The sequence below is a fragment of the Strix aluco genome, chromosome 24 (genome assembly GCF_031877795.1).
Source record: "Strix aluco isolate bStrAlu1 chromosome 24, bStrAlu1.hap1, whole genome shotgun sequence".
NCBI lineage: Eukaryota > Metazoa > Chordata > Aves > Strigiformes > Strigidae > Strix > Strix aluco.
The window spans coordinates 7,971,361-8,109,107 of NC_133954.1; the positions used below are offsets into that span (position 1 = coordinate 7,971,361).

At 47.9% G+C, this 137,747-nt stretch overlaps 9 protein-coding genes and 5 long non-coding RNA genes across 20 annotated transcripts; 10 read left to right on the top strand and 4 right to left on the bottom strand.

Moving 5' to 3' along the window:
* Nucleotides 1-4,742: 4,742 nt before the first annotated feature.
* Nucleotides 4,743-15,052, top strand: LOC141934017 (uncharacterized). Its single transcript, XR_012626259.1, has 2 exons — nt 4,743-6,289; nt 14,760-15,052. It is a non-coding gene; the product is annotated as an uncharacterized LOC141934017 (long non-coding RNA).
* Nucleotides 15,053-19,084: 4,032 nt separating this feature from the next.
* HOXB9 (homeobox B9) lies at nt 19,085-26,586 on the top strand. Its single transcript, XM_074849167.1, has 2 exons — nt 19,085-19,836; nt 23,285-26,586. The coding sequence occupies exons 1-2, from the start codon at nt 19,329-19,331 to the stop codon at nt 23,518-23,520; spliced, it is 744 nt and encodes a 247-aa protein (XP_074705268.1). The 5' UTR covers nt 19,085-19,328; the 3' UTR covers nt 23,521-26,586.
* Nucleotides 20,553-21,689, bottom strand: LOC141934019 (uncharacterized). Its single transcript, XR_012626262.1, has 2 exons — nt 20,819-21,689; nt 20,553-20,650 (listed from the first exon to the last, which is right to left on the bottom strand). It is a non-coding gene; the product is annotated as an uncharacterized LOC141934019 (long non-coding RNA).
* Nucleotides 26,587-28,883: 2,297 nt separating the features above from the next.
* LOC141934020 (uncharacterized) lies at nt 28,884-33,844 on the bottom strand. Of its 2 annotated transcripts, XR_012626264.1 has the most exons (3): nt 33,740-33,844; nt 31,126-31,234; nt 28,884-30,665 (listed from the first exon to the last, which is right to left on the bottom strand). It is a non-coding gene; the product is annotated as an uncharacterized LOC141934020 (long non-coding RNA). The 2 variants fall into 2 exon arrangements; XR_012626263.1 differs by having other exon boundaries at nt 28,884-31,234.
* On the top strand, nt 31,949-34,863 carry HOXB8 (homeobox B8). 2 transcript variants are annotated; one of them, XM_074849168.1, is made up of 2 exons: nt 31,949-32,866; nt 33,654-34,863. In XM_074849168.1, exons 1-2 carry the CDS (start codon nt 32,446-32,448, stop codon nt 33,959-33,961), a joined length of 729 nt encoding a protein of 242 aa, XP_074705269.1. In that variant the 5' UTR covers nt 31,949-32,445; the 3' UTR covers nt 33,962-34,863. The 2 variants fall into 2 exon arrangements, with proteins under 2 accessions (XP_074705269.1, XP_074705270.1); XM_074849169.1 differs by having other exon boundaries at nt 31,952-32,866; nt 33,657-34,863.
* Nucleotides 34,864-34,944: 81 nt separating this feature from the next.
* On the top strand, nt 34,945-40,631 carry HOXB7 (homeobox B7). Of its 2 annotated transcripts, XM_074849172.1 has the most exons (3): nt 34,945-35,153; nt 36,468-36,750; nt 39,679-40,631. In XM_074849172.1, exons 1-3 carry the CDS (start codon nt 35,073-35,075, stop codon nt 39,930-39,932), a joined length of 618 nt encoding a protein of 205 aa, XP_074705273.1. In that variant the 5' UTR covers nt 34,945-35,072; the 3' UTR covers nt 39,933-40,631. The 2 variants fall into 2 exon arrangements, with proteins under 2 accessions (XP_074705273.1, XP_074705272.1); XM_074849171.1 differs by lacking the exon at nt 34,945-35,153 and having other exon boundaries at nt 36,054-36,750.
* Nucleotides 40,632-42,698: 2,067 nt separating this feature from the next.
* On the top strand, nt 42,699-53,045 carry HOXB6 (homeobox B6). Its single transcript, XM_074849170.1, has 3 exons — nt 42,699-43,214; nt 50,029-50,615; nt 51,961-53,045. Exons 2-3 carry the CDS (start codon nt 50,207-50,209, stop codon nt 52,218-52,220), a joined length of 669 nt encoding a protein of 222 aa, XP_074705271.1. The 5' UTR covers nt 42,699-43,214; nt 50,029-50,206; the 3' UTR covers nt 52,221-53,045.
* Nucleotides 46,366-59,126, bottom strand: LOC141934016 (uncharacterized). Its single transcript, XR_012626258.1, has 3 exons — nt 58,757-59,126; nt 48,034-48,318; nt 46,366-46,786 (listed from the first exon to the last, which is right to left on the bottom strand). It is a non-coding gene; the product is annotated as an uncharacterized LOC141934016 (long non-coding RNA).
* On the top strand, nt 54,998-57,934 carry HOXB5 (homeobox B5). The gene is made up of 2 exons (XM_074849165.1): nt 54,998-55,847; nt 56,784-57,934. The coding sequence occupies exons 1-2, from the start codon at nt 55,298-55,300 to the stop codon at nt 57,029-57,031; spliced, it is 798 nt and encodes a 265-aa protein (XP_074705266.1). The 5' UTR covers nt 54,998-55,297; the 3' UTR covers nt 57,032-57,934.
* A 4-nt stretch (nt 59,127-59,130) lies between the features above and the next one.
* Nucleotides 59,131-73,939, top strand: HOXB4 (homeobox B4). 2 transcript variants are annotated; one of them, XM_074849164.1, is made up of 3 exons: nt 59,131-59,244; nt 72,043-72,469; nt 73,242-73,939. In XM_074849164.1, the coding sequence occupies exons 2-3, from the start codon at nt 72,049-72,051 to the stop codon at nt 73,556-73,558; spliced, it is 738 nt and encodes a 245-aa protein (XP_074705265.1). In that variant the 5' UTR covers nt 59,131-59,244; nt 72,043-72,048; the 3' UTR covers nt 73,559-73,939. The 2 variants fall into 2 exon arrangements, with proteins under 2 accessions (XP_074705265.1, XP_074705264.1); XM_074849163.1 differs by lacking the exon at nt 59,131-59,244 and adding an exon at nt 71,334-71,938.
* Nucleotides 71,160-72,259, bottom strand: LOC141934021 (uncharacterized). Its single transcript, XR_012626265.1, has 2 exons — nt 72,133-72,259; nt 71,160-71,322 (listed from the first exon to the last, which is right to left on the bottom strand). It is a non-coding gene; the product is annotated as an uncharacterized LOC141934021 (long non-coding RNA).
* A 9,228-nt stretch (nt 73,940-83,167) lies between the features above and the next one.
* Nucleotides 83,168-100,976, top strand: HOXB3 (homeobox B3). Of its 2 annotated transcripts, none has more exons than XM_074849155.1 (4): nt 83,168-85,782; nt 91,305-91,367; nt 96,987-97,540; nt 98,618-100,976. In XM_074849155.1, exons 3-4 carry the CDS (start codon nt 97,105-97,107, stop codon nt 99,382-99,384), a joined length of 1,203 nt encoding a protein of 400 aa, XP_074705256.1. In that variant the 5' UTR covers nt 83,168-85,782; nt 91,305-91,367; nt 96,987-97,104; the 3' UTR covers nt 99,385-100,976. The 2 variants fall into 2 exon arrangements, with proteins under 2 accessions (XP_074705256.1, XP_074705257.1); XM_074849156.1 differs by having other exon boundaries at nt 98,621-100,976.
* A 3,239-nt stretch (nt 100,977-104,215) lies between these two features.
* On the top strand, nt 104,216-107,250 carry HOXB2 (homeobox B2). 2 transcript variants are annotated; one of them, XM_074849160.1, is made up of 2 exons: nt 104,216-104,892; nt 106,032-107,250. In XM_074849160.1, the coding sequence occupies exons 1-2, from the start codon at nt 104,499-104,501 to the stop codon at nt 106,673-106,675; spliced, it is 1,038 nt and encodes a 345-aa protein (XP_074705261.1). In that variant the 5' UTR covers nt 104,216-104,498; the 3' UTR covers nt 106,676-107,250. The 2 variants fall into 2 exon arrangements, with proteins under 2 accessions (XP_074705261.1, XP_074705262.1); XM_074849161.1 differs by lacking the exon at nt 104,216-104,892 and adding an exon at nt 105,040-105,348.
* A 9,565-nt stretch (nt 107,251-116,815) lies between these two features.
* HOXB1 (homeobox B1) lies at nt 116,816-118,572 on the top strand. The gene is made up of 2 exons (XM_074849162.1): nt 116,816-117,428; nt 118,211-118,572. Exons 1-2 carry the CDS (start codon nt 116,816-116,818, stop codon nt 118,534-118,536), a joined length of 939 nt encoding a protein of 312 aa, XP_074705263.1. The 3' UTR covers nt 118,537-118,572.
* The last annotated feature ends 19,175 nt before the right edge of the window (nt 118,573-137,747 follow it).

A 137,747-nucleotide genomic window follows, 5' to 3' on the forward strand; every position in this document is an offset into this window, starting at 1 on the left:
AACATCTCTCTAGTCAACAGGGGGATCTCTCTCTCTCTCTCTCTCCAAATTCCTCCGATCTGGCTACACAAATCCCTCCTCCTCCTAGAAAGAAAAAAAAAAAAAAAATCCCACCACATTAGTAAAAATAATATATGAGGGGTAGTGGCTCTGGGGGTGGGGTAGGGAGAAGAGACCTTAAAAGGCCCCCATCTCCCATGGATGTGAGCTAAATAGTTTCAGGATGGTGCCACAACTTGCCTTTGCTCTGTTGGAGGGGAGAGACGCCGAGCTCTGCTGCTGGGACCCACCATCTCCTTTTGTTCTTGTGACTCACCTCTTAATTTGGGGGCCTTTTCATTTTATTTTATTTCTTTATATCTAAAGAATAACTGGCAGCCTAGTGGGCAGGCCCACAGCACCTCCCAAGCACAGGAACAATCAGAGCTGGAAAAGTCTTTTTTTTTGGCTCTATTTGGGATCCAAACCTTCAGAGAGACTGGAGAAGGGGAGGCTGTGTCATCAAGGGCGTGAAACGCTGACACTACCGAGAGGAGAACCATAAACCCAAGAGGCGAAGGTCCCCGGACAAGGGCCGGGAGGGCGAGGGGGAGAGGAAGTCACATCCATCCACTTTCAAGGGGAATTAAGCCATGGATTTGCTCTTGTGTTTTTTCCCTGATGGGATTTCCAGTGCCGTTTTCTCCTTTTTTTCACCTTCTCTCCCCACCAAGCTCCTTCTTCAAACTCCAAAATGCACAAGTAATTAGAAGGAAAACCAGGCAAACCAGCAAAGCAGCACATCTGAGGAGCTTCTCCAGCTGCTTCAGGCTGGGATTGGGTTGGGATTTTTCTGCCTGGACGGCTGGGCCTACACGGGAGCAGAGTGGCCCTTGGAATGTCCCGGGGCCAGGAAACCCTCGGGACAAACCAGCCTCAGCACCTTCCTGCAGAGACCGGAGCTGCTGCTGGCGAAGGGGCTCTCCCCACCATCATGGGAATCCCAAGGACTTTTAAAAAACCGAAAATCCCCCCAGCTGGAATCAAAGTTCAACTCCAGACGGTCTGAAAATCCTGCGGTTTAAGGCCAGGTCGTGAATCAGCTCTCTTTGCAAGGTTTGAGTGTTTAAATTCATGCTAAACCCGGAGGGATCTCTTGCTGGGAAATTCAGCCAGGAGAGAAAGGGATGGAGAGTTAAGGAATGAAATGAAACTGTGTCCTGGGAGTCGGGTCGTAAAAAGTTGTTACCTGGTAGTTCTCAGGCTCAGGAGATGTAAAGTGACTTTTACAAGGAAGGTTTCTTTATGAACCGGGGGCACACGGGCTGTCCCGGGGGTGTCCCGTGCTCCACCGGGATCGGGATGCTCGGCCCGGGGCCGGTCGCCTCCAGCACCGGCGGCAAAACACGTTAATATCTACCGGCAGTAAACTTGGGGAGGCAACGGTTTGGGGTTGTTTCTCATGTGATTTGCATCATGTGGCAAAATTCACTGCGTGTCCCCCTCCCCCGGCACCCGCCGCCCCGAGGCGCCGCACGATCGTAGCCGCGGGGCTTCAGCATGAAAACCCAAAAGCGAAGTAAATTTAGTAAAGCCCGTCACGGTGAGGAGGGGACAGAGCCCCCGGCTGAAAGCAAGTCGAGGAGCGATTGTCAGGATTTGGGCCGGAGTAAAAGGGAGCAAAGCCCCCACCCCACCCGCCTTAACGGCGTGTGTTTAGTTCGGGCCCTTCAGCCGCTTTCTCCGGGCGGTGATAACGCCCCGAGCCCTCTCCAGCCCTCCCTGCATCATCCTTCGAGTATGTCCAGAAGAAAACCTCTGGAGAGGGCCGAGGGTCCTTTCCAAGGGATGATCACATCCCCTGTCCTCTTCCCGCAGCCCGCGGGATCCAGCTGCCTTTTCCTTCACGCTTTTCCGACAGATTTCTGCTTGAAAAGAAGAAAAGGGGGAGGAAAAAAAAAAAAAAGCAAAAAAGCCCATTTTCACTCCTCTTAGCCGAGACAACCCGAAACTCAATCCTGGACTTTTTCTTTTAAAGTCCTGCTCCCGTTTATCCTTCCCGTTCCCCTTCCCCAATTCCCCGACGGCTCCCGGTGATGGGGTGACGGTAACGACAAGGGAGCAAGTGCACGGAGAGGGGCCGGGGCTGCAGCGGGGCCGGCGTGGGGGCACACACCGTCACGGCCGGTCCCCCTCGGGCACACGCTGGTTTTGTCCCCCCGCTCGTTGGGAGCACCCACGGGTGACCCTTTGGACCGCAAGATCAACGTGCAAAGCGGTTCTGGACTTTGGTCCCTGGGGGAAGAGGAGGGGGCGAGGCTGAAGAGCAAATTCTCCCCCACCCCCGAGAGAGCGCAGTGCAGAATCAGACTCTGAAAGTGAAAAAAATTTTTTCAATTAAGGACTTTGTGCAAATGACCGTTGCGAGAGCAAGTAGGGAACAGGTTGGAAAAGGAGATGGGAGGCAGAAAGCAGATGAAATAGGGAAAACCACCCCAATTTCACAGCTCACGGCTGCGGCTCGGAGAAGTGCGGGGAGCGGGTCCTGCCCCAGGTCAGTCCCGGCCAGGGGGGAGCGTCGGGGCTGGAGAGGGGACAAAAACCCGCCGGGGCTCAGAGTCTCGGAAATGTGCCCCCTCTCTTCCCCCCTCAGTTGTTTTATAGCAGAGGTTTGGTTGGGGTTGGTTTGGGGTCTTTTTTTATTATATCAAGTTTTGGGCTACATTTACGGTTTCCAGAATCTGTCAAATCCCACTCCTTTTTTGGATTTTTTTGTGGGGTTTTTTTGGTTTTGTTTTTGTTTGGTTGGTTTTTCCCCCATTATTTCCCATTATTAACTATTAAAATCGGCATATTTTTATATTTTTGAGAATGTGTCGCGAAGATACAACCAGATGCAACTGCAAAATTATCTCCTACTGGCGTAAGCTTTAATAGGCTTCCACCACCACCCCGTCCCCGCAGGCTCATTTCCAGAAGGGAAAGAGTATTACAAATAAAGAAATTGGATAAATAGATTCTACCGAAGAACCAAATTTCCCCTTTTTTCCATCCTTTCAGTCCGAGCCGTTTTGGAAACGGTGCCTTCAGCCATCGGAAACCCTCCGGTGGCGCTGGGGTTCGATTTCTTCTTTGCAATGACAGCCCTGCGGAGGATTGTGCCACAAACCATCATTTTTCTTAAAGACAGAGTCAGAATTAATTCTCGCTGATTGTTAAATTCTCCTGTGCGGGGCCGGGCATTTAATCCTGCGTATAAATCCTTTCTGAAGAGAGAGCAAGCGGGCTGGGCGCCGTCCTCCTGCGAAACCCGGCTTTCCTTTGAGCTGGCCATGCCCCCAGGCAACCTCCAAATTGAGGGACACCCCCCCCCCCCCCCAGCTCCGGCTTTGCCAACCCAGCAGGAGGGTCCCCATCCAGTCACCGGCCAAGAACTTGAGTTCCTGCGGGAGGGGGTAGGAAAAAGAGGTTGGCCGAATCGGAGCATAGGGGGTACATTCGGGTGGGGGGGGTGCTCTGTCTGCTGTCCCCCCCACTCCTCCTGCAGCCCGACCAGGCCCACGCGTGTGCAGCGCCGCAGCCCGCGGGGCGCGGGTTTTCCGCGGGAGCGGCCCGATCCCAGCTCCGGTTTGGCTCCGGGAAGGGCGAGGAGGAGCCGGGCGGGGGGGGTGGGGGGTGTCACCTCCCGGCTCATCCCTCCGTGGGTCCCGGCGCTACAGCAACAAACCCAGCCGGGAGGTCTTCCCTTCCCTAAAAATGCCACGGCCTTTTTGTTTTTAATATAGAATATTCAGTACGTAGTATAAAATATATTATTTTATATATTATATTTAATATACTATTTAATATTTGCCCCCCTCTGCACGTAGCTGTGTGCAGCCTGCAGGCAAGCCAAGCCTTCGAGCCCGCCTTGCAAACTCCGGGCTCAATGGGGGGGGCTGGACGTCAGCTCTCCGCAGGACTCCTTCTCTCTTTTTTTATTTTTGGGGATGGGTTTTCATACTTTGGCACAGCCACAGGCTCCCGCTTCACCTCCGCAAAGGGCTTTCCCAAAATAAACCCCACTCCAAAAATGGGGAGGCTGGAAATAGAGCAAACTGCTTGGGAGCCGAGCGCGGGGGTGGGGGGGGTGCGAAGGGAAAGCCGAGGGTAACTGCAGGTCTTTATATTAAAAAATACATCCCCCCCTCTGCAAAGCAGTGAAGTTTCCCATTAAAGCTGACACCAGGGGATGGTCTCAGCAGCCTCGGCCGCCCCGGATTGGTGAGCTCGCCTGCAGACGCGTTTTCTAACAGATAAGTCAATGGTCAGAGATCTCCCCCCACCCCCCCCTTACCCCAAAATATCTTTTTTTGCCCGCTCCTTCCCCTGGCAGCGACCCGCTCCTTCAGCCGCGCTGACTGCCGCCTCTCCTCCCTCCCTGCCTTCCATCCTATTGCAAAGTGGGGGGGAAGTGGGGTTCCCCCCCACCCCGGGCACCTCCTTTGGGGATGGAAATGAGCGGCCAGGGCTGCGGGTCCTGCCGCCTCCCCTCCACTCCGTCTGGGGTGTGTCTCCCCCCTCGGGCGGCCCAGAAGAGCCCTGCCCACCCCCGTGTGTCCCCCCCCGTGGCACAGACTCCTGCCTGGGAAGGGAGGCTGGAAAACCCCTGTCACCCCCCCGACTCGGGGGGGGGGGGGGGGGATGCCAGCGAGCGGCACCCCGTTTTACCCACTGCCTCCACAGGTTCCCGGGTGCCTCTCGAGTCCCCCCCCGGTCTCCCCCTGGGGAGGGGGCTCTGCACCGGCCGGGACAGACGCTGCCGAGGGGAATTTTGAGGTGCCAGTTGTGCTGGAGGCTGCTCACGGACCGGGGGGAAGTAAAAGAGAAGATAAAGTCTTTTTTTTTTTTTTTTTTTTTTTTTTTTGGCGGCAGGAAACTCCATCTTTAGACAGGTCTAAAGATGCTATAACAGCACGAGAAGTCCAAGGTGGGTAAAACAAATCAATAAAAATTAAACTCCCCTCCCCTGCTTTATAGAAGGCAGCAAACAAGCAGGAATTAGGGAGGAGCGGGAAAGCCTGCAGTTTGCCGTCAAAACAGCGTGATTTTGTCTAGACAGGGGGAGGGAAGGTGTTGGGTTCTTTTCCCCTTTGCTAACACAATGACCCTTTGGTTAAAAATTAATTTACAGCACCCTCGCTCTCAAACCGGACTAACGTTCAACCAGGAGTCCCTAGGATTTAAAAAAAAAAAAGCTTAAAAAAGTCAAACCAAAATCAGCGGGAGCTGGGGAAGGTTTGCTCGGCTGTAACAAGTGGTGGAAGGATGCCTCTGTGAAGGAGAGGGGCTGCCGTTATTTATTTATTTCCCTGGTATTTTTAAAGGGGGAGGGGAAGCATTTGCTTAAAAAAAAAAAAAAAAAAAAAAAAGAGAGGGAGGAAAGGCACGGACAGGTAAGTGGGTGCTGGATTCGGCCTCGCCGGGAGCCTGGAGAGGGAGGCGTTTTTCGTAACGCGTTGGTCTTTTATAATTTCCCACATGTAGCTTCCCGAGAATACTTTACCCTCCTCCTCAGCTGCAGACGTCTGGGTAGAAAACCGCTAGCCGGCTCTCTGGACGGGCGAGCAGACTTGCTTATCTTCCCTTTTCTTTATTTTTTCATGATAATTTCAGGTTCCGTCTTCTCAAAAACCCTCAAGCCTTCTTTTAAAAGAGATCGGAGGCAAAGCCGCCTTGCTCGTATCCCCCTTCTCCACCCGCCTGTTTCTCTGCTGGGACTTTTGCCTATTTATTTTTTAATCATTGATCCGACTCTTCATCATTAGCATCACTTAATTAGTTATCTGTCTGACTAAAGCCACTAACCTGCGTCGTGGACTCGGGGATTGGAGGCGGCCGCGTCGCAGCTCCAGCTCACCGCAGAGAAATCCTGCTTGGCTCAGAGGCTGGGAAAGCCTTCGGGAATAAATTCCCCCCCACACCCCAATTTCAGCCTCTCTCAGCTCATACCTAGTTTTAAAAAAATAATCATAACAATCCAACCCACGCTTTCTACTTACGTGGCTCTACCATTCGCACGATTTTCCTTTCTCCCTCGGTTTTTTTTTTTTTTTCCCCCTCTCTGCTGACTCTCAGAGCGCACCGGTGGGATGGGAAGGAAGGCTGCTTGCTAGACTTGAAACTAAAAGGTCATTTCGACAGGATTGCCAAGTCCACTTGCTGAGGGGGACTCAGCCTTTTCATGTCGCCATGTGTTTCTCTCCGTCTGCATAAACTTGCGTCCGTCCGCAGCGATGCAGAGCTAGGAAAGCAGTTGTGCCGTAATGAGGTACCTTTAAATTTAATTTCCTGTCCCTCCCCTGCTTTATGGATTTCTAATAACAATGTTGAAAACCAGAGAAGAAACCTATTAAAGTCTCCGGGACAGAGGGCTTATGTAAATAATTGAAGGTAGCCAGACTTAATTGAATTTCCCAACAAATGGATGGAATAGGAACAAATGGAGTATTTTGTTTAAGGGACCGCCTGGTGTTGGATATATTTCTGTTGCTCATTTCCAGAGAATTTTTATCAATATTGTTCCTTTTATTTTTTTTCCTTTTTTCTTATTTTTTTTCCCAACGGAAAACTCCTGCAGAGATTTAAGTGCAATTCAAAATACTCCGAAATACAGCAACTGAAAGAATCCCTAAAAAGAAAGAAAAACTCTCCTGAAAATTATTAAAACGAAGATTTTAGAAATATTTTTCCGGCATGCGAGTGTTACGGGGCAAAATAAATTCTCGCACGAGTTGTTGGACCTGTAGCGGTCTTGGCAAAGCGAGAGGTTTAATCCAGGAAAGTTAAATGCTCTTGACCGATCGATTTCTTGTCTGATCATCGGCTTGTTCAAAATATTTTGCTGATTTATTTTATTTAATGACAGCCAACGTAACGTTTCTGACTCTTTTTGTACCTGTAAGAATTACTTTTTACGGCTTAGCCCCAACCCCTCCGCCCAAAGCCTCTATTGCTAATTAAAGGAAGCCTCATTTGACTAACTCAGAAACTTTGCCGCATGTCTGGAGATTAATTTTTTTTTTTTCTTTTTTCCAAGAGAAACAGCTCTCCCCGGTCCCCCAGTTTTGGCGGGTCCCGGACCTCGCGGCCGGGCCGGGCTGGGGCTGAGCTCAGCCGGGAGCCCGCAGAGGCACCTTCGGCAACCCCGGACACCCCAAATTCATTTCGGCTGCTGGGGGAAGGTGCTTACTTGTTCGCTGCCGAGATGGTTTTTGGGTTTGCTCCCCCGCACCTTTGGGTTTCCAGTTCTCCTTGCAAAGAAATAAGGGGTTTCCACGAAGCGGGGGTGCGGGAGCTCCCACCGCCTTTTCCTTGCTATCAATTGGAGTTTTCCAGTTAAATGGAGCAGCGAAGGGAACGTTTTGGGGTTTTTTTTCTGGATTCTGCTTTTAAACCCAGGCCTTTGAAGAGTTTGCTTTCCCTTAATTCCTCGGGAAGTGGGTGCAGAGGGGAAGGAGCGCTGAGGGGACACGCGTGGCTCATTCCTTGGGTTTTCCCTGCCCGGGACTAAGGACTCCGTCTAATTGCGGGTTTAGTCTATAAAATCAGGGGCCCCGGCTCCCCCTGAACGCAGGAGAAGAGTGGGCACCGTGTTTTCGGGACGGGAGGGGGGGAACCCGAAGACGGAAAAGCAAATCCCAGCCCCGACGGGAAGGGCAGGAGGCCAGGCCGAGGGGCTCAGGCGGGCTCCCGTTTCACCCCATCCGTGCGTCTCCCTTGCCTCGGAGGAAAACTTTTTTTTTTCCCGCAGCAACAAGTAGCCGAGGCGATGCCGCTCTCGGGGTTTTGCTTCTCCCCGCCGAGCCCGCAGACCCCGGCGAGGGGAACCTCAGCCGGAGCTGCCCCTGGCAGGGTTTGGCGTGGTTTAGGAGACCCACGGTGGGGTCTGGCCCCTCATGTCAGGGCAGGAGATCCTTGCTCGGGGCTCCTCTTGCCCCTCCACACCCCGGGGCCGAGGAGGGGCGAGCACCGCTCCCCTCCTCTGTGCCTGCCCATGGCCGACGGGACCCCCCGGTCACCTCTACTCGGGGCCGTGGCACCCCGTGTGCCTCGCACCCCTCCGCCCACCCGGAATTCCTGGCGTAGCAAAACTCCTTGCGTGGGCCATAAGAGCCCTACGGGACTTCAGAGAAATGTATTTTGGGTGGGTTTGTTTGGGGGTTTTTTTGTATTTTAATGCGGCTCTCCTTAAGGCAGAAAGTTTAATTTCATTTTTATTCCAAAGCTCTTTGCTCCCTTTGCTTTCCCTCCTTTCGCTTAAAAAAAAAAAAAAAAAAAAAAAAAAAAAAGAGAGGGAGAGAAAAAAAAATAGTGACAATGTTTGTATTCTCCTTGGCAGAGAAACAAAAGCTGCACCTCGGGAGCTGGCAGCCGGCTCTGCGGAGCGCGGCCGGGCCCAGGGCGCTGCGGGTCCCGGCCGGCGAGCGCCGCCCCGAGGCCACTGGCCCCGCCGCCGCCCGGAGCGGGGAGACGCGCCCCGGGGCCAGCCCGCTCCTCCCGGAGCCGAGCGGTTTAAATACAGCCCCGGCCAGCTGAGGGGCGGTATTTTATTATTTATTCCTCTTTTTAAAACGATTATTATTACGGCAGCTGTAATGATTCAAGCATTCACGTCAAAAAAATATATTTTTTTTTGCAGTGGGTGGTTAAGAAATATCACAGCGCAGTTTTGTGTCTTTTGGCCTGATGGATAGCTGGAAGAAAGAGAAAGAGCCGACGCCGGGCTAGTTCCCACTCACATCCAGGCACAGCCATGTGGAGGGGGAGGGAAGGAGGAGGGTTTAAGGCCAACTTTTAAATTTTTTTCTTATAAATGCGACAAGCACCTCCCGTTTGTAACGTATTCCGCTTGGGAATATCCGCATGACTCCTAAGGAGAGGACACCAAATACTCCCAAAGGCTAATGCTGATGAATGGGAACTGTGAAAACCAGCTGCTATAACCATATTTTAATAAAAATACCGCTTTGTGAAGATCTAAGTAAGTCACAAAGAAACCCATAATGAGATCTTGAGATTCAGTGCCATTTCCCTTGGATGATCTGTAATAGATTCTTCTATTATGTAAGTGTGTGTGTGTAATGGATATGTACACATATATACATTTACTGATATATGCTCACGCAAACACTTCAAATCCCTCCCATCCCAGCCTATTAATTATTTTAGCACTTATTCCCCTGACAAGTAGAAGTTATCTTATAGCTAAGACATCCATTTACTGTCTAAGAGCTCTAACTTGTCTTTGACGTCTGAATTTAAAATGTCTTTTAAAACTTTAGCAACAGCCAGAAGGGGAAAAAAAAAAAATGCCATTACCTTAAAATGTTATTCCAGCCCAAGAATTAAACCTAATACATCACCTACTTAAATTTGGGGCTCTTTTTCCTTTTTTCTCTCTCTTTTTTTTTTTTTTTCCCTCGCTGTTATTTATTTTAAACCTAATCGTGAAATTAAATGGCACATGCGGTTTTGTTTTTCACGCTTATCTAGAGTGCTTTTCTTTATTTACGTTTTCAATCTGCAATTTAGGAGGGAGGGGGGGAATGCTTCATTTCCAAGTTGCAGCAGTGAAAGCTCTGTTAAAATATATTCCTCCTGCCTGTTTTGTCTGAAAGAAAGAGCTTTTAGTAGAACGAGTTCAAGTGTGACCACGACTTTTGTTTTACAAATTGCATTGGCATAAAGAGTAAAGCCAGTGGGTCTAGAGGGTTGGGTTTTTTTAATCGTCTTTGTAGGAAATAGAAAATATTCGACGAATTTTTAAATTGTGATAGGTGTGGTACATGTTAGTACAGCAGATTGTATGTCTGTCTGCAAACCCATATCGCATATACGTACTAGAGGTATGTAATACTATAGGTCCCTCATGTGTAAACGTAAGTGAAGTTTTATAGGAAACTTTAAGTTCTTTCCCTCCGCAGGTTTGATTTAAACTTGAACCTGCCTATATTTGTGTATCAAAAACGAAAAAAAGAGAGAAATGATGAATTGTGAAATAATAGCAAAAGCTGTATTCATTTCACATCACATTTGCGTATACCAAAGATGCGGAATCAGACCATGTTTTTCCTCCCTCCCTGCATTTAGAGAGCTCTAACCTCGCACAAAGTAAAAACACAAACAAACCCCCAGGCTGCCAATATTCCCCCCAAAAATGCTCCCCCCTTCCCCCCTTCTATTCTCTTTCAAATGTCTGTTTGATTTTTTCGGGGGGTGCCTGTTCTTTGTGGGTTTGTTTGTTTGTTTTTGGATTCCGCCCCGTCTCCCCGCCCGACCTGGTGTAAACTGTTTGAAGTTCAACAACATGGCTAAGTTTTATTGTATTTCCGGTACAATAGATTTATATACCGTCCCATCCAGGCTTTTAAAGGCTTTTTCAAATGAAATGAAGCTAAGTTATAGTCAAGTTTCTGGCTCCTCTGTGCGTCTCTTGAACTCAGAGGATTTGTTTCTTGAATGAACTTTTAAACTCCCCTAAACTTGCCCTTTCGGGACGGGGCTATCTCTGCCTATTGTCTTTCCAGCCTTTATTATTTCTTTTGCTCACCCTGTTTAGTTATTTAATCCACTTGAGGACAAACCCCCAGCTTACAAGGTAAGACATCGACTTTATTATTCCATATATAAAAATATATACATATAAACGTGTTTTGTGACTTCACCCGATGGGCTGGGGATACATGGTCCCTCTTTTTTTTTTTTTTTGTTTTGTTTTGTTTTGGTTTTTCCCCCTAGATGGCAATTTGGGCTTTTTTTTTTTTTTTCTGTTAAACTTCCCCCGCGGAAGTTGCTCGGAGCTCAGCAAAGCCCCCGGGGCCTGGCCGTCTCCCGGCCCCTCTCCTCGGCTTTAATTCTCCCTTTTATCACCACCCAGTCATTATTTTATAACACGCTTTTCCAGAGCGGGGAGCGCGTCGGAGGGAGGAAAGGACACAATAAGTTTCTCTGTGTTGCTGTTTACACCTATAAAATAGTCACAATGACGCTTTTTTCTCTTGCTTTAATTGATTTATACGTTCTTGACTTTTTTTTTTTTTTCCTTTAAATGAATCACGTTATACTTGCTTTCAGGGGAGGAGAATATGAATTAATTGCCTTTTTTCCGGAACTCACTGATTTAACTCTATTCTCTGCGGAAAGTTATCCAAACGCTGGCAGGTTTAGATACAAAAAAAATCTGGTAATAGAGTTTTAATACGAAGTCTTGATAAATCAGCTTCATATCGGAAACGGTCCTTTAAATTAGCTTTCCAGAGGAGGTGGGGGAAGAACTTTAGGAATTTTTGCTCTTTTTTATAGCTGCGATAATCGCTTGTTTCTCAAAGTCAATAGCATTTTACTGTTTCCTCTGGTCTATTTGTAAACTATTTGTAAAGTCCTGCAGGAGGGATCCGCTCCAGACACTGTACATAGGAAATCATTTGAATAGTTATTTCGTGCAATCGGAGGGGTTTTATTTCGTCTCTGAAAAGATCCTTTTGTTGCTTTTGTTTCCTAGCAACTGTTTTCTATTATAAAAGTTCAGATTGCAGATGATGTCAAACAAAATGGCCGCCCAGGCGCCTTTCTTGGGAATTTTAGCCTTTGACCCAAGGCTGAACTAGAACTGCTCTGTGAATTAGGTAGTTTCATGTTGTTGGGCTTTTAATTTTAAACACAAGAACATCAAACTACCTGATTTACTCCAGTTATCCTCCTCGGTCTTGTTTGCTGAGGGCAGTTGCCCCGGGAGGGATGGGGAAGGGGTGGCATCCCTGTATCCCTCCCTCCCTCCATCCCTCCAGCCCCTGGACCGCACCGGCACCGGGCACGGAGCCGCTGGGACCGGCTGTCCCCCCCTCCCCCGAGGCCGGGTCGTCCCCCCCCCCCCGGGGCCTGGTGGCCGCCGCCGGGCCCCCGCACCGGGCACCGTCGGGGCAGGGGTGATGATTTCTTTGTTTAAATCCCCGTTTCAGGGACCTTTTGCGAGACAACGCAGTCACGCCCCGAATCATCAAGAGCTTATTAAAGGTCTAATTAGGCTGCGGCGCCTCTCAGAGGCTAAAATCCCCCTCCCCAGCGACAGGCAGCCCCGCGTTAACAAACCCCTCTGTATGCACAATAAAGTTTGTGTCTCGCCTAAAAATATATCCCTATAAATACACACACAGCTATAAGAAATCTAAGGGTGTCTTATTTTAGTAGCTGTGATCTGCTCCTCCGTGTAAAGGATAACATGTGGCTTTAGGGAACACAAAAGAACTGGGTCCAGCTCATGAGTTTAATTGTCCCCATCGCTAAAATAAGTTTATTAAAGGCAATAAGAGTATTAAAGGCGCAGCGCTCCACGTTTGTCGTTTCGCTGGCAATGTTTATAGGGACCGGGATGGCGAGCAGGTCCCTCTGCCTTTCCCTATGGAGGTAAAAATGCCCGACTTAGCCCTGTGGGCTGAATAGTGAATATTTAGTCACCGAGGAGCTCCTGCAGCTCGTAGGAAACCTGCCCACGTCTTTAAATGCCAAGCCGCGCACTGTACGCACGTAACCGCGCAAAGATGCGCGGGTGATGCTCATTGCTGGGCATTGATCTGTAAGTTCATCAAATATAACATCTTCAGACGAAGCTGGGCAAGGAGCACGGCCGCGAAGTTCGCGAAATAAAAGGGTTTAGGTGGTGTCAGAAATGCCCACAATAGTTTCACCACATCCTTCCTCCGTATCTCAACGTGTTGCACGTGGGAATATGCTGAGTTACAAAAAAAAATAATGCCAAAACCTATAAAAATCCGGGTGAGAAAGAGGGAGTGCAGAGAGCTCTGCGTGTCAGAGTGTGTGCTTGGCTGAAGTCCACCCATTCCACTTTCTGCGAACTGGAAACCCGTAGAGTTGTGTGAGAGAGCAATCAGCTCATGGAAGCGATTTTCTCTGCATTGGTGTTTCAAATACGCATAAAAACAAGTTTCACATGATCCAGACCACGGCTAAATAAGCCTGGGACTGGATCTCCCTTCGAGGCTTGAAGAATTAAACTTTGATACCATATCCAGAGCCTAAACCACCATCTGCTGCTACTTTTTGTGGCCGAGGGGATTACTTGGGTTTCAGGTTTTTTTCTCCACTCGGAGTGTAAAAAGAAAACGAAAACAAACAAACAAAAAACTTGTATGGGTTTTAAACTGGTGCGTGCTTTATTCCCGAAACTGGTGATTCTTGTAGGCATAGCGCCTATCTCGCCTATAAAACAAACAGCCGCTCGAGGGGAGGAGAGGGAAAGTCAAACAGCGTAAAATAACTCAGAGTTTTCTACCTAACTCAGGAGCCCTGTGACTCCTTCCTTAGAAACAACGTGCTGCTTGTGCCCTAACTCAAAGCCCTTAAACGGAAAAGGACAATCTGGGAAAGTTAATCATAAACTATTCGGTAATAATGTCCCCATAGGCAACCACTAACCTGCCTTGTAAATGTCTGGGCTTCTGATTTTGATCTCCCTCCTACCCACGTAAATACAGGAAACAAGGGCCAGGGAGGAGAATGGGGGGGGGACAGAGCTGGGAAAGATCAGAATCAGGCCCGGGGGGTCTGTATTGCTGCCTGAAAACGGGAATTGGGACTCATTTCCCAAGGGCTTTGGGAAGGAAGGAGCGGGCAGAGGAGGGTGCGGTGGGCAGGGGGTCCCGCCTGTCCCACAGGCACGGCTGCCTCTGGAGCGGTTTGTTTCTCTTCTTTTCCGAATTAGAAAGATAAGAGCGACCTTACCTGGAGAAGAAGCTGTGTGGGGATGGCTACAAAAAAATTCTCCTCCGCGTAGTAATTGCTGGTTTGCGACATGCTGCACATTTCTGCGCTTCCAGGCAACGAGCAACTGCGGTTAATGCCACAAATTTCCCCCCAGTTGCTCCCCTGCCAAGGTCCAGCCTGTCTGATATTACCCCGACCCGGGATGAGTTTTAATTACGAGCAAAAGTGTTGTGGAAAGAGCCTATCCGAAAGAAACTCCCCTTTTTATTTTACCGGGGCTCATGCTACGGGTTTTATGGAAACAATTCCATCGCAACTTAATTCTTGTACCTGTGCTTTTATTTTCCCACCCTCTTCCCCTGCCTTGAGTGGGAGCGACAGATTTCTCACCATCACGGGCTGTTACTTCCCTTCCTCCCAGACTAATGCGATTTGGAAGATTTTTTTTTTTTTTTTGGGGGGGGGGGTGTCTCCAGTTCTATCGTGGTGACCCCAAGACAGAGCCAGGGGAATCCGCAGCAGCTCCCGGGGTGTAAAATCTGCGGCAGCGAGGCAGCGCCCAGCTATTCCTTGGGAGTTGAATATTATTTCAAGGAGGGAGGCGGGAGGGGGGGGGGGTGGAAATTAGTCTAGTAGCCAGAATGTGGGTTCCCGAACAACAATCAAACTTTATTTAAACTTTCTGTCCTTCCAACTTCCCTTTTCAAATGCACATACGCTTTTACTTTACAGGGGATCTAAATGCTTTATTAACTGCTGAGATTACAAACCTCATTTGGAATTGGGGTTTTTAGCCAGAGTATACTTTCGGTCCTTGGAAAATTGCCCACATGTGTAACTTGTTTTTGCTTCCCTTCAGACAAGGAATTCCCCCCCCCTCCCTCCCTCCTCACCACTTACGGATTTTTAACAGACGGCAGCATTCAAACTGAGAGCTAGCACAGGAAATGGCAAAGGTAGATCCTTCGGCTTTTAGGCTACAGAAACTTATTTCACTTTTTTTTTTTTTCTTTTTAAAGGTTTTACTCTTCAGGAGGGATTTTTTTGTTGCGCTTTCGTGCGTTTGGAGGGGTCCGTGACTGAAGTTTCTTTCACAACCTCTTAGACTTGCCTAAATGTATAATTCATAAATTATGTTTGCTTTATGCTGAGATTTTTATTTCTGTTTCCTGACTCTAAAAAAAAAAAAAAAAGTTATTCGCTTGTTGTTGTTGTGATTATCACTATTATTGTTATTATTAGTATAATTTCTGAATGTTTTATATCGCCTAAAATAAATGCTCAGCCCTTTGAAGGCTGGGTTATCTCAGAATCTGGTCTCCAGACTCTCCATAGCCGTGAAGTTCACTCTCAGCTTTTATCCTCTTTTAGCTTATCTTTATCGGCTTCCAAACCTAAACTGCAGAAGTAAATATGCCTAAAGTAACGCAGGTTACACCCCGCCGCCGTGTAAAGATCCTGGTGACCCTCCCCCGTCCTGCCCTGCCCGTGCATCAGGACGGGGGGGAAAGCTCCGCACCCCCAGGTCTCCTCTGCCTTCTCCAGATCAGTGAGAAAGAGGCAAAATCAGCTGGAAGAAGGTGCCAGTTCTAATAAATGATAACAACCGTCTTTAAAAAGTGGTTAAATATGTTTCCGCTAAGAAATGGCTCATCCGCTCTCTTTCTTTCTTATGCCAAAACTTATAAATCAGTAAAAGGTGGCAATTGCACAGACTTAAAATCTGCAGATTTAGGAAAAAAAATATATTTGGTTGTTTTCAGCTCAGAATGCCAAGGCAAAGAGTTGTTTGTTAAGGATGGATTTTGGCAGTTGTGCATTTCAAAGCACTATTTGGAAATTATTCCTTCTCTCCACAAACAATAAAGATTATTTATAAACAGTATCTGAGTTCAGAAGCCTCTGGCTTTCCATTGCAAGCTGACAATACTCTGATTTTTTTTTCCTCAAAGCCAAATACACTTGGCGCTGATTCTGAAAGCAGGAAAAAGTTTCCACTTCGGACTTTTTTTTTTTTTTTTTTTTTTAAATAACTATTTCCAGTTCCACTTCCCTTTACCAAGTCACAACAACCACATATCTAAAATTAATCTAGTTTGCGAGCCGAGCAAAGCTCGCACATCCTGCCTCCTCTCTCCCAAAGATTCATCCTTTTAGACTTTCAGACTCCGCTCCGAGTCTCTTTCTCCTTGACTTTTCCTTCTCCAAGATTTTTTTGCGGGCAGAAGAGCTTTTAATGTAATTTCTGATGGGTTCTATTTGAGGCTTGAAAATATAAACGCCTATATAGTGCCACCCGAAGCAGGCAGCACCGCACGACGTGGTCTCTCCAAGCGGGCAGACCTGGGATGAAGCTGTAGTTTGCCTTAAGCCCCTCTCAGAAAAGGCTACAAAGAGATGAGCTATGGGGATATGTATAAAAAATAAACTACTGAACAAACGGAAACCTCCAGAGGAGGAAAAGCAAATGGATTTTGCAGATCTTCTTGTGAGGTTTCCATTCGCTAGGGATCTGAAAACCCTTGGTTTCTGCCTCACAGCCACACTCCTAAGAGTCTTCTTGGTTTAAATTTATATACTACAGAAAATTATATACTCACATGCTGACATAGTTCATCATTATTTATAGGAGGCGCACCAGGATTTTTTCCAAGAATATATTTATTACAGGTAAGACATGGCCAATCTATCTAGCAAGCAGAGAACAGGTGTTTTGCTTCAATTAACGTTCAATAATTTCATCTATACTTATTCAACACCCTGTTACCAACACGGCTGTTTATCCATCAGTTGTATAAACACATTTCCATGTGCCAAGCAAGTTTAATCTCCACAACACACTTAAATCAGCCCTTTCCTTTCCCAAGCTCTCATAACATTTGCAGAGTCCCTCCGAATCTCTTGTGAAATAGTCTGATTTTTAAAAATCATTTCTGAAAGGCAATAAAGCGGAGAAATATGACAATGTGAGCAACTAGCTCGTATTTCATGTCTGATGACACAGGGTCTCTTCATTTCAAAACCTTCCCAACTCTTAAGGAAGTTAGAAGAAGGGAAGGGGGGGAAGATAGAAATGTGAAAAGTTGGAAAAAGCAGGAATTTCCCCCCTCATTTCACACAACCCCCTGTTCGTGTGAGATGCACTGAGAGAGCAGCGATCCTGCCCCACGCTGCTCACTGCTAGGGGATTTCTCTGCCTTCACCGGTTTAAACGCGAAAGGGGTGAAGTGGAGTTACTTTGGATTAACCCCCCTGAAAAGGAGAGGAGAGTTTGTAGGGCAGTGGGGGGTACTCACCTGGTGGCATTCACCCACGGCTGGCTTGGCAAGATCTTAGCCCAGAGGCTGGAGAGGGGTCCCCAGCCACTCCTCAAACCTCACCTTGGCTGGAGCCTGCGGACTGAATCTGCTCCTCCAGCACTGGGGGGATTTTGAGCTGGCTGGGGGGCTCTTGCTACCCTGCTGGATGCAAAAATTAAAAATAAATCTGACCTCCAGCATTAAGCTCCGGCTCTCCTTGCCCATCATCCCGACCCTCTCGATTTTTTAAAATGAAAATGGACAGCTTCCTAATAGCGCCTCATTTAGGGGAGCTCTGGTCCTGGACATGGGGAAACGTCCCTCCATCAGGCTGCAGGGCAGATGCTCCTGGAAAAGCACCGCTTATAGGAATAAGGGAAAGTCTAAGGCTTTGGGTGTAGGTTTTTAAGCGCCTTCATGATCTTCCAGTATCAGTAAAACACCTCTGATAGCAATTTCCCACATCCGTTTTGTGTAAGCACGGACATATGGACACACACGCACGCACGCTCTCATACAGACAGAGAGAAATGCGAAATATATTTTTCCTTCATTTCAGGAGGCTATTAGCACCCCTCAATGTTATTATTAGCTTGTTAATATAGACTTCCATCTCTGTACACTTCAGGAAGGATTCGCGATGATTTATCATTCCTAGAAATCTCTTTGCCCTTCACTTTAAATATCCTTCAGTGTTGGGGTGAGAGGGAGAAGGGCGGAGGGGTAATAGATTAAAGGAGGCAAATTGATCCAGACTGTTACAGCTGAAGTCCAGAGAAACACTTTTGCCGTAATCATAGAGAGCACCTTTTCCTTAACCAACATTTACGACGCCATCGGACCATCTTGCAATAAATGGATTTATCATCATAACTTGGTAAAACTGACCCCGTTACCCCGCGTCATTTGGGCTGAGAGCCGCACCGAGCTCCAACACCGTGTCAATCATTCGCTTCGGTGGAAGGAAAAAAACCCGAAATCGTCGGGTTTTCGAAAACACACGGAAAATGCAAGCGTGTGTGTGTGTGTGTGTGTGTTTGACACGCACGCACACCGTGGGCACATACATGTGAGGTGTGAGGGGGGTCACGGTGACTGAAAACGCGAGGGATTCCTTTTTTGCCCCCTTTCTTTTCCACAGGCAATAAATTCAAGGCTATAAAAATCAAAGAAAGCTAATGTAAGTTTTATTAAACTATTTAACCATCACAAGTTTAAGGCATTCTGTAACAAAGCCGGATCAGTGGCGCACTGTATTTTACTAGCCTTGTAAAGTTAAATGAAGGCTTCTGATTTCAGCAATGTGGGAAACTATTTTAGCCCAAGCAAAGCAAGCCTGAGATTATGCTGCGAAACATGCGAACATATGTTCATAAACAGGGACATTTTAAAGATATTTCTATATAGATATATAAGCATTAAGTCTAAGGCAGGCTCTGGATGAATACAGGGGTTGCGGCTCGGCAGCTGGCTGGTCGAAGTTGCAACGCCACGTTCATGCCAGTGACATCTTAAATTTCATATTTACCCCCATTATTTTACCATGTTAACAATCCATTTTCCCATCCCAGCTGGTTAATTATTTATAACACCCTCCTCACCACTCTTACTCCCTAGATCCATCTTTTTCTTTACAAAAACACATATATGTGTGCGTTTATGTATATATGCCTGTAATGCACGCACATAATGCATGTATATGAAATCAGGCGGGGGGGGGGCGGGTTGTTTGTACTTATTCTCTGGTTTTTTTGCTATCGTACTCTGGAGCCCGCGTGGCAAAGAATAGCTTTTATCTCTATTCCCCCATGATGGTTATTAAAGGCAAAGCGAGCACATCAGCATCTTTCTTTAAAAAAAAAAAAAAAAAATTAAAAATCCGCTCCCCCCCCCCCCCCCCCCTCCGGACCCCCCCCCCCCCCCCCAATATTTCAGGAGCAAATCTAGGAAGGGATATTAGCCCCAGCTCTGCCCGTTTGGTGGCTTTTCGAAACTCCTGACGTTTTGCAACATTGCATAAACATAAAACAATCCATCCTTGATATGGAATGCAAGGGCGGATGACAGCGCAGCGCAGCCCCCTCGGCTTCGATTGATTTACGCCGAGACTGACGCTTTATCAGGCACACGAAAAAAGTTTGACCAATCATTTTGCTGGGAGCTCACAACACAGCAGCCCAACTGTACTTTGTTGGCTGGGAAGTTGGAGAAGGGGGTAGAGTACAAATCTAGATCTGTCCTATATATTTTTTTCCCTTCATTGAACCGTGCTTTGTATGATGTCTGAGAATGTCCATTTCTGGGACTCTTAGCAATTATTATGTCGACTCTATTATAAGTCATGAAAGTGAAGACTCGCCTTCAGCTAAATTTTCATCTGGGCAATATACAAGTTCCAGGCAAGCTGGGCACAATGAGCATCTAGAATTCCCCTCCTGTAGTTTTCAGCCAAAACCTCCAGTTTTCAGCGCCTCCTGGACTCCTTTGAATCCACATTCTTCTGGTACCCTTCCTGCCGTCTACCATCCATATATTCAACATCAAAGCGTCCCATCTGATAGCAGGTATCTACGGAGCTGGCTGGATCCAGTACCCAGAGCAGAAAACCTCCCCGGGCAGGGATCTGTTAAGGCAGAGCCGCTGCTGGGCCGTCCCGGGGATGTCCATAAACAGGGAACACAGGAGTACAATTTAGAAACTTCTGCTGCAAGGGAAGGGATCGTTTCCAATCAAAGGCCCAGCTTCGAGGACAATAAAGTTTGTGAAGGAAGCGAAGACAAAGACAGGACAGATCAAAGTAAGTTATAAAAGTGAGGAAGTAAACAGTATAAAAGCTGGAGGAGGTGCAATAAAAGGGGACAATGCTGCGTAAAGTTTAAAATCAGGGCTTAAAGAAAAGTCTCAGCTTGCTGATGCCAACCTAAGGGGAGAGGTGGGGAGGGGAGAGGGGTGGCATTGTCTCTGCCGGTAAATAAAAATAAAAATAAAAATGAGCGTCGTCTCTGAGCTTAAACAGAGTCCAGAGCGGACAAAAGCTGGAGCGAGTCACCCTCTTTCCTACAGAGCGCTGGCTCCGGCAGCAGAGACCACTTTAGTAAGCGGGAGTAAATCTGCGCGGGTGCGGGCGGTGGGGACGGGAAGGGACGGGGGGAGCCAGTAAATGTCGGGGCGAAAGGCAGGGAAAGGGGAGCGGAGGGCGGCGGTCGGGGGACAAGAAGAAGAAGGGGGGAAAGAGGAAAAATCGCGGAGGAAAAGTTCACGTGGGGGGATGTAAACAGCAGCGGGGGCTTCTCCGCGCCCGCCGCTCCCGCGTACCCCGGCAGATGCGGGGACCGGCTCGCTCCCCTCGGGCTTTTGGTGGCGGTGTCTTTGTTTTATTCCTCGTGTTTGTTTGTTTGTTTGTGTTTTTTAATTGTTTGTTTATTAAATGCAACGGTTCAGGGTATGAATATTTCAAAGCCACGCTCCTTCCTAGTTAAAAAAAAAAAAAAAAAAAGGAGGGAGGGGGTTGCTTGCAACTTAATTAGCTTTTATTTGTAATGTAGCCAGATTGGGGAAACAGTTAAACTTCAGCATGTGCTTTTTCCGCGAGCTGGCTTGTCTTTTTTCCCCTGAAATATAGAAAAAAAAAAATCATTCGCCTAGAAAATATCTAATACTACTATCAATAATGCTATTAATAATACTATTATTAATAATAATTATAATAATTATTATAATAGTGATAATAATAATAATCATGCAATGGCGTTTGAGTAAGAAAGAATCAGTATCTGCACCTCGTGCCGATCCGGTTGGTACCTGGTTTCCATCTGAAAGGTAAACCGGAGCCAAAGCCCGAGCAGGAGGCAAAGAAAGAAACTTGGCTTCACCCCCACGGTAAATATTTTGCAGTGAAAGCCGAAGTTTTCCAAACTGGCAGAGGAGCAGCCCCCGTCGAGGGTATAACTCCTCGGAGTCTGTGCAGGACGCACTGACACAGTCATTTTTTTTCCCCTTGAATTAACTTCTATTTTCCCCCCCCCCTCAACGTGGAACAGCAACAGAGATTGCCATTGCAAGCAGACGATTAAAAATACAGTATATTCTCGCCCTTCATGATTTCCTCCCCTCCTTGTGCAGGATGTTATGGTGACATTTTTTTTTTTCCTATCATTTAACTTGCACACAGACACACAGGCACACACACACACTCACACACACACACAAAAAGAAAGTCCTATTCTATTGTACTGGGCACAGATCCAGAACAAACTGCAACCGTGAGGTGAATGATTTGAGAGAATTAAATATCCAGGTTCTGTGCTCAATGTCCCTGAAATTGAATATATAAAAATCTTGTCCAAGAAAATGTTATTAAGTTATAAGTAAGTGCAGGGACCCGCGCTAAGAGGATGCTGTGTGGTTTCTATGGCATGTGGTTACGATGCATATTTTGTTTTAAATAATAGTTTAATTTGGGCTGATGTTGAGAGCCTGCCAGGGCTGGAAGACGGAGCTGTTTTTGCAGAAAGTACTCCCACCAATTTCCCTGACTCTTTCAATTTTTGAAAATATTTCTTAATAATGAATCTCCCTGTGTATGGCACAGGGATCTGTTAATTTATTTGCTGGATTTCAAAGAAAAGATGTGCCAGAGCCTCTTCCCATTCACTTCCCTGGTTAGGGATTTGTGTATAGTGAATCAATAAAGCAACACTGGCGTTTAAAATATCTTGTATTTTAACGATCCAAAATATGACCAAAAAATAAAACCAAAGCGAATAAAAATCTGTTATGAAGCAGAGCCCTCCATTGCCATTAAAGGATGGGTAGCAGGATTAACAGTATCAATTATTAACAGCTTTCTTCCTCTTTAATATTTAATTCTGCATATTAGATCAAGTCAATTACATTAAGGAAATAGCCGTGCAAATTTGTAAGAGGCAGTACTTACAGGGGAAGATTAACCGGATTATTTTTTTAAAATATTCAATATATTTCATTTTACGTAGAGGAAACGTTCTGTTGGCGCACGCGTGTGTGTATGTATATATTTATAATGGTCCATTTAATTGGTGTAAAGGTTTATGGCTTCAGTCATAATTTCAGAGGAGGCAAAGGAAATAAAATAGAAATACGTGGTCTGTCTATAACCCTTCGTTTTACTCTTTCCCGCCTCTCAGTTACCCAACGGTCAGCTAATATTTGCATGTGATTAGTAAATGTTCTATTATTTACCCTAAACCCACTTCACCTTTGGGTGCGACCTGCCTGTCTGTGGGGGTGTTTTCTGCTCCCAAAATGTTGCTTTCTCCCCCCATCCCACCCCTGGAATAGGCTCATTCCTGAAATGCCCCTTTTCCAAAAGATTCCCACGTAACTTCTCCCACACGCGAGGGTGACGGGCAGCCTGTTATTTATTTCTGGCTGCATTTGCAGCCCTGCAAATGTCCATGTCTCTGGGTAACACTGTCCAGATCTCCGGCAGCAGAGTCCATCCAGCCCTCAGAGGATGTTTATTGTATCGAGACCGTTTCTTGCCACATAGCAAAAAATAGGCAGGATTTATGAAAGGTTTCTCCAGACCTCCTCTCTCTGCTCTTTTCCAGCGCGATGTGTCTGTAGGAGTAAATCTGTAGACACGTGGGAAAACACGTCTGAAAAAAAAAATATATGTATTTTTTGCATTGGTTTCTTTGTATATAGCGTGCGCAACGTGCAGATGGGCGTTATGCAAATCTATAAGTGCATGTGGGTGTTCACCTGGCATAGAGGGACCTGGGGGAAAGTGGGGGGAGCTCTGCCAGTGGCACGTGTGCACCCAAACATACGTGTGCGCACCGACACGGAAACATGTGTGCGCCCAGCCACGCGTGTGCGGTCATGTGTGCGCACAGCCTGGGGAGGGGGGGGCGCAAAAACACAAGCCTGTGCGTACAGGCAGCGCAGGTCCGCGGTCCGCGGGTCCCAGCCCACCCACCCCACCCCCCCCCCCCCCACTCGGGAGGGATGGGGTGCGTGTGAGGCGGTATTTCGGGATTGGGTCCCCCACCCCCACCCCTCCGCATCCGCGCAGCCTGTGCTCGCCCTGACGATCCCGTGTGATTTTTCCTACGGCCTCCGCTGCTCGCTCCGGTGCCAGGGAGCATTTTTCACCCGGGCGTGCATATGCGGATGTATAATCTTAATATTTGATGGCATGATTAAAACCTTCTGAGAAACACTCAAGCTGCATCGTATTGATCTTGCTGCTTTTCTTTCAGCCAACCCAGCTGCCAGCTGGCTGCACGCCCGTTCCTCCAGGAAAAAACGATGCCCTTACACCAAATACCAGACCCTGGAACTAGAGAAGGAGTTTTTATTCAATATGTACCTGACGAGGGACCGTAGACACGAAGTGGCCAGACTCCTCAACCTGAGTGAGAGACAAGTCAAAATCTGGTTTCAGAACCGAAGGATGAAAATGAAGAAAATGAACAAGGAACAGGGCAAAGAATGAAAAAACAGAAAAGCAGCATCCCCCCCCCTCCCCCCCTCCCCTCCCAGCTCCCCGCCTCCGCGGCCGCGCACCCCCCCTGTAGTGCTGCCAAATCCCCCAAACACGAGGGAAAAACGTCCCCGTTTCCCATCTCCACCTTTGCATGCGAGATGTTGCTTATTATTCTTTTTTATCTTCTTAGTATTGCCACATAGGAGGCAACTTAGCCAAAACTGCAGCTCCTTTTTGGGGACACATGCTGGGTTTTGTTTCTGTTCTCTTGTTTTCTTTCCCTATTTTTTTTCCTTTCTCTTTTCTTCTCCCTGCAGTGTAACATAGACACAGGCTCCTGTCTGAGCAGCAGCTTTCTCTGCTTGTGTTTTCTCCATGGAAAGCAAGACGGCAAACACAACTGGCCACAAACAACCCCGGCCCAAGCCCCCACCAAACCTCGCTGTCTTTCTTTATCCACGTAAGGACAATGATTGTCTATAACACTCAAAAAAAACCCCGGCGCGCACACACACACACACACACACACACTCTCACACTCACACGTTGAGGTGGCCAAGGAACCAGACGATTTAATTAAACTACTGCAAGACAGACACATTCGTAAGACTTGCGTTTAATTGCACCCAACAAATCATTTTCAATTCGCCAACTTTATGCCGGGGTAGTCGGTTAATGACAGCCCAAATCCCAACTGCGCTGGGTTTCTCCCCCCCCCCCCTTTTTTTTTTTTTTTTTTTTAGTTTATTATGAGGGATTTTTATTTGAATCGTGCCATGGCAGATATGTGACTTTGACCTGAAAGTTTAGTAGGATCCTTACAGGCAAACCTCCTCATCTGGTAGTTTTATACTGGGTCACTTGGAAGAGGAGAAAAGACGGGGAGGGAGGCGAGAGAGTGTGTGGGGGGCACTCTCAGAGCCGCATTGTAAATTATTTAGGAGAAAAAGGGGCGGAAGAACCCCTGCCAACTTATTCCTAACTTTTAGAGGAGAGGAAGAATGGGATTTTCTAGTTAAAAAACTACCTTAGTAGAACTATAAGGGAGGGGAAGGTTGTGTTCTTAGTGCTAGCATATTTATAATTTATTGTGAATTGACTTTTCCTAAAGCAGTAGGCTGTTGCAGAGATAAAGTGCCAACCCTAGCCTGTGTGTATTTCTTCCCCCTCCTGTTTGCTGAGATGCTTTTAATACTTGAATGTCGGTGGGGTTTTGTTGGGGTGGGGTTGGTTTTTTGTTTGTGGGTTTTTTTTTTTTTTTTTCGCCTGAAGCGAGCTCCCGGCATGTTTTCCCATTGCCACCCGCTTTCCTCCGGGGCCCGGTGCCACGCCGGGGCCGGGACCCGCCGCCTCCCCGGGGAAGGAGCCTCGTCCCGCGGGTGGCACCGGGGGATGCGGCGGCTCCGCGCTACGCCCCCCCCCCCCCCCCGCCATCCCCATCCTCATCCTCATCCCGACGAAGCGTTTAGAGTAACAAATATAGACCTTGCTGGTCTCATGCCATGCCGGCCGGAGCTGATTTCTCATCTGACAGATCCGCTGGAGGTTTCTCCAACCCGCCCGTGCGGGACTGGTTTCCCTTTATCTCTGTAAGACTTAACTTTGTTTTGGGAAGGGGGGGGTGGGGGGGGTGGGAGGGGGGGGCCGGGGGGGTTTAGTACCAGTTGATTATATGGTGGGTATTGTAAAATGTGCTTGTGGTTGTGTTTCTGTGAATGTTGAAGCTCGTTTTCTGTTTCTACTGTGGCTTTCTAAGTATGCGAAGAGTTCTGCAGTTGATAGTGGATGGAAAATATCGAAATAAACCTCTCTCGTTTTCTTCGTGTGCAAATTTGTATATTTAGCTGCCAGGAGGCTTTCTAGGAACAAGGCGAGTGTAAGGTGGCTTGTTTTAATAGGGTGGGGAAAAAATAGAGAAAAGAAATTTATTTCTGCTGTATATGTGAACGAACCATTGGAAACCTGATTTCAGAAGCGACAAACTTGTGTATCCTTTAGCGTCAGGTTTTGTGAGACCACTTTTATCTGCTGAACAGAGATTGCTCTGGGAAGAAGCGATAGGCAGATTTGCGTTTTTGGAAAGTGTTCCTGCTCCCCCCCCCCCCCCCCCCCCCGCCCCCCGCCGTCCCCGTCCCCGTCCCATGATCCAGAGATAAGAATCAAGTAGCTGCGCCTCGGTGCACTGAAATTTCCACCACTTCATTTCCTCTTGAAAGGGGCAAAAAAAAAAAAAAAATTAAAATCTTCCACTCGACAAGAAACCAGACCTTAAGTGTTTAAGACCATTCCTCAGAAAGTGGTTGGGGTTTTTTGGTTGGTTTTTTTTGTGGTTTTTTTGGTGTTGTTTTTTTTTTTTTTTTTTTTTAATGCCTAGACTTTCTCTGTAAAACTTTCCATCATGAAGTAGCTCCTTGGGGGCTTCAAAATTTAACTGTTCTGTTGCCGGAGGGAGTTAAATGTAACCAAACTTCACCCTGTGTCAAAGCCCCTAATCTCCTTCCTCGAAACTCAATTAAGAAAAACAGTTTCGGAGACATCTTGAGCTGGGGAAAAAATCTTGGTGGCAGCAGGATCATTTCTCTAAATCCGGATTTATTTAAAGGGGGGGGGGGGGGGGAAGATAGTGGGTTGAAAAACATGATTTAGCTGTGTTTAAGCTGGGCAGTCAAATTTTTCAGTTTTGTTTGATTCTTCTCAAGGATGGATGAAATTTAAAACTGCTCCATGCTGAATTGGTGGATTTCTCATATCTCGAACTGAGTATGGACTTGCCTAAATCCTCATTACTATATTTTTCAGACCCGTATCTGTGACTTAATTGATGTTTGTAACCCATCGGCCACTCGGATTTAGAAACGTTTTTCACTTTCCTTAGAATTGTGGTAAAGAGCGGATATTTTTAAGACGACAATATAAGGTTCTTTTTAAATAGAATTTAAAATGTTAGTTCATTTTATTAGGAAATATGCTTACTTTAAAAATGTTGGAAAAACTGTCTTCTGTAGCATCAGCCCGGATGTATTTTCCAGAGATGTTTAATGCTCCAGAATAAAAATCGATTTTAGAACAACAGCACCTATATGTCATTGTGTTATACTGCTTCATCTAAAATTTCAGAAATATTTTCATTGTGTTTTCCTGCGTTCTTTAGTGGCTCGTTAAGTGTATTATAAGAATCAATTTTTGCTTAGGTTAAAAAAAAAAAAAAAGTCCAGAGGCAAATGGAAATAATTCCTCTCCGGTGTAGCAAGTGCTTACTTGGTCCCATGCAAACTTGCTGCGTTTCTAAATATTTTTTATTTTTAAATTGGATATCGTTAATCTCTGGTTACATTTACCGGTGTCTGTTTGTTTGTTTGTTTGTTTTTGAGGGTTTAATCTTTGCATTCCCGCATCAGCCTTAGGGGACCAGAAGGAAAGGCGCAGAGAGGACTGGCTTTATTTGACTTTCTTTGGTTTATTCCCCTACTGCCCAAGGAAAACTTTGCTCAAGAAAAATCAGAAACCCAAAACAAACAGTGGAAAACCCCACCCCACTTTCCCTGCTTGGCATCACCTCGGATTTGACACGCGGTTCCTTTTTCCAAGAGCTCAATGAGCGGTTCCTATAATTCCGTCTCTAAATTCGTTTGACATTTTATTGCTCATGAAGAAATACAAGCGCTTGGAAAGTGTTTCTATCTCTATATTTAAAAAACAAACAAACCCCAAGACCTGCTCAGCCCTGCAGGAAGCAGGTAGGGAGAAATATAACCAAGAATCTCTTTCCACTAATTTTTAACATAATGGGAGCTCTAAAGGGCAATATTTCACTTCTTAAAAAAATCCTTTCTTTGGGGCAGCTCTGAAAAGAAAACAAAAGAAGAAGAAAGATATTTGGAGCTTACTGAGGGAAGAGAGAGAAAGGGAAGTAACTTGTCATAAAAAAAAAAAAAAAAAAAAAAGGAAAATTCAGTGCAGTGTGCTGCAATAAAAGAATATGACCGCTATAAAACTTTATAGGGTATAAATTTCTGAAGGTTAAGGAACTAAACGGCTGTAAAGCAAACAGTGCAAGAAAACTTTCAGGAACTCCTAAATTACTACAACGACTTGGGAATGTGGGGAAACCCAACGTGTAAATGCTCTTGTTTCTGCTTCAGTCACATACAAAGTTCCCCTCTTTTTTTTTTTTTTCCCTCCCTTAAGGGAGGGGGTAGTTAAAAAATAAGGCGGGGGGGGGGGGGGGGGGGGAGAAGAGAGGGAGAGAAAAGGTGGGGAGGGACTTTTGCTAATTTATTCTTCTCTTGCAGATGCCGTGAAAATCCAGCGCTCTGGATGATTCCCTTTGTTCTTTTTTTCCCCCCTTTCTTTTTTTTTTTTTTTTTTTTTCCTTTTTCCTTTAAAGCAATTCCAGGCTGCCAGAATGCTGAGCCATGCACACAACAACAACAACACACACACACAGAGGCCCCCCCACACTCCCACACTCCAAGTTCTGGCGAGACGTCTGGGCTTGGGAAGCTCTTTATCGGTTTACAGCTCTGGCCTTCCCCCTCCAGAGCAGAATGACCAATTGTTTAGTCTCGGAATTTGAAACAATAGCGGTTTTCAAAAGCAAACCCATTTTGCCTCTTTTATTGCCGGGTAGAGCGACTGGATGCTGGAGCTTCCCGCGCGTAAAACTTCAGCGCTGCGGGGCGAGGAGGAACAACTCGATTTTCCTTTTTCTCCCTCTTTTTCTCCCTCACCTCCCCTCACTTTTGGCTGGTTTTATTTCCCCAGGTCCGAGCGGGACCCCCCTTTTTCTTGCTCCCCACCTCCCCCCCCCCGGAAATCTCTCCGCGCCCCCCTGCGCAGGTTGCGGCTCCGCGCAGCGCCGCGAGGTGGCGCCCTTGCTCCACGCTAGACGCGCGTCTCCCGCGCTCGGCCGCGGGGCTCCGCGTAACACCTTGATTTCATTAGCGGCAGCCACCGGGCTGTTTGCTGGCGAGCATGAATAATCCCGAGGCATAAAATATAGGGTTAATTATAGCTATTTTGCCGATTTTATAGGTTACATCTATTTTTCCCTGCGAGGGTAAATTATGTGAGGCTTAACAAAAAAAAAAAAAAAAAGAGAGAGAGAGTTAATCTGGAGGCGCTGTGCCGGGATGCGGTGAGAGGTGGGACACGCATCTATTTTAAATGTTCATTTAAAAGGGAGAAAAAAACCATGGGGTTTTGTCTTCTGCTAGTTCGGGTGGAGGTGAGAGGACAGCTTCATTATCTCCAAACCGAAGATTTACGTTTGCAGGACTGAAAAAGAGAGGGCTCCAAGATTTCGGGGAGAAAGGCACACGCAGAATCAAGACATTTTGCCCTGGCTTTTTACCTTAGCCGTTAAGATGATCTGCGTTTTCTCGGCTCTTTATTTTCTATGTTTTAGGTTCACAACCATCGCCGAAAAAAAAAAACCCAACAGTATATGCTTTTTAGAAGTTGAACCGGTCATTTTTGGTACAGTTGCTCCGTCTTTTGGTGATGCTACTGCTCTTTGCCCAAGGTCTTCACTTAATATGTTTGGAAATATTTTTAAATTCTACAAAACAGTAAATTAATCCAAAATGCTATTAAGTTCACACGTTTTGTGATACATACAAATACTCCGCTCATGCAGCAGCAACCAAAATATAAACTTTTAACTCCACTAGTTCACTTTTATTTTGGCCTTTGTTTCTTCAAAATTACAAGACAAAAATTATTCAGACGTTCCAGTCCTTCAGCTACAAATAACATAGAAAGGCATGGTGGCAATAATTTCAATATAGGTTTTCTTTCAAATTGTTATAAACCGGTATTTTCTGAATAAATATTTCCCCGAAGTCACACTAGAAAATACGCCCGTTCCCCGATAAGCTGCATTCTAGGGGGGAATGTAACAAATTAAACCGATACACGCGACAGAACAGGATGCGATATGGTGTTATAAGAGGCAAAGTTTAAGCATCTCAAGACTGTTTAAATGCTATAAAATGAAATACAAATGTAAACAGAAATAGATGAGGAAAACAAAGAAAAATCCTGTCCTTGTGCATTCAGTAAAACGCAGAGTGAAAAGTTAAGGTTTACCTAGGAAAGGGTTTGGGGTTCTTTTTTTTTCCTTGTGAATTCCTAATAAATCTTTCCTCCACTGGGTATTTATAAATTATCTTCTCTCTCACAGACACACACACACACACGCACACACACACATCCCCACTTGCTTTTTCTTATAATAGAAACATTTTCCTTTCATCAGGAATCTGAGTACAGTATAGGAATGATTTAAGATCAGCCATTGATTTCTGGTGCATTGGTGAGTTACCATCACATCATGACCATAAAATTCTACTGCACTTGATAAAAATGTTAACTTCCAAGAAGAACTTCACTCCCGCCTTCTTGGGGTCTTGAACGGGAATTCCTGCTATTTTTTACTTTACAAACTTCGATAGATGGGAGTACGCCTGTAAATACACATAGAAGAAGATAGCTTCTTTTCTAAAAATACTTTGGTCGATTCTTCCTTTTTTTTTTTTTTTTTTCTTTTTTTCTTTCTTGAAAATTCTAGCATCGAGCATCCCCACGCCAGGCTGCAAAGCTCTATTTACTTGTGTGCACCATTTCTGGGGTTTTATGTTCAAAGATGAAACCAAAATCTGCTCAATCGACAATAAAAGTGTTGAGAAAAATAAAATGTTAACTTCTCTTTTAGGGGGGAAAAAGCCTTAATTATACCACTGCAAGTACTCCAACAACAATAATTACTTGAAAAAGCTCTTAGACTCGACTGAAATTATCCCTACACAAAATAAAGGAAACGTATTTACTTAAATTATTTCTCTAAGGATGGTTTTAAAGTTTTATTCCGTTACTATCTTTGTTTTCTTTCTTTCTTGCTCTCTCTCTTTCTTTCTGTCTGTCTTAATTCCCTGCCTATTCCCACTGCCAATTTTAATGCAAGTATTTTTTTTTTTTATACCAAAGCCCTGGCAAGACGGACTAACCGAATCATTTCAACTTTTTCCTCTTTTCCATGTTGTGGAGGTTGAAAATTATCCCTCAGTCCCAGGCAGGCACGAATGAAACCGTCTTTAATTCACCTTTCTCGTGTCAAACCCGCGCAGACAGATGCAATGGGAAGCAGCAGAAATCTACCCAGGGCAAAAGGAAAAAAAAAAAAAAAAAAAAAAAAGGTTTAAAAGAGTGTCTTTAGCTCCTATTGAAGGCTGAAGGATTGGAAAATATAGCTGGCATTGCGAGGGGCTTGGAGGGGCGTCGTGGGTGTTAGGCAGGCTGGGGCAGCGTTGGGTTGGGAGGGTTTGGTGTCGTTATTAGCTGAAATACGTCTCGGTAATATTTGCTGACTGCGATAAATGAATTTCAAAATCTACCCCCTGTGTGTTTAGATGGTGGAAAATTGCAGCGTTGGCATCTTAGGGGTAAGTTTGCTCCGTTGTTACCAAATGCCAATAAAATAGAAAGCCTCTCCTCTCCCATCCCCCTCTTCTCCCCAGTTTTCATTAGAAGTATCATGCAAAAAAAAAAAAAAAAAAAAAAAAAACCAACTTATTGAGGAGGGGGTGAGGTAGGGAAGAGCCATCAGTTACTGACCATAAAGGTTCTGTTCTGGATGTGATAAGCGACACAATACTTTTAGTTCCCAATCATCCCCAACCACATCTTGAACAAGTCCTCGGCGGGGGAGGAGGCAGGGAGGGGGCTGCGGGAGAGACACAAAAAGTCAATGTTATATATGAAAAACTATAATCATTTTAATTCAATATTGACACCTCAACATCTCGCTATAATGCGGACGGGTCCAATCGAAACCTCTGGTTTATAGCAGTAGAGGAACGAACTCGTAAAATCCTAACGGCTTTTATGTAGTGCGGTATAAACAACAACAACATCCCCGGCTTTATGGCGTTTTATAGTTTGTTAAACAGTTTACAGCCTTTTTTGGGGCTATTACAAATGCAATTCCCTTCATGTGATAGTTAAACCTTTATCAATAATAAGGAAATTGATCATTAAAATGTTAAATATGACTACCTCGTTTGTTTTAAAATATGTTTAGGGTAAGAAGCTGTATGATTTGATAACTTGTATTAAAATACCAATTACATTTATAGGACCTTTTAAAACTGGTAGCAATTAAATCGTGTTCTTTTACAGTTTTCCAAAGCGACCCTGACATTTAAAAAGGCTAAAACTGCCTCGTTAAAATTTTGAAATTAACGACTGCGAGCGCTTCTCTTTAATTTTCCAACACTCCCCAAAAATCAATCTTTTGGGTGGTCTAGGTATGTGATTTGTTGTGAGGCGAGCGATATCTCATTAATGTAGGTAGTTAAACATATTTAATCCGTATATTCACCCCACCTCCTTCTCCCTTCCCCTCTCGCTCCCTCTCTCTCTCTCTCTCTCGCTCCCTCTCCCTCTCTCGCTCCCCCTCGCTTGCTTTTCCTTCTTTATTCTCTCACACTCTTCCTTTCACAATCATGCAGTGCAGAGTCCGTGTGGAGTAAGGAGAAGCCAATAGGATGAGGTTTTGGTAATAGATGCAAATGATCATGAAAAGACACTGCAAAATATGAAACAACTCATTTGCGCTGAAGTAAATCACTGAAAACTGTTTATGAACTGGCATCTCTTCTTGGAAATGTAAAGCGAGAACTCTTTAAGTGGCGATTTTTTTTTTTTTTTTAGGGGTGGGGGGGAGGAAAGAATTCAATATCATGCAGGCTTAGAGTTTTGATTATATCCTCCTTTTATATTCCTGGAAATCACAAACTGTCGTTGCTTAGCATCTTAGCGCTTTCTTTTTTTGCTAATAGATTCCCGTGGTCTGGTTTGGTTGGCTTCTTTTTTTTTTTTTTTTTTTTTTTAATTTTCTTCCTCCTCCAAACAAATATTCTTATTTAAATTAAAATGAGCTCTTATTTTGTCAACTCACTCTTCTCCAAATACAAAACCGGGGACTCCTTGCGTCCCAATTACTATGACTGTGGGTTCGCTCAGGATCTTGGGGGCAGACCCACGGTGGTGTACGGACCCAGCACGGGGGGCACCTTCCAGCATCCGACCCAAATCCAGGAGTTTTACCACGGAGCATCCTCACTCTCCAGCTCCCCTTACCAACAGAATCCCTGCGCCGTGGCGTGCCATGGGGACCCCAGCAACTTCTATGGCTACGACCCCTTGCAAAGGCAGAGCCTCTTCAGCGCCCAGGAGTCGGACTTGGTGCAGTACACGGACTGCAAGCTTGCTGCCAGCGGCCTTGGAGAGGAGGCGGAGAGCTCGGAGCAAAGCCCTTCTCCGACCCAGCTTTTCCCCTGGATGCGACCGCAAGGTGAGGCGAGATGGAAAGGACAGCGAGGAGGCATTTCCTGAGCCCATAAAGTAGCCCCTTTGCTTTCTTTCTGCCCCTCTTGCTTGCTTGCTTTCTTTCGCTCCCTTTTTCTTCCCCAGTGACTGTATTTTACTGCTTTACGGGGGTAAACTTTTGCACTTGTAAATTGCTTTATAGTTTAATTACCCTGAAGGAGACCTTTTCTTCTGGGGGCTGAGCGAGCCGGGCTTTCTGTGGAAGGAAGCGTCCTTAAAGTTTATGGCACTTTTATAGCCTCAAAAAGCCCCTTCATTTTTGTTTTGCGTTTGATTTGGGATTTCGGTGGTGCTGCTTGCTCTCCCCGAGCTGCAGCTCTCTTCTTTTTTTTTTTTTTTTTTTTTTTCTTTGCCCCGGGATCCCAAAGAGCCGGAGTCTGTTGTTGTTGTTGTTGTTGTTGTTGTTGTTGTTGTGGTTCGGGTAATAATAAGTGTGCAAGTGCAGGCTTTAGCTGGGCTGCTGGAGTGGGCTGGTGGGTGACCCCCCCCCCCCCCCGCCCCGCCACCATCACCCCTTTCCTTTATAACCATCTTCCCTTTTATAATATTCTACAGGAGCCTTTCCCTCTCCCTGCTCGCTTCCTGCCTCTGCTCCTGCGAGTCCTTTCTTCCTCCCCCTCCCGTGCCTGGGTGTGTGTGTGAGTGTGTGAGCGGGTGTGAGCCTGTGTGTGCCTATTCCCGAGCCTGGTTTATGTATCTTTCAACCTCCTTCTCTTCTTCCCCTCTTCCACCCAACCTTTGCAATTCCCCAGCAGCCGCTGGACGGAGGAGGGGGAGGCAAACCTACAGCCGCTACCAGACGCTGGAACTGGAGAAGGAATTTCTATTTAATCCCTACCTGACCCGCAAACGGAGGATCGAGGTCTCGCATGCCCTGGGATTGACAGAAAGGCAGGTCAAAATCTGGTTCCAGAACAGGAGGATGAAATGGAAAAAGGAAAACAACAAAGACAAGTTTCCCAGCAGCAAATGCGAGCAGGAAGAACTGGAAAAACAGAAAATGGAAAGAGCCCAGGAGGTGGACGAGGAAGGGGAAGCACAGAAGGCGGACAAGAAATAAAAGGATTTTTAAGGACTGAAAGGCAAGCGCTGCTGGGGTGGAAGAGCCCCTGAGCCCCACGTTAATGGCAGTTAATGTAAGGGAGGGGTGGGAAAAAAACCAACAATGCATAGAAAAGAGAAAGGAAAAAAAAAAACAAAAACCTTTTATTGCTGTAAAACAATATAGCTGTAAGCACCACTTTCCTGATTATCCTTTGATACAATGAACAGTATGCAAAAGTGATCGGGAGGTCTCTCCTGCCTTTTGCCAGTTATTAACTAGTGGTAGTGTAACGCAATAGCTTATGTAAAACATGACTGTGAAATTCTCTCTCTCTCTCTGTCTTTCTCTCTGTCTATCTCTTCTTTCCTGGGGGGTGGGTTGGTTAACATAGCTTTCAATGCTATAGGAGTTACGTGAAATTACATTTGTGCACTTTTTTTTTTATTATTTTCCACCTTTTTTGTTGTGGTTTATCTGTATGTACTGGAGGTAGCTATTGAAACAAACATCCCAACAACATGAAACTGCCTATTTATGCTATAGTTATCTCTCCTTTCTCTCTCTTTCTCTCTTTACTTTCCTTACTTCTATTCTTTTATTTGGTTCGGGATTTTCTTTTTTTTTTTTTTTTTCTGTTTACAATTTTTAAATGTCTCTTCCAAAAAATAAGGGAAAAAAAAAAGAAAAAAAAAAAGACAAGAAAAAAAACGTTTTTCTCTCCTTTAGTTAGCATGCGCACAGTGAAGCAAGTTGTAAAGTGATCTTTAGGTTAACTGTGAAAAAGAATGTATACTGTATACGTGAATTACTTTATTGGGGGAACTAATGATATATTTTGTTGTTCTTTCATCACTTTGTTCTATTGTCTAAACCTGGAAGCGGCGGAAGAAAGTTACAATAAAGTTTACAAGCGAGAATTCCGTGACATCATTCTTTTACCCTGCTCCATTTCCTCCAGGACCACTTTGATAGAAAGGAAATAAAAGTCAATTGTGTCGGAGCTGCAGCCCTGGCCATCAAAGACTTCTTTGCCTGGAGAGATGCTGGAGCGCTGCTGGGACGGGCTGGGGCCGGGGAGCTGCTGCCTGGGAGCCGTGGGGAAGGGGAGGGGGCCGGGGCAACTGCGATGGCTTCTGCTCTTGTTGTTGTTTCTAACAGTTCCTGGGTGGTGACAGGTTGGGAGGCTGTGTGGAAATCCTTCCTGAAGGTAACGTGTGTTTGTTGTATTTTTTCCCCTTTCTCTTTCCTCCTTTCCCCCCTCTCTCCTCGCCCACCCCAGTCCCCGCAAGATGAAGCCCAGCTCTAGGTCCCCCTTCCTTTCCTCCCACACTGCAAAAAAAAAAAAAAAAAAAAAAGAAAAGAATTGTCAGTCGCGCAGCTGAGCTGCTTTCTGCTCCCTCGCCTGTCGAGCTGCCCTGCCATGGCAATAGAGGAGTGCGGGGATGCAAATCCATCCCCTTGCAACATAACCTTGGGAAAGGAGAAACAGCACAAACCCTAGATGCACATCCACCATTGTCTGGGCTGCTTTTCCTCCGTGTGAGACTTTCTTTCTTTCTAAAACCTCCCCCCTCCCCTTAAAAAAATTGAGGCAGATCACATTTTGGAAGGTCTCTCTGCTTCTCCAGCAGAAAGCAAATCAGCCAGCTGGTAAGGTTTTACTTCTAACTGTAATTGAGTCCTGCAGAACCGCTGACACGCTGAACAAGGGATCTGTACACTCTTTATTTTTCGCAACAAGAAAAGCAAATGCCAGCTCAATACGAAGCTCAAAGCCTGTGGCACTGGAATAAATTAGATATAGAGCTGAATGACATTTGGGAAAAAAGAACCCTGAAACTATTAGGTATCAATGAGACATTTGTCTTATGGGGGGGGGGGTGGGGGTCGGGGAGGGGGAGAGGGTCAAGGGGGGAGGGGAGGAAATTATGTACAGTGGAGGGAATTTTAGACGGGATCAATAAAGGGATAAATAGAGCTCCCTTCCTTTTCCTCCAGCAGAGAGAGACCGAGAGGGAGACGCTGGTTTATCAGCAACGTGCTTTTACCCCCCCCCCCCCCTCCCCTTTTCTCTTTCTCCCTCGGTCTGAGCTGAAAACTGATTACAGGTTGCTTATCGACTCCAGCACAATTTCACCCCTTCCAGCATAGATCTTGGAGGGTTTTATATCGCATCAATTATTTATCATATTTTATAAATCCAGCAGCACTACAATTTTTTGCCCCCGAGGAGGGAGCGGGCGGCGATTGGCGCCGCCGGAGCCACGTGCCCGCGCGTCACATGGGCCGGGAGGAAAAAGGGCTCCTTTTTGGTGTAAATCTGGACTCTAATTCCGTAATATATCACGGTACCTCGTAAAACCGACACTAAAACGTCCCGACCTACAAATCACCCGGCCAAATTATGAGTTCATTGTATTATGCGAATGCTTTATTTTCTAAATATCAAGCCGCAAGTTCGGTTTTCCCATCCGGAGTCTTTCCCGAGCAAACTTCTTGCGCTTTCGCCTCCAACACCCAGCGAGCGGGGTATGGGGCCGGATCCACGCCTCCCTTCGCCGCCTCCATGCCCGGGCTCTACTCCAGTGGCAGCGCCGTGCACCCCCAGCCCCCCAGCATGTATTCCTCCGGTTACGGCCTGGAGCCCGGCTCCTTCAACATGCACTGTTCCCCTTTTGAGCAAAACCTCTCCATGATGTGCCCGGGAGATGCCTCCAAGCAGAATTGCAGCAAAACGGACCAGAGGGACTCAGATTTGCAAAGCGACAGTAACTTCCGTATCTACCCCTGGATGAGGAGCACAGGTAAGCCCGAGCCTCCCTAAAGAAAGGAGCCCGGGGTGGGGGGGTGGGGTGGGGGGAGTGTAAATTATTTGATGGCGTGCGCGGGGGATGGCGGAGGGGGAGGGGAGGGGGGAATTGTCCCCAACTCCTTTCATGACGTTTCACCGAAAACGCATCTTCAAAAGAGAGAGGGAGAGAGCGAACACCCCCCCACACCCCCCCGCCATAAAGCCATCCTTTTAGCTTTAAATATTTATTGGTGTTGCTGGGGCTGTGTATGTGCCATGCAAAAGGCAGTTTGTCTTTGAGGGGACAGACAGAGCTGCAGAAATAATGGCCAGCCCCTTCTTCTCCTCTATTTACAGGATGGAGATTGTGCTACCCCCATGTAGATATAGATATAGATTCTGAAAGAAACTATTTATGGGAGGTGCTTGCAAGCTTGGCTTGTTTTCTGTTACATTACAAACCCTTCATTTCCCAGCCCCTCGCCACAATGTCCCAGACACTGCAATTAAACGTAGCGTGTTGCCATCAGAACCAGCAACACATCAGTCCCGGTGCAATTAAAAGCCCCGCTCTCGAAACGGTGACAGTCGGGCCGGAATCCGGATGGATGGGTGGATGGATATAGCGGGGGGAGCACCTTGATCTGTGTCACCTCCCGAAAAAACATCACCGCGGAGGGGTGCGGTGAGCTCCGCACATTGGGGAAGGTTCTTTGGGGACCACGGGGTGCTCAGCGTGGCCCTGCTGCGGGGCTAGGGGTCCCCGGGACGCTGCCGCGGCGCAGGGCAGCGCAGCTCCGCGGAAGGCCGCGCAGTGCTCCGCGGGAGCGGAGCGAGGCGGGGGACGCCCCACGCCGGGACACGCTGTCCCCGCACATGTGTCTCAACCCCAAAAGGCGCTGAACGCCGGGCGGTCGCGCTGCCTTCGGCCACCACAGCGCTCCGTCTCAGGGTATTAATGTCAATTAACATTTAATAAATATCCATTTCCCTCGCGGGGGAGCGGTCCCGGGGCGTCCCGGCTCCCCCCGGGGCCGGGCTGGGCGCTGCGGGCCAGGCTCCCCCCCCGCTCGGAGCAGCCCGGCCGGTGTCCGTGTACACGCGTGGTGATGTTTACACTCGTGTAATCCTGAGAAGGGGGGAGAAAGGCGCTGCTGTCCCGGCTGGGAGCGGGGAGGGGGGGGAAGGCGGGAGCTCATTTTCCAGCCGCCCCGGCTTCGCCTCTGCCGTGCCAGATTGCAACTTGAGAGCATCCCTGCGAGGGAGGCTCCCCCCGCCGCCGAGGATGGGGAAAGGGGCTCGTTAGTAAAACCTGGGGGGCGAGCGGGGTGGGGGCCAGCCTCCCTGCGAGGCAGAGGAAAAAGAAAACAGCGAAGCAGCCAGTGTACAGCGGCTTATAGAGGCAGGAGTTACCCGCACACTTATTTGGTGGTCAGTTCTTTCCATTACCTGCTCCATAATTCATTCACTTTTACAGTTGATTTATCAAAGACCAAATATTTCTGCTCGTAAACACTTCATCTCTGCTTTTATCTGAGTTTAGATTTAGGAAGCCCCCCCACTCACCCCCTTTTTAGCCTGTGACGCTGAGAGGATCAACATTAGAGAAGGTTTGGAAACAGGGGTCCTGCGCTCCAAAACCCCTGGATGCTCTGGGATCTGCTGAGCCTAAAACCAGAGAAACTCGGCCTCGGTCGTAAAAGCGGGGTCCCCCCCTCCCGTGTGTGTGTGTGTGTGTGTGTCCCATGCCCACTGTGCGATCGCGCTTGTGGAATTTCATCAGCGAGCAGAGATAGAGTTGTCATCCCTATTCAGCAGCAGTTTATGGCTCTCCCCTCAGCGGATTTTACAACCCACATTCCAGGACCTGCACATTTTTACTTTACAGCTAGCCTGGCTATTTTGCCTTTTTTCTCCTTCTAATGACTGGACCTTTTCTTCTTTTAAAAAGAAAAAGGAGCGGGGGAAAAAAACAGGGGAGAAGAAGAGGAGTCTGGTGGAATGTGTGGAGGAGAGGCCGAGGGCTGCTGTTCGCCATCCCCACTGCTCTGGGAAAGAATACGTTATCCTATAGATATACATAGCATTTACATAGCAAATAGAGGCCGGATCACAAACACCATATTGTAGAATGATTTCCAATCAAACTGCAGGAAATGTCGGGTCGAGAGGAGAATTAGAGCTGGGCCCTTTCCAAACCCCGCTCGCAGGCAGCTGGAGGGTGCTGGGGAGCCTGGGGTGAGTGTTGGGGTGCTTCTCATCTGTGCATACCCCCACAAGAACAGTCCGGGGGTAGCAGCCCCCCTGTCAGCCCCAGAAGTCACTGCTGTGCCCAGATCATCCCCTGAAACAATGTAGACCATCACACACCTTCCAAGCAGGCGCCCTGATGACAGCTTTAAGAGAGGACAAATAGTTGGATTTGTGTAGGTAGCAGATGCCTCTCTCGCTCTGCTCGACTGTATTTCCGTATTTATTCCCCAACCATCCGAAATTTCTGGTGTCTAAGTGAAAATTAAAAAGCAGAGCTCAGAGTCTGAGCGGTGCTAGGAGGGCAGGAAACTTTCTGAAGTTTGTTGATCACTCGGAGACACGCACAGGCACACAAAAAAAAAAAAAAAAAAAAAAAAAAAAAAAAAAGCAACTTGCATGCTTTTCCGAGATGAAGAGAAATGAAAACTGGGCTGGTTTGGGGGCTGAGAACAGGGAGGGTGCGGTGGGGAAAGCCCCGAGCAGAAGGAGTTGATCTTGCAAATAAAAAGAAGGGCTGTCCCAGGTTGTAGAGCTCCTCCGAGGATTTTGTTCCCCCGTGGGACTGCAGTGGATGGGCGCTTGCTAGGTTGCCCCCAAAGACAAAAGCAAGAAGCAAACCAAAACAGCAGCCCCCCAAAACCTCTCCTCCAAGCCCCCAGCTGATTTTAAATCTTCATTTATTTCCCAGGCACCGACAGAAAACGCGGGCGCCAGACCTACACCAGGTACCAGACCCTGGAGCTGGAGAAGGAGTTCCACTACAACCGGTACCTGACGAGAAGGAGACGCATCGAGATCGCCCACGCCCTGTGTCTCACGGAGAGACAGATCAAAATCTGGTTCCAGAACAGGCGCATGAAGTGGAAAAAAGAAAATAAAACTGCCTGCTCCGGCTCCAACAGCCAGGAAAAACCAGACGCGGAGGACGACGAGGAGGAATGAAAGGGGCGAGAGGTGGTTGCAGGAAACGTGGAAACCCACGCGAGAAGAAAAGGGGGGAAAAAACACGCAGAAAAAGACTATATATTAAAATAGATAAATGATAAGTGCATAAATAATTAAAAACCCTAGGAATGATACATTGTGTTTCCTGACACTGAAAAAAATACTACCTATATTAAAGTCTTTTTTTTTTTTTTTTTTTTTTGTACAATAGAATGACTATCTACCTATTAAATGTGGCTTTAGAGTCAGAATAGACACATTTTTCTATGTGAGTCTTCCTATAGTACAAGTAATTTGTAAATCTCCGTTTGTACTTCGCTGTGTACTTTTTGGTATGAAGTAACGTGGTCGTGTTTAGCACCTTTAATTTAGAAAATGTGACCTGAAAGTCTGAATGAAAATTATACTTAGCGTATATAGTCCTGTACATAATATGAATTATTATTACGCCTTTTCCCTGTAACCTCTGTGGTTCTTTTCTCCTTGCTATGCTCTTTTGTCTCTGTATATTTTTACCTGGATTTCTTCCTTGTTCAAGTCTCTACGAAAAAAAGAAGAGGAATTAATATTGTGCTACGTAAAATGTTGTATATCAAAGTAGCAAATTATTTAATGGCGACGCGTTGCCTTTTTTTTTTTTTCCCCTTGTCTGTGATTATTATTCTTCGAAATAAAAAGGAAATCTTCATTAATCTACTATCGCGTTGGGTTCCTTCCCCTTTTCTTATTAAAAATAACGCACGGGGTTTTGGAATTGCTTTTTCCCATGTAAAATAAATATACTAAAAGACCCTTTTAGATTAATACATGCCCCGATCTATCATCCTAAACTTCTCTCTTTTTTTAGGCCAACCATTCCCTTCAAAATTTTAGTACCTTTTCAACACATTTGAATATACGAAGGTATAATTGATATTCGGGGCTCTGGAAATGCGGACTGCTCTCCTTTCTCTCCCTCTGTGGTTGCGCTGGGGCTATTACTGAGGAAGGTAAGAGCATGAAGGAAGAATGTAAAGAAGCCAGAATCAGCCCAAATAGTCTTTCCGCCCCTTGTTTTAATTCTCTTCTTATAACTAATTTGCAGAAAACCGATCTATTTTGCCGTGCCTTTAGTATTTTTTTTTTTTTTTTTTTTTTTGTGTAGGTTCTCCCTCCGCCCTTCAACTACTTTACTGCGCACTGGAACTCTTTCATTAGCACCAAATAACGTTTAGCATCAAAGCACGCATAAAATAAATTAAAGCAATTAAACGCAGGAAAAATCAACAATGCAAAACAAAAGGCGAGGAAATTTAAGCACTTGCGCGGGGGAGCATCCTCCGCCGCCCTCTCTCCCTCCCGCCCCTGCCTGTTTATTTACATTGCCAAGCTGCGCTGTAAAGACGCGGATTCCTCCCGCGGAGGCTCCACGTAATTTACTCCACAAATGCGCTGCGCAAGATGCACAGGGGAAAAAAAAAAAAAAAAAAAATGCAGCCAGCTTTGGAAGGACTTGGCGATGGCAGCTTTCCACCTTCTCCCCTTCCTTCCCTCTCTGCCTCTCTGCTTTTTCACCACCCACCACCACTGATGACTTCATGTCCTAAGTGAAGGCGCGCAGGACATCCTTTAGCAGGTTTTAGCGAAAATAAGATGCCACGTCAAGCATCTGCGCGCCCACGTCTATAACACAGATTTGCAGTAAATGCTGCATATACTAATTATGGGAAGCCCATTATTAAAGGCAGCAGCTATTATGGCTTTTACACGCTGAAATTCCCGCTTAGGGAAGGGAAAAGAGAGGGAAATCTCCCTTTTTCCTTGGTGAAATCCCTTGGTGCAATCTCTTTTCAGGAGCGCTCTGTGAATAGTGGGGATGGGGGGGGGGGGGGAATAAAAAAAAAGAAGCCGTTCCAGAAATTTCCCCCCCACACACCGCCTCCTGGACCGCAGTGGCCCGGCTGCCTGCCCCCCAGGCACGGTCCTCTGCGGTCAGAGGGGCAAGCAAGAATTGAGGAGAATTCCATGGAAAAAAGGCAAAACAAGTCACACCGACGCTTGAATACGTTAAAACCAGGGCAGCGTTTACCGGCGGGGTGACCCACCTTGCCGGAGCATCCCCCCCCCCCCCCTCCCCCCCCTCCGCGCTATAGCGGGGGCCGCGGGGGGACCCAGGCGGGGTCCCGGCGGCTCCTTGGGGGTGTTCGGCCGCGGGGAGCCGGGCAGGCACGAACCCCGCCGGCTGCACTCTGCCCAGGGCATGGGCACCCCGACCACGCTTTTATTGCCTTTATTTCCCTCTTTTTTTTTCTTTCTTTCCTGAAATCTGCTAATTGCCCCTTTCAGCAGAAAGAATCCCAGTTGCGTAAAAGAAAGACATCAAAAATCCCACCCGAACCCCACTGTTTTACTGTGCCTTTCCCCATTTAAAAGCCAACCCCAACCCCAAGCTCTTTATTCTGGGGGGGCTATTATTGTTCATAGCCTAACGTGTGAGGCGTTATTCGATTATTTCTCTCCAACACCCCCCCACATACAACCAAGGAGGGGGGGGGGGGAGAAAAATCCCTGAACCCCCTTTCATATTCTTTTATTTTTGTTTAAAAAAAAAGATGGCGGCTAAGAAAAAGACTGCTGTTAAACCGGTCATGAAGAAATGCAATAAATTCCTTGTTGTTTTATGAAAATTTACAACTTTGTGATAGAACTTTATGAGTGGCTGGGTTCTGGGATTGGCCAGAGCCGGTCATGTGGACTGCTAACCGTGAACATGAACTTTTTATTATTTCCCATGTGGTTATATTGCACCATTCTTCTGTCCGCTGCACCTTGGGTCGGATCAGTGTCCTCTATAGGGCTCTCGCCTCTTTACATTTTTTTACTTTTGTGTATAAGCTCGATAGGGCTAAAACAGGGGCGAGGGGAGGGGGGGACGCCTATACACACATCCACACGCACACAGAGACACCCACCTCCGCACACACACATAGGAAGAGAGTTATATGATTTTTTTTTTTTTTTTTTTTTTTTAATTCCTCTGTTAATTTGCCTGCTGATTTGGAATCTCAGTAGTAATGGAGGGGCAGAGGAGATTCTGGACCGAGTGGAGGCTATCATTTTTCAAAGAGGGAAGTTACTCCATTTTCTATGCAAATGACAGAAATGCAAGAAGCTCTCACAAGTCAGAGAGGCAATCGACGGCTATCAGGTTGGGACAATATTTGTCAGCTAACAGATAAGCAAACGCTGTCTCTCTCTCCCTATATATTTTACTTATACCACAGAAATGGACGTCAAAAGGTAAGGGAATAATATCTGTTTTTCTTCATTTAATTTTTTCTTTGAGAAAATGCATTTGTCAAGCTGCCTTTTCTATTCCATTCCCCATCTCCCTCTTCCCTCTAGCCGGGGGGGGGGGGGGGGGGGGGAATAGAAAGAGAAGGGTGGGGTGATGAAGAAGGGAGACACTGGAAGAAATCAAGGGTGGTGGAAATCTGTTTAAGTGAAAATTTCCCCGAAAAAGTGTAGCGTAAAGGTAGAGAAAAAGAGAGAAAGAAGAATGGAAAAAAGGTAAAGAAAGAAATTGAGAGAAGGAAAGAAAGAAATAGAGAAAGAAAATAGGGAAAATATAAGAAAGAAAGAAAGAGAGAAATAAAGAGAGTGAGAAAGAAAGAGAGGAAGAAAATAGGAATTGAAATAAGAAAGAGGAAGAAAAATAAAATAACGGAATAAGAAGGAAAAATAGAGCCTGTAAGGTCACCTGGAGATAGTAGACTTGGAATGAAGGATTTTGCAGTAGCTCGGTGACGGAGGCTTTTAGATACTGCCTTTAAAAAAATGCCAAACCCTTTGTGGGTAGTTGTCGTGTTTTATTTTTTTCCCCCCTCGCAGAATCTCTTGCCAGTTTGCCTGTCTTCAGGCGAGCCGAGTAATTTGGCGAAGTTTGTCTGGAAGCCAGTTGGGTTTTGCGTTGCTCTCCAGGGTCGTTATTATGTGGGTGGTTTCTTCGGAGAGGGCAGTTCGCGGCAGTCCTCGGAAATAAGGTTCTGGAAATTAGTTTATAAAAAAAAAAAAAAAAAAGGGGGGGGGGGAACAAAAAAAGAAAAGAGAAAAAAAAAAAGATAATAAGAATGAAGCCAACCCAGAGCGCAGCGCTCTCATTGTATTTTTTTTTTCCCTCCTCGTGAAACTCCCAAATGAAGCTGACGTTGCGATGCAATAAACCTCCTTGTATTTAATTGCGTTGTGCCGTGTTACCGGGGCTTTACGGCTTTCCCGACCGGAATACCGGCGTGGGCTCAGCCCCACGGCGTGTCGGGGCTTTTCCACACCAGGTTCTGTGCAAACCTCCCTCTCCTCGCCCTGTCTGATACCCTAACGCTTGCCTTCGCGTTTAGGAAAATATTTATCCGGAGATGCCCGTCATTTTAAATGTGTTTTTTTCAAGATTTCAAGGGGGGTGTGCGTGTGTGTGTTTTGAAATATAGTACTAATTGCTACTGTTACAGGGTGATTTTTAAATAAGATAATGTAAGAGCCTGTGTATGTGAAGCGAGATTGACTAAGAGGAGATTCATTACTTAAGCATAAACCATTTTATGACGTGACGATTTATCTCACCTAAACTGACTGTGCCCGAATATTGTGTGGACAAGAGTAAATGATCGCAAGCCGCGGAAATAATAAACAGAAAGTCATTTAAAAAATCTATTTCTTCCCGAACCTGTTACATTTTTCATAAATCACGGGGAAAAAAATTAATGCCGGTTCAAACGCCTGTTCTCCCTTCTCCCTAAGTCTCTACGCGCTCGTGGTGTTTTTTTTTTTTTTTTCTCTTAATAAGAAAAAAATATATAAAAAATTAATGTAATTTAGGAACCTTGCACCAAAACGCTTTTATGCCGATTCTTCCCCATCCTACGTGGGCAACCACTTGTGGAAACCACGCACCTCGGTGCGGGCAGGTCTTTTTAACCATTTCAGCCCGGTGCGGCGTGGGATGACCGCGAAACCTCCGTGCACCCCCGGTGTGTGTGTGTGGAGGGGTGTGTGTGTGTGTGTTGGGGGGGGGGGGGTGGGTGTCCGCGCTGCTCCCGGCTGGTCTCCCCTCCTGCCATTCTCCCTTGCTTGTTTATTTAAAAAAATAAAATAAAAGGGCCTAAAGCGCGGGCGGCCCCCCCGCCACGCCGTCCCCCCGGTGCCGCCGCGCTGCGGGACTCGCCCATTCCCCGCCGTTTGCTGCCATCTACCGTCGGCGGCGGCGGGCGGCGGCTCCCGGGGGGCTCCCCGCAGCCGGTGCCCCGGCGGGGGGGGGGGGGCCCTGCCCCGGCTGCCCTCCCCTCTCCGTGCCCGGGTGCGGTGCCAGGGCGCGCAGCACCCACCACCCCCCCCTCTGCGCCCCGCTGCGGGATGCGCTTGGCCCCTGGGCCCCGGTGCGCTGTTGCCGGGTGTAGATGTGCTTTGAGCTATACGTACGGCCTTAAAGCTCCTGGAGAGGCGTATCTAGGGCGCACTCGCGCATCTATCCGCACTCACAGGGGAGCTGTGGCCATCCCACACGCGCGCGTGGAGCTCTCCATCCCCCCAGCCTATGCCGACACGCGTGGACCGCAGTTGGTGGCATGTGTGCGCGCATCTCTCCGCGCGTGTAAAAGCCTCACGTCTGGCTCTATGCACACCCCAGGGAAGATGAAAGGGAGCTGGCTGGCTCCGCGCACGCGGAGATGTTGTAAAATGCAATAATGACGTCCGAGACGGAGGGGGTTTCAGCTAATCATAAAAGGCAGAGGAGCTGTTATTTATTTATTGCTCGGAGTGGTCATTTCGGTGGGGTCTGGAGAAGATATGTCAAGCCGCGTACACAGAACTGCGGTGGTTGCTGGGGAGGGAGCAGGGAGTAAAGGCAGACGACGAATCACTTTTAAGTTACTGTAGGCTTTGAAGGGACAATGCGTGTCTGTTATTTTAAAAGGTTTCTCTCTCTCCCTCCCTCCCTCTCGCTTTCTCCCTCTCGTTTTCTCCTTCTACCACACAGTTTCCTGGCAACTGTTTACGTCTAGACTAGGGACATTTTCCCGAAGAAATTGAGATGCCCAGGGACCATGGTAAAAAAAAAAAAAAAAGAAAGAAAAAAAAAAAGTTTCTCTCTTTTGACCAGCAACAGCCATGATTAACTTGTTCTATGCTGTAATTCCCAACACCCTCCAGCATTCGCTTTCCGCATTACATGATCCGTCTCGCCTTTTCCTCTCCTTCTCCCTGCTTTCCCAATAATCTTTGACCAGCAGCCCCCCCCCCCCCCCCCCCCCCCCGCCCTTTCCCCTTCCAGGGCTTGCTTTCGCGGAAATACTTCGGTCTGGATGCGTTTTGACTCCCCCAATGTCCCTCTCCCCCTCTGCCCTCCCCTCCTCCCCTCCCCCCCCCCTTTTTTTTTGTTAATAATTAGCTGCACTCTTTAATGGAACAATGGTAGATTATTATTGCTTCTTTTCAAAGATCCCATTAACAAGGTTATTATGCACTGCACTGGAAGTCAGGTAAATTAAACTTAAATTGCTGGAAATTAAGTTTCAGGCGGTTATGCGCGGGGAGAGCGGGTATTTTTTTTACACCTTCAGGGGTCATTGTTTTAAATACTCCAACCCTGGAGCTCTACACGGCTCTGTCGGGGTTTTTTTCCGATGTGATTTTGGGTGTGCATGAGCATTACAGGGGAGGCTTCTCTGCTGCCAATGGCTTTCTATGTCTGACTCCAGGAACAAGGGCTTTTTTCAAGTGTTTTCGTGGTGTTGGCTTGACTTTATGGCTGCAATAAGTCCCTCGGTAGGGAAACCCCCGCTGTGTTCTCACTTCAGAAGGATCGGGAATTCCAGCTCCACATGAAAAAAAGAGAGTTTCATTTTTTATTGGAACCAACTGCACTGAACTTTCTACCAAGTTCTTAGCGGGTTTAGCTTTCACACAAGCAACGCTCTGTTCTGTTTGCATTTCGAAATATTTGGGTGTTGTTTTAATCCCCTCATCTATCTGCCTGGCTCTGCCTGGTGGGGTTGGCGTTTGCTGGCCAGAAAAGCAAAGCGACAAAAAGTGGGACCTTCCTGGGCAGAGAGCTGGGATTGTACATACTGTAAATACTTCTCTTTATCTGTATTTATACCCCGCCAGCTGAGTGATGTCTGTCAGGAGGGGAAAGCCGGCTTCCCACCGCACTGAAACGCCTTATACCACCTTCTGGTGTCTCTCGCAACTTCCCTGCTTTATTGCCTCCTTCTTAGCAAACCCTGCGCCTGGTTTTTGAGGAGATGAGGCCAAAGACTGAATAAAGATGTGCCCGTCGGTGCCCTCAAAGACGGGTCTAACTTAAGGGCTACTGTATAAGCTCGCTTCTGCAGCCGTTATTGCTCTGTGTCTGTGTCCCTCCCGGCTGGGCTGGCGCTAGAGGCGGCCAAAGAAAATATATTCGCAAAATCCGTCTCAGATTTACCTTCGGACTTTAGCGGGGAAGGCAGGAGAGCGTCTGTTAAACAGCTACACTAATAACCCAACATTTTAAATTTTTAAAAATTTAATTTTATGTATTTTTTAAAGCTTTTGAAATGGGAATAGAAACCATCTCTGTGCTAAACATTCAATTCTCTAAGATTTAGTGCGGTTTAAGACCTCTGCTCGTATTTACATGTATGATAGGTGGCAAATCAATTAGACCGCGGGCCTGACCCTCCGGAAGATGAAAACTATGACAGGCGCTGGGTTTTTTCACGTGGGGAACCAAATTTTCTTCCTTTCTTTTCCTCCCCCAAATAGCCATCTGTAGCGTCAGCCTCCTTCTAAGAGGCAAGAGGTATTATTTTTTATCTATAGAGTGTCCAAGATGCAATAAGCGATTAGCAAGCGGCCAGCTTCAATTAGTGCATTTTTATTTTCTTTTAAAATGACGACTGTCAAACTACGTGAAAAGCCTGTTGTAGCCACACAGGTACTAGGATGAGCTGTATTTTACTACAGTAAAACTTGGGGGAGGGGGATGATTTTCCAAACTATTTCGGGGGATTTATTTGCAGAGCGATCACGAGAGGTGAGAGAAAATATTAGAGGAAACATTTTCAGCAGATGTACTCACGCACTGAATTATCAGGACATCCCATGTCTCAGCCCAAAATTTGCATGCGGAGCTGACCATGCCAGATAGTCGCTGGTTTTGCAGAGCCACAAATATTGCGTAACTCTGCTCAAACGTATGAGCTGTTCGGCTCCTGCAGTTAACTTCAGGCTCCCATCCGAGCCTTTTTTTTTTTTTTTTTTCTTCTCTAGTCATCGTTCCCTTTCAATCTCTCATTTTTTTTCTTGCATACCAATAAAGCAGATCTACGTAAGTTTGGGTCCATTCCATACACAAAGGGAAACTCTGCAAGAACAAATATAAGAGATATCAGTCAGAGAGGGGGTGGAGGATGAAAACTACTTCCTTTGCATGTTATTTCCTTGAATTATAAGGATTACGTTTCAGTCGAAATGTTCATTGCAGCCGTGGCATGAAACAATCTTGGCTTTGCTGCTGTAAACATGATGTTTAAAATAAATTAGCTCGTAATAAGATACCAGTTTCGTAGATACTTAAAGCTCCGTCAGAGAGCGCCGCATTGGCAGCTCTACAGACACCATGTAATATATGTAATTCTAGATTTGTGGCACACACATTCACAGATTCAAGTACAGGGGAGTGTGTATTATAAGGCGTGTCGTTTCATCGCATGTAAGACCCGACAGACAGATGGCTACAAATTCGGACAGGAAACAAATCCTTGATAAAACGCGACCGATCGGGGGACAGTCCTGGGGTTAATTTAGGTTGCTTTTTTTTTTTTTTTTTTTTTTTCCCTTTCCCTGTGAGATGGCTCTGATTTTCCCATTTGAAAAAAGGGAAGACGGCGGTCAGAGATCCAACTCTACCTTGAGCAAACAGGGATCTGAAGGGGGGGGGATGCACCAGGTAGAGCAGAGCACATCTCTGGCAAAACCGAGAGGGGCAAACCCCCAGAGCAAAGTGCAGCTTTTAGGGTGACCGGTGGTTGCTTGAGACTTTCGGAACGATCCCTTCCAGCCTTTTAACTTTGCAAAAACAGGTATTTTGCAGTGGGGACGGGCTCAAAGCAGGGATGTAAACCCGCGGGGTCTCTGCGCACCTCCAAGGCAGGAGCCCCATCACACCGCCAGCTTTCCCCTCGTTAAAAAAAAAAAAAAATAAATAAATTTTAAAAAAATCTCGATCGGTAATCAATAAACTCAGCTTTTGACCGTAACCCAAGGCTTCCTTTTAGCCATAAAAGGTCGGGTACAGATTTGGTATTAACAAAAAAACACAAGAGGGCACAATGCGGTACCGGACTCCGGAGGAGATCGGGATTTTCCAAGCGATAAAGAAAATACTTCGATTTTCCATTTATCTCCCGAATATGGAGCTTTTGCAGAAAAATAAAGGAAAAAGATGCAAATTATGAAAAGCGAAGGTTTGGTTCAAGCGACCGCAGCTTTCCTGAACGGGGAGTGCTAATCTATGGTAATTAGACAAACATGAACCGAAATAAGTTGTCAAAACCGATTTCTTCTCCTATAGCAAATCTAAGTGAATCAACCCGGTGGGATCTCCTCCTTGTAAAGTTCACACACACACACAGACAACTTTTTTTTCCTTTTTTTTGGTGTTTTCTTCAACTGTAGCAAAGTACCCAGACATTTCAGGACGATTTGCAAACACTAGGGGGTTAAAGTTTTCCGAATGCGAATAATTAACTTTTTTTCCCCCTACTTACAGCGGGCATTTGTGTACGTTATATGTGTGTAAATATATATATATAGGCGCGCACACCGCCATCCGTGCAGACGGGCTCTCGCCACCCCCGCGCTGAGCTCCGGGGGAGGGGGGGGGGGGACGACACGTTTATTTATTTATGAAGCTCCGAGCGCGCCGGGAATGTTTCTTTCGGCAGATATTATATATTTGGTTAAGGGGGTGCATTTCTGTTGTTTAAAAGGGAGGGAAAAGGGGGTGGATGGTTTGTTCTTGGGGTCCCTGGTGCAATCTCAGCTCCTCATGGGTGCTATTTTGCAACCTCAGGCGCCTGCTATTGGTCAGCCCATGATCAGATGGTTGTATTTCCTTGTGTCCCTCGCTGGCACCACGCCATCTCCCTTCAGCTAAAACCCAATCTCCGATATACTACTAATAGCTAAACCACTTGGACTATAAAACACAACAAATCATAAAGCCGGGAAAGGACGGCGGGCTCCTTCCAATGAGTTCCTATTTTGTCAACTCGACCTTCCCGGTGAGTCTGGCGGCGGGGCAGGAGCCCTTCCTGGGACAGATCCCGCTATATCCCTCGGGCTATGCGGATCCTTTGAGGCACTACCCCAGCACCTATGGAGCCACGGGCGTCCAGGAGAAGGGCTACACCTCCTCTCCTTACTACCAGCAAAGCAACGGAGCCTACAGCCGCAGCTCCGCCTGTGACTATGGGGCCGGCGGGTTTTTCAGGGAGAAGGACCCTGCGTGCGCCCCCCCCAACCTGGACGAGGTGCCCTTCGCCCCCGAGCCGCGCAAGTCGGACTGCGCGCAGAGCAAAACTGTGTTTGGAGAGAGCGAGGAGCAAAAATGTTCCGCCCCGGTTTACCCCTGGATGCAGCGGATGAACTCTTGCAATAGTGAGTTTACTCTTTTACAGAAATAAATACATCAATCTCCTCCCCCCCTTTCTTATTTGTTACTGCCAGAGAGAGAGAGAGCGAGCGAGCGAGGGAAGCAGGAATAAGGCTCACTTTGGAGCCCAAACTTCCAGCGGGGCAGTTAGGCGACACGAGAGGCTCCAACTTGCTCCTGACACGCACCAAAACTTCACGCCGCTGAAGTATTTTCTCCCAGCACCCCCCCAGTTAAAAAGTTGGCCCCGTATTTAAACCCCAAGACAGTATTTCTCGGTCCTCCCCCCCATCCTCGCTTTTTTTTTTTTTTTTTTTTTTTTTTTTTTCACATTCCAGTTTGCGTGTCACTCAGCTACACCGATTTGTCTCTGTCTTTGCCCCACACGCGCAGGGAGATATCTTCTCTAAATCAGATCTGGATGACTTTACACACGCACGGACCCACACCCCCACGCAGCTCCCTCTCTCGCTGGCTACCCGATCTGGAGTTAAATAATATTGAAGTGTTTAAATATTTGAAAGGAGAGGGCTACATTTTTAATGAAACTCGCACATAATGAAAAGTCTGCCTGGGGAGAATCTTTTTCCCCCTGGTGATATATGACTTCTTTAAGTGCTGTTTCCTCAATCAGAAAAAAAAAAGGGGGGAGGGGGGGGGGAAGAGAGAAAAATAATAGAGGCTCACCACCCTCCTTCCCATGTTTAGATGCATTTGTTGCCTTTTAAGTTCCAAATTGATGTCCATTAGCGCAGGGACATAAAGTGTTGTGTCCTCTTTAATGCAGAGTTTGGGCAGATCGATTCACTTCATTATTGCTTAAATGCTCAGATCTATTACAGTTGCCGGTAGGGTGGAAAATAGCGAGGGCGGGCGGGGGGGGTGGGGGGGAGAACACCTTGCGATTTTTCATCCCGGAATAAGATAGATCTTGCCCTGTCTCCCCAGCCCTGCCTGCAGTCTGGCAAGTTCAGCATTAACCCTCCTGCCCGGCTGCCTGCAGCGCGGCTGCGGATCCTCCGCGGGTGCGGCCCGGCCAGGGAGCCTCCCTGCGCGCACGGAGGCGCTCACCGCGGTGGGGTTTATTTTGGGGTTGGCCAAAGGCTTTGGAGGGCAGGGGAGAGGGCACACACCCCTCTGCATACAGCCGCGTTGCGGGGCGTAGCATCCCCGCGGATTATCCGGCATCTCCGCGACACCACTAAACCTCGGGGTTTTCCCCTCTTTTTCCTTTCCTCTCTTTTTTCCCCACCTATTTTTTTCCATTTTTCTCCCCCCTATTTTTTCCCATTTGTTTCCTATTTGTTTCCTTTTTTTTTTTTTTTTTTTTTTTTTTTGCGGGTGTCACAGGTTCCTCCTTCGGGCCCAGCGGCCGCCGAGGCCGCCAAACCTACACCCGCTACCAGACGCTGGAGCTGGAGAAGGAATTTCACTTCAACCGCTACCTGACCCGGCGCCGGCGGATCGAGATCGCCCACTCCCTCTGCCTGACGGAGCGGCAGATCAAAATCTGGTTCCAGAACCGCAGGATGAAGTGGAAAAAAGAGAATAAATTGCTCAACTCCTCGCAACTCAGCGCGGAGGAGGAGGAGGAGAAAACGGCGGAGTGAAAGTATTATTTAAAACACACACAAGAAAAAAAAAAGAAAAAAAAAAGAGAGAGGGAGTGAGTGAGTGTGTGTGAGAGCCGAGAGGATGAGGGGGGTGTGGGCTGCCTGCGAGAACAGGGAAAACCTGCACATTGGTGGGACAAGCCCTCTGCAGCAGCGGCAACAGCTAGAAAGTTTGGGCCACCAATGCCATGGACTCGTGTTCCCAGTGATCTGTCGTGTCCAGAAAAAAAAAAAAAATCAGGCTTCTAGTTGCGTTTTTTATTTTTTTTTTCCTTCCTAGATCTCCCACCCCTCCCACTCTCCCTCCCCTACGAGATATAATAATAATAATAAAAAAGTAAAGACAGAGAGAGAGAAGGGGGAAAAGAAAGGGAAAGAGAAAAGACAAAAAAAAAAAAAAAAAGGACTCCTACCCGTGTTTCTACCCTTGGTGTCACTGTTAGTAATCTGCTAACTCTTGTATTTAATGGAAGTGCTGCAATATATGTCATTTGGGGTGTTTATTGTCTTAATTTTGTAAAAATGTTTCATGCACGGTTGACATAGGGGTTTTTTTCCCGTTTTTCTTTTTTTATTTTTTTCTCCTTTGGTAAATTAATCAAGCCCTGGGGTCTTTGTAATTAGTTTTTTGGTTTTTTTTTTTTTTTTTTTTTTTAAAAGGGAAAATCTACTGAAAGAACGAGTACTACCTAAAAGGATGCAAAAGCAACAACAGCAACAAAAAAAAAGTTATATTTTATTAATTTTTGTACGTGTTGTGTTTGAAGTTTGTCTTAGGTATGAACATGGAATTCTCTAATAAAAACAAAGTCTTCGATCTCACGCACACCACCCTGTCATTTTTATTATTATTATCTTTCCCTTTTCCAGGGGAACTTGCCATTCTTAAGCAGCAGAGAGTTGTAAGAAAGCCTTGCTTCTCTCTGTGTGACAATGTCTTCTAATCTGCAAGGACAAGCAACTCCAAGCACACGGAAGTTACAGTGGAGAGATAAATCTGGTTTTCCCTCTTTTTGTCTAATCTTAAATGGAAGACCTTTCACCAATAGTATTTCCTCGCTGACATTCTGCTTTAGTATCGCTCTTTTTTATTGTTACAGTACAAAGAGTTATGACGAAACGCTCTCCATATACATAATAAATCAAGGAAACAGGCAAAAATATGCTCTCATTTATCTACCAAAGATACCTAACATTTGCCTAGCATCTTTCAAACATCTGGTCCCTTACTTCATATCCCCAAATCAAAGTGAAGTGTATTGCAAAAAAGTCCAGATTTCAAGGGAATTTGCCCTGCGAAACGAGTAGCTTCTCAGCTCCAGGAATACAGCCTCCATCTAAGGGGGGAAAAAAAGGTGGAAAAAAATCTAAACTAAGTCTAACGAGCTCTTTTAAGAGAGTAGATTTTTATTTTCACTTGAAAGCGTTTTCAATGGCTCCTTTTGAGAGGCTGGCTTTGCTCGGGATGGGATGGGGAACGTTTCTGCTCCGTACCAAAGAGGAATCTCGTGCATGCAAATAGCAAACTTTTCCTGGGTTTTGGGAATTAAACGAAAGGAAGTGCTTTTTCTGCTGGGGATTTAGGACTGGAAGCAAGCGACCAGCCCAACCTCTTTCGGATACCGTTTTCTTCAGCTTCACGGGGGGAAAACGCGATGAAACAGTATCTCCTGCCTCCCATCCCCTTTCCCCACTGCCCACAAGAAATACCTATGTATGAATGCATTCCCCCGTGCCACAAGCTGGTTTAATGTCAGTCACTTTTAAAATCAATTCATGCAGAAGCTTCACAGCTGTAGGACATTTACTATTATTGCCACGCTTTTCATTGCCCGTAATTATTATAATTATATGTCACTTTCAATATGGCGCATAATTTCCAATGAGTTGCAGACAAGCATATGAAATTCCTAAACTGCCTTGGAAAAAAAAAAAAAAAAAAAAAAAAAGCGCGAGAAAAGAGAAGAAGGAAAAAAAAAAAAGAAAGTAATGCTTAACAAAGCACATCTCTTTCACAACGTTTTTACCAATTTCAGAGTGCTTTTGCTCCCCAATATTCCTTGCAGGTTAGCAAATGGAAAGGAAAAACCACGCAGCACAATGCTGTGGTCAAAGAGGACGTGAAACGCTGAGGAACAAGAATATCCTAAAAGCAACGTTGTCAACCAGTTCCACCGGGTGGACTTTCCCTCCTTTTCCTTTATTTCCCCCCCCCCCCCACCTCCCCCCCTCCTTTTTTTTTCCCCCTCCAGAATTAAGGTGCGACCGCATCGCTGGCTCCACGCTCAGCGTGGAAGAAACCTCGACTTTTCTGACAAAAACCACGCGAAATAAACCCAAGCAGCCACGCTCCCCCCACCCCGCAGCAGCTTCGCCTTGTGTCTGTGTGTCCCCCCCTTCCAGATATTAAAAGAGAAGACTGCCCGGCCTCACAGCGACCCGACACCTCATCCCTCGCTGCCTCTCAAACTTCCCCGGCGGTGTTACAAAGGAAGAAATTAAGAGTTTAATCAAGAGCTGGGCGAGGAGACCCACGCGGGGAGCGCGGACACGCGAGCCGCGGCGGGATTCCCCCCACCCCTCTTTCATCTCCGCGTTCATTTTTAGGGAGGAAAAGGAAAAGAAAAAGGAGGGTGGGGGTGGGGGGTGGGGGGTGAGGAGCAGAGGCCGGCGGGGGCGGTTTTTTGGGGGTGCGGGGGCCCCCCCGCGCGCTGCGCCGCCCCCGCGCGGCCGGCAGGTGGCGCGCTCCGCCAAGGTGGGGGGCGAGCGCGGCGCCGGCGCGCCCGGGGATTTGGGGCGCCGCGCACCGACTTGGGCCTAAACGACTCCGCGATCGTCATTATTTGTAACCATAGAGCATGAATTACCTCTTGAGGTCATCAGTGAGAATTTACGACTGGTCAACAAAAGCACGTGATTCCCAAACGCACCCCCACCCTCCCCCCATATTTGGCCGCATACATAGCAAAAACGAAGTACAGTGCATTGCTATAATTCATTAATACATCATAAATCGTCAAGCACAGGGTTATAACGACCACGAGCCACAAATCAAGCCCTCCAAAATAACCCAAATGAGCTCTTACTTTGTAAACTCGTTCTCAGGGCGCTACCCAAATGGCCCCGACTATCAGTTACTAAATTATGGGACCAGCAGTTCCATGAACGGTTCTTACAGAGATTCAAGCACCATGCATTCCAGCTCTTATGGCTACAACTACAATGGGATGGACCTTAGCATCAACCGCTCAGCCTCCTCTAGTCACTTTGGGGCTGTGGGGGAGAGCTCCCGCGGTTTCCCTTCTCCAGCTCAGGAGAGCAGGTTTAGACAGGCGTCTAGCTGCTCCTTATCTTCTCCCGACTCCCTGCCCTGCTCCAACAGCGAGAGCCATGGAGGCAAACCCGCCCCGTCCCCCTCCGACCAAGCTACTTCTGCCAGCACCACCAACACAAATTTCACAGAACTAGACGAGACCAGCGCGTCCTCGGGAGCCGACGAGGGCACTCCAATAAGCAGCAGCATCCCCCGAGCGCAGGCAGAGCCCATCGCAACCTCCACCGCAGCAACAGAAGGGCAGGCACCTCAGATATTCCCTTGGATGAGGAAACTTCACATTAGCCATGGTACAGCTACTTCTTTTTCCGTCGTTGTCGTTGTTGTTGTTTATTTTCGCGCCCCCCTCTCTTTTTCTCTTGTGGGTTTTTTCCCCCCTTTTCCCTCCCCACCCCCCCACCCCACTCCCTTTTTTCTCTCCTTCCTTTTATTCGGTGGAGGCGCTTTGATCAGAAACGCAGCTATTTATTGCTTTTGTATTTCTTGCTCTGATCGCTGCTTTAAAGCTGCCTCTGGCGCCTGGGGGTGGGGGGGCGATTTTTATTTTAGTTTCGCTATTCTTGCCGCGAAATGTGCGCTTATTTCGAGCTCTTAGCTCTATGTGGATGGTGGGAGAAGGTAATTTAAAAATTGAGGGAAGGGGGTGTTCCTGGGGGGGGGGGGGGTGGGGGGGAAGGAAAGAATTGACCATTAAAATGGCATTATATGCACAGATGGGTCTCTCAGTCCTTTCCTACTCTTATTTTGCTGGGTGTATTCTTGACAATCTGCTCTTGAGAAAACCAAAATTACGAGGAGATACACGGGGAATAGCGAGCTCCCCCAACACCACCTCCCCCCCCCCCCCCCCCCCCCCCGCCCCGCTTTTTCTCCTGGAGAAAAGAAAGCAGCATTAAACCTGATGCCCTTGCAAACAGCCCCAGAAATACCCAGGCAGAGGCGGAAAAGGGAGATTTCAAGATCTCGCTTCTCCAGTTAAATTACGAATATTGAGTTGCTAATGTCGGTTCTGGAGGGGCCAAGGCTGGGGGGTTTTACACGTGCCCGGGGGTGTGCGAGAAAGAGGAGGGGGAGGCTGTTATTTGGGGCATAAACAGCTTTCCTGACTGCACGAAGAAGGCGAGGTATTTTTTTTTAATTAAAAAAAAAAAAAAAAAGCCTTAAGGATAATAAAAATCCTAGCAGAAAGCCAAAACCCAAACCCCGCTGTTGTCCGTGTTATTCAGACATGACTGGACCAGACGGGAAGAGGGCGAGGACAGCTTACACTCGCTACCAGACCCTGGAGTTGGAGAAGGAATTCCACTTCAATAGATATCTCACCCGCAGGAGGAGAATAGAGATCGCTCACGCTCTCTGCCTCTCCGAGCGCCAGATCAAAATCTGGTTCCAGAACAGGAGGATGAAATGGAAGAAGGATAATAAACTGAAAAGCATGAGCTTAGCCTCGGCGGGCAGCGCCTTTCAGCCATAAATTCTAGAGGAGGAATATCGAGGAAAGAAGAGGAGACGAGGAAGAAATACGTAAATAAATAAATAAAGCGCCGCAGATCTTAGTTTCGGAGTACTGTACAGTGAGGCACCTTCTTTTCGGCATGTTGTTGATATTCTAAAACAACGCGTATGGTACCGTTATCCCAGGACTGAGTTCATGTCGTGTTCTGTTTGTTTTTGGTTTTTAAAATTTTTTTTTAATTAAATTTTATTTCCAGATGCTCCTCATGCTCTTGTTGTTCTTATAAATGTATGTGTCCGTGCTCTCTTGATGCTTTCTGGAAAGCTAGCATGTTTTATGTGAGCCCTTTAAATGTTATAACTTATTTATAAATTGAGAACAGATACGATTGTTTGTTTATTTGTTGGGTTTTTTTTCCCCTTTCCTGAGTTTACTGCTTTTGGGTGAGTTCTCTGCCTAAGCTAAAATCGGGGGTTCTGCACTACAGTCGCAGAAAAAAAAAAAATCTAAAAAACCAAACAAAAATGTAAAAAAAGAAAAAAAAAAAAAAAAAAAAAGAAAAAGCTCTTGTATCTTTCTGTCTTAAAATTGTCCAGTCTGTGTTTTAGTTCAAACTTCAGGCCAGGATTTCTAGTCCCAGGCTAATTCCGAGACGTACTCTTAGACGTGGGTAAACTTCACTATTAAAAAAAAAAAAAAGTATAAAATCGGACCAACAATAGAGTGCTCTAATGTTTGTAAATACTAGAAATATTTCTGATGTGACTAATAGACGGTTTGTAGTGGGCAGAGTGAATGCAATGTTATGTGTAAAAATGGCATCTGTCATGTCTAGCTGCCTGTTAGTACTTTGCCAATAAGCTTTTTGTATTTGTTTGTAGCTTTACTTGAAGTCAAATAAACGTTTCTCCTATTCACAAAGGCTCCCAGTTGCACTTTGTACACAACCTCTGAGACCTGCAGCACAGGCTAAAGCCGGAGAGGTGCCTGGCGTGGGGCTGAGCCTGTGCTGGGAGCTCCCAGCAGAGCTGCAGCCTCTCCTGGGCAGCTCCCGGCTTGCTCCGAAAACACCCGATTTTCCCATCAAACACCCCTCTGGCACCGCACGAGAATAAACCTCAGCCCACCACACTGCCCCAACCGCCGGCTCCCCCAAACCAGCACAGAGCCCGCACCCCACCGCAGCAGACAAACTGGTTTCAAGTCCTTCAAGTTGCAATAACACGGTATAAACGCTCCCCCGGCAGATTTACGTGCATTTCAGGAATTGTCAGCTACATACACACGCACATTTTAAAAGCGAGAGTATTTATATCCACATATATGTCCACGTAAAACTGTGTTCTATAGAATTACAGATCTGTGTGTTTGTATAGATATATTTATTATATATATATATAACACATGTATATATATAACACATTTCTGCGCTAAGCTGTCCTCTCTCCGCTACCTCTCGCCCTCGGTTTATTGTGCTTTCTGCTTTTACCTCCTACTCTCTGGCTCAACATGTAAATAACAGCTCTGTAACTACTGACACTTACTACAACGAGTCATTCTGGCTGCAGATAATTTAACATCATCAAAGATGGCAAATGTTGCCATTTCGCTACCTAGGGAATCTAACAAGGCACGAGATACTCCGGTTTAAAGTCGCTCGATTTGGCAAAACGCCACTGACATCTCTACAATACAGCTTAGGCTTTTTGTTCGTAGCAAGTAAAGTTGGAGCTTAAAACTTACCAAACTTAATCTCCCACTGTTTAGGTACTTCTTAAGTGATTTTGAGAGGGATGTGAAGTGGACTGTCAGATCCCAAACCATTTGCTCGCCTTCCCTTGATTTTTTTTTCCTTTTTTTTTTTTTTTTTTTTTTTTACCAATAGCAAACTATACCAAAAGTGGGTATGACATTTAGATGTCAAATGGATAGGGTTTTATCTAGAAGTTAGATCGTAAAAATCGCCCAGACCTCAGACAGATACCCCTCACTGGCTCTCAAAAGTCACGTGAGGTCCATAAAGTTAGTTTTATGGTTTTGGGGAGTTGACAATGTACAATATATTTCACATTCTCTAGAATGTTAAGTGACACTTTAACTGCTTGGTTTGGCTTGTAAGGGGCAGCAATGGGTGAGCACTTTTCCAGATGAGATAAACGTTGCAATTGCAGGGAACATGTTTTGCGGGTCCAGTTTTCAGTCCAGAGAGCCAATAGACTGGAGTCCTGAAAGTAAGTTCTTCTGAAATATTATCTGCTTAAACTATTTTAAAGGGTTGATATGGCTAAAGGCTGAGCGGGGAGGAAAGAGGGTCTGTCTCTCTTTCAGAGCTTTATTTCTCACTTTTAGAAGGTCCTAATTCTTACCCTCCCGAGAGCTGGAATTGCATTACATTTCCATCACAGCTTCGAGGCCCGCAAGTAAACTTTGTGGAAGCGGGAGAAATAGAAAATCTGTAAAGATTCATTATCATGGCAAGGCAAACTCCATCCTGTCTTTGCCGGGGGACATGTGTACTTCAGATAAAGTTTGGGTTTGCCCTTCGCCATGTAAAAAGGCTCTTGCTCGTTTATTGGAGGTGATTCCGTGTGGTTTATACTGTTCGCAAAGAGCCACGAACCTGGCCCATGTTTTTGCATTGCAAGTAGCTATATTCTGTCTGTGCTCTTCAGGTTGTTAACACCTTTTGATTTAAATTATTTTCTCATGCTTGCCAAAGAAATGTGTGCACTTTTTTTCTCCCCTTTCGGCCCGTGTAGAGACCCTTTTTTTTTTTTTTTTTTTGCCCCAGGGCTTTTTTTTCCTTTTTTTCTTTTTTTTTTTTTTTTTCCCCCCTTGGGTTTCTGTTTTCTGCAATACGAACGAGTGCCCTCATATTTCCGTAGTTCGTTTCCACCATATGGAGACACCGAATGACCGCTGTTATGTCTCCAGCCTGTCTTGAAGTGCTACAGAAAAATAATCCGCGAGGCTGCAGTTTGCACAGGGACCCTCCAAATCTGATTGAACCCACCGGTACCTCACAGATTTCCCTCTAAGGGTGACATCGTTCTGGAAAAGGCAGGCAGCAGCCTTTTTCTTTGGGAAAATAAACAAGTTAGCGGGGCAGGGCAGGGGAGCAGAGCCTGCCATGGCTCGGGGCTGTGGCGGGGGCTGCGACCCCCGCGCCGGGGTGGGGCGGGCAGGTGGCCCCGGCCGGAGGCTCCGCGGCCGCGCAGATAGAGCAAAATAGAGCAAAATAGAGCAGAAACAACAAAACAGAGCAACAACGACAACAGAACCCTGGAGAGGTTGGTTTTTTGTTGGTTTTTTTTTTTTTTTTTTTTTTTTAGAAAGCCAAGTCGCCACATCTGCAGCGAGGTGGGGGGACACTTCGTCCACACCTGAACCAACTCACATCTATCCCCCTCCTCCTTCTCGCTCCTTAATATTTTTTTTTTTGAAAGTTCAAAGCGGAGGTACGGGAGAGGGGGTGGGCTGGGGGTTTTCTAGAATTTGGAGCAGTCACAAGATGCTTTTTTTTTTTTTTCCTCCTTTTTACGGTAAGACAACATTTGGTGGACACATGTCCGTCTCTTTTACACAAAGCAGAATGTCCCCCTTTAGCACACTTTGGAGATTGCTTTTCCTTCCTTGGGCTGTTTTTCCTGTCCTGCTCCATGTGTCTCCTAATATCTTTACTATCATCATTTGAACTTCTGGCTTCTCCCTGAGCAGTCAGGGGGTGGCCAGTGCAATCCTGAAAAACCTGTAAACACAAATGCAAAAGCTGGAAATTCAGGGAAGGGAAGCAGGGTGCGGGGAGCCTTTCCTATGCAGCAGACTGGTTTTGTGCTGAACAGCCTCTCCCTAATCCTGTGCAAACTGGACGCCTGCTTTTCAGTTGATAATAAAGATATTTTACGGGCTCCTAAAGGGCTTCAATGGCATGGTCCTTAAAGGTGAATTTACCCGCACAAACACGACAGGCTGCAGACGGGGGGTTAGAAACGCTTGGAGGAGGGGGGGTGGGGAGAGGTGTGTGTGATCGTGTTGGGGTTAGACCAAGTGATGGCCTGCTAATTCGTTACCCTTCTGATCCGTACTGGCGACCAGAAATAATTTCTGCTGATTCCAGTGATAACGAGCTATTTAGGCAAGAAAAGTGTCATCCCTCCCCCTTAATGTATGTTTGAAAATGTAACCATACGCTCAATGCACGCATGTACCCACAACCACCCTGTTTCCAAAATATATTCATCCATCCATGTATCCATAGATCCACCCATCCATCCACCTCTTCCTTATCCATCATCTGCATCACTGCCCGATCCCCACATCCCCACTCAAAGGAATTTGTCTTTCCTATAGTCCCAGACAAACTTTCCTTCCAAATCCACCCCGGTCACAGGAGGCACAAGGGTTTTTTTTTTTCTGAAGCACCACCATTTCTAATCTCTTGGTTATGCAATATGTTATTTCAAGGGGAAAAAGCAGACCAAGCTAGCCAGAGCAAGGGGAATTTACAATGCAGCTTGGCTGCAGGACACTGCCGCGGGGAGCGGGTGCCTGTGTGGGTGCCAACAGGTAACAACCCTGGGCCGCCCCCTTGAGCTGAGCATCCTCGGCACAGGGATGGCACCGGGCAAAAGAGCAGGGACGGGATTATTGCTGGAATAATAATATCATCCTTCCCTCTCCTTTCCATCACTTACAAACCCCCTGTCCTCTCTGCCTACGAGATCTGCTTTCTACCTGCAGCGTAACATGATTTTTAAGGGTTTTAGAATTTTTTTTTTTTTTTTAACAAGCTGGATTTTGGGGGGCTTATTTCTGTGTTGGGTTTTTGCCTTTTTTTTTTTTTTTTTTTTTTTTTCCCCCACATGGTGTTAACCTCCAACTTCCTGTGAGGCATAAGGAGGTATAACTCGCTACCATCTTACACCCTGGAAGGAGTCACAGGCTTAGCAAAGGCTTCCCTCCCCCCCCCTCCCCCTCCTTTAAAGGGGGAAAAAAAAAATCTCCCTGTTGCTGGTGAAAAGGAAGTATAAGGAGAGTAAACAGGAAAACGGAGCTCTGACCGTGCAGGTAGGCGGGGATTTTCCTTTGCATTTTTCATCGTTTCTCTCGCTTTAATGGCATACATCACACACGGGACAATTAGTTCTTCTGTAGCTGTAGAAGACAAAATAAATACGAAGTGCTTTAATATCGGGTCTAAGAATATGGAGAATCTCTAGGACGTGATTACAGCTTAGGAAGGAAAGTCTCTTTTTTTGAACCTGTAGTTGTGCAGACCTTTATGTCAGGAAAATTATGGGGAAAACCTCTGGTTTAAGGACTCTCCAGACCTGAGTCCGGTGGTGTTCTGGGTAGATGGGGGCTGTTTGCACCAAATATGCAAAGTCTACCACAGCCTAGAGGAGCCTCCCCGTGAGCTCACCTGGCTCACAGCATCACTAAAAATGGGTGCATCCATATCCACTTCTGCCTTTTTTTGCCTCCTGTCCTGTCTCTTTAGCCTCTCCCCATCCCTGAAGGTTTCCTATTTCGTTTAGGAAACAGTATATAAACATCGTTGGTACTTTGAAGGCAAAAACCCCAAACCCGAAAGCAGTTATTTCTCACCCAAGAGCCTGCCCAGGCTCCACAGACTGGACGAGCCAAGCTGAGCAGCTGTATTAATTACAGCCCCCCTTCCAACTGCCTTTTGGGGCACCCCCCCCGGGGCCCTGTGCCAGGGCGGGCGCAGGACCCCCATGCCCAGGCTACCGCTGAAGGGCAAAAAAGATGAAATTTCACCCGTAAAATACCCATTTGGTTCCCAGGTTCGTTCAGCAATAATGGGGGTGGGGGGGTGGGGATGGGGGGGGGTGGAAATGCGTTTGTGAACGGCACAGAGAGGTTTGGGGAGCGCTTCAGTGCAAAAGGCAGCTCGGTGTTGCAATGCCGTTGTCAGGCCATCTTGAATGTCATGGCTTTATTTATTTTTAGTTATTTTTTAAGAATTTTTTTTAAAGCATTTGTGCATTTTAGACCTTCTTTGCTCACTGGGCAGGTCGTCACACAAAATAAAATTTCCTTCCACCCAGGTTTAAAAACTCAACCAAGAAAGCAAGCAGACCAAACTAGAAACAAAACCAAAACAAAGAAACCCCTCCAAAACAAACTTCGCCAAGGTAACCTAGTTACAGATGTGTATGATGTCTTATTTTATTCAACAAAAAGTGATTAAAATCTGTTAAAGGATTTAATTAAGAGAATTAAATGAAAAGGAAGGGGCACAAATGAGTTGGAAAAAGCGAAGCTATTCTAAACGATTAAATCGCCATTTTAACAGTATAATGGGGTTTGCATACTGAAAAGAGAAATCAGAGCTCATATCTCATCAATAATTCATAGGCAAGAGGGATCATTCCGAGGTCAGCAGACTTGTACAGCCCCGGCTCCTCTCTCGGAGGAGAGGGTGAGCATCGTATCACAACACAACACGGACCCCGGGGGCTGCCGGGTCACCTTTTTAAAGAAAACATAAGCTCCAGGGTTGTTTTTTTTTTTTTTTTTTTCCCTTTCTTTCTTTACGTTGTGGGTTTGTTGTTCTTTTTTTTTTTTTTTTTTTTTTTTTTTTTAAATTTACCAAGTCCCACTGCCCGGGTGTGTTGGTGACTGGCAGTAAGAGAGGGGGAGGGCTGGAGAAGGACTGGTTGTGGTTCATATTGCTCCAATACAGACACACACCAACAATGTGGTAATTATGCTTTTGAGAAGCCAAAGGGATCTCTTTTTTCTTTTTTCTTTTTTTTTTCCCCCTTGGCCACAAAAATGAAGGTTGAGAGGCTGTGGGTCCTTATCTGCCTTGGCGGGGATGGGCTGGCGGCAGGGACTAGAAATTGCACTGCTCGGGCTGTAATTCTTGTATTTCATTCTATTTAGAGGAGGACTCCGATTATTCACCTATTTATTTGCAATAGTCCTGTAAATTACTCCAGCCTACACACACCCCGTGACCTCCCCAAGAAGGGAAAGCTGTCGAAGGAAACCAGCCCCTTCCCTCCAGCTCTGCTCCCCCAGCCCCTTTCCCTCCCCCACAGCTGAATTTCAGGCTGAGAAATTGCTCTTTCTTTCCCCAGCCCCAACCTCTTCCTTTTTTTTTATTACACGTCCGACCTGAGGGGAAGGAGCTGACGGGATTATTTAAAATCCTCTTGATAAAGGTCTCTCCTCAATTAGGGAACCCAAAAAGGACTTTTATGGGGTTTAGCTCCTCCTCTGGGGGTCTCTTTCCAGTCCTAGAATGGATTTAGGAATGACATTTTCTTTCAGTGCGTGGCTATTTCAGTGTCTGAGCTGATTTTTCTCATTCTTTCCTCTCCTAATGTTAAATAAATGATATTTGGAAGGAGGTTGATAACTTAACTCGAGAGGTGTCCACCCGGCGTAGTTTTTCCGTGTTCTGTTACCCTAAATAGCTTTAAAAAGAAACTATTTTGACAGCGAGCGTTGAAAGAATAAGACTAGTACGAAGGTTTTTTCCCCCTTTGATTTATCTCTTTTTAACATGCGTATGCCTATATACACATATATATATACACACACACACCCTTCAAGTCAAAACAAATTACAGCGCTGGGATTTTGTGTAAAGGACGTTGGTTTGGTGGCAAATCAGGGCTCTGTTTATGTAGGGAGACTTTGCAAAACCGGGGCGGGGGGTTTGGGATGGAGCGGGGGGAAGAGGCGACCCCGGGCAGGGGGTTTCGGTGCAGCCGCCTCGCCTGTAACGTCCCCAAGCAGCCAGCAGAGCTCGCTTCAGACCAAGTTCACTGCCAGCAGGGACGGGACGGGCCGAGCCGGGCCGGGCTGGAGCGGGACCGGCCACCCCGCAGCCCCGCGTGTCTCCCCCCGGGGCTCCGGCTCCCCCCGGGCGGCCGCGGCGCTGCCGGTCGCCGAGCTCCGGTGCTCCAAAAATAATCCTAAGAACCCCTCCCTCTCTATCCCCCCCAAAAAAGGAGGGGGGGGAAAAAAAATCAGAGCAGGCTAATTACCGCAGTCAACAACTCACCTATGTGGTTGTGAGCCAAATAAAAGAGAAATAAAATGCCAAATAAAAGAGAAATAAAGCAATGCAGTTGTGGTTTAAGCGATTTCCCCCTCCTTTTCTTTTAAATCTAAAAGAAGGGGGGAGCAAAAGGAAAAAAAAAAAAATCAGCCGTCTAACACAGCAATGGGTGAGCTGGAGATAAACATCTAATATTTGCAAAGCTCTGATTGTTTTGGCTTTGGTTTGTTTTTTTTTTTGTTCTCGCCTGGGAAAAAAATCACGAAAGATTGTCCAGGTTTTTTTTTTTTTAAGTAAAATAAATAAAATAGGGAAATCAGCGCCGCGTTTCTAGAGACGTAGACGGTAACTCTGGTCTTGGGGGGCTTGTTAGTACAGCATTATAGCTCGAGGGGTCAAAAAGTTGAGGGTCAAAAGTTTACGCTGTGCGTGACTCAGTCTTGTGTATAACCCTGATAGACTGATGTCAGGGTGAAAAAAAAAAAAAAAAGAGAGAGAGAAAGAAAGCGGGGAGGGGGGCGAGGTGGGAGGAAGAGTCTCTGCTTATGGGCAGAGATGGGAGACGAGAGAGAGGTGGGAGCGACCTTCAGCCGCAAGTCGGAGAGGCACGGGGGAGAAAAAAAAAAAAAAAAGAGGGTTTCGGGATTTGGGGTGGGATGTCGGTAGAAAATAAGGTAGATTGATTTGGGTCTCCCGTGAGGAAACGCCGAGCGACTTCTTAGTATTTTTCTAAGATAACCCCTGAAACGCTATTTGGAGTCGAATTAACAGAATATAGGGGGAAATGCATTTATTAAATCCAATTACGCGGAGGTCCCTCTAGGATATTAACGCGAGCAGTTAAAAAATAATTTTCATTCCAGCGTCAATTTTGTTTGGATAGGGTTTAAATTATACAAAAAAAAAAAAAAAAAAAAAAAAAAAAAAGTCTGACGCGGTTGGTGAAAATGTCTTCTAACATCTCTACTTGGAAACCCTTCCAAAACCCTTGGAGAGGTGCCTGTCGCCCGCCTCCCCCGGGCGCCAGAGCCCCAGCGCCGAACATTTTAAAATACGTACTCGGTATGAGTGCAAATACTCATCCCAAAAAATAAAAGAATTACAGGAAATAATGTCCATGATTCACTGTTTGCATTCCTACCTTAATCGGAGGAAATCGAGAATAATGATATATAGGCAAAATCGATGGACTGATGGCTTTAAAAAATTCAATGTATGTATTTAAAGGTGCTTTTAAGTGCCCGTTTCGTCACTCGGTCCCGTTAAAGTAGCTAATTTTGTTTTGCAGCACGCTTTCCGTCGGAATTTGAATGAAATGTTTTATGTTTCTTGCTTGAAATGTGACTCCACTCTGGTCATTGCAACAGTTTAATGAACTGATATAATAAATATTTCCCTTGGCATTTCAAAGTTATTTCTACACTGCCAGACTTTGAACACTCCAAACTCTAAATATTATTTGCACTGGGACTGGGGAAGATCTTTTCAATAGCTTCTTAAGCAAACAGTCGTAGCAAGGCAAACTCTTCTGGAGGAAAAAAAAAAAAAAAAAAAGCCCTGCAAATTTGCTTTTTTTTCCCCCTCGGCTTTTAAATATTTTCAGTGACTAAATACTTATAACAAGGGTCATTTTTCTTGGAAGAGAAAGAGAGAATATTAGAGCCCTGGGAAAGGCATTCTGGAAAATCCATTTGCTTTCCCGATGCGGATATATTCATGGAGTAGGTGAAATTCAAGAGAACGTAAAGCGTTTTGTTTCGCGTGATAAGGCTCGGGTTTAATTAATTGCCATGAATTTGCTTGGTATTTATAAAATATCACTATATAAGGGCTACCGTTTAGTTGTAACTTGGGTGATCCATCTCTTCGCCCTTGTAATTACTGTACTTATCTCTCTAGAACAGTCATTTCTACTCCAGGTTTATAGAACAGGTAATGGATAATAAAGGCCATTTGTTTTCGGGATATTAAAACAAGCAGGTATAATTTCACGGCAATAAAAAAAAAAATCCACCTCCCAACTTTCCTTATAATATTCACTCCTACATCATAACGTTTAACTTTCAATTTAGGGACGCGAGGCTGCGTGTTCATTTGAAGTGGGTTCATTTGGAGAGATGTAAGGAGGGAGAGCGAGCGAGGGAGGGAAGGAGGGGAGGGAAGAGGAGGAAATTAAAGGTATCATTTTCAAGGATATTTCTAATTTATCTCCCTTGCTCGGGACGGACTCGGCTTGGCCCGGGGCTGAGGGTTTCTGAGCTCTACAAACACAATTCAGGGTGGGTTTTCCTTCTATTTATTTTTTTTTTCCCCCACCAGACAATCAATTGAACGCGCTTTTTAATCCCGATTTACTTTCCAAATGACCTCTTTATCGCGGGGAGAAACGCGGGGTTGGAGCTGGTGGTGTAAACGCGGAGATAAATGGTGAATCCTCGCAGGGATGCTCCGCTCCCCCCCGCCCCCGCCCCCGCCAGCGTTCCTCGCTCGCTGCTTCGCGGGTTTTAGGTGAAAATACGATTTTTTTTTTTTTTCATTAGAAATGAAAAGGATACACAAGGCTGGCTGGGAAAGGTTTAAATCTTCATTTTCCTGTTGCAAAACAGGTGTGGGCTGATTTCCACCTAACCCTGCAGCCACCCTCCGCACGTTTACACAGCTCAGATGCAGTCGAGGCGTCGGTTGCTCCTTATTAAAAGTTCTGCCCTAAAGAAGCACCTCAGACCTCCAGCGCTCCCCGTTTCCGGGGGGGGTGGGGGGGGGTGGGGATCGCAGTTTAATATACACAAACCCGAAAAGTTTGCGCTTCCGAAAGGGGGAAGAAAAAAAAAAAAAGGAAAATCCTCGTTGCTGCTAGACTCGACAGCGAGATGTCCTGGGGAGGGGGGAATATACCCGGGGAAAGAAAAAAAAAAAAAAAAAAGAAGAAAAAAAAAAAAAAGCCCTAAAAATGACAGCGCGGAGCAGCGCGGAGGGAGCGCGGCGCGGGGTGAACCGCGGGTCAGCGCGGCTCTCGGCGGCCGCCGCGCTGCGGACACGCCTCGCTGTTTAACAAAGACTGACAAACTATGAGATTAATACCAAAACTTGCGGGTTTCCCACCCCAAAATGCTCAGAGGGCCTCCTGGCGCTGCCAGGAGCAGTTCCGCTCGCCTTTAAGGACAATAGTGGGTTATACTGGGGGAGCGGGGGAGGGGGCACCAACAAACCCCACCAAAAAAAAAAAAAAAGAAGGGAAGAAGAAGAAGAGGAAGGAGAGAGAGAAATTAGTGTTCTTATCGAGAAATAATCTCATTGAAAAAGCAACACGGGGGAGAGAGAGCAGAATAGCCCAGGCTGGATTGGGGAGGGGGTTGGGGGGGGCGGTTTAGGGGGTTTCTGTAGGATTCCGCCTGCAAAACCTTCCCAAGTTTTGAGGGAGCGTCCTAACCCCCTCGGGGATTGCTCCGAGGAAAGGACCCACGTTTTGCCGAGGTAGGTACCGCTGTCGGCGTTACACCTGGGCGCTGCGGCCGGGCTGGGAGCGTGGGGGGGCACCCCCTGCTCAATGCCCCCTCTTTTGGGGTGACCGAAAAGGCGCTCAGCATCAGGAGCGGTTTAATAACCCCCCCCCCTGCGCTGGCAGGTGCCTTCGGGAGGGTTTTGGGGACGGTTGGGGGCTCCCCCGGCCACCCTTTGGGGGGGGGGGGGGGGGAACAGGCCGGGGAGCCCGGGAGACACCCCCCCCCCGCCCCTTCCCGACTGAGGTTACTTTGAAATGGAAAAGAGCCCGGGTGAAATTTGCTGTGAGAAACTTCCGCGACGTGGGGCGGTTTCCCAGCGAAAGGGAGAAAGGTGTGCGGGGGGGGGGGGGGGGGGGCAGTGAGGGGCTGCCTTTAATTTGGGATCACAGGCGACGAGGGGGAGATTTCTTGGAGGTGTGGTGGGGGGACGAGTTCTGGTAAACGCTAGGGGTGCTGGTTTGCTGGCACCAACCCCTGGTGTCATTGGGAAGGAAAATTAAAACCGATTTATTTTTTTTTTTAAAGGATGTGGGAGGGGGTTAAAAATACGGAATAGGCCTAGTTAATTCTATTCGGGCTCCTCTCCTCGGTTTGGAGATCGCTACGGCACCGGCTGCGAGGAAATACAATAAAATAAATCAGAGAAGGGATTGGAAAGGAGGAATAAAATTTAAGAGGAAAAAAAAAAAGAGCTCTAATGGGATTGGTTCTGTAGAATTATTTTATGGCAGCCATCTACACGTTGTACAAGCAGATTTGATTTGGCTTCTTACTTTTATGGCAGGTTTTAGAGGGGAAGGTAAATTTTAGAGTTGCTGTCTGCTCCCCAACAAAGTGGAGGTGCTGGGTGTGGAGGTGGGAAACTCTCTGCTCTGTGCAAAAGGCGCCTTCGCTTTGCTCTGCTGCTTTTGCTGGAAACCTGGGGGTTGGTTAGGCGTGTAAAATGGTTTGGGGATTGTCCTGCGGGCATTTGGGTTTATTTCTTAAAATATGGGTTCGTTTATCTGTTTATCTGGGGATGTTACGTTTTATCAGAAAAATCGACTATTCACCTTAAAGTACCTGAAAAATCTCGGGGCATTCTGTGTCCAGGAAAACTATGGGACATTCATTCTTGGCCGTAATTTTTTTTTTTTTTTGGTTAGGAAAAATTCAGGAGTTTGTGAAATATATTTAAGATATTTTTCAGGAACTTTAATGTAGGGAAAACGCAGCTTTTCTCCGATAACCTCTCTGCTGTGGCATTTAAACGCAATTAATTCGGGAGATACTTGACCAAAATATGTTCTGCCTTTTGAAATACAAAAAGAAAAAAAAAAGGGGGGGGGGGGGGAAGAAGATGCTATACTTTTAATCTCTTGGGCAACTGTAATTTTAAACGAAATCTCAACATGATGCTACCCTCATTAGTTCCGAATGAAGGTTCATTACCTAGACAGTATGAATATTTTATTGCTTTATATCCCTTTTTCGGAAATGAAACGCCTTTGATCTTTTTCTCGGGTTGTAAAAAGAATTGCCTGTCATTAAAAAAAAAACCTGTCGTCCCATCTGCCTTTACATTCTGTATTTCTTTTCATCTGTTTCTTTCTTTTTTTTATAATTTATCCGCACACGCACGTATAAACCCAAACCTTGGTTGACCTCCAAGAACGAAAAATGGATGAAATCTTGGCGCTGCGTATCGGAGAATAATTACGAGGGTTTCAGGATGGAGGGGGACGGAGCTATGGCATTTTGCTTTTAAGCGACGATTATTTGGATTCGAGTCTCGTTGTGCGTCTATACTTATATATTCAGTCCGGGAGTTGATTTTTTTTAACACAGCCATAAACCAATGTGTAAGGTAGGGAGGAAAAGGTAGAAAAGTTCTAGTTTTTCTGATCTAGTGTCAGCTATTCGGACACTCGGTGCTTTAATTAATCGTCTTTCCTCTGAAGAGTGAAGCTTTTTAACCATCTTTACCTATAGATTAATTCTTGATCTCTCGAGTCACAAAACTTTACCCCCCTGCCCCAGAAGATAATTATGGCGGTAGGCGAAGATCTCTGACCAAGGAGGATGCATCTGTCTTCTATATGTACCCTGTAGATCCGAATTTGTGTAAAGGAAGTTGGGTCACAAATTCGTATCTAGGGGAATATGTAGTTGACACAAACACTACAGGTCACAATCCCAGGAGGCATTAAAAACAAAACCCAAAAAAGCCACCCACCCCCCCCCCCCGAACCCTAAATAAAAGGGTGAAAACGAGATCTTAACCAGAAATCCGTTTTATAGCTGAAAAGAAATACTTTGGATTTGACCTTAGCTCAACTCCAGCGCTCCTGCGATAAACTTTATCATCACTTCGAGATAAAATCTGAGCTGCGAAGGCGGGGGGGGGGGGGGGAGGGGGGGGTCAGGGGCGTTATTACTGCGATTTGAGAGCCAGGATCCCACTAGTGCTTTAGTTTGTGTAATCTCAGCACTGACACCGAAAAAAATATATATATAAATTATTGCTTTCTTCCCTGCCGCTCGTGAGGAGCTTATTGCGCGTTTTCAGGTTTAAAACACGAATTTGAGGAATTAGGGGCGGCTTTTGAAAGGCTGCTGGTTCGCTCTGGCTTTTCAAGGGTCTTTATTAGAAGAAGGGCGAGGCGAAGATGCATTAGGACTTGGGCTAATTCGCTTTTGTAATTGTTCATCAAGTCCTTGATTTCTTGCTTGGAGGACGGGCTCCTTTTTCCAGCGGTGCGTGGGAAAACAGTCAATCTCAGAGCACAGCTAAATGTGATTTAGGAGAGCGGGTACCCCGAATTAGCTGATGAATTTCTTATCGATCCCAAACAAGCCCTATTCATCTCTGCCAGGCTCGGGGCGCAATGTCCCTTCCCGTATCACCTTAGCAGGGAATGAGATGCGACCACCACCCGTGGGGACCGCCATGGATCATGTGCCGGGGCAGCGGCCCTGAGCCGCAGCCGCCAACCCCCGGAAAAAAAAAAAAAAAAAAAAAAAAATTCATTTTTTTACCCTCTATTTTAATTTTTTTTTTTTTTTTTTTTGCTTTTCGGGGGGATTTTTATTTTTCCCACCCCCCCTTTCCCTCCGTTCCCCTCCGCCCCGAGCCAGGACACACCCCCGAGGGGTGTGGGCCGGGCGGGGGGGGGTTGTGCGGCGAGGAGGGGGGGTCCGGTTCTCGCCCACGGGGCGCTGCGGAGCCCGGGGCCGGCGGGGCCCGGTGGCGGCCGGGGGGGAGCGGGCGCCCCCGGCCGCCTCCCCGGGGATGCTGGGGGCCCCGGGAGAGCCCGGGCTGGGCAGATTTCCTTATCCGGGGATCGCAGGGCACCTCGCCATTGGCCCGCGCTGTCACATGGACTCCAACTTTGTTCACTTGACAGTAAGTAGGAGGGTTTCACGAAACAGGAAAACGAGTAAAGGGGGGGACAGGAATAAATTTTAGGAGAGATATATATTTTTTTTTTTCGTGTGTGCAATTCTAAGAAATTAATGGCCATGAGCTCGTTTTTGATCAACTCCAACTATGTGGACCCCAAGTTCCCACCCTGTGAAGAGTATTCCCACAGCGATTACCTTCCCAATCACTCGCCGGAATATTACAGCAGCCAGAGGCGAGAGAGCACTTTCCAACATGAAGCGATGTACCAGCCGCGGTCAGCCTGCAAGGAGCAGCTCTACTCGTCCTGTCAGAGCTCCGGCCACCAAGCAGCGGTGTTATCCCCCCGGGGTCATGTCCATCCTCCGGCCGGACTGCAGAGCCACCTCTCTGAGCCAAACCATCCCTGCGAGCCGGTCACCCCCAGCCCACCACCCTCCTGCAGCCAAAACTCTCTGAACCAAAGCCCTTCCAATTCCTCTTGCAAAGAGCCGGTAGTTTACCCCTGGATGAAAAAAGTCCATGTAAGCACGGGTAAGTGAACTAAAGTGGCTTTGCTTTATACTAAGTAGCACCTCAAAGTCTTGTAGAAATCTTATTGCACCAGTTGTAAAATAACCATTCGTGGAGATTTACGATCGCCTGTTTGCAGAGCGGTATAATTACATCCTCCATAAATTTTTATTGCTCTGCTTGGCCATGTGCCTTTGAAGTCTCTGTTACCATCCTCCTCCAATTTCTTGCAGGCTACTTTTTTTATGGCTGTTGAATCTTCATAAGTTAAGTTTTATGTTTTCGTAATTTGTATTTAAGTGGCGGGTTGAGTAAACTTTTACTATTTTCCCTTCCCTCCCCCCCCCCCTTTTTTTTAAAAAGCGTGATATTTAATAAAAAGGAGTGTCTGTGTTTGCCTGTTTGCATGTGTGTAGGGGGAACTTTAAAGATTTGGGGATACTAGAGTGATGCTCAAGCAGAGGTGTGTATTTATCTGGGTATATACACATGTAGAGGGCATGGAAAATGTGTCTGGGGGACCTTATAAAAACGTTTAGACAGGAATACACGTCAAGCAACGAGGATGGAGGTGGAGATTTGGAGATAGGTTCTGGGTATATTTTTAGAAGGTCTGCGGTGTATTTTTTTGAGTATATCCCCCCACCAAAAGAATGTGTGATGCTTTTTTGGGGGAAAGGACCCATTAAAGGAACAGCTCAGTAATTCTTCTTCTGCTCTTTTTTTTTTCCCTCCTTTTTTTTTTTTTTTTTTTTTTCCCCCTTTTTCTTTTTCCTCCTTTGTGTTTGTTCAGTAAACCCCAATTACTCAGGAGGGGAACCGAAACGCTCCCGCACAGCCTACACCAGGCAGCAAGTCCTGGAGCTGGAGAAGGAATTTCACTATAACCGCTATCTCACCCGGAGGCGCAGGGTCGAGATCGCCCACTCCCTCTGCCTCTCCGAGCGCCAGATCAAAATCTGGTTCCAGAACAGGAGGATGAAATGGAAAAAAGATCACAAGTTACCAAATACCAAGATCAGGTCTAATTCTTCCAGCTCCTCTGCCAGCCTGCAGATCCCCCAAGGAGGATCTCAAAACCGATCCCATGGACCAGCCACCAGCCTATAACTATTCCGTGGATGGATGGAGTGTGCGTGTTTGTGGGTGTGAGTTTGTGTGTGTGTAGGGAACACATGATTTTTTTTTTTTTTTTTTTTCAAATGCTCCAAGAAACGAGGGAAGGAGGGGTGCTCTTTATTTATAGGGGGAACAGAGGGAGACTCAGCTGCAACAAAGCAGAGCTGTGCTGTTGTGCCTCTCTTCCATTAAAAGAAGGCTGTAGATCGTAGTTTTCAGATTTGGCTAAGATGGATCCTTGTTTCATCTTTAATCACGCCAAGCTCTGCCCCATTTGTCATGTTTACTCTCCCGTACAAAGGATGGACCTTATGTCTGCTATTACCTCGACAACCAGCGCTCACTTTAATAAATGAGGCTCAGTTTCTTCAAGACGAACTGGATTTTCTCCCCCCCCCCCCCCTTTTTTTTTCCCCTCCTCTTTTTCTTTTCTCGCCTACCAGCCACAAACGGAAAGTTTCTGTCCCGCCACCCCAAAGCTGCGGCGGTTCTAGCACAACCCTGCGATGGAGAAAAAACCCCAACAAATACAACCAAAATCCCCGCCGGACACGGACCGTGGGGAGCGGGGGGGTCTCGGACACAGCCGCTGGTCGTCCGTGGGAGTGGGGGGAACACCCTGAAAAAAAAAAAAAGAAAATTAGGTCAAGTGGGTGGTGGACAAAGAAAGCAAGAGGATGGAGAGTGATGTAGGATCCCCCCCCCCCGCCATTTTTTTGCGTCCAGCAGGTTAATTGTGAGTCTGAGAATGGGGGGGGGGGGGGGGGGAAACAAGGGGTTTAGGTTAGAAACTGGGTGATAACGAGTGGCACCTGGGTGCACCCCCGCAGCCCAGGGTGAGGGGTGGGGAGAGGGGGGGAAGCTCCTCTCCCGCTGTCTGGCCCAGTTTTGTACTGAAAATGTGAATTTCGGGCGGAGGGGTGAGGACTCGCCCTTCTTGGGGTGAGCACGGGGGGGGGGGGGGGGCAGGGGTTTGGCGAGGCTCCCCCCGACACCCCGCCCGGCCCGGCCGCCCCCACCCCCTCCCTTTGTCCTTCGGGATGTCCAGGATTACCTGTAAATAGCAGAGAAAAGGAACAACAACGACAAAAAACCGCAATTGGAAATAAATTTTTTCATTGTGAATCTGACCCTGTGTGGTTTTTCGGAGGGGGGGGTGGGGTGGGTGTGGGGGTGTTGTCTTTTTGTTCTGCTGAGAAAAAAATATCTATTTTAAAGAAATTAATTAAACAGCACGTTTCTTTTTTACAGGGATTTCTGTTGTCAGTGGCACAGGCTCGACTCCCTAATGAAAACAAAAGATGTTTGACTAGGGTATATCAGCCTTAAGTACTGCTAAGACTTACATATTATGATTTATTTGTTCTAAGCATATATTAATATGCTCTTCCCAAACTGCTCTCAGACAAAACAGAGGTAGTCATTAGCGCTTTGCTTTGCTGTAAGGAACGGATGTAGCGTTGTATTTCTCTAGAGAGACTTCTCGATTAAAAAAAAAAAAAAAATCTCCTTCTCCAAGGTAGTTAATGCATTAATGAGTCTAATTTTTGCACAGATGTTTCTCGGTGTTTGCAGGTTTTCTGTGTATTTTTATATTACAAAGGAGCTGGCTCCTGCGATAGCTCATAGCCTGACAAGCAAATAGATAATCAAGAAGACAAATGGCTTCTTTTGTGAGCCGCAGCTCTTGTATTAATTTTCATTTTCTTTCTCATAGAAAGTATCGAAAATACTGTTCAGGACAAAATAACATTCCAGTTCTAAGTTACAAATATATAAAAAAAATACTATTGTGAGCAGGGGGGTTCGCAGGGGGAGGAAGCCTCCGCACCAGCTGAAGAAAATAATAATTTTCTTATACTCGCTTCTAAAAAAAAAATAAAAAAATTGCTTTTGCTTATTCGTTCAATGTTCACGAAATTCTCCGAGACCCCCCATCAGGACCGAAATATTCCCTCGCATTATTCAGAAACAAAGGCAGGGCTTCAAATATTTAAAGCTAGAGTGTTTATGTGTTATTCCTTTACTTGTAGTAAGTCACGGCACGACCACCTTGCAAATAAAGTGTCCCCAAAAGTCTCCCTGCCCCCAGCTCAAACAAAGGGCCGTTAGATTTTTCTTTCTATTGACATTTTAATACTTTAAAATAATATTAATGTAGTCACATGGTACAGATCTGTTACACTCTCTGATGTAGAAGAAATGGATTTATGGATGTATTTTTGGTTAACTATCCCATTTTTAGAGGTAGCAACTGCAAACCTTTAAAGTTTCTTTTTTTTTTTTTTTTTTTTTCCCCAGGAAGGGTGGCAAGGGCTGTATTTTATTGTAATGCCTGAGGTTGGGTGTTTTGTTGTTGTTGCATTTTATTTTACTGTTTCTCTCTTTGATCTGCTGGGGTTGTAAAGAGGGTGTTATTTTCAAGATAGGGCTTCTAAGAATGGCAAAAAATCGTCCTTTTTTTTTTTTTTTTTTTTTTAAAAAAAAGCATATGCTTCCAGGAATGCGGGGTCTATAGAAGCAAATCAAAGCTGGAAAGTATGAATAGAATAGAAGGGGGAGAAAAGAAGATTTCTATAGGACCTAAAAGTTCACAGCCATTATAAGCAGACAGAAGCCAAGAAAAATGCGAGAATTATACAGAAAATCATTAATCACTTCTTTTCTTTAAATACTTATCCTTTTCCCATTGTTATTCAACAGCAAATCTCCGCAGACCGTCTGTTGGGAAAAAAGCACCCGGAGTCCTACAAGAATCTTCAGGGGAAATAATAATATTAATAATAAAATCTGGATCGTAAAGGTGAAAGCTTTATTTTTGGGGGAGAAAAACAAAACCAAACCCCCCCCCCAAGCCACCCCCTCCCCCAGACCTCTCACTTTGGAAGAAACCACCCAAACCATGAGGGCCGTCTCTGGGGCGTTGGAAAAAGGATGTGGGAGCGAACCAGGTAACAGAGCTGCTCTCTTGGCATGCATTTCTGATCGGTTTATTGCCTCCTTTCACGAGAAAGCTGGGGGAAAGCAAAAGAAAAAAAAAAGATAAACTTAAAAAAAAAAAAAGGGCAGAAAGAAAAACAACGTGAATTCTTGTGCGGGGTTTTCCTTCTGTTTTCTCGTTTTATTTTGACGGAGGGGAGCGAGGGGAGCGGGCAGAGAAAGTTTGCAGGAGGGTTACTTGTGGTGAGAGGTGGTTTGGTTGAGGTTTTTTTTTCCCTTCCTCGATTTGGGGGTGTGCGTGTTTGGGGCTCGGCCCTGCGGAGCTTTGCTGCGGGACCCCGGGCAGGGCGGCGGGGAGGCGGCGGGGCCCCTCGGGTTGGGGTTTGAGGGGGTTATCCCGCTTGGTTCTTTTTTTATTATTCTTATATTTTCTATTTTTTTTTTTCCTTTTAAAAATCTGTTTTCCGAGCAAGATCTCTCTCTGCCCTTGTCATGGGCCGGTTTGGAGATGGATTGTCCCAAAGGGAACTGAGCGCCGGGGGTGCGGGTGTCCTGGGGGGTGCGGGTGTCGAGGAGTGCGGGTGTCCCGGGGGTGTCTATGCCCCACGAGTGGCCGTGTCCCGGGGGTGCTGGCGATCCAGGGGGTTGCTGCCCCGTCCCGGGAGCGGTGCGGCAATACGGTGACGAAGGAAAAGGGTGAAAATTGGGGAGACAAACTCCAGCGCTGAGAAGCCCCGCTCGGGGGATAGAGTTCACGCAGAGGACACGTTTTCTAGGCGATTAGCTGGGTATTCCAGCCGGGGACTGACCTCGCAAACCCCTTGACCTCTCCGAGGCTGGACATTGTGCTGGGCAACAGCTCAGCCCGCAGTTCAGCAAAACTTTGCGTGTGCGGGGTCCCGCCGGCCCTCACCGCGGTTTTGGGCCGTGGGAGTGAGGAACCAGCACCGGGAGGAAAAGGTGGGGGAAGAAAGCGGAGAAGGGACTTCGGAGTGGGTTTATTTCTGCTTTCTGGCGGTTTAATCGTTCTGTTTCCGAGCCCGGGCCCGGCAGACGCTTTCCCCTCTGATTTCACTTCAAACCCCTCGGTGTTGGCTTCTTTGTAAGAAAGAAAGAGGAGAGAGAGGGAGAGGCCGGGGGACCTGCAGCGCTTTGCCTTTGCAGAGCAGACTGCTTGCTTTACAAAAATAATTTGGGGAAAAAAGGAGCGAAGCCCCCAGGCCGCCCCGCTCTTCCCCCGTCCCGCGTCTCATCTCGCTTCTTATTTTCAGAAATTCCTTTGTTTCCGAGAGTCCCTCTTCATCCTCCCTCCCCCCCCCTCTCCCCCCGCACCTCCTCCCACTTCGCCCCTGTCCACGGCGCTCTCAAAAGCCTCTCTGTGCCCAGCTGCCTGCTGCCGGCGCAGAGCTGCGCGGAGAGACGCGGAGAGGCGCGGAGAGGCGCGGGGGATGCCACCGGGCCGAGAGACGCTCGGGCGGTCTCTCCCTGAGACCCCTGAACCGGGACCCCCATCCCAGACCCTCCAAGTACCCGTCCCGGCCGGGATGCTGAATCCTTTTGTTACCTCTTGGTCCCAAAATTGGACAAAAAAAAAGGATTCTTGTGTGAGAAAAACCCCACGGAGGTGTAGTTACTGGAGAGAAGGGGTATAGAGGAAGTAAAAATAAATATATACGTGTATATCTATATATGAACGGATATGAGGCGGGGGTGGGGGGGTGTTTCTGCCCGGTATAGGGCCCGGGGAGTGGGGGGGGGGGTCGTGCCGCCCCAGTATAGCGCTGGGTCTCTTTAAAGGCGGCCGGGCTTGGCGAGCGGGTTGGGAGTTTCTCAGCCCCGGTGACAGATTTATGATCCGCAATAAGAACGGCGTGTTTAAATCCGTAAATCAATCTCGCTTTCTCACTATATAAACGTTCATTTTATCTTTAGAAAGAAACCGGCTTTGATCACGGCACCTCGGAGGGCGAAGCCGCTCTTTATGGCCGCGTTTCCGACCCTTTGAACTGGGGGCACTAAAAACACCCGAAATGGGGGCTTCTTTTGCATGAAACAAACCCAAAAATGCCAGCGGAGGTGCAGAGGGAGGTATCTGCCCCGTTTGCTGCCTGGGATGGCTCTGTTCGGGTTTTTTTCCCCTCTTTCTTTTTTTTTTTTAAATTTATTTACCCGGCTTCATTCACAGGGGCACTTCGTTTTATGACTAAGGAAAAAAAAAAAAAAAAGAAAGAAGTGGTCGTGTGAAGCGAAAGTTGCGGCTTCTGAATTGACCTGAAGTTCCCATAACCCCCCCACGAAGTTTCCTCCCTCATGCCCCCCCCCCCCGCCCCCCGCAAGCGACGGGAGCTCCTTTTAATCGGATTTTTCCCCCGCTTCCTCCCACACCTTGACCAAACGTCTCTCTTCCGACAACCACTTTCACTCGATAAAATCGATTCAGAAATAATCGAGGGCTTTTGAAAATGAAGCGCTTCCCTGCTCGCTCCTTCCTGGCCGGGGGGAGCTCAGACTCCCCCCCAGCCCCCCAGCCTCGGCTGTAAAGGGGGGAAAACTCCGCTTTTAGGCTTTTAAAATTATTTTTTTACGTATAACAGAAGCTCCCTCCAGGCTTTACCCGTGGAGGGGGGGAGGAATTTTGGTTCCCGGCGCAGCCTCCCCGGGTGGGGGTGTAGGGATGCTGGGGGGCGGGGGGGGGGGGATGCTCTGCCCTGGGCTCCCCCCCCGCGGCACTGGGAGACCCGGGGGCACTGGGACACGGTCCTGAGGCTTTCAGGCTCTACTTGCTGCCTTTTCTCGAGTGACAGTTTCTCCCCCCCCCCCCCCCGCCCCCGCCGTGGACGTGGGGAGCCGGCGGGGCTGCCCCTTGGCTGCCCGCACGGTGCAGGCAGCGCTGTGCCAGGGCAGCGCGCGCCCGGCTGCCTGCTCGGCGGCTGCTCCGCGGCCTTTCCCAGCGGCTCCCTTTGTTGCTCTTTTTTTTTTTTTTTTTTTTTTCTTTCCAGAATCCTTGTACTTGGCAGCTCTCTTCAGAGTCAAAATTTGATTTTTTTTTTTTTTTAAATGCAATAAAGGCTGGCCAAACAATAACAGCAGCAGGGAGAAAAGGCCTGGAAGTGAGGCGAAGGGAGGGCTGAACTCTTTAAAAGCAGGAGTATAAATATTCTCAGCTGGTTTAGCCTCTAAAACAGTTTGTGTTATTCAGTATAAGATTGTAATAAAAATCTCAGTGTGGAGAGAAAAAAAAAAAAAAAAAGGCAAAATGCACGATGTGGCTTAGCTGAACCAAGGTCCAGCAAAGCCAACCTCCAGGAAAGATTTAGAGAAGGGCTGAAATGCTCTCAACTCCAGGCAGGAGGGGAAATAAACCTAAAATCGTGCCCTTTAGTAGAGAAGTGGCTCGGAGGTGGGTGCCCTCTGCACATCCTCACCCCCCGCTGGCACGGCCGTGCCAGGCAGCCGGCCCTGGGGAGGGGGCAGCGCTGTCCATCTAGAAAAGCTTCGTTCAGTTCGAAACTTCTTTAAAAAAATACTGTTCCGGTGGAAGGTCACAGTGGTCCTTTGAGTATGAAACTGAGAGACCCCCTTCCCCCTTCCCCATCACGTGATTCATTAAATAATTAATGCAGAGGTTGCAGAATAGATATGTATTCGTCAGGAAAATCGCAGACATGGTCTCCTTGTGTCTGACGTGAAATTCAACTGTCCTTTAAAAAACAAGCCTATAGCTGAGGAAAAAAAAGAGAGAAAGAGCGAGAGGGAGAGAGAGAAAGAGGGGGAGAGGAGGAGAGAGGGAGAGGGAGAGGAGTCTGCAATAAAACAATTCTCAGGAACCACGAAGCCACGCCGAGGGCTGGATTATTGTAAGTAGCAGGGGCTTCCCAATTCCTAGCGTGTCTATATGTCCATGTAAATTTATTGTTTGTTATTAATGTTATTGTCGTAAAATGTGACAAATAGCCGTCTTCATTTCCTCCCATTTCTCTTCACATGGTGGTATGTGTGTTTATACCCATCGAGGCATTTCATTGATATTTTTAGGAATATTCCTCTCTCTCCCTCTCCCTCTCTCTCCTCGCAACCTTTTTTTTTTTTTTTTTTCTTCCCCCTTTCTTGATTTATTACAATAAACATGTCAGCAGCAGTGCGGCTGCCATTGTGTGTGTGTTTGTGAGAGAGTTGTGTTGTTTATAGTGGTGTCCAAGATAAATCATTTCTCGAGTGAAAATGATGTGCAAGCGATGATATTTTAGAGCGAGGATCTCTCTCTACCCCACTCCCTGGAGTTGATTATTTCAGACGATTTACAGTAATAGATCAGCAGCTAATATGAAAGCTCTGTAGCTGGGGGTCTTAAATTACAGCATCTGTGATTACCAATTAAGGAGAGATTTGTATAAATTTGGTAAACCGGGAACGCCTCATTGGCATATAAACCTAGTAAAAGAGCACGACCTTAATATAAAAATTACAGCTCGGAGTCCTGCGTTGCAACATCCCTTTATCAACGATAACTCATTTTCTCCCCAGTTCCCTCTCCCCAGCCCCCGGCAGGACTCCTCGCTGGAGAACAGGCACAGGTTGCTTTAGCACAGCGAGGCAATTTCTGGAGATGCCCTATTTTAAACCAGACACAGAAATCGGACTTAAAATTCAACCAAAACCAATAAAAATAGAGATTGCAGCAGGAGGGCTGCAAGGTAGCTGCCTCTGAGAGAGGCACGAATCGCGTCCCAGGCAGGAAGGGGAGTTTGCCCATCAAAACCAGAACAATGGGGATCTGCGGGAACTGGGGCGCTGCCGAGGGACCCCAGCAGAGGCGGGTTGTCCCTCCGACCAAGAGAAAGGGGAATAAACTCCTTTCGGGTAATTCGTTGTGCTCTTCTAGCAGGAGGATAACTTTGCGCGGCTTTGTAGCGCCCGGATCTCGCTGAGGCTGCGATGGCGATGGATGGAGAGAGGGAGGAAAATGTTCTTAGGGTCAAAGTTGGAGAAGGTGCACTAAGAAATGTCTTTCTATTCAGGAGCCCAGGCCTGTTATTTACCTCGGGAAAAGCAGAGCTCCGAGGAGAAATAGCACTGAAAATAGGCTTAAATACTACCAGAACCTGGCCGGCAGCTGTAACCTTTTCAGTGATTTCTATGTAAAATACAGCTGAGCTGTAACAGGGAAATCTCTTTCAAGCCGCTGAGGTCGAGTCGCGAAGCTGAAGCTTTGGGGACGAGATGCGTGTCCCAATCGGGGGGCACCGCTACCTGCTTTACTGTCAGCGCGGGGAGCGCATCCTCCGCGGAAAATGGGAGGTCAGGAGTCAGGCACTGCCCTCCCCTCCCTTCTCCAAACTGGACCAAATTGGTCCTAAGCGGGAGTGTTGAAAGGGAAGGAGGAAGTGGGAGATCGCGTTTTTAAATATTTTACAAGCTCCAACATGCGAGGAGTCAATAAAACTGACAACAGGAGCAAAGATTAAATGTTCACACCGGATTCTCGGATGAGAATTCAGCCTTTTCCCTCCTTCCCTTCCCTTTCCTCCCCTCTGCTCGCCAGCCACGTCTCACACCGCCCGGGCGGGGATATTTAACTCTGTCTGCTAGTGTAAACCTTTATGTAGCAAAATTAGAGCAACTCAGCGACTTTCATTAAATATTAAGGGAGATCCAGGGACGGTGACTGAGCCAGAAATACAGCATCATTCTCTGTCAAGCCCCGTATTAATTTAAGTTGTCGGCTTCAAATGATGCAGACCCCCTCCCCTCTTCCTCCCCCACCCCCCTTTATTTTATTCGGTGGTATTTTGTTTTATTTTGTTGCATTCTTATTTTTTTTTTTCTGTCGGCTTGGGGTGTTGAGCGTGAGAAATTGGCCCTTGGCGGGGGGCGGCTGCGGGCTCGGTGCGGGGGAGCCACCCCGCAGCCCCCGCCCTGGGCGGTAGCCCCCATTAAATCAATACCGGGGCTTTATTTATCCCCGGTCCAGACGCCTTTGTGCGAGTGTCGACCCTTAATAATCAGATGTCAGGAGGAGATGGGGTGGCCGGGGGCTGCCGGGTCGCTCTGGTCGAGCCTTCATGCTGGGGACACTGCCCCTACCCCGGGGCACTGCCTTCCTGGACCCGGGGTGGGGCTCCGGACCCCAAATATGACCCTGGCTAAGAGCCCCAGACCCCGATGAAGAGACTCAGAGCCAGAATAGAAACTCAGCTCTTGGACAAGAGCTCCTCACCTCCGTTAGGAGACCCAGATCCAGGAGGGCACCCCATAACACGGGCAGGACCCCAAAACTTGGGAGAAGAGCCCCAAACCTTGGAGGGGATCACAGACCCGGCATAGGACCCAGAGCCGGGAAGGGACCCCAGACCCAGGATAGGACCCAGAGCGAGGAGGGGACCCCAGGGGCGCTCCCTGCCCAGCTCCGTCCCTGGCAGGGGGCTGTGGGAGGGGGCCGGGGAAGAGAAGGCGCTTGGGTGATGCAAAATTCCCCTCCGTGCCGGGTGCGGGATGGGAGGGCACCGTCCCGTCCCCGTCCCCCCCGGAGCACCGCCTCGGTCCTTGCTCCTGCCACAGATCCTCAGGGCTCTGCTCCCCCCACGCGTGTCAGCTCCATCCTCCCCCAAAACCAAGTTTCTCCCCTCTGTGGTTAGCGGTGGCCCGAGGAAAAGGGTTTGGTTTCGGCCAGAGCTGGGAAAGGAAGTCCGGAGCAGAAGCCTTTGCCCCGCGCATCTTCCGCGCATCTTCCGCGCAGCCCTACCGCCGCCGCTCACCACCGCCTCTCCCAGCTCAGCCGCCCAACAGCTTCGCTGCTCTCCCAGATCCGCTAAAAATAACGAGCAAATAGTTCCTTACCATTTTAAAGCTCTATTTCTTTATTAACACGCTGAAACGGAGTTTTTCGTGAAACCAGCTATTGCGCCTTATAGATACAAATGGCAGAAAGAACGTTCAAGAGCCGGGAGGAGATAATAAGCTATTTCAAGTAGGTCGAGCAAGTGCTATTTCATTAATTTCTGTGCAAGAAGCCTTTCTCCTTGCCTGTCATCTCGTCAGAAATTCCTGGTCTATCAGCGCTGCGAATCCGTGTTTATCACATCTCATCCCCAAAGAAATCTCCCTCCCTTTCCCTCTCGGCCAGACATACCCTATCTTCTCTCAAAGAGGAAGCTATTAACGTTGTAAATATGAGTCAACAGCACCTTAATTCATAATTTATTGCAGGCGGTAGGAGAGAGTTATTTAAGATCAAAGCATCGCGGAGGGCGAGAGCTGCAAGGCGTGGAGACCAGGGAGCGGAGCAATAAAGGAGGATAACGCGGAAACCTGTGGCTTAGGCGCGGAGAGGCGCGGAGCGGACGCGGCGACAGGGCGGGCAGGAAGAGGCAGCAGCTTCCCCCCCCCCCCCCTTTTTTTTTTTTTTTCCCCTGGTAGGGGGTTTCGGGGAGTGTTTGCCCTGCCCGGCCCCCAGCATCACCCCCGGGCAGCTCCCGCCGCTCAAGAGACGCGGTTCAGGCCAGAGCAAACCCGGCATCACCCCAAATCCGCCCGCTGCAGGCCCAGGATCCGCGGGAGGGGGGGGGGCCCGGAGCTGATGCCAATGATGCCTCTTCATTTTCATATTTAAAAAGGGAGGCGAACGCGAGTCGCAGGCAGACAAGACAAAAGGGAAGAGCTCGGCCGCTTTTCAGTTAAATAGGCAAAAGTTTGGAAACGGTGAAGGTTTTCTTTGAAGTTTTCTTTCTTTTTTTTTTCTTTTTTTTTTTTTTTTTTGGTGGGGGTGAGGGGGGAGACGAAAGAAATAAAAGGCAACAACCACATTTCAACACTTCCCTGCGCGTAACCATCCCGGTTGAAAAGGAAGGCTATAAATCAGAGACGATGGTGGAGATTTGACTCATTATTTTTTTTTTTTTTTAGCGTAGATATGAGGGGAGGGGTTACGGCGAAATCCCCACTCGTTGCTAGTTCGTCTCCTTTTGATGTCGGACTCAATGCGAAATATATCAGCGCTTTATTGGCAGCGGTATCTAGAGGTCAGGAGAGAAGCCTGAAAAACTTCGGGTCAAATTCTCTCCGAGCATGTCCCGGTGAAATCAATAGGGAATGGCAGTCCGCGGCCTCCGGGCTGGGGGGGACACGGGGAAGGGACCGGCCGTCCCCCCCCGAGCCCCTTTCCCACCGCTCCAGTACCGCCGCTGCGCCCCGGAGCCTGCGAGCCCATCACCTGCCTCCGGGTCCAGCGCTCCGGCCGCTCGCCCAACTCGGGGTGGGTGTGGGTTGGTTTTTTTTTTTTGGTGGGGAGGGTTTGTCCCCCCCCCCGCCCCCCTTCACTGCCGGTTTTTGGGAGCCGACGCCGCGCCATGGCACGCTTCGCCCTTTCACCAGCATCCAGATCCATATTTCCTCTCCCCGCGCTGAGGTCAGCTCCAGCAAAGCCGAGTCTAAAAATAACCTCCAGGATCTGGTTTGTTGCTACTGGTACTTCTCCCGCTCTGTGTTTCTACCGCGAGAGTCCAAACTATTCCCTGAAAAAGGGCAAGATTTAATGACAGGGTATCTACCCGGGGCTACTGGGAAGGGTGGGGGGTGAAAGAAAGTAAGAACCCCGGTGGGCTTTGCATAACTTTTATTCCCCCCCCTTTCTTTCTCTCTCTTTCCTTCTTTCTTTCTTTCCTTCTTTTTTTTCCCCTTTCCCCGGACGAGACATATGGAATCAATTTTGAATCCTGACATTGAAGGCTGGCCAATTCCTACTGGCTCTAAAAACCAGAATCCATTTGGTTCCCTTCTCTCCAGCACCCCTTGTCACTCAGTATTATAACCGTCTTGCAACATTTTAAGTCTTTATAAAGAGAAACAGCTTTCCAGACAGATACCAAGGATTCGGGAGTGGGGGAGGTTTTCAGGGGCTTTTTTTTTTTAAAAAAAAAAAAAAAGGGGGAACGGGCACATAACCCCCCCTCCTGACACCCCCATCTCATCCCCCTCCGCTCGGCATCTCTCTGCAAAGGGGGCCGCATCCTTGCAGTACTTTAAGCTGTTTTGGAAGAGTTTCTATTTTTCAACACGTCAAGTCAGTTTGAATCGAGCGAGTCCAAAAAAAATATCAAAGCATCTTTGGGGGAAAAAAAAAAAAATCCAAACCGTCCGAGAAAGCTGTCAGCAAGATCCACCGGGGTGCAATAAAGTAGTTTCTTCTCCTTAATTTGCCTGCTCCAGTTGCCAACTCGCACCGCCCCGATCCGGCTTCGCTCCTTCTTCTCGATGTCCTGGGTCGGACAGTATCACAGGTAAGAAGTTAAAAAAAATAAATAAAAGAATGACGCGGCTCTGCCTTTCCTACCTTCTCAGCTCCGCCGCTGTGAGATATAATTAATTGCTCCGAAAGCTTTGACAGGCTTCTCCACCGCTCACCGTGAGCTATAGCTGACTTTCTCCTGGTAACAAATTAAGACTGATGCCTCGGGAGCAGGATCGGAGAAGCTGAAGATGAGCAAAAATTATCTCGCAGGGTCCATAACCGAGACCGGCCGCAAACCGCTTCTTTCCAAGTGCGTGTTTCCCCGCGAAGTTTGTCTGGGACACATTTGTTAAAGGTTTAGCACCTCTCTCTTGTTTGAAAAAGAAACTACAAAAGCCCATTGGAAAAGCGGGGTGTTAAACTGAAGAATGTATGTGATGGTGATTTATGGCCCTACAAAGTTTTTTGTTTACTTGAAGCAGACCTTAATTACAAGGGCTTCTTAAAAAAAAAAAAAAAAAAAAAAAAAGATTTCCCAAGCTCTGTGTATGTCCATAGCGGGTTTTCCCTCCCCAGGTCTGGGTGTAGTGGCCAGATGTGACTAACAAACATCTGGTTAGTTGAGCTGCTTTTCCTTTTAGCCGGCCGGTGCGTTTGACCGAAATGGGTAAGATTGAGACTCTTGAACATTTGGCAGAAAAGCGGTGGCTGTTGGGGAGAGTCCGAGCCTGAAAATATGAGGGTTTTTTAAAGGTTCAAGGTTTGTTTGGGTTTGGGGAGGGGATGTCCTCCAAAAATGGGTCACTTCGCTCAAATGCAGTTTCTTGGATTGAGAGGGAAACGGCCGGGAGGGCGAGATTTCGCGTGGGAATATCGGATGCGTTATTTTCTACGGACTTGTGCTATTCATTTCTGCCGCGAAAAAAATCCCCCCTCCATCCTCCCCCGTGAACGCCCGATGTGTATTTTAAGAGCGAGACAGGAAAATCGTTCGTATGGAGGAAAAAAGCCTTCAAGAAATCGAATTAAACCTGGAAAGTTTTTCTAAATATATATATATTTGTGCTCTCTGTTCTCTTTTGGTTTCTTCCCCTTTAGAGCGAGATAATAACTCAGTCTCCGGCACAAGTTGCCAGTTCTAAAAATGTCCTCATGCATTGTGAAACTGGAAAAGTTTTGACTCTGTCTAATATTTCCCGAGGCGAACTGGTATATTGGCAGGAGCTCGGATACACAAGCTTCTGTTTCGGTTTTTTCTTTTTTGTGTGTGTGTGTGTTTTTTTTCTTCTTCCCCTGAAAATTGCTTTGCATTAAATTTCCTCAGCTTCAGAATTATCTTTACTCGCCTCCAGCTAAAGTTGAAATTTTTTACCAAGCGCTTGATCTGTTGGCGAATGAAATCTGAGAAGAAACCGCAGGCCCTAAGTGGCCGTAATTTAATTGATTTTATCATAAATCATCAACTTCATGAAGAACCAAAGTTTTCATTGAAGTAAATTGATATTAATGGAGACTTTCTGAAATGTAACCGTATAGATCTATATGATGGTGGTGCTTCCACTTCTGCTCTTTTTGGACAGGAGATTTTAGGGGGGGGGCAGGTATTTTTCCACCCTTCCAGTTTTCGTTTCTCCTACCCTCCCTAAAAAAACGACTTCTTTCCCCACACACCCCTCCCCAGCGTGGGGAATCTGATCCCGGGCGTGGAGGGGGGATTGAGAGCTCGGCTCCTTTTTGGGGCACCGCAACAGTGGGGAAATCCAGGAGCACCGAGATGAGGATTTTTTTTGGGGGGGGGAGCATCGAACAGTTGGGTTTCCTCGGGTTATTCCCCTAGGCAGGTTCTTCCCTCTGCCCAGGAGTTTGGTGGCCGTAGGGGTGGGATATTTCTGCCAAAAACACGCGTGTTGCCGCGAGGTGCGTCCCGGCTCGTCCAACGCCAGCACCGCTTTGCTCGCATCCGTGTTAAAAATAGAAATCGGATTTAAACCCCCCGCTTCCACCTACGCGGCCTCTCCCGCGTTAAACATTGCCGTTCCCGAAGCTTTCCCGCCTAATTAAAAATTAACTAAGAGGCCGGGAGGGATGGGAGCCCTTTGATATGGTGATGAGGATGACAGACCGAATGCCCTTACAGTAATAGAGGATTTTAGCGAAGGGCAGTGGCGCGGGTGTGTGCCGGTGTTTGTGGGGTGTGTGCAGGGATGCACAGGGCAGGGAGGATGCAGGGCTCAGTGGTATCCGCACGGTTTCCTACAGACGATAAATATTCAGTGTAAACATCCCAAAACAGAGAAATAGAATTCTTTGACACCACTTCTTTCTCCCTCTCCTGAGACTCCTTCCTCAGAAATTGTTAGTCTTTATGAATTATCACAAGGAAGCAGGTAAAATGGAACTCATTTCTTCTCCCAGGTCCCTTCTCCCCCATGCCCAGCTCGTTCTCCAGCGCCAGTCGGGTCCCGGATTCAGGCGAGTATCACTGCAAAAAATAACCGAATTCCTTCCTTTTCTCACAGAAACGGCCACTGCGGTAGCGTGGGTGCCTGGTCCTCCCGGGAGGCGAAAGAAGGGCAGTGGGAGAAAAGCTTTGAATCCTCATTTTCTCCCTCTCTCTCTCTTTTTTTTTTTTTGTTTGTTTTGTTTTGGTTTGGTTTTTTTTTTTTAGGAGGAGAAGGAGGGTGGGGGTTAAAATGGAAAGAAATAGGGAGCCTGGACTTGAGCGCAGGAGCCGCGTCCTCGGGGCCGGGGCCAGCGGCGGCAGCCCGGGCGCGGCTCCGGGGGGCGAGGAGCCCATCCCCAGGGCCTCCGGGCGCTTCTCCTCCTCCGGGGAGACAGAGAAGCCCCTCTCCGTTTTTTCTGTCCCCCAAACCCGTTATTTTTTCCCTCCGTTTCCGTCGCCTTTGCCATTTGGCTGGACGCTGAGGCTTTGGGAGCGGTAGCTGCTGCGGTCGCTTTCCTCGTCAGTGTTTGTTGGCTTCCTTCACCTTCAGGTTAAAAGATAAAAAGGAAAACTAAAAAAAAAAAAAAACAAACAACCAAAAAAGAAAAATAAAAAGCAGCCCAGAACGCCTCAAAGGCCAGGGCAGCCCCAGCTGCGGCAGGAGGGAACGAGGGGCATCGCCTGCCCGGCTGCCCGGGAAGTTTGGGGAATTTGCTGATGGGGGAATTAGTGGGACTGGAGGGGGGAGCCGGTCATTTACCAATTCTGTATAAAACGGGCAAAAGGTTGACGTGTCCCAGTCACGTGAGCGCATAATTCAAGCTATTATTTTGGCATTTGGAAGCGGGGAGGGGGGGGAAGAGAAGAAAAGTGGGGATGGTGATTCCCAGCCCGTCTCTGGTGAGCTGCTCCCAAAATAGCTATTTGTAGCTGATATCGCAAACTGCCGCCTCCTCTCACCTCCACGCACCCCCCATGTCCCCCCACCCACTCCCCCGCACCTCACCCCCCGCTGGGGCCAGGAGAAGCTTTTGGCGACGGGTGGGCCCATGGGAGAGGGGTGCTGCGGGGGTCGGGGGGACCCAGCCCCGGCAGGAGCCTGGGAGTTGTGTGTCCGCCCGGTTGTTGTTTTTGTTTTGTTTTTTTGGAAACAATTCCAAAGCACTTCCGCTGATTGATCATTAACCTGGTGAGTTATTGCTCTTCTAAGCAAAGGTCAGGGGGAGAAAAAGGTCTAATCTGTCAAGGCAAACCCACTGCTCGCTCAGTTTCATTTTGATTTCTTATCCGGGCTGGCTTCTGTTTGGGGTTTCAGGAGGTCCTGGACCCTCCATAACTCTCCCCTCCTCCTCGGAGCTCTCCCCCTCCCCGGACTCTCTGTTTGTGGAGTGGGAAAACCCAAACTCCTTCCCTTTAGGTAAAAAAAAAAAAAAGGGGGGGCAAAAGGAGGGTGAGCAGCCCCGCGGGAGGAGGCGGTGGGTGCTGTGCGGCTCCTCGCCCTGCCCTGGGGGACATGAGCCCATGGGCGAGTGCGAGGCGAGCAGGGGCTGGGCTGGATCTGCACCGCCTCGACGAGAAAAATTAATGCAAAGCAAATAGAGAAAAAAAAACCACAACCAACAAATCAAAACAAAGAACGCCCGTGCGGGAGGGGGAGAACCTCGCTCCATCCCTCTTCTGCCTGTTCTGCGAGGGAATAAATGAAAAACAAAGGAAAACAAACACCCCCCTCGCCCTCCTTGCAGGAACCGTTATTTATACCAGCGTCTTTTTGGTTGTTTGTTTGTTTGTTTCTCTTTTCCCCTCCTCCCTCCTGCATCCACTCCAAATAAACGCGTTTTTCCCTCTTTTCTCCACCTCCTCCCCGGGCCCTGCGTGGGAGGAACTTGCCGAGGCTCAGCTTGCGTTTGCTGAGCTCACAGCGCAGAAAGGGTGTTTTCTTTTCTTTCCCCCCCCTCTTTTTTTTTTTTTCCTCTTTACAAATCTCTGTGTGTACTCTACAGAGGGAACTGAAAAGCCCCAGTTAACCGGGGAAGGCTGTGATGTAAGTGGAATATTGCCAAAGCTGTGTATTAAAGTGTGCGCGCATGTAATAATAATACTAATAAAAAATACAGCTATAGGCCGCCGACTAGAGAAGGTCACGAAGCATCCGCGGTTGATTTATGGACTCGGGGATGTTGTCACAAGCAGAGTAGGGGTGTGAGGGGAACATTTTTATTTGAGATTAATAACATCAACATACAGAACGGAAACAGGATTATTAAAGCGACTGAATGTTTCCCAAAACGAAAATATTTTTAAATGAGATTGCTTTTTCTTTCTCCCCTTCTTTCTCCCTTTCCGAGTCCTTCGTGCCAAAGTTGCGGTGATAAATCTCGGCGTGGCTTTAAAAATGTTTACGGCTCGATACCGTTAATTTTGATACCAAATCACTGCTGTGTGAATGGTGTCCTCGTACCCTATAAAGCGTCTCCGTCCTCCCCCCTTCGTGGCGATCCTCCGACCACATTGGAGAAACACGAAAAAACAGATTTTGAGTCCTTAAGACTTTTCTGCCTTTCAGGAAAACGCCCTCCTATTTTCCCTACTGTTACCCTGTTGTTGAATCCAGACCTAATTATCTGCATGTACTTAATGTCTTAATCGCATTTATTTCTGAAATTACGACCAGAATTTAACCAACCCCCTTCCCGATATATATATATATTTTAAATTACATTCAGAGTTCACCACCAGCCGTGGACAAGCCGCCCAGGGTCCACGCCAAACCGTTTCCATCACTAACGCGAACCCCAGAAGGGGCGAAACGTTTCCCTCGCCGGGGGGTTTCCACGGGGAAAGGTGGAAAGAAACGCCGGGGAGACAGGGGATTGCATCAGATTTACAGAAATAAACCTGGTGTCCACCGCCTCTGAGGAGAACATTGGGGTATCAGTGGACGGGGACGGGTGCAGCCCTGGAGAAGCTGGGGAGAGAATCTCAGAGGAGATGCTGGGGCTTTTGTTCAGCAGAGCCTGTCTTCTCCCCATTTCCACCCAAAGGTTTCTCCCTATGATGAATTCCCTTGCCCACGCTTTTCTGACCGAAGTTTCATACTTTTTTTTCCCCTTTTTTCCCTCCCCCAGTTCTTCTCCTTTCTCAAAGTCCACCGCTGCCTCGTATTTGCTGGACCAGACATCCGAGAATTGGTGAGTTTTGCTGAATATCCTACCTGGTCCCCTGTCTGTGTGTGTCTCCGTATCTCCCTCTGCATCAGGCTTGGAAGCCATTCCTTCTCTAAAGTCACCCAACGTGACTTTTTTTTTTTTTTTTTTTCCCCCTCCACCAACCCCAGAATAAGCACGGCTGCCCTGGATTTCAGCTGAGTATTTTCATTTTGCTACTGGCTTGTCTTTAAACTTTGTGATTTATGGCCGTAACTTTGAGGGAGTGTTTTAAATGGAAGATATTTCCTGTACTCCCTTTGAAGGGAAATCCAGTCAGATTGCAACATTTGCTGCTGATTTCGTGACGAGAGCGAGGGAGTTACATTTTAAAGGAAAAAAAGCTGCAACCAAAGGAAAGATGGCAATAGCCAGGGACCCTAAAAATACCTACTTACAGGAGCTCAACGTATAAACGTGCAACGACCTTCTTAAAAAGGTTTTTTTTCGGCTGCCAGTTAAGGTTAAACCAAAATTTTGCACTTCAGAGGAGTTACTTGCAGAATCCGAGGTACTTCTGATTGCGTAGGTATTCCAAATAGTCAGTGGAGATCCATATTCAGAAACCTATAGAGTACTTCACCTACAGAAAAGTATTTAAAAGAATAGTCCACGTCTGTTTTTCCTCTTTCCTTCCCTGGGATTTCAACGCCGGGGCTCCAAAACAGGAACTATCTTGTAGCAGAAGATTTATGTTGGAGCAGTTCATAAAAAGTCAGATGGGGGGGGAAAAAAAAAAAAAATCGCAATAATGGTGTCCCCTGGTCGAAACCCTCACATCTGGGATCTGAACACTGCAGCCAGAACAATAGCTGGAAACACCGTAGTCCTTGGCGTAAGACTTTATCCATCACCTAGAAAACCTGGGCTGTCCAACCCACAGTAAGTCCTCTCAAAAGTCAAATATTTCCTTGGACACCCTTCTTTTTCTTTCCAGAGTTATCAGCCTAAAGGTGCACACCCCACCTCCCCAAAAAAAAAGGGCGATGCAAACCCCCCGACTGGTCATACCTTCCCAGCGAAGTCCAAAAAGCCTTTGTGGTCCCTCTTTTTCTTGCTTTGCTAAACGTAAATTCCCCCTAGTCAGCACTTAACCCAAAGGACTGAGCGCCAGAATTAAAGGAAGATAATTGCGATGTGAAACAAAAGTAGCGCTTAAAAAAAAAAAAAAAAAAGAAAAGAAAGAAAAAGAAAAAAAGGAAGTGCAGACACCTAAATTCCTTGCTCTGCCTTCCTCCCACTCGCCAGCCCCTCCTCGGCCCGGACTTTCCCCAAAACGCATCTTGGCGAGTTTCTGCTCTCGGCAGCCGCGTGGGAGCGGGGAAAGGCATAAATCTCCCGTGGCGACAGCAGCAGCGCCCTGCATAGCAATAACGGTGTTATTAATAATAGCAATAATAATCATCTTTATTGTTCAACACCTCGCTGCCTTGGCCTCCCCCGGGGGCGATTTGCGCCCCGAACCCCCCCCAAACCCCGCACCTACTCCCCGGCGGAGGCCGAGAGGAGCCCCCAGACATTGGGACGCACAAACTTAACGCCAAAGTTACGCGGAGTTGCATCAACACAAGAGATTCCTTCCCCCTTCTCCTCTCCACCCGTGCAAACACGGGGGCCAGCGGCTCTCGGCACCCCCCCCCGGGCCCCAGAAAAGTGGGTTTCATATGGGGGGGGGGGTGTCTGCGAGGAGCCAAACGCAGCCGAAGGGCCGGGGGAGGGAAAGCATCAGCTATTGAAAGAGCCGCGATCGCCGCCGCGGAAGGGGAGGGGGGGAGACTATGACTATGTTGAAACGGTTTATTAGCATAAATTGACACCTAATTGTTAAACACGTGAATCAAAGGCGAGCTTTGCTATCTTTCTGCCTAGGCCTCTGTCCACCACGTCTGCAATTAGCATAATTTTTCACTAGTGACGCTGTTTGGGAGGCTCGTTGGCTTTGCCCGGCAATCCAAACCAAATCTTTATTTTTAAATATCCCCTCCGCTTTATCCCCCCTCGCCCCCACCCCCCCCACCCCCCCCCGCCGTAGCCTGGATTCTTTTCGTTATTATTTTAATCCCAGCCAAGCATTGCATAGTTAAAAGGGGGGGGGGGGGGGGGGGTGTTGTGTTCAGCTTTTCTTTCTTTCTTTTTTTTTTTTCCCTTCTCCTTTCCCTTCTTCCCCTTTGCTGTGGTAAAGCAGAGGCCATTGTTATCAGTGAGCAGCGCGTACCAGTCTATAGGGCAACTAGAATCTCAGGGTTTGTCCATTCAAAGCCCTCAGCTTTTCTGCACATCTTGGAAGCTGGAAAGCATCTTGATTTTTTTTTTTTTTTTTTCCTCTTCCCAAACGGAGACAGAGAGACAATTTGAGCTGCCGTAACCGAAAGCTCCACTGGCTGAGCCCCCTCCCCCTCTGTTTTGGCTTTTTTTTTTATACATATATACATGCATATGCTGGATTTTTTTCCTCTCTCTCGTATATTCCTTTAACGTTTTTAAAGGAAGGGGGTCATTCCTTGCTTATTGATTGCGTGGATGCTGGATGTGAAAATATATTATGTCTGCCTGTGCTTTGCTCGTCAGAGACTAAGGTAAGCCGGACTCAAATAGGCTATCACTTTGTGAATGGCGGAGTATATGTCCCAATGATTTATGACCATATGACTCCAATCTCGGTTCAAGAAGAGTTCACAAGCTTTAAGCTTCCTTCCACGCAGAGACTCTTTTGCAGCCCTCATCCAGGGCCCTTTTTTTCCCCCCTGCTTTACAACTGGGGAGTGCTGGTTGGGGTGAAGCTCGGTTGTGGGGGGAGGGAAGAGGGAAATTTTAGGAATGTGTCTCTATTTTCCAGGCATATCCACCGCAAGGCAGTCGCTGGGATTTGAGCTCTTTCTGAGCAGCCGACCTATTGTTAAGGGCATGTTTAGAATATTTATTATTAATAATAATTTAAATTAAAAGCGGGGCTATGCCTGCTTTCGCTGGCTCTGGGAAATGTACCTTAGGAGGGGGCGGGGGGAGGGGAAAGGCGCTGCTCTTCTTCATAAACACAGTCAGGTTGTGAATTTAGGATTTCCAACATGGAGGGGATGGCTTTACAGGAGAATACCTCTGCCTTAGATTTCTTTTCTCTTTTTCCCCCGACCGCCTGATTTTTTTTTTTTTTCCCCGACCATCCTCCTCTCCGCAGCCCTTTCCCTCTCGCACCTTTCCCCGATTTTTATTTATTTATAAAAAAAAAAAAAAATCTCCAAATCCTCGCACTCAAAAGTTGCAGGCAAAGAGTTTGTGGTTAAATGTTACTGCCCGCAAAGTGAAACTTGGAGCGTGATGAAACACCCAGCGCGGATCCTGCCCGGGTTTAATTGGAACAGGAGATAATCGAATATTTATTATTCTGCCTGAGATTTTTTTTTTTTTTAAACAATTCCTTGGAGTAAATAATTAGGATTGCGGCCGTCCTCGGCGAAGATAAATGAGCGGCATTTGTGAGGCGCTGAGAGATGAGGTACAAAGCAAATCTTCTGTGGAAGCCACAAGCGAGCGAGCTTTTGGGCGAAGGGGATTGTAAATTTATTTTATGGACATTTAAAAAAAAAAATCGTCGCTGTTATTTTTAGCTGCTTTAGCTGAGCCTCTGCGCTCGGTTCTGGTTTGGGTTTGTTTTGTTCGTGTTTTTTTTTTTTTTTTTTTTTTAAGAAACCTATGCCAGACAGGAAGGCCTTGGAGAAATTCCCACCTCTGCCCTCGTAGATATTTTCAGCAAACCTATTCATAATAAAGGCGCTGTTTGTTTGTTAATTAATTCACAGCTTCTCAGCTCGGGTAGTGGAGTCTACTTTTTAATAAGACATATTTATCATGGCAAGGAAACCAAATGAGGATAACTCCCAGCAAGGATATCATCCTCTCTGTAGACAATAATACATCTCCGTGGAAGATACAATACAGATTTGGGAATGCATAAAGGATTTAATCAGTGTAAAAAACCGAAGCAGTCCCTTCGTGGACACGTTGTCTGAGGTTGTGTTAGAAGTATACGGAGGTTTCATATGACATGACATAAGAACACAGCAGTCAAGGAAGGGAAAAAAGATGTTATTTATTGTCAAGCTGTGGCTTCTGTTAAAACCCGGTACTTAGAAATATCGCATTAGACTTTATCTGCACAGAGTTTATTTTATTTTATTTTAGAAAATGAAAGAGCCCAGATAAAATTAAATATACAAGAGATACAATTAAATATACAATGGATATCAATTTCAAAACAAAATGCACAGTGGCTCCTCGCAAACTCTGAGCTGCAGAGAGAAGTCTCTGCCTTTTTAAAATACGTGTGCTGCTTGATTGATCCTCACTCATCAGTTTATTTTCAGGTCAAGATAGTTTTCATATTTCTAAGGGTATTTCTACTCTGTCTTTATGGTAGAGAAAGTTTATGCTTTGAGAAAAGAAAGAGAAAGAAAAAGAGAAAGAAATATAAAAAGGTCAGAGAGAGAAAGAAAAAAGGAAGGTTTCTTTTTTGTAATTTGAAGCTTTGGACTGGGTTTTTAGACTTTTTGAGTTTGGATTGAGGGAGGGAGGAATGATGAAAAATCAAAGGGGTAGCAACTTAAGAGCAAATGGCCTGGTGACGTGTTTGTTTTCCAAGGAAAAAAACCAACAGCAATTAAACTGGTTTTGGAATCACATCTTGCCAATGGTAGTTCCAGATTCAGGACTGACGAGCACAAAGCAGTGCAGGCAGTGAAGGGGTATGTTTTCCAAATACAACCTGTGCTACCAGAGAGGGAGAGACTAACAAACAGTTCACAGGAAGCACATTCTTGAATTCATGCCCCTGCTTAAATCTGCTTAAAATATTTGCACTGAATTCCAAAGACATTGTGAGTCCCTGTGTAAACAGAAAATCAAGCCAAACTGTGTCAGGACACCGTTACCTGGATAAAGCGTAGTGACTATTGGCTGTTTTCAGGTTAAAAACAAATATACTGGGCAGAGGCCCCACAATAAACTTAGCAGACTTTTAATTTCCGAGGATATAACGCCTTGCTGGTTTTTATGTGTGTGAATGGCTGATTTGAATAGGTCAGGGGTAAGAAAGCAAGACTCATTCCTTTCATGCTTGTAGCTAGCAATTATCCATTCTGTATTCTTATTTTTACTTTAACGTGAGTGTGTTATCTGCACACGGATGTGTTCACGTGCACACAACACACACATGTACATGTATACACGCATTTAAATGGGTGTATATGTCTGTGCCAGGGTGCGTGTATGTACACATATAGATAAATACAGAAGTAAATAGATGTATACACATGAAACCACGTGTACTTATAGAGCATGTCTGGAGTTCTACACCCTGGGTCCTATCCTCTAAAGGAAAAAAAGATGCAACCAAGCAACCAACCAGCAAAACTACCCCCCAAAATCAGCTCAACACTTTTGCACTGTAACGTTTGTTGAGACTCCTTAGGCTGCACACAGGACAAAATCTGCTCAAAGCATCTGTTCACCCTGTTCTGCAGGACCCTATTCATGTCATGGGCCTTTCAGGCCCCAAGATGGATTCATAGGCCGGGTACTATTATTGTGTGTTTTCTCCTAACCTTTCAGGTCAGCTTCCAATAGACAGCTGGAAACGGCCTGTCACGTGGCCTTGGGGTGCCAATGTTCTGCCATAGGGGTGTCAAGACCCTGGTAGCCGGAAAAATCATTTTGGGGAGTCCCAGAGATGCAGAAGACAACGTACTACGACAGCTCCACGCTCTTTGGGGGTTACTCCTACGGGAGTGCCAATGGGTTCGGCTACGAGGGCCCCCAGCAGTCCTTCCAGCCGGCCTCTCACGTGGAGAACGACTACCAGAGGTCCGCCTGCTCCCTCCAGTCTCTTGGCAACACAACCCCGCACGCAAAAAGTAAAGACCTGAACGGGAGCTGCATGCGTCCAAGTTTGACCCAGGAGCACCATCCGCCTCCCCCCGTCTCGCCGCCCCCAAACCCTGCCACCAACAGCACCAGTAGCAACAGCAATAACCAGTCGGGGAGCAGTAAAACTGCCCCCAGCAAAGCCAACCTCAGTGCAAATGCCAGTCTCACCAAGCAGATTTTCCCCTGGATGAAAGAATCGAGGCAAAACTCCAAACAGAAAAACAGCTCCCCTAGCACAGGTACACTCTTCTGCTCTTGTAACCCTCCGCTTTCCCAAACAGCGAGGTAACAAAGCCACCGGCCAGGCTGGTCGTGTTTGGAGGGAGGGGAGAGAGGGAGAGGATGCAGCGAGGATCCAGCGAGGATCCTGGTGCTGGGCATGATCCTAAGACTGTCAGCCGCTGCCCCGGCCAGGCTGAGCGAGCCTTGGCCCGTCCTGCAGCACTGACTGTGCACACTTGGTTTATATTAAACATGTCCAAGGCACCACAGGGAAATACGACCAGGCGGTTGTACACAGCCCATGTCTGACTGTGTAGGTACAGGTACATGAAAACGTACACCCACCACTCAACCTAACGATGCTAAAGCAGAGTGCTTGTTCTCTTCCCACCTCCCTGCCTCCAGACACAGCAGTAACATGGTGCTCGCAGGGTGTGTGTGCATATATAGAGCATATGCATAACCACGGGCATGTTCTTGCACGCATACACGCACATCTCTAACACAATCAAGAAAAAAATTCTGTATGGAAACCTCACTGCTTTGACAAATATTTTCATATAAACTTTGCGGCACACGCTTCACTTCATTAGCGTAATTTATCTGTTATATACATGTTTATCTCACAAAAAGGTAGGTGCAAATGCCGTTTGGTGTTTAACAATGTACATGCAAATATTTGCGTTACACAAATATAAGACACACACATGATGCACGTGTGTGTGTGTGTGCACGTTCGTACCTCGGCAAACAAAATACCTCCCAACACTGACCCGTGTTAGTATTAATTGGCTCTGCAGTGACTGCCCCCCTGCCAAATATTATTTTCTCAAAATTATCTGTTGGAAATAATCGACTCCTAAATAAATGGCCCTGGAATCCTTTTCTACATGACATGATCAAATTTTCATAAACCAGGGGCAGCTTTGGAGAACAGAACTCTTAATAAATGACATGATTATGGAGTACAGGCTAATGCAAAAGGGTGAGGGAAGGGGGGGTCGAACTCTTGTGCCTGTTCCAGGATTTATTAAGAAACGATGCATTCAATTTCTGCATGTAAGTAATTATCTTTTATTTCATTTCACGGCCAGCAGAAACCTGCAGCGGCGAGAAAAGCCCTCCAGGCTCCTCGGCCTCCAAGAGAGCCCGCACAGCCTACACCAGTGCTCAGCTGGTGGAGCTGGAGAAGGAATTCCACTTCAACCGCTACCTGTGCAGGCCCCGCCGCGTGGAGATGGCCAACCTGCTGAACCTCAGCGAGAGGCAGATCAAGATCTGGTTCCAGAACAGGAGGATGAAGTATAAAAAAGATCAGAAGTCAAAAGGCATGGGGTCCTCCTCTGGAGGGCCTTCCCCCACCGGCAGCCCGCCCCAGCCCATGCAGTCCTCCGCCGGATTTATGAACGCCTTGCACACCATGAGCAGTAACTATGATGCCCCCTCGCCGCCTTCCTTCAATAAACCCCACCAAAATGCCTATGCCATGTCAACTAACTACCAAAACCCCATCAAAGGCTGTCCCTCCCAACAGAAATACGCCAACACGGCCCCTGAGTATGACCCCCACGTCTTACAAGGGAACGGGGTGGCCTACGGGACTCCCAGTATGCAGGGAAGCCCCGTCTATGTTGGAGGTAACTATGTGGATTCTATGCCCACCTCTGGCCCGTCCCTTTACGGCCTCAATCACCTGCCACATCACCAGGCTGCCAACATGGACTACAACGGGCCTCCGCAGATGCCCCCGAGCCAGCACCACGGACCATGCGAGACCCACCCCACCTACACAGACCTTTCCACGCACCACGCGTCTTCTCAGGGCAGAATCCAAGAGGCGCCCAAGCTGACCCACCTGTGATAGGGAGCAGGGACAGGCTCAGGCGAAGCGGATGGGACCCCGCCGTGGGGCATGGGAGAGGGGAAGAGGGCAGGATCGTCTTCAGGAACATTTGTGTTGAGCAGTTTTCTTTCTTTCTTTGACAGGGCAATTTCTACCAGGTCATTGTGCTTGCTGTTATCATTATTCCTGGGTTTTATTAGGCACAATTTCTAACCATTTCAGTATTTACTGCCAAAAGCAGCTCTCTCTCTGAAGAGATATACCTCCTGTGTTTCAACACAAATGCTTCTGAAATGGGTTTGGGGTAGTTTTGTGGGAATCTAGCAGATTTTAAGCAGCAACATCCTTCATTTCCAAACCAAGTATGGATCATCACTGATAATTCTCGGACACTGGAAAGGAGAATAGTCAGCCAGCCAGCCAAGTCCTTAGAGCTGGTGTCTCTGCATCTACGTAAACATGCACACGCATATACATATGCAATCAAGAGAGATTTGGAAGAAAACTACCCTCCTGTCCAACTCCATCTCAAGAGGAACCTCACGCTTTCCAGCCTTCAGAGGGAGGGCTGAGTAACTTCCCACCAGTCCCCACATGAACTGCAAATATACATACCTGCCAACGCGTGGGATTCACGCTCTTCCCCTCCAGTCCCTGTCTCTCCTCTCAAAAAAAAAAAAAAAAAAAAAAAAAAATTAGAATAAGAGAGGTCTAAGAATTGCAAAAAGTTCGGGAAAAAAGTTTCTGAAATGCCTAAACGCCCCCACCAACAATAACTGCAGTCCAAAGAGAGGAAGAAAGAGTTGACAGGTCTGAATATTTTCCCACCTTTGCCTCTGATGACATGAAGTCTCCATTCGACAACGCTGGGGTTTTTGTTTTGGGGGTATTTTTCTTAGGGTTCATTAACAGAAAAGCAATCTTAAGACTTAGAAGTCCTACGCTTCTTTCCTCCTCTTCTCTTGACCTTACGTGAAAACAGGGTATATTTGAACAAACGGAATGTCCTCCAATCGAAGCAGAAGTGAATGGATCTCTAGTATTTGCTAATGCTTTCTTGTCTGGACATCTTTGTTGCACTTAGAGTTTACATATAATGGGTATAAAAACAACTTTGAAGGGCTTTCGTCCAACTCAGTCGAGACGTCCTTCAATAGGTGTGTGTTCTGGTGAACATTCATATATATTTATTGGTTATAGCCAGTTTAAAATATTTTCCTTTTTTTGTATTATTTATCCCCAATATTATGTATTTATATGAGGAAAAAAGAATCAAATTGTACTTTTTTAGTATTTACTTGTTATAAAGGACATTGTGTTTCCTTGTCATTGTACAACAAGCTTATTTTAGTTATTGTAATTTAGAAAGACCAGTAGTTTTATGTTACCTTCGTACTTATGAATAATGTAATTAGTTCTACTGGAGGCATGAGAGCAGAACCAGACTGTAATTGTATAGTCCTGAATTAGAAGAACTATAGCTAATCCCTCCCTCCCACCTCACCCCTCCTCTTTGGAGATCTTTCTTTGTTCTTATAGTAGTTATTTTATTTCCTTGCTTAAGGGTTGTCTGTCGAACAATTCTTGAATAAACTTTCTGTTATCAATTTTATCTTGTCCTATCAGTCGGATTTAAAGGCAAAAATAAATAATGTGTAGGTAAAAATAGCGAAGAGGACGCAGGAAAGGGACCGCTCGAAATGTTCCAGAGTCCAGGCAGAGGGATTCATGTCTGCGTCCCCTTCTGGGGTGAAACCCCGGGGATTCGGACCAGGAGCGGCGGTCCGGACCCGCCGCCCCCTCCGCGGCCCCTGCGCGGCCCGGCCCGCGCCCGCGGCCACAAAGGGGGGTCACGTGGCGCCGGGGCCGGGCTGCCATTGGGCCGCAAATGAAAACAAAGGAAAAGGATTAATCACAAAAAAAAAAAAAAAAAGAAAAAAAAAAAAAGAAAGAAAAAGGGCCCAGAGTTTCCGTGCGGGGACCTTAAAAGTGACGAGAAATTAAATTACTTATTATAATTAATTATTATTAAAATACACGCACATGTGCACACACACGTACCCACACGCGCACACATACATGTGCACACACATGCACGCAAACACACACACACCCCTACAGCCCCTCAGACCGACACACGCATCTAAAATTGTTATGAAAAGGGGGAAAAAGCCGCTGCCAAAGGTTACATTATCAGTGCAAGCAAAAGGGAGAACAACCCTTTGCCAGCAGCAAAAGCAGATGGGATAATACCGTGAATAATTTGCCTTTTATGCTCTAAAGCCCTAAGAAAACTTATATTAAAGCAGCGAGGGCCAATAAAAGTTTTATGGTTCTGGAAAGGGGGTGAACTGATGTCAGGCTCGAAATGCTCCAGTTCTGTGGCTGATGAAGAGGGGAAGGTCCCCTCCGGAGGAAAGGAGAGGGGGATTTTGATTGCTGGCTGGAGAAAAGGCTGTAAAAGGTACCAAAAAAAGGGCTGGGCTGTAGAAACAGGGAGTGTGTGTGTGTGTGTGTGTGTCCATATTTTATACACCTGTGTGCACAGCCAGGGACATCCATAGGTGCCTGGATAAACCCACACGTATAAAAAGGTCTAGTGGAGAAAGCTTTGAATGAGAAATGATCCCGTGCTTCTTTCCATCTCTGAGCTCTCCTAATAAATGAAGTTCCAGGTTAATAATTATAACCTTCTCGCAATAATAAATAACGGTATAACAGAGAGACAGGGCTTGTTTTTCTCCCCAGGACCGGGGCTGGGTTATGCCCGTCCATGCAGAGAGCAATTTACCATTCGGGGTTACTATAATTTAAAAGCATAAAAGCGTGCAGGCTCTGATTGGGATCGGCTCAAAGAACAAGAGCTTGGGGTGGGCTTAGGTTTGGCGTTGGCTTTTTTTTTCTCCCCCTTCTCACTGAATAAATTTTTCCGTCTCGCATCCCGGTCGCCATGTTGCTGGGGTTTGTGGCTGGGATTCCCAGGAACTAGTTAAAAATGGGGAAAAGAAGCCAATTCCGAGGCTCCGAGCGTGACACCTCTTCGTTTCTCGGTGGGCTCCCTCTCCTACAACTCCTCACATCCACGGTTTAATTTGCGCCGCTGCATTAAAGCAGCAGGCCCTGGTTTGTCTTACAATTATTGCATTTCTCTATCGTTCACTAACCCTGTAAATTTATTCGTATAAGCTGATGCCTTTCCCCTTGAGTAGGGAGATTTTTTTTTCCTTGTGCCTCCGCGTGGTGCGTGGGAAAAATCCCTCTTTCCCCAAGAGAGTTTTTTTCTTCCCTTTTTTTTTTTTTTCTTTATTTTTTTTTCCTTCCCCTTTGCAAATTTAGTACTAGCAAAAGCAGCGAGAACAGTTGGGAGCGGCTGGGAAGGGGTCTCCTTTTGCATCCCAAAGTCTTTCTCTGCTCCCCAGTGAACCGCACTGTCCCTCAAAAAGGAGGAACCGGCGGCCTGATGGCAAAACCCGAGACCCCCCAAACGCCACTTGAATCCAAACAAACAAGAAATGATCGGAAACCCAACTATTAATTTTTACACCAGTCCTGATCTGCCGAGACTGAGAAGATTTATGCTGATTTCGATCAGCGCATTCACAGATACGAAATATTTAGGGAAATTCTCCCTTCAATCGAGCTGCGTTTTGTAAATGCTTTTTTATTTTCTTCATCCTTTTGCTAAACTGCGCTTCGGCCTCGGCTTCAGCTTTAGATTTATTATGTGTTTCTCAGAAACCCTTACCACCCACACAGATGCTTGAACTGACAAAAGTTTCTAGGCTTCTCCCTGCGTGAATGCCGCCTCCCAGTCCCTCTCTGCTGCAAAATGGGAGAAATGGAGCTTGAACAAACAAACTACAAACCAGCCACATTTCCAGTCTGCACCACCCAGCTTATTTCCCCCCCGCCCCCCGAAATTTTTACTCCCCAGACTTCCCGAATTCAGGTCCTTGAATTAAACTTTTTACATCTTTCCTGGTTGAAGTAACTCTTCAGCAAAAGCCAAGTTTCTTTGCTGATTGAGTTAGGCCGAGCTGTCAAAAGTCTTTCGAGAAAAAGATTGATCGTTTCTCTCTTCTTTTCGGTTTGTGTGTACCCGAGCACTTTAAAAGGAAAAAAAAAAAAAAAAAAGTCTTCCTGGGAAATGACTTTTAATTTTATTTATTTATTTTGTAAACTCTGGAAGTGGCTCTGTTTATTGGCAGTGGGGGGAAAGGGGAAAAAATGGGAAGGAAGAAATGTGATTTCAAAGATATCCGTGAACTTAAAACATGTTTGGCCTTTAAGAAAAGTGCAAAGGGTCCATTAAGTCTGGCTTTAGAAGCAGAAGGATTACGCTGTTTCTTTAAAAGTAATTTAACCAGGTAAACCAGGCCGGTCTAACTACACTTGACTTGAAAGCTCACTTGATTTCCTAAGCGCTCATATCCAGACTCAGACACAAACCTCCGGACCAAACCTTCCTGCTGGCTTGAACTTTCCAAGTCCTGCAATACAAATCTATATGATATGCAAATACACCCAGGCAGCCCCGGCCTCGGTCGCCAGAGCCGAGATCCAGCTCGCCTGCAGCTAAAGCTGCATCCCCCCGGCTGCAGGCGGGCACCCCGGGGGGGCAAAGCCCCTTTTCCCACGCCTGTTCCCCCCCCCCCCGGGGGTACAAACTGTCGGTGCGAGGACGTCTGGAGCCGCCCAGGACAGGCAGCGCAGGCAGCGGGTCCCTGCCCGCAGCTCCCCAGCCCCGGCAGAGCCCGCGGCCGACCGAGGAGGGATGGCGACGGGGGGGGGGGGGGGGGGCGGGGGGCTTTTCTGGGGATCTTCTCTCGCCTTTTTTTTTTTTTTTTTAATCAATTAAAGAAAATAATGCTTTCTGTTTGCCACCAGGCCCCGCCTGCCATTGGCCAGGGCTGGCCACGTGACCAGGAATTGGCTGCAATTTCGCCCCAGTCTCGAGTTTAATAGAGCAAGGTCCCCATACGCCTGTATTATCAGCAATATAACAATTATAAAAAGCCCGAGAACCATCATCATCACTGCCATAAAAACTGAGGCCCTCAGATTCCTTCCCTCTCCCCCTCCTCCTCCCTCTCCCCCCTCCCGCTTTTTAAACCCTGGGCCCTGGAAAAGCCATGAATTTTGAATTTGAGAGGGAGATCGGGTTTATAAATAGCCAGCCTTCGCTCGCAGAGTGCCTGACGTCTCTTCCCGCTGTCCTGGAGACATTTCAAACTTCATCAATCAAGGACTCGACATTAATTCCTCCTCCTTTTGAGCAAACCGTCCTCAGCCTGAATCCTTGTTCCAGCAGCCAGGCAAGACCGAGGAGCCAAAAAAGAGCATCTCATGGCCTGCTCCAGCTCCAGCCCCAGGCTCCGGCACAGCCCGGCCCCTTGGCAGCGGAATTCCCCTGGATGAAGGAGAAGAAATCGTCCAAGAAAGCTACCCAGGCTCCATCCTCTTCTTCCTCCTCTTCCCCCCCATCATCTTCCTCCGTGCCGGTCCCTGCCGCAGGATCTCCTGCAGGTTCGTATAATGAGGGGGTGAGGGGGTGTTTGCTGAAATCCGAGAGGATCCGAATAATAAACAATCCCCCCCCCCCCCCCGCCCCAGAGCAGCCCTACCCCAGCCCCCCCTCCCCAAACAGACTTTGCCCCGTACCTCCCCCGAAACTGTGTCACGCAATAAAATACACCGCAGCAATGTACACAGCCGGGAGAGGGGGGAGGGGGGGGATTTCTCCTGCCTCCTCCCCCGCAAATAAAAGAGCAAATTGCTGTAACTTCTGCGAAAGCCAAGAGGAAGAGGGGGCTGGGGGAGCCGGGCTCTTTATTAGCTCCAGCGGAGGGACCTGGCAGCTGAGCCACAGCTCCATTTGCCTGGGTTTCCCTCCCAGCCCCGAATTTATTTTTTTTTACAGCCTACAGGGGAAAAAAACAAAACAAAACCCGAAAGAAGAGCGGAGAGGGGAAAGAAAGACGGGTGGGTAACGCGGGGGCATCCCAGCAGGATGGGGAGGCGGAGAGAGCGAGAGCTGGACCCAGCACGGTGGGGAGAACCAGCTCCCCACTGCAAAACAAAATAAATACACCCCCAAACCCTCCCCTGCGAGGCGCCCCTTGGCCGGGGAGCTCAGCAGCCCTGGCCAGGAACCCTCCTTCCCCCGGGACAAAATGTTTAAGGCACAATTCACTGTTTCAGTATTTTAATGGCACCGTTCAGGTAAATGCTGGGGCAGGAGAAGGGCGGACACCGGAGTTCATTGGCCAGATAATACCGGAATAATGAAACCAAAGCCCCGCAGCGTCCGTCCCCAAACTACTGGCAAAAGGGGGAGAAAAAAAAAAAAAAAAAAAAAAAAAAGGAATGCGTCGAAATTCCCCTTATCCACGAAGGTGGCAGGGAAGGAAAGTCTCTAAAGGGAGAGGCCAGGGAGCAAGATCCTTTCTCCTTCTTGGGGCAAAGGGACCGGAGAGCGATTTCCAACCCTCTTCCACAGTAGGAAGAGTTTAATTAAACATTTATTTTCTCCCGTAGCGGCTCCCCCCACGCTCGTTAGTGCGGGACACGGCTCTGCCCTGCCCGCAACAGGGAGGGGACGGATCCAGACCCTCCGCTTCCCCCGCTCCCTCGCTTTGCAACGTGCGGTTTTGTGTGTGTTTAAGACACCCAGGGGCTGGCAGACACCAGCGGCTCCAGGAGGCTCCGGACCGCGTACACCAACACGCAGCTGCTGGAGCTGGAGAAGGAATTTCACTTCAACAAATACCTCTGCAGGCCCCGGCGGGTGGAAATCGCGGCTCTGCTCGACCTCACCGAGCGGCAAGTCAAGGTCTGGTTCCAGAACCGCCGGATGAAGCACAAGAGGCAAACCCAGTACAAAGAAACCCTCGACGGGGATCTCGCCTACCCCAACCTGGACGAGGGCAGCGACCCCGCGGAGGAGGCTGAGGAGAGCCCCGCTTTCGGGCCGGCCCCGGAGCCCAGCGGGCCCTACCGAAGGGAGAAACCGGGGAGCGGGGACCCCCAGAGCCCGCGGGTGGCGGCGGCCGGGGGGGAGCGCGCGGCCGGGGGGGAGCCCGGTGCCGCCGCCGGCCCCTCGGACCGCGCCTTCCCCGAGGGCCAGGACTCGCCTTTGTTGCCAGAGCTGAGCATCTTCTCGGCAGAGCCCTGCCTGCAGCTCTCCGAGGGGCTTTCCCCCGGTCTCCAAGGCTCCCTGGAGAGCCCCGTCCACTTCTCCGAGGAAGACCTGGACTTTTTTACAAGCGCACTTTGTACTATAGATCTGCAACATTTCAATTTCCAATAGCCGCCCCCCCCACCCCGCTTCTCCTTTCTGCCCCTTCCCAGGCACACCAGCCCCCTCCCCAGCCACTGCCAGCTCCCCCAAGCCTCCTGTAGGGGGGGGAGGCACCCCCAAAAATAAACCCAAGCCATCTCTCATTCAATCACCCCAGCCCGCCCACCAAACACTTTCTTTTAAAGCTCTCACACTGTGGGACCCGAATCACCCTCCCAATATTTATTCTAGAAGGCTCACATGAAAGAACGGCCCGATTTTTGCTAAATGCAGGTATTTAATGATAGTTTTATTTTTTCCTTATTTATTTTAAAGAAAGCACCCGATAGTTCTCACGCACATCAGCGACGTCAGCCCCCAAGAGAAAACATTTGTAAATCCTTCAAGCGACTTTCTCAGGAATCAGAACGAGACTTTTAGATTTCTTAATAAAATAAAATTAAAAAAAAAAAAAACAGAGGAATTTTCCTTCCTCTTTTTAAGTTTTAGATGTAGACTATTTATTCAGATCCTTTAATAGTAAATGGCAAATTATTTATTGTACATTATTTTCATAGAGTAAATAAATGTCTTTATAAAACCAAGAAACGTGTGTTGCTACATATTTCATTCCAAAATGTGCCATTTTTTGCCTAAATTATTCGCCTTCCTCTTTCCTGCTTTGCAGTAATGATGTCCTAATAACCTACTCGTGTGCATTGAGAGAGGAGACAAAAGGAATTGCTCCTCACTAACATTTCAAGAGGCTTCGGGAGTCAGAAATTCAGTTGTTTGCATTTTCCTTGAGCTTGGTTTTTATTTATTTTCTTTTTTTGCCGAATCAAAGCAGGACATTTGTTTCTAATTTTAACATTTGCGGTTATATTTTTGTCACTGAAAATCCCTCCTGTAAGGAAATCGCCGGCTAAAGGGATGCAAAGCAACACAAAGGCAGCGCTCGGAGAGGCGCTGGGGCCGTTCCGCGGAGCCCCCGCACATTCCGCGGCCCGTGCTGGGGGCGGCGCGGCCGCGCAGTTTCCCGCGGCGATTCCCCCCTTCTCCCACAGCCCGGCCTGGCAAGGAGAGCGCTGCTTCTCGCTTTCAGCCCACTCCTCCTCCTCTCATCTCTTGCAGCAGAAAATACAGACGTGCCACATCGCAATTATTGGTGTTTTAAACGTCCCGGACTGCCAAAAAAAAAAAAAAAAAAAAAAGGCGGAAAGGGAGGATTTTGAATAGATGCAAAATTCCAGTCTGGGAGGGTGTTGCGTTCCGGCATTTCAGTCAACAAATAAATGTTATAAAAGAAAGAGGGATAAGAGATCAGCCTGCAAAAGGCCTTTCTTTTTCCCTCTCCTCTTTTCTAGCAGTACAAACCAAAACCCCCTCGGCCTCACAAATCTGTGCTCTCCTTCCACGGCGATTTGTGCTGCTCTGGCCCGGCTCGCGGATCCCGTTACGAAAGCTTTCTCGCAACATGTAATTTTAAATACAAAACTCATATATCAGGGAGGGTGAGGCGGCGGGGGTGGGGGGGGGGTGGGGAGGCTTATGAATGAAAAGGGGTCAGCGCAGGAATCAATCGCGGTGACACCCAAAATAAATCATATTACGTCTTTGCTAAGTCATTGGTGTTTCCTCAGCCACGGCAGAAATTTGGTAGACGTTCAAGCGGGGTTTCTGCGAAAGTAACGCGGAAAGGCGAGCCCGGGGGGGGGCGGCGTAGGGCAGGGGGCGAGCGGCCGGGCCGGGGGGGGCGACGGACACCCGCGGAGGCGGCTTTAAAATGGCGCAGGGAGCCGCGGAGGGGAGCGGAGCAGCCATGACAAGCGGTGATGCCACCAGCCCCTTTCTTTAGGGTTAGGGCAGCGGAAGGCGCAGCCCGGGCCGCCTGTCCGGCTCCTCCGGCCCACGGCGGGGGGGGCAGCCGGGCCCGGCGGGGTCCCCGGCCTTTGGGGGCTCTCCCCGGGGGCTGCCGGCTCCCCCCGCTGGGCCGTTGTCCGGTTTGCTCGGTGCCTGGAGTTTGCCTGGGTGGTGTCATGTCCCCCCCTCCCCCGGAGCCCCCGGGGGAAGCGTGGAGTCCGGGAAACTTCCGCGTGGTCGCCTGATATTTTATTTCGGATTAAGAGCATCAGAGCCGGGCTTGCTTTCTACTTCGGGCTGTAAAAAGAAATAAAATAAAATAAAGAAAGCCCTCGACAGATGTTTTCGAAATTGCTGTTCGCAGATCTGGATTATCTCTTCCCGCTGTAACAAAGGAGGGGGGTGATTTTACGGCTACCTTTTTATTCTTAATAATATCACCAGCCTCTTTCCCTACCAAACGAGCAGACGTTTCAAACCTGCTAGCATCTCACTCCGGGAAGGAGCAGGTTTGTATTGAAAATCGAAGTAGACTGCAATTAAAATATGCAAGTGAACATTACTTAACACCTTCCCATAAATAAGAGGAAGCGTCTAGTGCACAGTTTGCGCTGCCTGCAGACGAGCTGCCTTCGCATCCCAGCCTGGGAGTCACTCCACCATCGCGCTGCCCTCTCTCACAGATTCCTCTCCGCTCGGAAAGTCCCAGAGCCACGCGGGGGGAAGGAAAACCCAGGCGCAGCCCAAGTACCACAGAAGGCTATTCATTATCTTTAAGTTTATTTAATATCTCCAGCTTCTGGAACATACTCAGCGGCAGCGTTGGCACTGCCAGACGTTGTCTATCAAAGCGCCATTTGTTCCAGTGCTTTACATATTTCCCCTCTCGCCTCCTCCCCCCTCGCAATCCTGAATACAGGCTTGTTGGGGGACGGCGGGAGCAGGGAATCAGATGGTCGGGGCTGGCCCAGGCCAAGAGCCCCGAGTGCCGCGGGGCAGCCCCGGGCCGGGCGGCAGCGCCGGGCTCAAAGCGACGGCGGCCGCTCCGCCCTGCCCGGTGCTTATCCTGCCCGGTCCCCGGGGCGCTCAGCCCTGCCCGATCCTTGCCCTGCCCGGTCCCCAGGACCGCTAAGCCCTTCCCGGTCCCCGGGGCCGCTCAAATCTGCCCGGTCCTTGTGCTGCCCGGTCCCCGGTGCCGCTCAGCCCTGCCCGGTCCCTGGAGCACCCAATCCTGCCCGGTCCTTGTCCTGCCTGGTCCCCGGGGCACTCAGCCCTGTCTGATCCTTGTCCGGCCCAGTTCCCAGGACCCCTAGGCCCTTCTCTGTCCCCGGGGGACTAAGCCCTGCACGGTCCTTTTCGTGCCCGGTGCCTAGGGCCGCTCAAATCTGCCCGGTCCTTGTGCTGCCCGGTCCCCGGGGCACTCAGCCCTGCCCGGTCCTTGTCCTGCTCGGTTCTCGGGGCCGCTCAGCCCTGCCCGGTGCCCAGGGCCGCCCAGACCTGCCCGGTCCTTGTACTGCCCTGTCCCCAGGACGGCTCAGCCGTTCCCGGTCCCCGGGGCACTCAGCCCCACCCGGTCCTTGTACTGCCCGGTCCCTGTCCCCGGGGCACTCAGCCCTGCCCAGTCCTTGTTCTGCCCGGTCCCCGGGGCCTCCCAGCCCTGCCCGCTGCCCGCCCTGCCGGGTCCCCGGGGCCGCTCCGCGCCGTTCTGGTTCGGATCATGGATGTGCACATCCCCCTTTGCCCCTCCAGAGAAAGGAGCTTCTTATTCATCTCCAAAATAACGGGCACATAGACAGATCGCTCCGCAGCTCGATCCCGCAGCGGATTTCCACAAACACACACGCCCTTTCCGTGGGGAAGGGAGGAGGGGAAGGGAGAGGCCGAGGGGAGGGGACAAGAGGGACACCGTCCTCTGCAGGGTCCCCCCTTGCACGGGGCTGGGAGGGGGCGGCCTCCCCCGCCACACGAAGGAGGCAGCGCCGGGGTGGGACGAGGGCGGGGAAGGGGCTTCCACGAACCCCCCGACGTAAACCCTGACACCTTATCAATACAAATCTCTAACAAGGGCCCTTCTACAGATCATAATGACTTCTCAAAGTTGCTGCAGGTCTAGAAAGCATGCCAGTCACAGCCACAGATCAATTCTACACCCACGGAAAGTGACTTAATAAATGGAACCTCGCCAGTTATTATCCTTGCTAACAGCAGGCCCCTTCTTATTTGTCCTAATTAGCAAGACTGAAATGTCGGAGGAAAGAAGGGGAATATTCAATAAAATCTAAATTATTGAATGACTGTAAGATTTCGCCATTAGTTCAGCCATTCTTTACCTTCTTCAAAATGTCAAACAAATGGGGAATGCATATTTGCAACCCTGCCCTTCTGTTCTCTGCAACTGGAGGGCATATATTAAGCATATTAAGCGTATTCAGCTCTTGATCGTTGTCAAAACACTGCAATTGCCTCACGATTATTAACCTAGAAATATGCAAATGAGATACGCTCGCACGTGTTGTAGGGATGCTAAAGTAATATTTATCTTGTGCTGATCTAGTCTGGGGATGTGTTTGCTAAAGAGCTACTCGAAGCCCTGAAGATGTTGAACCAACCCGTTAGAGCCATGGAGGCTCAAGGTGGAAAACCCGCGGAAGAAAGGCGGGCGGGACAGCGAGGCAGGAGCTGAGGCTCTGGCGTGTGAGGTGGAAAGGGTTAACTTCTCCTGGGGAATCACCCCGACCTTCCTCCTGAGCTGCCGGTGCCAGACTCCGGCTTTCCGGGAACATCCCTCCGGTGACGGTTTTCTCAGCTGAGCTGTAGCATCTTTTTTTCCAGCTCGTAACCGCATCCCAGTCCTCTGAGGCCGGAGTTTGAGGAATGCTCCTACGGCTCCACCTCCATCAAGGGAAGGAGCTGGCAGAGGGGACCACCCTCTACCCGCCATCCTGGCACCTCCCGCATCTATCCCAGCATTGCTAGCTATTTTTTTCCCCTCTTTATAAGTGTATACATGGAAGGGGAAAATAGAGAGTGAACGGTGAGGAGAAACTAATTTAAGAATCGCTGCAGTTCGGCCAGGTGAATCTAGCTCTCAGCCCCAGTGGGGTGCTGTTTAAACTAATATTAATAATTAAATTAATATTAATAATGCTGACCTACTAATATTAGCAACATTAATGACGTTGTTAATAAAGTAATTCCCTTAATAAAGGGCGGGTTTAGGTGGAGCTAGCCCACGCCGGGCCTGCCAGATGCTGGTTCGAAATGAAACGCGGAGGGTTTAGGACCCCTCGGGTTCAGTCCCTGCACCCGCCCTGGAGCTGCCCAAGGCCGGCCCTGAGCCCAGGGGCCAGGGTGAGGGTCCCCCGGAGTCGTCGAGCTGCCCTGGGACGGCCTGGAGCGGCCTCGGCCGGGCTGAGGAGCCCGTAGGGAGAGAAAGAGCAGAGATAGAGACCTCTCCTCTCCACTCCCACCCAGCAGAAAGGCTTAAATGAACCTCATTAGGGAGAGGACCCGGCTTACAGACACGCCTCTGCCCTGGGGAGCACGTAGAAATAGCCGATGCGATTCACAGGGGAACAGGACAGGTTCCCCAGAGCCATCGGAGACTAAAATTTGATCTTTTGGAGCAGGAGGAGGGAGGGATCTGTGCCACCCTCAAAAGGAAAAATATCGTCAGAGACATTTCTCACCCAAATCTTCCACTCAGAGTGTTGGTCGGGGGACAGAGAACACCAACCGTGTCCCTCTCCCTGGCTAAGGGGGCTCCCATCCCTCCGGGGGGTGCCGACCGCCTGGGGACCGTCCCCGTCCAGGCACGACATGGTGCTGGAACCAGTCCCGGTGCCGGTCCCCGGCCCGGCCGGTCCCCCCCGCTGCGCCCGCCGTGCTCCAGAGAGCGGCAGATAAGAATTATTGTACCTTATCTTAATGGTCTCGTATTTATTCTGCAGCTGGGAGGTAGCCCGGTGCTTGTAACTCATTAAGAGGATTCCTTCTGCATTTCTGCGGACTCCCAAACTCTGAAGCGTTTTTTCCACTTATTATTTTATTTTCCCTCTTCAGTTTTTAGCCCCAAATATAGCTTAGCAGGCTATGATCTAACCAAGACACACGCCGGGACTATAAATTTCCCTGACAATTTCTAGGGACAAGTCCTTTTTGGTGATAACGAAGTCCGCAGCCAAACACGCACCCCCAGCGTCAGCAGAGCTTCATATAAATCACCCCGCCAGGAGCCAGAAGTGACATGTCTTACGCACGACACAAACTTTCTCCGCGGAGAGTTATATTTAACTCCAAAACGAAGCATCTGAAGACTCTGAGCACTCTGGAGCCTTTGGAAATGCCTCATTCCTTCTGTGTCGCCTGCACAGAAAACCCCTCGGGTGAAGATTTCTTACAAGAGGTGCTCCCACAAACCGCCTTCAGAAGGGCCCTACCCCCCATGTCAGGGGAGCTGTTTGAGAGCAAGCAAACCATTTCTTGGGGAAAGGGCGAAGTGTCCCCGCGCTCCCCCCCCTCAGGCTGCTGCAGCCCCGAGTTTCGTGGAGCCGCTTTATGTCGCTAAAAGGGAGAAACCGCTCTCGAGAAAAAGTTGATTTTAACAAGATGTCTTCATCGGGTTGGGAGAAAAGGCGTGGTTTTCCCTAGGGGGCCAAGGCCCCCATTTTGCTAATGTAGTAGTGTGGGGGGGTGGGTGCGTGTTTCCACCCGGGACAGAGAGCCCGTGAACTGCCCCAGGTTTTGTCACACCGTCTCGGGGTGGACGGAGGGGCCAAGGGCACGGGATGGCTTCGGTGGGCATGAGAGGTCCCCCGCGTCAAGAGTTCTGCGGAAAAACGGTGTTATGGTGCTGCCGCCCTCCTCATTTCTTATCTGCTCATCCATTAAAACCCGGGGTTTAGGGGCGGAAGCTCCTGAACCGCTTCAGGGCCGCATCAGCTGTCGGGGAGGGGGAAAAGCAGCTCTGGGCGGAGGGAATTGATTTCCTCTGCCTTCCCTGGACCAGCCGACCCCGCTCCTGGAAAGCACAATTTCTTTTTCCAGGAATGAAAGAACTAAAAATTCCCCGTTCACCTTCTATCTCATCCATCTCCAGATATTTTATTTTAATCCTGTTGAGTGAAAGACAGCAGCATCCCCAACACGGTGCCGTCTGTGGTTTAGACGGTAGGAATAATTACTGTCTCCCTCAATACGTAAGTGAAAATTAAGCAATAAATATAATCGAAAGCTAATTAATATTTTTGGGAGGAGAACGGGAGAGGGAGCACAGAGCTCTGCCAATCTGAGAATCTCCAACTACACCTTTTCTTTGCCCTCCTTGACCGCCTTCTCTCCTCAACTCCCCATAAAGGAGGTTTTAGACAAATAAATGTGTGATAGAATCAGGGCCACCCGGCGATTTGTTGTTAACAATAATTTGATATTTCTTTCTGCTGCAGGTTATGAAGGTCTGTGCCAGAACTGGGTCTCCCACCTTCTCCACAAGGGGAATTAAAACCAAGAATAATAACAGCAGTAATTTCATATCGGATCCAGGGCAAGGGGCTAAGCAGGAAATTTGGGCAAGCGATTCCCAGCGTGCCTGCATGCACGTCGACGCTGTGGCTTTCGAAAATACCGCGCAGTCGCCACAAGCCGTGGCACTTTGGGGAAATAAGCCGGAGCCGGAGGGCAGCCGCTCGCCCTGCCCGGAGCCATCAGCCTGGCAGCTCCGGGAGGGGGCACCCAGGGGACCCCCGGGGGGGTCGGCCCCGGGCGTGGCGGTGTGTGTGTGGGAACCCAGCACCTTCCGTCCCGCCACAGCCCGAAATCTGCCCGGGGGTTTGCTGCCTGGGCTCCCACCGCAGGTGAGAAGGAGCGAGGGGGCCTGCGCAGGCTGCGGAGAGGGGCCGATGGCGAGCGGCTCGGCAGTACCGGGGGGGCAGGAGGAGCGGGAGGGCAGCGGCCCCTTTCTGGGAGCAAAGGGGCTCCAACACCCCATCTTCCGCAATCTGACAGTTACCTCCACAGAGGGACAAAAAAAGCCTTTCAAAGTGACTTCAGCTCCGCACATCCCCCCTCGGCTCTACCTTCGCTTTCCCCCGCCCACCCCACCAGTATCTTCCCTTTCCCCAAAAGCCGGGTGGCTCCCAGGAGCCCGGGGACCGCGTTTCATCCCCTGCCTGGGGGGGATATTCGCTGCATTTTGTGGCTAAAATGTTGATCTCGTCCTGTCCGATTTTTTCTATCAACCAGAGAATCTCCGTGTTTTCACCCCAGAGCTGCCTCGGGTCTCAGCTTCGGTTTAGCCTTCGCCGAGAGGAGATGTACAGCAAAACTTTTTCCTCCACAACTGCGCAGCAGTGAGCTCTCTCGGAGCTAATTCTTGAACTCCAGAAGACAGCTGCATTTTAATGACATAAAGCATCCCCTTAATGTAACAGCGGAGGGAGATCACGGTGGAAAATTATCAGACAATACGGAACAATTGATTCGAGGATGAAATAAACATCTATCCTTTTCTTTTTTCATTTTACAGCCATAAATCATCTATTGTAAGCATCGTTTAAATATAATACATTCATTTAAACGCGAGTGCAACATAATATAAAAAGCACTCCTGGAATCAAATTAGAAACCGATTTCTCTTGCAAGGGGAATGACATGAGAGTTGCTTTGAATCTTTATAATCATTTTCGGTTGTTTTATGCAAAAAAGGAGGTAGCGAGTTTCAGAGAACATTTGTAACCGGAAAGATTTTCTTCTTGAATATCTCAGCATCAGCAAAGTGGGCAGAATAAATGAATAAATAGGCACGCAGCTCTGGAAACAGTTTTCTCCTTATTCTTTTTATTGAAGGACGAGAATTGGCTAAAACTCACGTTTTCTCTCGGGGGTGTGTGTGTGTGTGTGTGTTAAAGAAGGGAGGAAGATTGATGCCATGGCTGACTCTCTTGCAGTTTCTTAACAAATGTTACCCCAACGTGTTGCATCAGCCAAACCTACCAACTAAAGGACGTGTTTATGCCTTTCAAAGTGAACTTTTGGCCTGGGGAAAAAAAAAAAAAGAGTCCTCCTGGTTCTTCTTAGAGGGTGAATAACCAGTAAATATCCTGACAAGTAACAAATGACTGTGGGCGTCATATTGTTGGGTGCTCTTGTCTCCCTTCTGCTAACAAGTAAATAAATGTTGCCCACCTATGTTTCCATTCTCTGAGCAGTGGAGTGGCCGGTCTGAAGTCAGCGTCTTTCCACCTACTCATCAGCTGGACTCTGCTAGGGGAAAGCTCCAGCCTGACGACAGACTCCTGGAAAGCTCAATCCCGGTTTGCCATGGGAAAGCAGAGCTTAATATTCCAGAATTGGTTAAAGCCCTTAAAATATTTCCCGTTTTGAGTAGCAAATGTGGAGGTGCATGGGTGAATGGATGGATAGGAGGATACGTAGACAGACACATGGATCATTTTTAGTTCCATTCCTCTAATTGCCGAGCTGGGCATGGTATTTCTCCAACAAAAGACATTCTGTCTTCCTAACTTTATTTCATCGCCTCATTAGAATATTGATTTAATTACATTGCTTTTACCCACACTGGTCCTAGACACAAAGCCGGTGTGGCAAAATTAAAACACATGGAGCGTATTTTTCTTCGGAGGTTTTATTAGACTCATCAGCTCCGAAAACGCCAAACACGTTCAAGTCACTTTCTAGAGAAAAGTTTCGAATTGAAGAAAAGAGCATCCTTTTGTGCCTGGGGGGGCAGAGCAGTCACACCTCCCTACCGCTTTTCCCTCCGGCTTTCTTTTTCTCACGTGGAGCCTGGGGTTGGGGAAAACCTTCCTTTTAAGTTGGGCAAGGGGAAGTTCTGCTGAAATTGGCTGACCGCATAACTTGGGGGCCTTTTTAGCACTTGAAACAGTCGTGGATAATTCCAATTCTTCCCCCAGCCCCTCTTCCCCTCCACCTCCCCGCACCCCACCTCCCTCCTCTCTTTTAAAGTCTTTGAGGAAAGATTTTGACGTATTCGTGTTGTTATCAGATTGATGGGCAGGGTTTGATTGAAACCCCTTTGTCATGCAAATGTCAGGGCCTTGATGGATGAGCTCAGAGATGTGACAAACTTCAGGAGCCCCTCGCTCATTGGGCTGGGGGCGAACCACGTGGCCGCCCCCCCTGCCCCCACCCCGGCCCCGCCGACGGCTGCGGGGTTCGAGGGCTAGCGATGCATGGAAGGAAGTTTTACAGCTTTGACATACTATCTAAAGGTTGTAGGGCAGGCGGGATCCCCCCCAAAACAGGCTGACCCTCCTCCATCAGTGGCAGATGGACAATACTAGGATGAACTCCTTCTTAGAGTATGCAATTTGTAACCGTGGGACGGGCGCCTACCACCATTTAGAGCAAAGCTCCCCTTCCTTCCCCTCTTGCTCAGGTAGCCCCGCCAGTGACACTTTGAACGGGGACGGCCGCTTTGGCGTGGGAGGGAGCGCGGCCGCGGCCGCCCACCTCCCCCAGCAGAGCCCTGGCTACCACCCTCCCTCCTCCGGGCGCCCCATCCCCTTCGCGGGCGCTGCCCCGGCCGGGGGGTACCCGGCCCAAACCTGCGGCCCCAGCTACGGGCACCACCAGCTCTACCTCGGGCAGCAGGACGCGGAGGGGGTTTACTTCCAAGCGGCCGGGTACTCCGCCAACGCGGGATCCAACCTCAGCTCCTTAGCAGAGAGCTACTGCGGGGCGGTGGCGGCCGCTGGGCAGTACCAGCAACAACACCTTTACGGGCAGGAGCAGCCCAGCTACTTGCCCGGCGTTTACAGCAACATCTCGTCTTCTTTAAACGAGGACAAAGACCCTGCGTGCCCCTCCGAGCCGTGCCCCAACGCCAGCGCCACGCAGACCTTCGACTGGATGAGAGTGAAGAGAAACCCGCCCAAGACAGGTGAGTTTGGGGAGCGCAGAGCTGGGCAAGGATGGGCCCCAGCCGGGCGAGGAGGGAGGCGGGGGGCAGCTCCCCAGCCCTGCAGGGACAAGTTGCCTTCCCCGGGCTCTGTACCCGAGGTAACTGGGCTCATCTTCAAGGGGAACACGGGTTTGGTTCCCTTTGGGGTTTTGGTTTGGTTATTTTTATTTTTATTTTTTTTAAACATCAGCTCAGCGCTGCGGAAAAGCCAGCTAGAGATTTTCCAGACACAGCTGATGGACGGTCCCTGAGCTCAGTTTCCCGCAGGCCCAATGCGATTTAAGCCCAGCTCGGAATAGGAAACGCTCTGGGCTTCCTGCTTCTTCCACAGCCGTGGCTTCCATCTCCCCTATTGTTCAACTTCCTTCTCCACAACCTTTCCTTAAATCACAACCTTCCCTCCTCCTCTCCCCATCATCACCCCCGCCCTCCCCTTCCACTCCTTCCCACGCATGTTCACGTCTCACGGCAGTTTGCAGGGCACTGGAGGGAATGGTTGGAAGGGAAGGAAGGGGGACACCGGGGTGGCCTGTCCCGCCGGGCTGTGTCCCTACGCCGGGAAGCCCGGGGTGGCTGAGGAGCCGGGGGGGAGCCCGAAACTCCGGGCGGTGGAGGGACCAAATGCCCAGGAGAGGAGGGGAGCGGGGCGGAGGGTGGGGTGGGGGGGAAGCCCGCACCCCACAGCCCCCCCCCCCCCGCGCCGTCCCAGCCAGGGAGTTGTTCCGGCTGCTCCTGCCCTGTTGGTGTTTGCTCGTTAACAGCCAAAGTGTCGGAGTACGGAGCCCTGGGCCAGCCCAACACCATCCGCACCAACTTCACCACCAAGCAGCTGACGGAGCTGGAGAAGGAGTTTCACTTTAACAAGTACCTCACCCGGGCCCGGAGGGTGGAGATCGCCGCTACTCTGGAGCTCAACGAAACCCAGGTCAAGATCTGGTTTCAGAACAGGCGGATGAAGCAGAAGAAGAGGGAAAAGGAAGGTCTCGCCCCGGCTGCTGCCTCCAGGTCTGCGAAGGAAGCGAGCGAAGCCTCGGATCAGTCCAACTGCACCTCACCTGAGGCCTCCCCCAGCTCCGTGTCCTCCTGAAACGCGTCCCCGCAGGGACCCGGGGGTCAGCTGCTCCCTGCAGCCCCCCCCCGACAGACACACACGCACGAACACGCACAGCCCCGCCCGCACACACGCGTGGGAGCAAGGCCACGCTTCCCTGCCAGCGGGCCCTTCGGCTCCAGCCGCCTCCACACGCGTGACACCAATTCTCCCGCTTGCATTTCTCTCTTAATTTATAGACCCTCTGTAAACCTCTGGACTCCAAAGGAGCAGCCGTGTCCTATATCCTTAGCAATAGGCGTTTGTCTCAGGGACGTTTCTCCCTCTCCCTTGTCCCTCCCTATAGGAACTGCACTTTCAACTACAGAAACTTTAAAACGAATTTAGTTTTCACCCCTTTTAAAAATGTGCACAACGACTTTTGTCTGCAAGAATCCTACGTTTGATGTATTTTTCCTCCCGACGAGGTTGTAAAAAAGTTTGGGGTATTTTTTTGTTTCCCTTTTATTTACTGTATGTATACCTTGGAATGAGATCTGGGGCGCCTGAGATACCAGAGGCCTCTGCAAAGACCCAAACACCAAGCAAAAAAAAAAAAAAAAAAAAAAAAAGCAACTCCTCTGCTACCATTTTGCACTATTACTGCTTTACAGGGTTTCCGACACGCTCTGCGACTGTGACTGTTACTGATCCTGAGGGAGGGAGGGTTGTGCTACCAGAGAAAACGAGACGAGGCGGAGGCTGACCTCGGGGTGCTTTGGGCAACGGTCACTGTCGCAGGAGGTGTGAAGGTGGACGGGAACAAGGCTGCGGGGGGGCCGCGGGGCTTGGCCCCCCCGGCACTGATGCACTGGATGCTATTTATTGTACGTCTCGGTAGCCCGAAGTCTTGGGGCGAAGTAGCACGGTTCCTTGTACCCCCACCCTCTTAGGCTTATCGGAGTCCGAGAAAAACATTATTTAACCATGGCTAAATTGTTTCCCTTCCCCGCGAGAAACTTTAGGGTAGGACGAACTGAAAACCACGGCAACTTTGTTAAAGATTGTTTTAAAGGGAAAAACGTCAGCGAGAAAAACTAGCGGTTTCTTAATCGGAATCTCCCATTTCCCCTCCACTCCCTTCCTCGTGCTCTGTATCTCGAAATGAAACTACCTCAGTCTAATAAAGTTTACTTTTTCCACATGCAAGTCCTCTCGACTTTACGCGGAATGGAAATCTCTCCCGTCCAGGGAAATGCGCGACACGGGGCGGGGGGAGCCCAGGCTCGGAGGGAGGAGGATGAGGAAGGAAAAGGTCTCCGGCTGCTGCCAAAGCTCCCAAGCAAAACGCCCGATCCTGCTTCCTGCGGGTCCCCTACACCCCCCCCCGCCTCGGCATCGCCAGGATCGGGCCCGGCGCTCGGCTCCGCTCCGGGGGTTGTTCAAGGCAAGTCGCCAGGACGGGACCGGACAGAAACGCGGCGCTCCCCACGGGGAGCTATTTCACAGTGCAAGAGGCCTGAGGAGAACAGAAAATCATCATCATCCTCAGCGTAAGCGTCGCGTCACGGCGGCAGATCTGCGGTACTAAAGCCGCGACGTTAAGTGGAACGGACTTGGGGTCCGGGGTGGGGGCAAAGCGAGTTTCTCATTTATACGGAACAGTTCTGCGAGGCTGATCCAACCCAAAACCAAAACGAAGCGTCCCTTTGGTTTCTTCCCTTCAGCTTCCTCGGGTCACCCCTGAAAGGGTGTTTTCCACAGTATAAATGACACACGAGACCAGTTCGCGGAGGGATGGAGCCCGTGGGTACCGCAGCGAGGTGCGGCGGGGCAGAGCCGTCCGGAGGGGGGGGGGGGGGGGGGGGGGCGGGGGAGGAGGGAGCGAGCCCGGGTGTAGCTCTGACCTTTTTACCTCGAAACGCCTCTGGGATTTCTAAACAAGTAAACAGAGGGGCTGCCAGGAGAAACTATTGTTCTGACTTCGTCAAATTTGCAAATCTTTTCGGGGGGCGTGAGTGGGGTGAGGAATGAGCAAAGTACCTGCTGCAGCTGCAGCCGAGCCCGGCCCCCCCCCGCCCCGCAGCGCTGCTCGGCCCGGCCCGGCCTGGCTGGAAGTCCCTGGGCGACAGAGCATCGCTCTTCCCCGGCGATACAATCTTCCCCCATCTAACACACCTCTCCTGCTCGAAAGAAAAGATTTCGGAGTGTCCAATTAGCTCAGAGATTAAGGGGAAAAAAAAAAAAAAAAAAGAGAGGAAAAAGGTGAAAAGAGGATTTTGTTACACTAGCAGTTTGCAAAACATCAGAAGAGGGAAAACAAACTTTATAACCTGTTGGGTGTGCGTGAGCTTGGTTTAACCTATTCGTTGAACCAATGCGACTGAAGGTTTTGTTGAACCTGCGTGATTTAAGCTGTCTCATGGAAACGGGGCGTTGTGCTTCAGAAAATTCGTGGGTCTCCCCTGTGCGGCCTCGGTTGGGTCTCCGGGCCCTGCTCTGCCCCTGTCGGGCGGGGGAAGGAGCCGGACCCCGCCCTGGCTCCCGGGTGAGCGGGCAGCGCCGGGCCGGCCGGTCCCCCAAGAGCCGGGGGAGAGCGGAAAGGCCGGGACAAAAAGGAGGGTACTGATGTGTCACTGTGTCGGGCACAACAAAGGCTCCCAGCTCCCATTTGAAACTCAAAGGGAGTCTCCGGAAGAGTCCGCAGAGACGGTGCCAATGCGCCCTTACATATGTAACCCCCTCCGGGCTCCCCCTCGCCCCACTCCCTTTGCCCCCCTCGCTGCCAAGCCGTGTTTCTCTAACAACGATCACCCCACACAGCTAATCTCTTCCCCCTCGCCGCTCTCCCTGCAAGTTTCTCACGCTCCCTTTTGTCTCAAGAGCCCCAAACCCACTGCTGTGAAGCAGGAGCCGGCTGGAAAGGCCACGCCAGGACACCCGCGGCTGGGGGTCCCTCGGCCGGTAACAGATGCTCCTGTGAGGCGGTGAGGGACACTCGTGTCCACTCCACAGCCAGAGAAGCAGATAAAGAGCGAGGACCGGTGCTTCAGTACCCACACAGGTACCTGTGTATCCATACGGGACAGGGACGCGTGGTCCCCACCACGGTGCATCGGCGCAGACTGCGCGGGAAGAGGCACGCACGAGTCTCTGTGAACCGACGTGCAGAAGCCCCTGTAGAAACTTGGCCCTATTGCCATAGTCCGGCTTTATCACAAATACGAGGTCTACACACACTCCTTTGTTTTACATAAATGATACACAACGATGTGGCTATTTATAATCCAGTATATTCCCATACCTCCATGTGTGTCTGTCCGTGGGTCCCTGGTATTGCATTTTTCATGAGCAGGAAAATGAGCCAAGTCTCCCTGCACATTCACACACAAAGCCACGTCTTAATAGAGATTTATTCTTTTAATATCCCAAAGGAAGGGGAAATTCCCGGTTAAAGAAACGTAACTGTGTAAATTATTAATGGCAGTGGCAGTGTTGGGGCTGTTGTCCCTCTGTGGGAGGAGGGGACAGGGAAGGGACGCCCAGAGTCCCTCTCCTCTGGCTCTGCACCCGCCGCTCCGGCCTGGCCTGGCAGCTACTCCAGGGCCATCTGTTCCTTACCCCTTGGTGTGAAATGTTTCTCCTCTCCCTAAAGCATTTGTTCTCACAATGTGAGGCCCTTTTGATCTCGGAAGAGGACATTCTATTAAAAAATAATAATAATACTACCCTGAAGACTTCCTTACTTTCAACTCCACTTTGCTGGCTGCTATTAACTCTGCTCCCAGAGCCTCTTTGCACTGAAGGTGTAAAGTGTTCCTGGGGGTCTCTGTCTGAGGACAACCCCCCCCCCCCTCAGTGACCATACTGTGGCTGGGTTGGGCTATTGCTGGCCCCTAAGAGCCTTTGATGCCTTGAAGTGGAGGAGAAGAGGGGAGGAAGCCTTCTGGGTTTCTCCAAACTTGTTTCACCCAGAAAAATGAGTCAGGGGCCACCCTTTCCCCAGCTCTCGGCAAAACCAGAACAGAACGAGGGTGAGATGTTTTCATCACACAGTGAGTGAGTCAGAACTGAAGCAGTTTGATCCATCTTCTGTGAGCAGTCCCAAGGCAGCAAGGTGCCCATGCACCTGCTCACACACGGACACTGCCAAGGGAGTTGGTACACCCGAAATCAGGTAAACCAGGAGGGATTTTCATGCCTGTTAATTTTTCTCAACATTTTGACATGGACAGATTTGTAGGTGTCCCTAAAATCCCCGCAGAACTGGGCAAAAGAGCTGCAGCTGGGGGAAGTAGTGGGTTAGTGCCAGCTGCCCTCGGATCCCCACTGGGCAGGAGAGCTTGCATGGCCAACAGCCCTTCCTCATCCTCAGGGACTTCTGCCTCACAGCCCCAGCAGCATGGTTGGGTTTCAAAGGTTCTGGAAGCTGAGCATATATGCGTTTATTTGGATTACATATATTTATAGACAATGTATTTCACTTGTATTTGTATCAAATATATAGTATATTTATTTTTCAGGATTGATGCTGCATAGGTCACCTGGATTTAAGGTGGGGGACCTCCCATCTGCTGTCTCATGTCCGACCCCGGCTCATTACACCGAAAGGGCCACCCCACGGTGCCGTCCCCTTCCTCACCCCTCTGTCCCTCAGCCATTTGCTTCCACCAACACAGATATTTCAGCACTGATCAGCTTCAGGGTTGCTTTAGCCTCTCAGGCAGGTGAAATGAGGTCTGGGGCAAAGGGCTCGGGTGGAAGGAACAATTGCAGAAGAGAGCGTACAAAATGTTTCCTTGCTCTTCAGAGGCCTCACCTATCCTTTCAGTTTACACTGGTCTGACAGCTCCATTTCAACCCCAGCCTTCCCATGGACTTGTTCAATATTTACTCAGGCTGATGGGTTTGCTCACAACTTGCCTCCATCAGCCTTGCTCTGTCGGGTTCCCTTCCCCTCGGGCCCAGGTTCACACAAAGTTCAGCCTGAAATGAATTCACCCAAAGATGGGCCCAGCTTGGCCTGAGGACCAGAGATGGGGTCAAGCCTGGGTCTCTGCATCCCAGTCAGCCCTCACGAAGGCCAGCACTCAGCACTCCAGGCCAGGAGGCTGCTTTGAAAAATTATTTGGGGTTAAAAAAGAAAAAGCACTGGGCCAGGGAGGACACACCAAGAAAGGCAAGAGCTGCTTTTCAGTGCAGAGAGCACAGGTCAGCCCTTCCGGGAGGGTGGATAGTTCATGGACGTTTACTCTGCCCGGGGGGCCTGTGTGACAACGTACAATCCTGCAAACTCAGTACAACCATAAAAACTGCAGCAGGGGAGAAAAAGGGATATATATATATATAAAACAGGTATTTATATAAAATGTACACATATATATTATATATTATAGAAATAGATATTTTTATATATAAAAGTGTATCATATGGCAAGGGATTAAAACCTAAAATGAGCAAAATTAAGGCTGATTTGTTTCTGCCTGAAGCCATGACAGGGGAGATGGATTTAGGTAACAAGCAGGCTGAAATCTGCCTCAGCAACAATAACAAAAGACTTTTCTGAAAGCCTTTCGTCAGAAGAGCAAATCAAAATTTGATGCAAACCAGAAATATTGCGGAGAGGCTTATTGCAAAACCCATCTGTGTTCCCATTAAAAAAGAAAGAAGACAGAACCACAAGGTAAATCCAAAGTGGCTCTAAAGGAAATAGCAACTGGGTCGATACCTCGGGCAGCTCTGTGGCCGGGGCCGACCCTGTGGGGTGACTGAGGGAATAAGGGGCGGCTGGGGACGGCCCCAGAGACCTGAGATGTCTCAGGGATACGGTGGGAGCCGAATCTGCTCCTGTCCGGGGCACTGGGGCTCTGGTAAAGGTGGGGAGACTTTTATTTTGGGCACCCGCTGTCTGCCTGGGGGCTTGGCAAAAAACCTGCGAGAGTTTCCAGAGGGTTTGGGGTCAGACCTTGGGGTGGGAGCTCCCACCTGAGAGCTGAAGGGTCCCAGGGAGGGCAAGGTTTGTCCCCAGAGCCCGCGGCAAGAGCTTCTGTTTGAGGATCTACAGCCTTGCGGAATATTTGCACCCTGTGATAATACCTTGGCAGAACATCTCTGAGAACATGGGGAACGTGAGGTTTATACTGTGAGTCTACAGCCCTTTCACACCGGATTGCCAAACAACCGTGCGTGAGGTATCTCTTAAAATCAGACACGAGGAAAGTGAGCTCCCTTTTAGTGGCCATAAAGCTAATCCGATGAGATTTAACGAATTTGTTAACGGCTATAAAATGCTGGAGGTTATCACAGTCCCTGTTGATTAAACAACCTGGCGTGGTGGCAAAACACAAACGTTTTGGTGTCAGGGGAAAAAAAAAAAAAAAAAAAAAGAGAGGGTGGGGAATCTCACACGATTCGCCTGGTCATTCCTTCGGGAGATACTTCAGTGGAAATATTACCTCGTGGAAATCTTACCTCAGCCTGTCTTTATTTAATTCCTTCCTTCCCTTATCAACTCTGCTCGAATCATTTTTTTTTTTTGCACTTCCTTCTCCCAGCTTAGCAGCGGGTCCTGGAGTCCCCCGTGGGTTTTGTCCACGCTTTCACAATCTTTTCTCTTGAGACAGCAAGGCACGGAGCTACACAAGACAAGAAAACTGAGTTACCAGAAAGAGAACAACACGCTGCTTATTTCAAATAGAGAGGCTGGCACTGCAAAAAGTCGGTGAAACAAACTTTTTCTCGTCGAAAAACAAAGCCTCCCTAACTTTTGGTAAGAGTTCAAAGAGTCCCTTGTTCTTGTCAAGCTAGAAGATCAAAACCACCAACAAAAAGCCTTTCCCAAATAATTTCCGTAATTTAGGTGAGAACATTTTCCCTCACACACAAAAAAAAGTGTCTTTTGACCTCGGTTATATTATCACTATGTCTCGCAGAAAGGAAGGATTTTTTTTTTTTTAGTTTCTCATACAAAATATTTCTCTGCGTGAGTTACTCTGAACGTGACGCACCTGAAAATATTGGCATTGCTGACATGAAAAGGAGCCTTGAAATCCAGTTCCCGATTTGAATCCCTTTTCTCCACCTAGTGTGTCAAATGGCCACGGATTCACCGCGTGTCTCGGCTCACCCCACAGCGCGGAAAGGCTGAGCCTAACTCGTTTAGTACAGAAAAGGATACGAGAAAAATGCTTTCTTAATGACACTTTAATTGTGTTTCCTACGGAAGGATTCGAGATAGTTCACATTTAAATGCCGATTGACAGAGTGAAGAAAATATAGCTCCTTCTAGCAGCCGGAGATGTTTTCAGGGTCTCATATTTCAAAGGCAACGCTGAGTCTTCGTGATAAAACCCTCCAGCGAGCGCAACCGAAATGTTTTTGGAGCGGTGCTGCTCACCGCGGAGCTCACCGGGACAGGGCAGAGCTCCCGTCCCCTGCGCTGCACCTTGCGGGGAGCCCCGCCGAGGAGCCCGGGGATGCCGGGGCTTCCCCCGCCGCTGGGACCCGCCGCTCCGGCGGGCCCGGGACCCCCCCGCTGCTCCCCGCCGGACCCCCCCCGCCGCCGCGCAGGTATCAGCCGCCGCAAATATCTGCTGCGGCTCAGCCGAAACGATGAGAAAAGTGGAAAAAAAGTGGGAGTCCTTCCCTTTGCATCACCGATAGCCATTTCTTTCGCAGTTTCCAAGGGATAAATCATTTCCTCGCTAGGCTTCCCCCAGGGAAACGCCTGGGTTTACTGCTTTCCAAATTTTTTTTTCCCACCAGTCATTCCCCCTTTAATATATTATCCACTCAGAGCTGAATGGCCAAGAAAAAGTTATTTTAGTGCATTAAAAATTGTCCTAAATTATTCTTCAAAAAAAGATCAAAAGTCGTGGCAGCATTTGCCTCCCATAATTATTTTTGGAGGGGATCTTGTAAAGAAAAAGAAGTTTATGAGAATCATTCTCTGCTTTCCCTTTGTCCTTTTGCTCTGTGAAGGCTCTCTTCTCTTTATTATTAATGGATTTGGCGAAGCTTTTCCTGCAGTTTGGAGGAATATGCTAGCAAAAAAGCATCTCATTGATGGATGAGGAGCTGGGCTTTAAATCAGTCCCTACTGATACAAATTATTTTAATATGCCCCTTTTATGATTTATTTCAAATTTATGAAGTAGTGAGCTATGTTGTAAGACTTGATTATGGAGGCTGGTTGCCTACAAAGTTATAAAGTCTTCTAAGGGAGCTTTTTTGAATGGCTTATTACAAATTCAGTACATTCACAACTGTGTTGCCAAGGCTGTGCGTATCAAGGAAAAGTAAATCTTTTTTCCCTTGACCCATACCCTGCCTCTCCTCCACGCCGGAGAGGAAATTGATAGTGCCATGAAAATCAGCAGGCATTCTTTGTGCATTTAATATTGTTTCTTCTGCTCCGTCAAAGATACCCCACAAATAATACAATCCAAGCACAAAATCTTTGTTTTATCTCAAGATAATAAGGGGAAGAAGGCAGGGAAAGGCTGAGATAGGATTTTGTGCTGCGCACGCCATTTCCCAGGAGGGTGAGGGTCCTGCTCTGCTGGGTGCTGTGAGGGGGAGATACTTTCTGCTCTGTGCACCTCTCCAAGCCAGCAGAGGTACTGGGCTGTCTCAAGCAGCTTCTGCTCTTTGCTGTAACTCCTGCTGCTGGGAGGGAGGTGACATTCCTCAGGTGTGTTGGCCCAAGCCAAGGACACGACAGCCAAGTTGACCAACTCCCAGGCGGTGCTGGAAGGGAGCGCGCAGGGAGTTTTGCTGCAGGAGGGGTGGTCAGAGCGCTCCCCAGGGCCAGCTGGGGCGGGGGCCAGTTGAACAGCTGGCGAAGGCAGCCTGGGGCCAGCTGGCTGATGCCATGGATGGAGCCCGAGGGCAGGGATCTGCAGCTTGCAGGCAGTGCCAAGCTCGTTAGGGTGATACCCTCCGTAGCCTTCGAGTGAGGTGCAGAAGTGGGTATTTGTTAAGGAGCTGAATTTTTGTGATGTCTTTGACCTGCTGTGTTAAGCTTTGTCCAGTCATACATGAAATACACCCAGAGCCCTGTTTAACTAGCCCGTGCTTTTCTGTCATCATCAGCACTGGACATAAATCAATTGCACAGTCTTGGCTATGAAAGGTATGACTGGAACCTCATCTGGCTTGCTTAACTGTCTCTGTGCCAAGGCCTCAGTACCCTGCTGTGCTGGACTGTATTCCAGATGAAGCACTTTGTATTAACTGTCTTTGGTGGTCATCATCTCTCAGTGAGGAGAAACATTCGTGGAAGCACAACAAGAGGATACATGTCACTAAACGAATGCATTTGATGCGTGCAAAGTATCTGCTCAACATCTGAGTGCCTTTTGGGCTCTGCCTCTGCAAGATCAGAGTATTTCAGGTCAGTATCAGAGTCATTTCAACAGCTTAACAGTCTAAATTTTGTTCCTTCTGAAGACCTTTGTACAAGTTTAAAACTCAATTCATAAAATTGGGCTTGTACCAGCTACTTGAACACAGAAACTTAACACAGTGATCAGAGGTCAACAGCATCAAGCCGAAAGTGCTGGTGTTTCTGCCAGTAAATTCAGAGCTGCTTATTCCCCTGTAGTTTCCTCGTTCTTGTTCACTAAATGGAGAGCTTGTGAAAGGTGCCAGCGAGAGGGCCTGGGAGACTGAGCCCTTGTGTTTATTCATAAGGTGGGAATGGCGGGGGAAGTTTCACCTTGCCACGGTTCCTTCCCTTCCTGATCTCAAGGAAGGGGAATCCAGTGTCAGCAATTCACTTGATCTCCAGTTTGTGCAACGCAGTATCACTTTCAATGGGTTTTGCTTGTTTGTTTACTTATTTTTTTACAGCAAAACCACGTTTCTTCTTGGCCTTAGATCTGCTGAACTCATTTTATATTGCATCAGAGAAAGTTCATTCTCAATATCTACCAGCTCGGTTAAAGCATGAGCTTCCCCTGCCTTCCTGCTCTCAGATATGTCCAACATTGATATAGTTCTACTTTTTGACTAAATCTTCTCCTATGGTGTGGTCACATTACTGCATAAAAGGGGGGGTGGGGCGAAGCATTCCAAGGGCATATACTCACTAGCTTATTTAAAACATAAAAAATATGGAGGTTTTTTGTCTGTTCAGTTCCTACAAGACGAAACAGAGGTGGTTGCAAAACTTCCTGGTATTACTGCAAATGGATTTTACTAAAAAATAACAGCACACACGCAAAGGCTCCCAGCAAGATAAAAATTCTCCTTGATCTGCTGATAGGAAGGAATCTATGAGAGTGGCAGATCAAAGGGAGAACAAAGGCCAAACCTTTGAATAACAAAAGCAGTTATGTCTCCTCTTCTCCATCAGTTCTCAAAGTCATATCTCCTTCGTATGTTCTTTGGGGCAAAAGATTTCCTACAGAAAATAATTTCCAGAAATTCAGTGTTTCAAGTAGTACAATAACCCAAGCAACTTTGGGAAAAGGAGTAGGATTGATTTTCATAACGTTTCTTGGAGGCTCCACATCTTTCAATTTCTTATCTGTTTCGAAATACAAGGCACGAAGTCTCTAGCACCATTGGGACCAAAAGGTTATCAGCATGTAAATACCTGAGCTGGAAAGACATGTTTGAGAAAGAACAGATAACATTTTAAACATACTTATAGACTGCATCCTTTCCAGCTTTTATTCCAATTTCACCTGAACTTTCACAAGTAAAGGTGTGCTTCTAATAACCCAGCAGATAAAAATGAGTTTATCTCAGACCAAGAGCAATAGAACCAGCACGATGATCATCTCTTGTTATTTACTTTTTGTTAGAAAGTGACAGCCAGCTCTTTCTTTTAATGAAGAGTTTTTAAACATGAATATGAGAATGTGAAACTACTGGGCCAAGGGTAACAGGGCAACCTGTGTGACAGGGGTTTTACTGTATCTCTGATAAACAAGGAAACTGAGACAAAAGATGTGAATGTGGCTTTCTCTTTGCTGCCCAGGGGCAAAAACACAAAGAAAACCCAGGATTTCTGGTTCTCAGAAGTAACCACTAGGCAATGCGAGTTCTTAGAAAACCATAGTTCTTTCTATCTGGAAAGGAAACAGCAGTCCAGAGGCCAAGACTTCTTGTCAGAATAGGTAAATGACAGCTAAAAAGGCCAAAGGATGTTTTCAAACGAGGTAGAGAAAGAAATCAGCTCATACAGTATTTTCTCCTTATGTGTGGTAAATGCCTCGATAGTAAAAACTGGAGGGGACAGACCTGGTTGTAAAGGAACACAAAAGAGAAAGCTCTACTTCTTGTTTAAATTCTGGGTAGGCCTTGTAGGATTTTGGAGTAGTTAGGAGACTGGAGGCCTTGCTGTTCAAACTGGTCTTAGAGCTGGCAGTGTGAAAGAGCCTCCAGGAACTGGTCCATAAGGGCCTCTTGAATTAAGAGCTAATCAAGGTACAAAGCCAGTGGCAAACCTATCCTTGGCACTGTTGTCTCTAGCAGCCTCGGACAGCAAGGGCAGGACTCACTTTATTAAATGTGGGTGTTTGTAACAACATCACTGCTGTCTGGGCTGGCTTCCCCTTCTAATCACTGGAACTGTGGTGTGGAGAGAGGGGAGTCCAAGGCACCACCCTTCTCTTTCTAGAGAAGGTCACGTCTGGTCAGGTGAATCACCCTCTAGATTTCACTGACTGCATTGACTAGATCTCTGCTGGCTGTAAAGAGTTTTTGGGCAACCAGCTTAGATGAAGATGGCTACAACCCAGGCAGTGGTTCCCTCTGGAAACTGGGGTGCCCTGATTCTTGGTGTAGATTGGCATCACCCGATCAACTACAAACTCACAGAAGGACAGAGCACAGTCTTCAGTGGATGACCCAGAAACCATGACTGTATTGCAACTGTTTTAACTTACAGTGGAACAGTGAGAGGGTATAGAACTATTTCCGATACAGGGAAATGAGACTGACTTAAATTCACCTTTCCCCCCTCCCCTTCCATCCATACGGAAGTGGAGAAACTGATACCCAGACGAGGCTGATCAAAATCCTGGTAGTAAATCATGAGTCAACTGAGTGTGTCATGAATTTTCACAAGTTTTTTACAAAGAGAAGATCTGGGAGATCACATGCTGCTGGTGGCATTTAGACCAGCGCAGAAGTGGCCTCTACAGTAAATTCCTTACTTTTTTGCCCAGTCAGCTTCATAGTATGTCTCATACATCTCTGTTTAAAAAAGATCACACATTAGTGTTTTATCTCTGGTATGTGCTACCCCATGTTTTCCCCACTCACAGCATATTAGCCTCACACAGGTGGGGAGAAAGCAAAATAAACATTATCAAACAAGGGCATCAAATATTTAGTGTAGAGGTTTCTGAGTGCTTCAGGACGAGTGGGACTGTTTAGATATCAGATGTTCTCCTGCCAGGTCAAATGAACCACTGCTGAGTAATGGCTAAGTTCCCCCAACCACCTTTGGCCATCAGTGCATTATCACCCCTGCCCTTTAACTTTCTGTCCAGGGCAAGAATCACTTTCTTAATCCAGCATCTCAGCCTAAAGCTGTTTCAGCTGAGACAGAGGATTGTTTACAGAAGGTGCTGGCTCCCTCCCCTCCACCTGGTTTCTGTCTGGGCCACGCTGTTAGGGATGAGGGCAATACATCATTTATCTTGGCCTCATTTCACAGGCAGGTCCTGCTGTCATTGTGCTGTTGGTGTCTGGAGGTGCAGCATCCTGATAAGCACGCTCTGCTCTCCGGTGGGTGAGTAGCTGCCCAGCAGTCAGCAGATGATCTGTGCTTTGCTTGATACCCCCCGGTGTACAGAGTGCTGCAGGACATGGGATCCAGCTGGCAGGGGCTAACAGGAGTTTATGCAAAAGGGTCAAGTGGTTCTTGTGTTCAAGGGACCAATAGATACTAAATGGGGGGATTTATTTTTTATTCCCACCCCCCCATCTAGGCAAAAGGCTAGAGAGAATGATGGGAAATCGTTCATGTCTTGAGGCTGACTTAAACCCTGGTAGGTCACCCTGATAGAAGGTGTCCGTTGCTTTTTCAGGGGTTTAGGGTTTCAAAAGCAAATGGGTCAACCTTTTAATGTGGACATTTAAAGTGATTGCTGTTAGAAGCAGTCCAAGTAAGAAACACCATCCATATCTGATAGTAGAGAAAAGGAGGGAGAGAGAAAGGAAATGTTCAGACACAGAGTTTTGTAAAGTTTATAAACCTTCACGCTGAAGGGTATGAACTAGCCTTTAACTAATGGGTGTCAGGGACAAAATTTCCTTGTGGGTAGGTGATTTGATAATTGCATTTGCAGAGGTTTTTTTGTACCGTCCAGCACAGCAACTGGTGCTGTGTCTCCTGGAGAGAGCCTCAAACCAGAAGAAACAATGGTCTGATCCAGTTCTGGTTTTATGACACTGTAAATCCTGTACCTCGCCTCAGACAAGATGTTTACTCTTCTCTATGCTCTGTCATAAGACAGTCAGTGAACGGATGGTGGTTTGTTCTGTGGGATATTGTCCAGGGTATTGCATGACTTTGCAGTTGCACAGAAGGGTGCTGGCCTCAGATACATCTATTTTAAATTATTGGGAGTTCACTGTTTGTTATGGGGCAGGGAGACTACGTACATTGGACAAATAGCCAAAGCCAGTACATGGGTTGGAATGGGGTGGAGAGGACGTGATATCTTTTTAGCAACAAAAACCCACTCATATATACTTTAGGACTCAGCCCTCTGCTGCCTTTTCCTCTCTGACAGCATTTTTACCTGTGTAACCCTCATTCACCATTGTGAAAACACAGAACATGCAGGTCACATAGAAAGGACAAGGCAACAGAGAACTCGTCTCAATGACTTTAAAATGGTCTATTTTAAATCACACATGCCTGCTTCTCCCATCATATTGATCTCCCTTTTCTCAACAAGTGCTCTTGTCTGCTGAGAAGCTGGCTCAGGCTTTGAAATCTCTGAGTAACTAATATATTGTGTCAGTTTGTGGCATTTCACAGAGAGAAAAATGGCAAATCAGGCCAGCAAGCCCAGACTGTTTGCTTAGATTGAAAAAAAGAAGCTGTGTCAGTAGGATGACAAACATGGTCATCTTTCTATCCCAAAAATGCAGGCTCATCTTGTTCATAAAGATGAATGTTATGGTTTCGACGAGCTGTTGGGTCACTTCACAAAGCATTGAACACTCGGGCACAGTCTAGCGGGCTTCAGTTGTATGAAGGGGCAGAGCAGGATTTACTAGGGTTAAGAGAGCTGGAAAGAGGAAAGGCTGGATCAGAGAAGAGTTACTGGTGTGAGGAAGGACTGCTGATAGCTGTCAGACTTGGCTGTAGACACAGGTTGGAATAGCACAGAGTTCTGCAGAAAAAGGTCATTGCCATCGTCAGATCCGGGGTTGTGGGATGGCTGGAGTGGCCGCGATTGCTGCAGGTTCAGCTGCAGAGAAAACCCGAGAGCCACTGGAGCAGCAGCCACAACCGAAGGCCTGCACAGTGTTCTCGCACGGCTACAGGCAAAGGACAAAGTGTTCTGACAGCTAGAGAGGTGGAGTTTTGTGGAGGTTAAATCTTCTCATTTCTATTTTTAGTGTGAGCTCATTTCTCCAAGTCAAAAACATAATTTAAAAGATTAAAAAAAAAAATCATTTAGCCATGGGGCTGTTTGGTCCAGTTTACTACTCTATCTTTAGTGCCTGCTTATTCCTTCCATGACAAACCTAAAGAAGGAAAAGCAGCAGGGCGATTGTGTATTGGGTTAGGATTTTAAATTACTGCCTGTCATAGTAATAGCTGAATGTCTTTTACATAAGAACAAGCAGCAATAGCAAATTGACCAGCAGATTTCACCAGAGGGACTCATCTCTGCTAACTTTAGATGCTTACAATGGGTATGTTTTCATCCAATCCAGCCATCCAGACTCCTTTTATAGCTGGTGGAGAGTAACTGGCACTTTGTCTGCACAGTTCAGCTAAACTCTGGCTCAGAAGGAGATGAGCCGCACCTTAAAAGTGCCCGCTGCCCTCGAGTTATTATAAAGAAAGCATAAACCACCAGCTTAGAGGCAGACATCTACCACATCCGTGATGACTCACCTGTAGTATTAGTCATATTGCTCCCTGTATGGATGGACCAGTCTACCTAAGGCAATATTTAAAAAGTTGCTATAAGGCTTTAAGTATTTTCTGATTTTTCCTGGATGGAATTACGGGTGAAAAAGGAGATTTTCTCTTAGAGTTGGGATGGTTTCCCTTACACCACCACAGCTTTTGTAAGCAGGAGCAGCATCTCCCAGAAATGGCCAGCTTCAGACTTTGGGTGAGCGCCTCTGAAAATCTACCCCTTTCCACACTAACACTACAGCATGCTGACAACATTGAGAATTTGTTTTCTGAACACCTGATTTTGCAGACAAGACGCAGATAAACAGCAACAGCCCCTCTTAATGAACACAGCAGCATCTCCAGATAAACTGTCACCACTTATGTTGTGCCCAGCTTCAGTATCACTGGAGGAGGAAATGCCTCAAAGCTTGTAAAAACACATTCCCCTCTTACTCGCCTCTTCCCAAAGTTAGAAACCATGGAAGTAGTTCTCTATGATTTTTTTTGAACAAAGTAGAGATGAGGTTGCTTCTACCTAATCTACCCATGTATGATTAGGGTAAACAAGGTTCTAAGTTATTCCAGTTTCTGGAAGTGTAGGTTAGTTCTAAGATCAACCAAGAAGTTTAAACTTCCTGATTTACCCCTCTATGGGACTCCTTGACGTCAGACTGCATACGTAAGGGTGTTATGTTGGAAGCTTACTCTCATAAGCATCAGCAAAGAGAATCATTACACCTCAAGTGAGTTAGATATTTTTTAAATCAATCCACAGAAGTCTGAGAGCAGTATATGTAAAAATGTGCTTGACTCACTGCCTCCACACAAGAAAAGACAAGATGGGGTTGAAAATGTCACGCATCCTACACCACCTCCTGCTTCAGGAGTCTCGGAGCTTGAAGCTGCTACCATCACAGCTGCCGTTTCACCATGGATCAAGGGGGAAGAAGCGAATCCCCAACCTGGCCTTTGGGTGACAAGGTTGTACTGCCCTGCAAAATAAGAAACGTTCTGCACTAAACATCTTTTTGCTCCTCTGTGCTTGAACATAAGGTCCTGACTCAGGAAAACAGCTTCTAGATGCTATCACAGCACACATTAACAATCAGGATAATCAGGAGTCTGGAGACTGAGTCTGTGGCTGTCACAAGGGCTCTTGGTGAAAGAATTTGATGTTTATAACAGACTTATGTAGATAAGTTAATATCAAGGGTTTTGGACGACAATCAAGAAAGCTAAGCTAACGATATTTATAATCCTCATCTGCCTGGGGAGAAGGGCAGTCTGATATTCATTCCTGCTAAGGTTCCCTTACATAAACTGCTTTCGCACACACTTTAGAGGCACTTTTTTCCAAGCCAGACAATTGTAAAGGCAGTTTCATGTAAATGAGAATCAGGCCATGGGTATGAACATTATCCATGTCTGCAAATGTTTGCCAAGCTTCAGTCCCTCTATAACATCTGCTGAGGAGAAAAAATTCGTGAGCCTCAGCAGTTAAGGGTTTGGGGTTTTTTAAAAGCCACATCAAGGTCCTGTTAAGCTTTGTGGTGACTGTTAAGCTTATTGCCAATGAGTGCATTTCTTTGCACAACATCACAAGGAAATGTGAAATGGAGCAGAGATTAAAGCACGGGTGGATTTTGAAAAATGTGGAGACTGGTTTAATGCAACCAGGTGGAGACTGTCCAGTGCTTGGAGCTTTTCTAGGCCCCTTTGTTAAACATCTCAGTCTTCACACTTCTTATTTGAAAAGAAACTTTTCCCCATTATTCTCTGTGGTTTACAAGAGGTCAGTGGAGCTGGGCCAATTTACACGAGCTCAGAATCTAGTTAATTTAAGCGCAGTTTTCTCAGCAATGTTGTGACATGCACCTGAGAGTCACGCAGTTTTATAGCCTCTGAAGATCTGTCTAAAAGCTATATGTACCTTTGTTAGTCCTTTGTCTCCTCTTTACATGATCTCCTACTCATTCTGTTTCTTCCTTTTGTCTCTGCCGCATTTATGTTGGTCTGTAGCCAGAGCTTTGGCTGCCCCATTCATGGCTAAGTTTAGATGCCCAGAAAAACACACTTGAAAGAGGAGAAACATGCCCTACAGCCACAGTAGGTTTACCACTCATCTAGAAAGAAATCCAGGGCCTATTTTAGCAGGATCTTTCACAGGCACATTGTTCTTTCCCTTTCCTTAACTCCATCCAAATGTCCGTTGGACTAATCTAGGCCCCCATCCACAGTTCTTTGATATTCTGCCCCAGTGAGTGTTTGGAGATCAGGGGGGGCAGGGTTATACTGGTAATGCTGCTGCCAACAGAGTGTCATGCCTTGATCATGTAGCGTATACCCGTGTATGCTCTCCCACCCCAACTCCCCAGGCCATCCTGGAGACCCTGGTTTAACTGGACAGCTGGCAAGTTTTGACTGCTGCATCAATTTTGGTATTTACTTCCACCTGCCCGTGTGCCGTCAGTGTGTGGAGCCATGGTGGCCATGGGAAGGGACTCTTGGAAGGAGGTATCTAAGGCAGGACTCCATCCAGGCTGGGTTTTGTGACTACCATAGGCAAAATTGCCCTCTTCCCTGTTCCACTAGCTGGGGCCAGTGCCCCTCCTGTTGTGTCCCTCTGGTTATCTGGGTATCTGTATCACCCACTGGGGTAGAATCCATGTTTCAGTTAATTGTGCACAGATGCCCATGTAAAGCAGGATTAGACTGACAATGTTGTCTTCCTCTGCTGTAAGAACAGTGTTTAGTCTGTAATTCAGTTTCAAAATGAAAGAACAACTCTATCTCTTCAGATTGCACAGACCTATAATCTGGGATCCTAAAATTCAACCACCACAGATTTTGTCAGTACTTTTGTGAGAATCCAAAGGCCTCAGTCACGTTTTGCACCATACCCCACCCTCATACACAGACCAAATGTGATTCCAGGCTTGGAAAGAGGTTGGAGAACAGTCCAGAGCCTTTCTAAGTGTGCGTGGTGTTTCAGCTGAAATGCTGTTCGCTTCTGCCCGCAGAGACTGCATGGCTGTCAACAACCTCTCGGCTGGAATCTTGCCTCACTCTGGAGAAAGGGGCTGCTGGGCCCTTGGCACAAACAATCCCATGAGCTGTGCAGGAATCAAAGCAACTCAGCTAACGAAAAAGAACAGCAGTAAATCTCTGGATGTGTTGAGTGAGACAGCAAAAAAAGTCATTAAATGAAATCAGAAAAATGTCTGTCATGGCATCTGAGGATGTGTCAGTCAGTCTGCTGGATGTTTCTGCCCTTTGCTAATTCTCAGTGAAGATGCCTTCTAAATGGCTTTAAATTCAGAAATTGCAATGAGGCAATGAGCTAGGATTTCAAACACCTTGAGTCTTTCAAGGATGAAGTCATTTCCCCTCCCCCCTTCCCAAATGCACGTATTCCTCATCTCAGTTATTTCTCTGGAAGATTTTTTCCTTTTGGATATACCATCTTTCCAAAGTTGGGAGAAAAAAAAAAAAAAGCAAAGAAAAAAAGCAGGAGACATTTCAGAGGTGAAACTGGCCAGCTGGCAGTTGATTTATGAAGTGCTGAAAAGCATCTTCGGAGCTGTCATTTATCTTAAAGCTCTCAGCCTAAATAAACAAAGAGCCCCCCTTCCTAATTATAGTTACAGTAGAAACAACCCCAAAGCCTAATAGCTGGCATCTGAAAACAGCACCCTCCCGACATCCAGCCCACAGATGCACTCTAGTGGATCAACGCTTCCAGCCCTTCCTGGATCCAGCTAATCTTGCCCTTCTCTCCCTCTCCCTCGCCTTCTGAAAGGGGAATCAGATCAAAAGCAACAGGGAAACCAAATCAAAAGCAACAGAGCCATCTCAGTCCTGCTGAGGAACTGCAGATCCACAGCATGCTGGCAAAGAAAACTTGTCCCATCACTAGCATTAGATCCTACCCAAACAGCAAAAGTGCTCCCCATGACTTTGTTTTTAATGTTGACTGATGCTGCATTTTTCCTGGGTTTTGCTGCATTTACCAGCCTAAGGGATCTTGTCCTCCTGTTTCAGCTAAGAAAGGATAGTAAGTCTTCTGTAATTGCTCGTTGTCCTATAGGGTTTGGGTTTTTTTTTTTAGTTTTCCATCACATGGAAGTCTGTAGAGATGGAGTAAAAATCCACACTAGAAAGA

Coding starts and splice junctions, on each gene's coding strand:
- HOXB9 (XM_074849167.1), top strand. CDS start 19,329: ATGTCCATTTCTGGGACTCTTAGCAATTATTATGTCGACTCTATTATA. Junction 19,837..23,284: donor CAAAGACAGGACAGATCAAA/GTAAGTTATAAA, acceptor CTTTTCTTTCAG/CCAACCCAGCTGCCAGCTGG.
- HOXB8 (XM_074849168.1), top strand. CDS start 32,446: ATGAGCTCTTATTTTGTCAACTCACTCTTCTCCAAATACAAAACCGGG. Junction 32,867..33,653: donor CCCCTGGATGCGACCGCAAG/GTGAGGCGAGAT, acceptor GCAATTCCCCAG/CAGCCGCTGGACGGAGGAGG.
- HOXB7 (XM_074849171.1), top strand. CDS start 36,351: ATGAGTTCATTGTATTATGCGAATGCTTTATTTTCTAAATATCAAGCC. Junction 36,751..39,678: donor CCCCTGGATGAGGAGCACAG/GTAAGCCCGAGC, acceptor TTTATTTCCCAG/GCACCGACAGAAAACGCGGG.
- HOXB6 (XM_074849170.1), top strand. CDS start 50,207: ATGAGTTCCTATTTTGTCAACTCGACCTTCCCGGTGAGTCTGGCGGCG. Junction 50,616..51,960: donor GCGGATGAACTCTTGCAATA/GTGAGTTTACTC, acceptor CGGGTGTCACAG/GTTCCTCCTTCGGGCCCAGC.
- HOXB5 (XM_074849165.1), top strand. CDS start 55,298: ATGAGCTCTTACTTTGTAAACTCGTTCTCAGGGCGCTACCCAAATGGC. Junction 55,848..56,783: donor GAAACTTCACATTAGCCATG/GTACAGCTACTT, acceptor CGTGTTATTCAG/ACATGACTGGACCAGACGGG.
- HOXB4 (XM_074849163.1), top strand. CDS start 71,825: ATGCTGGGGGCCCCGGGAGAGCCCGGGCTGGGCAGATTTCCTTATCCG. Junction 71,939..72,042: donor CCAACTTTGTTCACTTGACA/GTAAGTAGGAGG, acceptor TGCAATTCTAAG/AAATTAATGGCCATGAGCTC. Junction 72,470..73,241: donor AAAAGTCCATGTAAGCACGG/GTAAGTGAACTA, acceptor GTGTTTGTTCAG/TAAACCCCAATTACTCAGGA.
- HOXB3 (XM_074849155.1), top strand. CDS start 97,105: ATGCAGAAGACAACGTACTACGACAGCTCCACGCTCTTTGGGGGTTAC. Junction 97,541..98,617: donor AAACAGCTCCCCTAGCACAG/GTACACTCTTCT, acceptor TTTCACGGCCAG/CAGAAACCTGCAGCGGCGAG.
- HOXB2 (XM_074849160.1), top strand. CDS start 104,499: ATGAATTTTGAATTTGAGAGGGAGATCGGGTTTATAAATAGCCAGCCT. Junction 104,893..106,031: donor TGCCGCAGGATCTCCTGCAG/GTTCGTATAATG, acceptor TGTGTGTTTAAG/ACACCCAGGGGCTGGCAGAC.
- HOXB1 (XM_074849162.1), top strand. CDS start 116,816: ATGGACAATACTAGGATGAACTCCTTCTTAGAGTATGCAATTTGTAAC. Junction 117,429..118,210: donor GAGAAACCCGCCCAAGACAG/GTGAGTTTGGGG, acceptor GCTCGTTAACAG/CCAAAGTGTCGGAGTACGGA.